General features: G+C 52.3%; 2 protein-coding genes across 3 annotated transcripts; both read left to right on the top strand.

Moving 5' to 3' along the window:
• The first annotated feature begins 16,648 nt into the window (after window positions 1-16,648).
• Window positions 16,649-52,214, top strand: SYNGR1 (synaptogyrin 1). Of its 2 annotated transcripts, none has more exons than XM_034948585.3 (4): window positions 16,649-16,813; window positions 40,966-41,203; window positions 42,703-42,848; window positions 44,241-44,554. In XM_034948585.3, exons 1-4 carry the CDS (start codon window positions 16,715-16,717, stop codon window positions 44,331-44,333), a joined length of 576 nt encoding a protein of 191 aa, XP_034804476.1. In that variant the 5' UTR covers window positions 16,649-16,714; the 3' UTR covers window positions 44,334-44,554. The 2 variants fall into 2 exon arrangements, with proteins under 2 accessions (XP_034804476.1, XP_003821663.2); XM_003821615.5 differs by lacking the exon at window positions 44,241-44,554 and adding an exon at window positions 48,330-52,214 and having other exon boundaries at window positions 16,653-16,813.
• A 14,046-nt stretch (window positions 52,215-66,260) lies between these two features.
• On the top strand, window positions 66,261-100,849 carry TAB1 (TGF-beta activated kinase 1 (MAP3K7) binding protein 1). Its single transcript, XM_003821612.6, has 11 exons — window positions 66,261-66,434; window positions 82,229-82,365; window positions 82,723-82,876; window positions 84,014-84,100; window positions 84,934-85,072; window positions 85,955-86,068; window positions 86,748-86,859; window positions 88,885-89,029; window positions 95,671-95,893; window positions 96,989-97,151; window positions 98,983-100,849. The coding sequence occupies exons 1-11, from the start codon at window positions 66,402-66,404 to the stop codon at window positions 99,188-99,190; spliced, it is 1,515 nt and encodes a 504-aa protein (XP_003821660.1). The 5' UTR covers window positions 66,261-66,401; the 3' UTR covers window positions 99,191-100,849.
• Window positions 100,850-123,421: the final 22,572 nt, after the last annotated feature.

A 123,421-nucleotide genomic window follows, 5' to 3' on the forward strand; every position in this document is an offset into this window, starting at 1 on the left:
GGCATGAGCCGCTGCACCCAGCCCCATGCTTCTAATCCAACCAGAACCTCCTGCTATGTTGTTGCTATCATCTGAATGTTTGTGTTCCCCAAAATTCGTATATTGAAACCTAATCACCAGTGTGATGGTGTTGTGGTAAACTGAGGAACGGAGAGACTGATATGAGAGTACAGGAGGATTTTTTTTTTTTTTTTTTGAGACGGAGTCTCACTCTGTCACTAGGCTGGAGTGCAGTGGCGCGATCTTGGCTCACTGCAACCTCTGCCTCCCGGGTTCAAGCAATTCTCCTGCCTCAGCCTCCCGAGTAGCTGGGACTACAGGTGAGCGCCACCACACCCGGCTAATTTTTTGTATTTTTAGTAGAGACGGGGTTTCACCGTGTTAGCCAGGGTGGTCTTGATCTGAGTACAGGAGGATTGTTTATTTCAGGTACGCACCAGCTCAGTGGACTCACATCCAAAAAGCTCAGCTTAGAACAAAGACAGAGCGGGGTTTTCATAAGCTGGCTTACCAAAGTAAAACAAAAGCAGCTAATCATATGATAGGTCACATAATCTATAGCATAGCATAATTTATGGCCTTACATAGCCGATGGCTTTGTAGCTGCATTGAAAGAAAAAAAAGAACTGGCTAAATACAGACATTTGTAAAACATAATCATGCTTAAGAAACCAGAGAAAGGAGTAACAGTAAAATAATTTGTCTTTCTCTCTTTCTTTTCCTTCAACTTTGCTCTGGAGGGGAGGTGTCTGGAGCCCACTCCTTTGGCCTTGGCTTCTCAAACAGTGTTATCATATAACTGTCTTTGAAGTGAGCTTGCTGTACTTTCCTTTGCTAGACAGAGGAAAACTTGTTATTTTCCTTTTAACCCTTGCCTTGCCTGTTACTTTTCTTAGAGTGAATGAATGCATATTTATTTTTAAATTTCTGCCTCAGTGGTATTGTTATGGGAAAGGGGTCCAGATCCAGGCCCCAAGAGAGGGTTCTTGGATCTTGCGCAAGAAAGAATTCAGGGTGAGTCCATAGAGTAAGGTGAAAGCAAGTTTATTAAGAAAGTAGAGGAATGGGCCGGGCGCGGAGGCTGACGCCTGTAATCCCAGCACTTTGGGAGGCCGAGGTGGGCGGATCACGAGGTCAGGAGATCGAGACCATCCCGGCTAACTCGGTGAAACCCCATCTCTACTAAAAATATGAAAAATTAGCCAGGAGTGGTGGCGGGCGCCTGTAGTCCCAGCTACTCAGGAGGCTGAGGCAGGAGAATGGCCAGAACCCGGGAGGCAGAGCTTGCAGTGAGCCGAGATCACACCACTGCACTCCAGCCTGGGCGACCAAGCGAGACTCCTTCTCAAAAAAAAAAAAAAAGAAACAAAGAAAGTAGAGGAATAACAGAATAGCTACACCATAGACAGAGTAGGGCTGCTGATTGCCCATTTTTATGGTTATTTCTTAATTATATGCTAAACAAGGGGTAGATTATTCATGCCTCCCCTTTTTAAATTTTTTTTTATTTTTTACTTTTTATTTATTTATTTAAGATGGAGTTTTGCTCTTTCACCCAGGCTGGAGTGAAATGGCACAATCTCGGCTCACTGCAACCTCCACCCTCCGGGTTCAAGCGATTCTCCTGCCTCAGCCTCCCGAGTAGCTGGCATCATAGGCACCGGCCGCCATGCCTGGCTAATTTTTGTATTTTTATTTATTTGTTCTTTTTGAGACAGAGTTTCGCTCTTGTTCCCCAGGCTGGAGTGCAGTGGCGCAATCTCAGCTCACCGCAACCTCCGCCTCCGGGGTTCACGCCATTCTCCTGCCTCAGCCTCCCGAGTAGCTGGGACTACAGGTGCACGCCACCACGCCTGGCTAATTTTTTTGTGTTTTTAGTAGAGACGGGGTTTCACTGTGTTAGCCAGGATGTTCTTGATATCCTGACCTCGTGATCCGCCTGCGTCAGCCTCCCAAAATGCTGGGATTACAAGCGTGAGCCACCGCGCCTGGCCAAATTTATTTATTTATTTATTTATTTATTTATTTATTTATTTATTTATTTTTGTGTTGTTTTTTGAGATAGAGTCTCACCCTGGAGTGCAGTGGCGTGAGGTCAGCTCACTGCAACTTCTGCCTCCCAGGTTCAAGCAATTCTCCTGCCTCAGCCTCCCACGTAGCTGGGATTACAGGTGCACACCACCATGCCAGGCTAATTTTTGTATTTTTAGTAGAGACAGACTTTCACCATGTTGGCCAGGCTGGTCTTGAACTCCTGAAATCAGCTGATCTACCCACCTCTGCCTCCCAAAGTGGTGGGATTATAGGCATGAGCCACTGGGCCCAGCCAACAAATTTAACATAACTGAAAATACATAAATAATGTTTTCCTACCAAATGTTAAAGCACCAGTTCTCAGAGTGTGGGTTGCAGACTCCTAGGGTTCCTGAGATACTTTCAAGCGAACTGCAAAGTCAAAATTATCTTCACAATAATACCAAGATATTATTTGTCTTTTTCCCTGTGTTGACATTTAAACTAATGATGCAAAATAATTGTAGGTAAAATTTCTGGCTCCATAGTATGACAAGGCAGTGGCACAAACTACATATGTGGTCATTATATGCTTCACCTCCCTGCTCTAAAAGTAAAACAAACAAACAAACAAAAACAGTTTTACTTAAGAATGTCCTTGAGGCCAGGCGCAGTGGGTCACACCTGTAATCTGTAATCCCAATCCATTGGGAGGCCAAGGCCCAAGTCTCACTTAAGGGCAGGATAGCAGGCTGGTCAACATAGTGAGACTCTGCCTCTACAAAAATATTAAGAAATAAAAATTTAAAAATTAACCAGGCACAGTGGCACATGCCTGTGGTCCCAGCTACTCAGGTGGCTGAGGCGAGAGGATCGATTGAGCCCAGGAGGTTGAGGCTGCAGTGAGCTGTGATAGCACCACTGCACTCCAGCCTGGGTGACAGAACGAGACCTGACTCTAAGAACAAAAAGAAAAAAAAAGTTACAGTGGAGAAAATTTTAAAACCACAGTTTGGCTATCAGTTGTTCTTTCAAATAAAAATGATGTTACATTTGGCTGAGCGCAGTGGCTCACACCTATAATCCCAGATACTGTGCCTGTGGTCCCAGATACTTGGGAGGCTGAGGCAGGAGGATCACTTGAGCCCAGGAAGGTCGTGGCTACAGTGAGCTGTGATTGTGCCACTGCACTCCAGCCTGGGCAACAGAGCGAGACTCCGTCTCAAAAAAAAAAAAAAAAAGCCTGGCATGGTGGCATGTACCTGTAATCCCAGCTACCGAGGAGGCTGAGGCAGGAGAATCACTTGAACCTGGGAGGTGGAGGTTGCAGTGAGCCGAGATTGTGCCACTGCACTCTAGTCTGGGAGACAGAGTAAGATCCATCTCAAAAAAAAGACCCATTCCCAAGGTTGAGATTTAAGTAATAATTTTTATTGTTATATCAAGGACATCACCTCCATTTAATTTTTAATTTTTCTTTTTTATTTTTTTTAACACACAGAGCCTTGCTTTGTTGCCCAGGCTGGAGTGCAGTGGTGCAAACACAGCTGACAGCAGCCTCAAACCCTGGGCTCAAGCAATCCTTCCACCTCAGCTTCCCAAGAAGCTGGGACTACAGGCGTGTGACACCATGCCCAGCTAATTTTTGTTTTTACTTTTAAAAATTTTTTGTAGAAATGGGAGTCTCACTATATTGCTTAGGCTGGTCTCAAATTCTTGGGCTTAAGCAATCCTCCTGCCTTGGCCTCCCAAAGTTGTAGGATTATAGGTATGACCACTGCAGCCAGCCTTAATTTCTAATATGGTAAGTATTAATAGCTCTTTGGGGATGCTCAATAATTTTCTTCTTCTTTTTTTTTTTTTGAGATGGGGTCTAGCACTGTCACCCAGACTGGAGTGCAATGGCGCGATTTCAGTTCACTGCAACCTCTGCCTCCTGGGTTCAAGAGATTCTCGTGCCTCAGCCTCCTGAGTAGCTGGGACTACAGGCACCCCCCACCACATCCGGCTAATTTTTTGTATTTTTAGTAGAGATAGGGTTTCACTACGTTGGCCAGGCTGGTCTCGAACTCCTGACCTAGTGATCCGACTGCCTCAGCCTCCCAAAGTGCTGGGATTACAGGTGTGAGCCACCGCACTCGGCAATAATTTTTTAAGGTATAAAAATGTCCAGAGACCAAAAAGGTCAAGAACCACTGCTTTAAATACATAAATGATATCAAACTATTTATATTATTTCAAAATTACTTTTTAAAAAATTCAACACAGAGCATAAGCTCCATGAAGCAGAGGTTTTTCTTTTTGTTTTATTCATTACGGAAACTAAGTCCCTAGAACAATGCCTGGAACATAGTGGGTGTTCAATAAATAGTGATTGAATGAATAAAGAATCATATTTTGAGTTTTACCCATTCTGATACGTGGACCTCAAACTCATTCTGCTGTTCAGTATTCTATTATTCCTGAAGATGAAAATATCTCAATAACAATTCTATTAATGAACATTTGTTCATAATTTTTCATGGACATTTTTATACACAGGTAAGAGTTTCTCCAGGGTATATACCTAAGAATAAAACTGTAGTAAATAAATCTTCTGGCCAGGCACGGTGGCTCATGCCTGTAATCCCAGCACTTTGGGAGGCCAAGGCGAGTGGATCACAAGGTCAGGGGATCAAGACCATCCTGGCCAACATGGTGAAACCCTGTCTCTACTAAAAATACAAAAATTAGCCAGGTGTGGGGGCGTGCGCCTGTAGTCCCAGCTACTCAGGAGGCTGAGGCAGGAGAATCGTTTGAACCCAGGAGGTGGAGGTTGCAGTGAGCCAAGATCGCACCACTGCACTCCAGCCTGGGTGACAGAGCAAGACTCCATCTCACAAACCAAAAAAAAAGAAAAAAAACCACTAGTCTTCATGTTGTTCTTTTCCACCAGCAGAGTTTGAAAGTTTCTCTTGCTCTACAGCCTCAGAATCTAGCATTTTCACCCATATGGTGGGTATAAAATGGTATCTCATGATGGTTTTATTTTTTATTTGCCTGGCTACTAATAAGATTGAACACTTTGTCATGTGTTTACTGGCCATTCTTAGGCCCTCAGTTCTGAAATGCCTGTTCATTGGCCAGGCACGGTGGCTCATGCCTGTAATCCCAGCACTTCGGGAGGCCAAGGCAGGCGGATTACTTGACGACCGGAGTTTGAGACCAGCCTGACCAATATGGTGAAACCCTGTCTCTACTAAAAAAAAAAAAAAAAAAAAAAAAAAATACAAAAATTAGCCGGATGTGGTGGCGGGCGCTTGTAGTCCCAGCTAGTCAGGAGGCTGAGACAGGAGAATTGCCTGAACCCGGAGGCAGAGGTTGCAGTGAGCCAAGATCGTGCCACTGCACTCCAGCCTGGGTGACAGAGCGAGAGCCTGTCTTAAAAACAGCAACAACGAAAAGATTTGCACTCAATTTTATGTCTTCTCTATTCTCTATCACATGACCCTTCCTTATCCCCAAATCATAAAAATATTCTATTATTCCCCCTCCTTCTCTCTCTTCTTTCCTTTCTCTCTTTCTTTGTTCACAGTAACGTATCTCAAGGCATTACATCATTCTGATTACCCAGCTCATTCTTCAGCTCTACCCATCTTACTGTTTTCTCCTCCTATTGCATTCTTTATTTCAATGTTTATATTTTCCATTCTTAATATTTCTACTTGATTCTCTTTTATTATTTCATGTTCATTTATTTATTTATTTAGAGACAGAGTCTTGCTCTGTTGCCCAGGCTGGAGTGCAATGGAGTGGTCTCAGCTCACTGCAACCTCCATCTCCTGGGTTCAAGCAATTCTCCTGCCTGAGTAGCTGGGACTCCTCCTGAGTAGCTGGGACTGCAGGTGCCCGCCACCATGCCCAGCTAATTTTTTTTCTTTTCTTTTTTTGTTTTTTTGAGACAAAGTCTCACTCTGTTGCCCAGGCTGGAGTGCAGTGGCACGAACTCGGCTCACTGCAACCTCCGCCTCCCGGGTTCAAGTGATTCTCCTGCCTCAGCCTCCCAAGTAGCTGGGATTACGGGTGTGTGCCACCACACCCGGCTACTTTTTTGTATTTTTAGTAGTGACGGGGTTTCACCATGTTGGCCAAGCTGGTCTTGAACTCCTGACCTCAGGTAATCTGCCTGCGTCGGCCTCCCAGAGTGCTGGGATTATGGGCATGAGCCACTGCGCCTGGCCTTCTCTATTTTTTAAAAAAGGAATGTTTTTAATGTTTCCATTGAGCATATTCATTCTGCAGGAATTTTGTAGATAATCTTTATTAAGCTGAGGATTTTTTTTTTAGCATAGTAAGAGCTTTGATATTGAGTGTACTGATTTTACTACGTACTTTTACTGCATTTACTAAGATCATCATATAGTTTTTCCCTTCTAATCTATTCATATGATAAATTATATTTATAGATTTCCTAATAATGAACCCAACTGCATTTCTAGGATAAACCCAATTTGTTTATAATGTATTATATTTTTATACATTCCAGGACTAAGTTTGTTAATATTTCCTCAGCATGGTTTGCACTGACATTCATGAGTGAGATTGGTCTGAACTTTTTCTTAAACTAGGATAAAACTAGGAAAATATTCCCTCTTTTCTTTTTTTTTTTTTTTTTTTTTTGAAACAGGGTTCTCACTTTGTTGTTTAGGCTGGTTTCAAACTCCTGGGCTCAACTGATCCTCCCGCCTTGGCCTCCCAAAGTGCTGGGATTACAGGCATCCACCATGCCATGCCGAGGCTATTAAAATTTCAAGGTACTAGGGAGCAACAGTTGTTAGGGAAGCTGTGCCTTCAGGGCTCATTCATTTCTCTGGGTTCATGCCTTCCTTCCTTTTTGTGCTTTTTGTTGTCCATTCATTTTTCTCCCCTAGCATTTAAAGTTTTCAGCTATCTAGACTTCCATATGGCTAGTCTTGTTCTTTTTTTTTTCTTCATAAAGATTCTTTCTTTGAGGATTCCAAACATTTATTTTAGTCTTTTATCTTTCTATAAATTCATCTCATCTGCAGTTACTTCATTTTCTTTTTCTTTTTTCTTTTTTTTTTTTTTTTTGAGGCGGAGTTTTACTGTCACCCAGGTTGGAGTCCAGTGGCGCAGTCTTGGCTCACTGCAACCTCCGCCTCCTGGGTTCAAGTGATTCTCCTGCCTCGGGCTTCCAGTTGCTGGGACTACAGGTGCCTGCCACCACGCCCGGCTAATTTTTGTATTTTTAGTAGAGATGGGGTTTCATCATGTTGGCCAGGCTGGTCTCAAACTCCTGACCCCAGGTGATCCGCCCACCTCAGCCTCCCAAAGTGCTGGGATTACAGGCATGAGCCACCACGCCAGGCCTGCAGTTACTTCGTTTTCTGCTTGTTGTGATTGGTGAATTTGCTGCCTCTCAATTTCAACAAGGCTTCTGAAGTTTGGGTTGCAGCCTCATTTGCAATGGGAGGGTTTTGTTTTTCTTTATCCTTTCCCTTCCCTGTGTGCTCACCCTCCCTCTCCAGCAGAGCTACTCCTGCTTCCACCAGGCTTCCAGAAACCCATCTCACAATGATGTCTAGGGCCCCTTCCCATGGACACATTGGGGACACTGCAGCCTCAGTGGCAGATTCAGAGGGAGGTTTGTTTCAGCACCCTGTGGGCCGCCGAAATCTGTCCTTCCCTCCCTGAACCAAGCACTTTTTCTAAGTCAGAGTCCCAGGCAGAGATCCCCTGCAGTTTTATTTTTTGCTTCCTTTCCCAGTAGTGGAGCGCCACCCCTGTTGCTGGCTTCAGGCAGGAAGCTGACTTGGCTTCTGTCTCTTGTGGAGCATTTTAATCTCATTATCCTAAAAAAGGAAGATTTGGTGGCTGTGTGGACCCAGTGCCCAAGTGCCCATGGCTCCATGGCTTCAGCCATTTCCCTGCTTTCAGCTCCACAGAGTTGCTCATTGTTGAGCATGGCTTGGTCTGTTTAGTTTTGCCTTATGTTTTATCTGCAATTGCTTTGGGTAAGATGCAGACATTTCTGTTGACTTATTAGGCTTGGTATCTATTCCATTGCAAATGACAAATTACTTTAACACTTAGTGGCTCAAAACAACAGTCATTATATATACATACATATATATATACACATTACACACACACACATATATATATATATATATATTTTTTTTTAAGGCAGAGTCTCACTCTGTCTTAAGGCTGGAGTGCAGTGTCGTGATCTCGGCTCACTGCAACCTCCGCCTCCCAGGTTCTAGCAATTCTCCTGTCTCAGCCTCCTGAGTAGCTGGGACTACAGGTCCCACCACCACGCCCAGCTAATTTTTTGTATTTTTAGTAGAGACAGGGTTTCACCATATTGGCCAGGCTGGTCTCAAACTCCTGACCTCAAATGATCCACTGGCTTCAGCCTCCCAAAGTGCTGGGATTACAGGCATGAGCCACCGTGCCTGGCCTGTATATTATATTATATGATATTCTATTCTATTATAGTCATGATGGGCTTCATTTGGGGAAGGCTCAGCTGGGTGATTCTTATTTTCAAAGTGGCATCAACTGAGGTCACTTTTTGGTATTCAGTTGGTTACACGAGTTAGTCCCGGGAGCTCAAGATGCTGGTGGTGATGGCTAGAAGGCTGGAATCCCCTGGGCCTCCTGGCTAGAGTATTTACATGAGGTCTTGGTGGTCTCAAGATTTCTTTCATGACAGCTCAGGACTGAGAGTGTTCCAAGAGATGAAAATGGAAAGCAAATATTTTCTTAATGCCTGGGCCAGGAAAATGGCCCAATGTTGCTCTGTTAATCACAAGCCTCCCCATATGCAAAGAGAGGAGTTTCAAGGAATTCGTGGCCATATTTCACCTGCTACCCTTGCTTATTATTATCCCCCCACCCGCACCCAGGACTTTGAGATCCTTTAGGGCAGAGATCATGTTTAATGTCACTGTTGGATCCCAAGGGTCTTCAACGACCTGGCTCACAGTGATGTTACATAGGCTTGCCGCCAACTAGATCCCGTGTGTACTCCCTTCATCCCTTCTTTGAAAAAAGAATAGGATTGCTGGGTCAAATGGCACATTCTTCAGTCAATTGAAACACACTACCAAGCAGCTCTCCAACTAGGTACCTCTGGTCAATGTTTATTATTATTATTTTTGTTTGTTTGTTTGTTTCTTTGTTTGAGAGGGAGTCTCGCTCTGTCGCCCAGGCTGGAGTGCAGTAGTACAATCTCGGCTCACTGCAACCTCTGCCTCCCAGGTTCAAGTGATTCTCTTGCCTCAGCCTCCCAAGTAGCTGGGACTACAGGTGCGCACCACCACACCCAGCTAATTTTTGTATTTTTAGTAGAGATGGGGTTTCATCATGTTGGCCAGGCTGGTCTCAAACTCCTGACCCCAGGTGATCCGCCCACCTCAGCCTCCCAAAGTGCTGGGATTACAGGCGTTAGCCACCACACCAGGCCTGCAGTTACTTCGTTTTCTGCTTGTTGTGATTGGTGAATTTGCTGCCTCTCAATTTCAACAAGGCTTCTGAAGTTTGGGTTGCAGCCTCATTTGCAATGGGAGGGTTTTGTTTTTCTTTAACCTTTCCCTTCCCTGTGTGCTCACCCTCCCTCTCCAGCAGAGCTACTCCTGCTTCCACCAGGCTTCCAGAAACCTGCAAGGCTCACTGCAACCTCCGCCTCCCAGGTTCAAGTGGTTCTCTTGCCTCAGCCTCCCAAGTAGCTAGGACTACAGGTGCACACCACTACACCCAGCTAATTTTTGTATTTTTAGTAGAGATGGGGTTTCACCATATTGGCTAGGCTGGTCTTGAACTCCTGACCTCAGGTGATCTGCCCACCTCGGCTTCCCAAAGTGTTGGGATTACAGGCATGAGCCATCATGCCCAGCCCCGCTGGTCAATTTTTAAGATATCTTTATGCTGAGTGTGGTGGCTTACTCCTCTAATCCCAGCACTTTGGGAGGCTGAAGAGGGCGAATTCCTTGAGCTCAGGAATTCAAGACCAGCCTAGGCAACATGGCAAGACCCCATCTCTACAAAAAATAAAAAGAAAAAAATTAGCTGGGTGTAGTGGCACACACCTGTAGTCCCAGCTACTTGGGAGACAGAGGTGGGAGGATCCCTAGAGCCCAGAAGGTTGGGGCTCCATTGAGCCGTGATCGCACCACTGCACTCCAGTCTGGGTGACATCGAGATCTGGTCTCAAAAAAAAGAAAAGAAAAAGATGATAATCATGCTGCGGCTCATGCACTGAAATACGGTGAATGCATCTCCCTTCTGTTCAGGCAACTCCAGCTTCACATACAGAAAACAGAACTAGCACCTTGGCTGCCAAACCAGCCTCAAGAGGGCAGGAGAGAGGGAGCAAATGCCCATTGCACTTCAGCTGGGGCTAGGAATTCGAACTACCGGGCATGGTGCAGGCAGCTCTGTGTTTGCAAAAGCTTGTCCTGCAAAGACCAGCCTGACTTTCTCGTTTGGCCTCAACACTAACACAGAACACATAAATCCAGATGGTAGAGGAGGATGTTTCTACAATTTGCAATGACGTAAAGTATATTTATATACTTTGCAGCAGTATAAAGTAGAGGTTCATGGGTGAGCCTGAGAACCTACCCACCATTCATAGCTTTGTGTTTTTAAGAAAATGCCTACATACCTTGTTATACTGTTAATTAAAAAATTATTCAACGATATGGCTTAAAGCATGATGAGAAAGACTGCGCAAGACCGTCGTTACAGACACAGGAGCCACTGCAATGAAGTCTTGCAATGGGAGCGAGAGATTGGGCTTAACTCCAAACATGGCCAAGTGTGGGGGCCAATGGATGGAAAATTACTAAGAGGAAGCATCCGTGATAAGGCGGATTCTGGCTAAACTGACCTAACGGGATTCTTGCTGAAGACAAGCCCCGGTAATCAGACATCACCAGGAGTGGAGGATGAGAAACCTGATCAGATATAGAGGTGATCCCATGTGGGGGATGAGGGGTTCTTGCTAAACTGACTTAGGAGGGTTCTTTGCTAAAACTGGATTTTACGAGGAAGTGCGTAGGGGGGCTTAATAGAAGATCCAGAAGCCTGACTAAAGTTTGGCAATGCAAAGAATCTTTGTCAGTACATACCCACCTTGAAAACCAATCTTTCTCAGTACATACCCACCTTGAAAACCAACTATGATGGTGCAGCTAATAACATTTACTGATCCCATTCTTTGTATCAGGCACCATTCTAAGCATCTCTTACGCATTCTCTCAGTTAATCTCGACAATAATCCTCCAAGGTAGGTACTATGCTTATTTCTGTTTTCCAGATGAGGGAATAGGCTCAGAAAAGTGAAGCCATTTGTCCAAGGTTACACAGTGAGTCAGGATAAGGGAAGCCAAGGCTTCTATCCATCCCCCCAAAATATTTGAATCTGAAATTCAGGATGCTAAACACCATGCTTTCTGAGATTTAATGTATTAGTATGATCAAATCTTAGGGGCACAGGGTTAGGGACACTCCAGTTATTCAGCCATATACCCCTATGACTAAGACAAAGCCTAATGTAGGGTGGACTTCAAATGAAGGTTTATTGAATTAATAAATGAAGAAAGCTGGGCGTGGTGGCTCACACCTGTAATCCCAGCACATTGGGAAGCCGAGGCAGGTGGATCATGAGGTCAGGAGCTCGAGACCAGTCTGGCCAAAATAGTGAAACCCTGTCTCTACTAAAAATGCAAAAAATTAGCCAGGTGTGGTGGTGTGCGCCTGTAATCCCAACTACTCGGCAGGCTGAGGCAGGAGAATCGTGTGAACCTGCGAGGCAGAGGTTGCGGTGAGCTGAGATTGTGCCATTGCACTCCAGCCCGGGCAACAGTGTGAGACTCCATCTCAAAAAATTAATAAATAAATAAATGGAGGAATATTGTCACTGAAAGACCAGCCTGAGCAACATAGCGAGACTTCATCTCTACAAAGAAAAAAAAAAATTAAGTAAGCTCAGTGGCATGAGGGCACAAGTCTGTAGTCCCAGCTACTGGGGAAGCTGAGGCAGGAAGATGGCTTGAGCCCAGGAGTTCAAGGCTTCAGTGAGCTATGATTGCGTCACTGCACTCCAGCCTGGACAACAGAGCAAGACCCTGTCTCCAAAAAACAAAAGGTGTAACTTAATGCAGTGAAAATCACCTCTTGTATGGATAGTTCTGCAAGGTTTTTTTGTTTGTTTGTTTGTTTGTTTGTTTGGAGACAGAATCTCACTCAGTCACCCAGGCTGGAGTGCAGTGGCGCGATTTCGGCTCACTACAACCTCTGCCTCCCGGTCAGTTCAGGCGATTCTTGTGCCTCAGCCTCCTGAGTAGCTGGAATTATAGGCACACACTACCATGCCTGGCTAATTTTTGTATTTTTGGTAGAGATAGGGTTTCACCATGTTGGTGAGGCTAGTCTCCAACTCCTGGCCTCAAGTGATTTACCTGCCTTGGCCTCCCAAAGTGCTGGGATTACAGGCGTGAGCCACTGCACCTGGCCTGTTCTGCAAGTTTTGATAAACAATTTTGTTTTTGAGACGGAGTCTTGCTCTGTTGCCAGGCTGGAGTGCAGTGGCGTGATCTCAGCTCACTGCAACCTCTGCCTCCCGGGTTCAAGTGATTCCCCTGTCTCAGCCTCCCGAGTAGCTGGGACTACAGGCGTATGCCACCACGCCCAGCTAATTTTTTTTTTTTTTTTTTTGAGACGGAGTCTCACTCTTTCACCTGGGCTGGAATGCAGTGGCTCGATCTTGGCTGACTGCAACCTCCGCCTCCCAGGTTCAAGCAATTCTCCTGCCTCAGCCTCCCGAGTAGCTGGGATTACAGGCCAGGCTGGTCTTGAACTCCTGACCTTGTGATTCGCCTGCCTCAGCCTCCCAAAGTGCTGGGATTACAGGCTTAAGCCACCATGCCCGGCCACTAATTTTTTGTATTTTAGTAGAGACGGGGTTTCACCATGTTGGCCAGGATGGTCTCAATCTCCTGACCTTGTGATCCGCTCACCTTGGCCTCCCAAAGTGCTGGGATTACAGTCATGAGCCACAGCGCCCAGCTGACAAACATTTTTTAATTTTATTAATAAAACATGTTTTATTAATAAAATAAATTAACAATTGTATTAATTATGTAACCATTCCCATAAACAAGATATGGAATGATTCTATCATGCCTCCAGATTTCCCCGTGCCTCTTAGTAGTAACTCTCTGCCCACCAATCCCCTGGCAACCACTGATCTTTTTTTTGTCCTTAACAGTTTTGCCTTTGCAAAAATGTCACATAAAGGGAATCCTGCAGTCTCTAGACATTTGAGTCTGGCATCTTTCACTTTGCATAATACATTTGAGGGTCACCCATATTGTTGAGTGTATCCACTGTTCATTGCTTTTTATTCCTGAGTCGTGTTTATTCCTGAGTAGTGCACAGTTTATACCCTCCCAACTTGAGGAGCATTTAGGTTGTTTCCAGGTTTGGGTTATTACGAATAAAACTGCTCCAAATATTTCTGTTCAGGGTTGGGCTCGGTGGCTCATGCCTGTAATCCCAACACTTTGGGAGGCCGAGGCAGGCGGATCACCTGAGGTCAGGAGTTCAAGACCAGCCTGGCCAACATGGTGAAACCCCGTCTCTACTAAAAATACAAAAATTGGCCCGGCATGGCAGCGGGCACCTGTAATCCCAGTTACTCATGAGACTGAGGCAGGAGAATCACTTGAACCCAGGAGGCGGAGGTTGCAGTGAGCCAAGATCGCACGACTGCACTCCAGCCTGGGTGACAGAGCAAGACTCCGTCTCAAAAATAAATAAATAAATAAATAAAAGAAATAAAACTTCTGTACAGGTTTTTCTGTGAGTAAACTTTTCACTTTTTTTTTTTTTTTTTTTGACACTGTCGCCCAGGCTGGAGTGCAGTGGTGCCATCTCGGCTCACCGCAACCTCCACCTTCTGGGCTCAAGTGATTCTCCTGCCTCAGCCTCCCGAGTAGCTGGGATTACAGGCACCCACCACCACGCCCGGCTAATTTTTTTTGTATTTTTAGTAGAGACTGGGTTTCTCCATGTTGGCCAGTCTGTTCTTGAACTCCTGACCTCAAGCAATCCACCGCCTCAGCCTCCCAAAGTGCTGGGATTACAGACGTAAACCACCGTGCCCAGCCTAGCCATATTAATAGATGTGTAGAAGTATCTCATTCTAATTTTAATTTGTACTTCTCTCTCTCTCTTTTTTTTTTTTTTTCTTTTAACAGTCTCACTTGGTTGCCCAGGCTGAAGTGCATTGGTGCAATCCTGGCTCACTGCAGCCTTGAATTCCTGGGCTCAAGCAATCCTCCAGCCTCAGCTTCCCAAGCAGCTGGGGTCACAGGTACACACCACATCACACCCAGCTTGTATTTCTGACTAATGATGTTGGGCATCTTTTCTTTTCTTTTCTTTCTTTCTTTCTTTTTCTTTTTTTTTTTTTTTTGAGACAGAGTCTCGTTCTGTCGCCCAGGCTGGAGTGCAGTGGCGCGATCTCGGCTCACTGCAAGCTCCGCCTCCCGGGTTCACGCCATTCTCCTGCCTCAGCCTCCCGAGTAGCTGGGACTACAGCCACTACACCCGGCTAATTTTTTTTTTTTTTTTTTTTTTGTATTTTTAGTAGAGATGGGGTTTCACCGTGTTAGCCAGGATGGTCTCAATCTCCTGACCTTATGATCTGCCCGTCTCGGCCTCCCAAAGTGCTGGGATTATAGGCGTGAGCCACCGCGGATGCCGGGCATCTTTTTATGTGCTGAGTTGCCGTGTGTATATTTTCTTTGGTGAGGTGTATAACTATTCAAATCTTTTGCCCATTTTTTAAAAAGTGGGTCCTCTTATTATTATTGAGTTCGAACGTTCTTTATTTGGGATGCAAGTTCTTTAGATCTATGCTTTGCAAATATTTTCTCCCAGACTATCGTTTGTCTTTTCATACATTCTTTTAACAATGTCTTTTAAGAACAGAAGTTCTTAATTTTGATAAAGTCCAGTTTATCAATTGTTTCTTTCATGAATCATGTTCTTCATGATTTTTTTTTTTTTTTTTTTTTTTTTTTTTTTTTGAGACGGAGTCTCGCTCTGTCGCCAGGCTGGAGTGCTGTGGCGCGATCTCGGCTCACTGCAACCTCCACCTCCTGGGTTCAAGTGATTCTCCTGCCTCAGCCTCCCAAGTAGCTGGGACTACAGGAGCTCGCCACCACGCCCGGCTAATTTTTGTATTTTTAGTAGAGACCGGGTTCACCATGTTGGCCAGGATGGTCTCAATCACTTGACCTTGTGATCCATCCGCCTTGGCCTCTCAAGGTTCTGGGATTACAGGCGTGAACCACTGCGCCCGGCCTTCTCTTGTGCTTTCTTCTAAAAGTTTTATATAGTCATAGTAGACACCTTATAAGTGTGCTGGATTAAATGTGAAAATGTATGTAAAGCCCTTAGCACAAGGCCTGGTAGAGACTAAACAATCAGCTGAGCCTAAGATGGACATTGACTATGTAATTTTTATAAGGAGCACCCTCAGGCCCAGCACACATTTCCTCCACACAGATGTTGTGTCCTGTCATCACAGAATGGCAGGATACCAGAGAAGCAAAAGCCTCCACCCATATCCTCATCCAACCTGCTCCTGGAACCAGTGAAGGTGACTGCAGACATAGAGAGGCCATAGAGCTACAGGGCAGCAGGAGAGCCAGCCCTGGAAGGTGGCCCTTCCCCTGCAGGGAGCACTCCTCCATCTAGCCTCCGTTTCCATGAAACCTGGAGGTCTAGCCCAAGCTGTGATGGGGTGATGGGGACTAGGCTCTGTTTACTGAGCACCTACTGTATGCTAGGCCCTTGGGTAAGGCATTGAATAAGTTAGACAACACCTGGGCCTCGGGAGCTCACAGACTAGCAGCAGAAGAGGCCATGAACAAATGATTGCGTAATTAATTGCTAGATTCAGGAAAGGGGCAACGTTCTGGGGTAGGAGGGGATGGGGAAGAGGAAGTCTTAGCCGCCGCCTCTGTGCCAGGCCCCTCCAGGCTGGGGGTGGGAGGGTGCGCCGGCACAGGGACACACATGACGTCATCGTAAGAGGCAGGGGAAGGGTGGTCCTGGGAGGTGGGGGCTGCTCTGGAGGGCTGTAAGAGAGGGTCATTCACTTGTGGTTCATTCATTCATTTGAGAAATATTCATGCGTCGCCTACTGCGTACCAAGCACCCTCTAAGAAGGACGAACACAGCTCCTGCCCTCTCATTATATTTGGGGCCGACAAAGTGGCAGGAAACAGCCAAACAAATCAAGCATGAAGATGGTTTCAGCAGAGCCGACGGCTCAGAGGGGCTGCGACCGGGGCAGGGGACCGGGGATGCGGGGCAGGGACACGGCCCACACTTGCTGTGCACGCACCGCCCTCCCCCAAACACTTTGCAAAGAGGTCACCGCACTGGCTGCGAGCGCGCCCTGAGCCCAGGGCCGCAGCACGCGCGCCCCCGCGCCCGAGGTCGCGCGCTGCCCAGCCCCCCGCCCGCGCCCAGCGAGCTGCGCCCGCCGCGCACGACGCCCCCTCGCGGGAGCCCTGGGCCGCCGGCCGCGCGCGCAGGGGAGGGGGCGGGGGCGCCGCGCACGCGCACGGGCCGGCGGCGCGCGCCGAGCGGGGGGCACCGCGCGGGTGCAGCCACGATGGAAGGGGGTGCGTACGGAGCGGGCAAAGCCGGGGGCGCCTTCGACCCCTACACCCTGGTCCGGCAGCCGCACACCATCCTGCGCGTCGTGTCTTGGGTAAGGACGGACTGGCCGGCGGCTCTGCCAGGCCGGGGTGGTGGGGGTGTGAGCAAAGGCGGCGCGCCCGGACCGACCCCGACCCCAACGGGCCCCCGGCGGCGGCGCGGCGGCGGGCGAGGAGCTGTCCTGCCTGCGGGGCCCGCTGCCGCCGCTCCTCCTTCCCGGGCCCGGGGCGGGCGGGATCCCTGGTGCTCGCGGGAGACGCCGCTCCGGCTCCCGGAGCCCTGGTTTCCTGGGGCCCCCGGTTCGTGCGCCCCCCTTCCCGCCCCGATTGCTGTGACCTCCAGGCCGCGGCTATGCAGCGAAAGGCTGGGATTGTGCGCGGCCGCCAGGGCGGACTGGGGACCGTGGGGACGGAGCCAGGGTTTAAGGTGGCCTTTTTTGGGGGGTGGATCAGGGCGTGGACCATCTCGGTGGGGTGCACGCCGCGCCTGCGATGGACGTTGGAGGAGGAGAGGGCCGGGAACCGGGTTCGAATTGCCTAGCCCGGCCCGTGTGGAGCGATGAGTCGGGAACTGAGTACCTCTCTTCCACCCGGGAACTGCCTCTCCTTCTCTGCGTAACCTTGGGCTGGGATCCACCCAGGAAATGTTCTCGAGAAATGAGGACTTCAATTCCGAGATGGGGAGTGTCATCTCCTCTCTCATGCCTCAGTTTCCCAATTTATAGACAAGGTGGGAGGAGCCTTCTTGAGGCCCCCTTGGGCTCTGACATTTCATGAACCGGTAACACCCCTCCCACTCAGCATGCACCTGGATGCCCAAGGCAGGTGTCTGGGAGAAAGGTCTGCTCCCACAGTGAAGCGGCCAGGGTGGCCTCCAGCCTAGCTGGGGGGCAGGGTCCTCAGTGCAGAGGGCTGAGTGGGGCTCTTGTTCAGACGGGTGGTCAGGGAGAGGATGGGTCAGAGACAGTGAGCACAGAGGGAGGGGTTCAGGTGCCTTGAGTGGCACCTCATGGAAAGAAGCCCTGCTGGGGTCTGGAGAGGGGGTTTCTGGGGCTCCCTGGGGTTGGCTGGCTGTATCCTAGAAACTCCCACTCGAGGTTCTGGCCTCTGCAGGCCTGGGGCCCATTCCTGGTGGGCTTAGACTAGGAATGGGCTAGACTGTCAGGGACCCCAGGGGCTACCCCAAGGCCAGCTGTGACCTCAGGGTGCCCAAGCTTCCTCCTTTCCTTGGTTTTCAGGGTCTGGTTGGTAGGATGGCTTGGGTATGTATCCCTGGCCTGCGAAGGATAACCCCATTTAAAGCCTTTTCTTCTCAAATGCCGTCAGATGGGAGCTGTTTGAGGGCAGGAAAGCCCAGTTCCTTTAGCCCTTGTGCCAGTGCCTGCACAGAGCCGGGCACCCCAGCACATCTGTGTTTGTGGCTCTGAATTCATTTATCTGTGCCAGTCTCCTGCTCCCCAGATGCCCCAACAGACCCTTGCCAAAGGTGGGAGCCCTGGGGGGCACCTGCCGGATCAGGCGGGTGGGCTGTGTTCACTGCTTTAGTCTGCCCACCCCTGGGCCTCTGGCCTGGAATGGCGAAGCCACTGGCTTTGTGAGGGGGCATGGGCATTCTGTCTGCTTGGGTCATTTCTGCCTGTGATGCCTTCATTTAGCAAAGTTTTATTGAATCTGCTGGGCCCCGAGGGAAGGCAGCGTGACTCAGAAGCAGCCCTTGTTCTCAGGAAGCCACAGTCCCACTGGGGAGTGAGCCAGGTGCCCCCAGGCAGAGGCCGCAAGAGCCAGGAGAGGGGTCTCCCTGCTATGGAATCAAATTTCATGGTGAAGGTGATGTCAGATTGGGCCTGGTGGGATGAGGGTTTATACATATGCACATCCAGGGGAGAGGACGTGGAAAGCAGGAGGAAGGATCAGCCCCTCTGAGCACCCATGGGGTGCAAGACCACACACAGCTACCTAGCTGGTTCCCCAACACTAGAGGAAGCTGCGGCTCAGTGAGCGAGGCCAAGTGCCTGGCCCTAAGTCACTAAGCATGTAAGTGGCAGACGAGCATTTGAGCCTAGGTCTTCCTGTCTCCAAAGCGTAGTTCTCCCCCTGGGGCAGGGAAGAATCCAGAATCCTGGAATGTCAGGATTGGAAAGGACACAAAGGTCACCTGGACCAACCAATGCTCAAACGACCCCACAGCCTCCCAGTCCTGCTCACACACGTGGAGACAAGGCGCTCACTACCTTTGTCGAACCAAGAGGTGTCTGATACAGGCTGATTGACACCTTTAAAAGTAGCTTTTTTCCTGATCAAAGTAATACCTGCCAATTATTGGAAAGTATAAAAATCACATGTGATGGTTGCACGGTAGGAATGTACTTAACACCACTGAAATGGTGAAGATGGTAAATTGTATGTTACGTGTGTTTTACCACAACAGAAAAAGTTTGGTGGGGGGTGGTAATCATGTGATACCACCACTTAGGGAGGGCTGCAGTGAATATGGTGCTGTCTCCTTCTGGTCTTTTCAAAACTGTGTGGTGTGCTGAGCCATTTAAACACATCAGGAGCTGCGGGGGATGCAGCTGGCGCCTGCTCTTGGCCCTCACACCACAGGGCAGAGCAAGTGAAGCTGAGCTCCAGGACCAGGGTGACCCGTTTATCCTGGTGTGCTGGAACTTCCTGCCTTTAGCATTCTGAGAGGCCCTTAGTCCAGACAAACAGGGACAGTTTGTCACCCTGTCCAGGACTCCTGGACAACCCAGACCCCTACCACAGCCCTGGAGGGGCCCTAACAGCATGTGCACGTGAACCTGTGATTGTGTTTTTTCTTTTTTTGAGATGGAGTCTTGCTCTGTTGCCCAGGCTGGAGTACAATGGTGCCATCTCGGCTCATTGCAACCTCCGCCTCCCAGGTTCAAGCAACTCTACTGCCTCGGCCTCCCAAGTAGCTGGGACTACAGGCACACACCACCACGCCCAGCTAATTTTTGTATTTTTAGTAGAGATGGGGTTTCACCATGTTGGCCAGGCTGGTCTCGAACTCCTGACCTCAGGTGATCCACCCGCCTTGGCCTCCCAACGTGCTGGGATTACAGGCGTGAGCCACCGCACCTGGCCTGGACCTGGGATTTTTGTAAAATTCGTAAAAGAAAGATTTTTTTTTTCTGTTGCTTTTCCAAAAGAGGACCCCCAAATCATGTAAGCTTCAGGGCCTCACCAACCTGGACCCACCCTGGAACTCAAGCCCTCCGAGCCCCTGGGTCAGCCTGCACAGAAGCAGGGCCTCCAAGACCTGGCTTGTCTCTTTTTTATTTTTTTAGAGACAGGATCTTGCTGTGTTGCCCAGGCTGGTCTCAGACTCCTGGACTCAAGTGATCCTCCCACCTCAGCCTTGTGAGCAGCTGGGACGATGGGGCGAGGCGTGGGCCACTGCATCCGGCATGGCTTGTCTCTTGACTAAGGCTTTCTCACCTCTTGGTGTCATCGCCCCAGTGGCAGATCAGCTGCCACTCCTGGCACCCCCAGGCCACAGCTGTGACCTTCAGTAAGTATCCCCTCCCCACCCTCTGTGCCTCAGTCTTCCCACCCCAACTGGGCTGGGCTGGGTCAGAAGTGCCTGATCTGTTGCGCGGTGACTGCCGCCTGTCAGTGACTCATTTCTTTGTTCTAAAGCCAGATGGGAAAAAAAGGAGTTACAGCAAGAAGCTAAACTGATTTAATAGAAAGGACCACCTTTTATTTGGAGTTTATATTCTTTTTTGCAGGGGGCTAAAATGGACTGTAGGGAATGAATATCAGTGCTGGCAGATGAGTTTTTTGTTTGTTTGTTTTTTGTTTTTGAGATGGAGTCTCGCTCTGTCTCCAGGCTAGAGTGCAGTGGCGCGATCTTGGCTCACTGCAACCTCTGCCTCCTGGTTTCAAGTGATTCTCCTGCCTCAGCCTCCCAAATAGCTGGGATTACAGGCACCCACCACCATGCCCAGCTACTTTTTAAATTTTTAGTAGAGACGGGGTTTCACCATCTTGGCCAGGCTGGTCTCCAACTCCTGACCTAGTGATCCACCCGCCTCAGCCTCCCAAAGTGCTGGGATTACAGGCGTGAGCCACCGCGCCCAGTCAGTGTTTCTTTAATTCTCTACTTTGACAAAATGAAAATGATAAAATGTTTGAAATGTTGCCATTTTCAGGGTTCATTTTTTAAGGGCTTTGGCCATAATACCACATGGTTCTGTAAGTGGGGTGGGTATCTTCCCCCCGTTTTACAAATGACAGAATTAAGGCTCAGCCTGGAGAAGTGACTTGTGCTAGCTGAAGGCCTGGGCTTGTCAGAGACTTGGTTTGAACCCAGACTGCTGGGCTCCACATTCTGTGTACTCCCTGTGGGTTCTCTGCCTGGATATCCATGGCACCAAGGGGTGGCCTGAGGGGGGCAGCTTTATACCCCTGGTTTTATTCACCCCCCCCCCACTCCACCCCCCATCATCCCAAGTGAACACTGAATAAAAAAGCTGAACTTGGCCAGGTGAGGTGGCTCACGCCTATAATCCCAGCACTTTGGGAGGCCAAGGCGGGTGGATCACTTGAGGTCAGGAGTTAGAGACCATCCTGGCCAACATGGTGAAACCCCATCTCTACTAAAATACAAAAATTAGCTGAGCGTGGTGGCGGTCGCCTGTTATCCCAGCTACTCAGGAGGCTGAGGCAGGAGAATCGCTTGAACCCGGGAGGCGGAGGTTGCAGTTAGCTGAGATCACACCACTGCACTCCAGCCTGGGCAACAAAAGCGAAACTCTGTCTCAAATGAAAAAAAAAAAAAAAAAAAAGCTGAACGTTTTTTGTAAACACAGCAGTTTCAAGATAAGACCCCTTGCCTCCCCCAACCAACTTGCCATGTGCCAGCCATGGGACCACAGGAAAATTCTGGGACCAGCGGTTGTTGGGGAAGAGGGTCCAGGGTAGAGACAGAACCTCTGGCCAGTTCTGATGTTCATTTGTTCATTCCACAAGTCCCCTGCTCAGTGCCAGCTGAGTGCTCAGTGCCACCCCAAGGCACTCTCGCTCCAATAACGAGAACAGGATTGAGTGGGAAGCACTGTCCCAGAGGCTCGGGTCACTACAAGAAGGAATTCCCAAGGGGTGGCCCAGGAGAGGCTTGGATGACAGACTCACAAGCTGGACTTCCTCTGAGGGCAGTGGGAAGCTGGAGAGAGGGTCAAGGGTATTTCGGAAGCTCCTGTGGAAGCTTGGTTTGGAGAGGGCTCTGTGGCTGGAAATGCGTGGTCACGTCCAGCCTGTCCTCTCCCAGTACCGGGCACAGCCCTGTCACCTAGACAGGAAGGTGGGCCCACGGCCCTCATTTGGCATTTATTGCTGACCACCCTGGAGTCTTTCTCACCTCTTCACCTCCTGTGGCCGGCCGCTCCGCCGCTTCTTCTCTCTCAGGTCTAGGACAGGGTCAGCTGCAAGGAGACCACCGGGAGGTGATAGATTTCTGCTGTGTTTTGGGCACTTCCTCATGTCCAGGGACAGCCCAGGGGCGGCCTAGAGAGCCTGAGAAAGCCTAGGGCATCAGGAGCAGGGCCATCAGAGCGGGACCTTGGAAAACCCCTACCTCTTTCAGCCTTGGTTGCCTCATCTGTAACATGGGATTGGAGGGCCTGGGTTTGGGGAGGCCTCGAGAGTTTATAAAAATGCAAATTTTGGCCAGGTGTGGAGGCTTATGCCTGTAAGCCCAGCACTTTGGGAGGCAGAGGCAGGTGGATCACCTGAGGTCAGGAGTTCGAGACCAGCCTGGCCAACATAGCAAAACCCTATCTCTACTAAAAATACAAAAAATTAGCCAGGCGTGGTGGCACGCGTCTGTAGTCCCAGCTACTTGGGAGGCTGAGGCATGAGAATCGCTTAAGCCCGAGAGGTGGAGGTTGCAGTGAGCCGAGATTGCGCTATTGCACTCCAGCCTGGGCTAAAAGAGTGAAACTCCATTTCAAAAAAAGAAAAGAAAAAGAAAGAAAGGAAAAGAAAATGCAAGTTATTTTTGTTTGTTTGTTTTTGAGACAGGGTCTCGCTCTGTCACCCAAGTTGGAATGCAGTGGCACGATCTCAGCTCACTGCAGCCTCCGCCTTCCAAATTCAAGCGATTCTCCTGCCTCAGACTCCTGAGTAGATGGGATTACAGGTGTCCGCCACCACACCCGGCTAATTTTTATATTTTTAGTAGAGACAGGGTTTCATCATGTTGGCCAGGCTGGTCTCAAACTCCTGACCTCAAGTGATCCGCCTGCCCCGGCCTCCCAAAGTGCTGGGATTACAGGTGTGAGCCACCTTGCCTGGCCTGAATGCAAATTTAAAAGGCCTGCCGTAAGTCTGCTGTGGTGCGTTTTGTTATCCCCTCCTTAGATGAAAAGCTGAGGCCCAGAGAGGTTAACTGGAGTCACTGGGATCGGAACCCATGGCCCCTGCTCCAGGGAGTCCCCAGCCATGTGGGGAGTCCCACATGAGCAGCGTGTGCAAAGCTGTTGGGCGGGCCTGAGCCCCAGGGAGAAAAAACAGAGGCTGGAAGAGGAAGGGAAGAGAGGAGGAGAAGCCAGGAGGAGGAGGGAGGGAGGAAGGGAGAGGCAGATGGCAGGGCTGTTGGAGGGAGCCACACTTGGCACCCAGACCGGAAGAACCAGCTGTCAGGTGGGAGGGGAGGCAGGGTAGGCGCAGAGGAGTGCCTTGGCCTGGACACCTGAGGCTGCGTTCTGCACCCTCTCTGCCAGTGATTGGCTGTGTGACTGGAGCAAGAGGCCCATGCTCTCCTGGCCTTGGTTTCCCCATCTATCAAATGGGAAAAGGATAGTTGGATTGCTCTGGTGGTTCCCGACCTTTCCACCCTTGAAGAACCCCACTCTTGCTCCTAGTGGACTCCAGGTTGGGAACTTTGGATTGGTCAGTCTTTAAAGAAGTGATGTTGGGGCCAGGCGCGATGGCTCACACCTGTAATCCCAGCACTTTGGGAGGCCAAGGTGGTTGACTCACTTGAGGTCAGGAATTTGAGACCAGCCTGACCAACATGGTGAAACCCTGCCTTTACTAAAAATACACAAATTAGCCGGGTGTGGTGGTGCCTAGGATTATGCTTGTAATCCCAGCTACTCCAGAGGCTGAGGCACGAGAATCGCCTGAACCCAGGAGGCGGAGGTTGCAGTGAGCCAAGATCCCACCACTGCATTCCAGCCAGGCAACAGAGCAAGACTCTGTTTCAAAAAAAAAAGTGATGTTTGGAGCCATCCCCTCATGCTTTGTAGGAGCCTGCAGCAGAGGGGGCACTGGGCCCCAGGTCTATGCATGGGAGTGAGAGGTGACAGCATGCTGTCCTCACAGCCCTCACTTGCTCTTGGCTCTTCCTCTGCCTGGGCTCCTACTTTGGCGGCATTTGAGGAGCCCTTCAGCCCATCACTGCACTGTGGGAGCCCCTTTCTGGGCTGGCCAAGGCTAGAGCCCACTCCCTCGGCTTGCAGGGAGGTGTGGAGGGAGAGGCGCGAGCGGGAACCGGGGCTGCGTGCGGCGCTTGCGGGCCAGCTGGAGTTCCGGGTGGGCGTGGGCTTGGCGGGCCCCGCCCTCAGAGCAGCCGGCCAGCCCTGCTGGCCCCGGCCAATGAGGGACTTAGCGCCCGGGCCAGCGGCTGCGGAGGGTGTACTGGGTCCCCCAGCAGTGCAAGCCCACCGGCGCTGCGCTCGATTTCTCACCGAGCCTTAGCTGCCTTCCCGCGGGGCAGGGCTCGGGACCTGCAGCTCGCCATGCCTGAGCCTCCTACCCACTCCATGGGCTCCTGTGCGGCCCGAGCCTCCCCGATGAGCACCACCCCCTGCTCCACGGCGCCTAGTCCTATCGACCACCCAAGGGCTGAGGAGTGCGAGCGCACGGCGCGGGAGTGGCAGGCAGCTCCACCCGCAGCCCCGGTGCGGGATCCACTAGGTGAAGCCAGCTGGGCTCCTGAGTCTGGTGGGGACGTGGAGAGTCTTTATGTCTAGCTCAGGGATTGTAAATACACCAATCAGCACCCTGTGTTTAGCTCAAGGTTTGTGAGTGCACCAATCGACACTCTGTATCTAGCTGCTCTGGTGGGGCCTTGGAGAACCTGTGTGTCGAAACTCTGTATCTAACTAATCTAATGGGGACGTGGAGAACCTTTGTGTCTAGCTCAGGGATTGTAAACGCACCAATCAGCGCCCTGTCAAAACAGGCCACTCGGCTCTACCAATCAGCAGGATGTGGGTGGGGCCAGATAAGAGAATAAAAGCAGGCTGCCCGAGCTTGCATTAGCAACCTGCTCAGTTCCAAAGCTTTGTCCGTCTGCTCTTTGCGATAAATTTTGCTACTGCTCGCTCTTTGGGTTCACACTACTTTTATGAGCTGTAACACTCACCGCGAAGGTCTGCAGCTTCATTCCTGAAGCCAGCGAGACCACGAGCCCACGGGGAGGAACGAACAACTCCAGACGCGCGGCATTAAGAGCTGTAACACTCACCGCGAAGGTCTGTAGCTTCACTCCTGAGCCAGCAAGACCACGAACCCACCAGAAGGATGAAACTCCGGACACATCTGAACATCAGAAGGAACAAACTCCAGACGCACCACCTTAAGGGCTGTAACACTCACCGAGAGGGTCCGCGGCTTCATTCTTGAAGTCAGCGAGACCAAGAACCCACCAATTCCGGACACAAGAGCAGAGCAGACGGCATCAGCTGGAGCCTGGAAGGGCAGTCATGCCCTGTGTTTCTGGGACAAACGTCCCTTCAGAGATTTTCAGATGAGTTTTGCTCATCTCCCCGCTGCTGGTGGAGCAGGGGCCAGGTGAAGGGGACCTGGAGAGAGGGGCGGCTGCGTAGCTGGGACAGCCCCAAGCTGTCAAACCCAAGCTGCAATCATGCAGGAGCTTTAACAAGTTGGGGCTCCTCCAGTACCTCACAGTGCAGGGGGCAAGAGTCCCTGAGCCTTCAGCCCCTCCCAGAATGTCCCTGACACCTTTTGTAAATTGCACTGTAACCTGGCCTCCCCCAGACCTTGCTTCCTGCAGCCTGCTCAGTGGGGGCTGCTTTATCCCTCAGACCCTCCCTCTGCTGGGTGTAGAGGTCGACAGGGTCCTTCTGGTTCCTGAGGCCACTTCCAGGACATTGTCCCCCAGCTTTGAATCTCACACCAGCACTGGGTCGCCCACTCCCCTTCATGATGAGCCAGCTCGAGGCCACTTTGCCCGTTCTTCAAAGATGCCCCCCCAGGCCGGGCACGGTGGCTCACGCTTGTAATCCTAGCACTTTGGGAGGCCAAGGCGGGCGGATCACGAGGTCAGGAGATCAAGACCATCCTGGCTAACACAGTGAAACCCCGTCTCTACTAAAAAAAAAAAAAAATACAAAAAAATTAGCCGGGTGTGGTGGCGGGGGCCTGTAGTCCCAGCTACCCGGGAGGCTGAGGCAGGAGAATGGCGTGAACCTGGGAGGCGGAGCTTGCAGTAAGCCAAGATCGCGCCACCGCACTCCAGCCTGGGCAACGAAGTGAGACTCTGTCTCAAAAAAAAAAAAAAAAAAAAAAAGATGCCCACCCTAGCTTGGTGTCAGCCCTCTCCAGCACTGCTCCTGCTCCAGTCCTGGTCATTGGAGTGTCTATTTCTGTGACCCTTTCCACACCTGGCCTCCTCTTCCCGCATGGTCTTGTCCGCCAGCCTCAGCCAGCTGTCACCAGCTGGACCCTAGCTAGGCCTGGCCCTGCCTTCCCAGTAGCCTCTCGCACTCCCTGATCCTCCATCCAGGTGTCTCCTCCAACCCTCCTACCTTTCCACCTCCCTCTCCCTCCCCTGATCCTAGATCCTTGGGCCTGGGGCCTCTGAACCACTGATCTTCCCCTGTGCACTGGCCCTCACCACCCTTTGGTCCCTCCTGTCTCCCTCCCCACCTCCCAGTGGCCACGTGTTGCAGCTCCAGCCCTTCTGCGCATCACACTCGCCTGGCACAGCTCTGGTTAAATTCAGTCCTAGGCATCTTCACACCTGCCCCCCTCATCCTAGACTATCTCCCCTGTTCTGGTGGCCCAGGCCAGCCTGGCTGCAGCCTCGTGAACCTGTTCCTCTCACCTACTCAAGGACACACGTCCATCAGTTCTCTCTCCCTCTCTCTCCTCCACCCTCAGTTTCGCCCTCTCTACTCTTGGCTCTTCTGCGTCAGCTTGCAAATGTGCGTGATTCCCCATCTCAGGAAGACACTCCCTCACCCATTTCTCTGGTCCTTCAGAAGAGTTGTCACCGTCTCCAGGGTTTCTTCTGCGGTCTCCCACACGCACTCCCCACGGGCTCTCTCTCCCCTCCTCGCCATCTTCTCAGGCTCATTCCTGACCTTCACATTGCCAATCTCATGGCCAACTGTCATTGATGGATCTCTCAGCAGCGTCTGGCAGCCGTGAGGGGTTTATGCATCCTCCCTTGAATCCAAACGGCTGCAGAATGTGGACGCCCTCACCCCGCTTGCCGCAGAATGTGGACACCCTCACCCTGCTCGTCCTCTCTTTAATATACATGCTGAGCACGGGCGGATGAGGTGCCTGGTCTGTAGGGAGGGCTGACAGTCTAGTGGAGGGAAATGTGGTGGAAACCAGTTAAAATATGGAGGTGAGCACAGACCCCTAGAGAGGGACAGGCAGGTGACACCAGCGTTGAGTCAGCGTTGAGAGGGCAGGAGCCAGCCAGGCAGAGAAGGGGAAGGAGGAACAGCGAGGGCAAAGGCTGAAAGGCCTGGCAGAGCAGAGACGAGGCTGTCGCCCCTGCTGGGGTGTACGCTTGGAGGGCGAGAACTGCATCTGTCATAGCCCCAGGACTAGATTGCTTCCAGGCATCTCCTTAGGGCCCCAACTATGGATGGATGTGGCGGGAACTGCACCGATCGGTCGTCCTTCTAGCCACTGTTCTTCAGGTGTCCCATCTGGCCTTTAGGGCCCTGCTCAAATATCACCTCCCTGTGAAGCCTTCCTGGATTCTCCCAAGCTTGCGCTCCCCTCCCTGCTTCCCTTGGGCTCTGTGGGGATGACTGACAGAGTTCTCAAAACAGGGAGCTTTCCCCTTCTGTGCCTTTCTTCTCTAGAAGGTGAGGCAGGGCCTGGGACCAGATTATTTCCCTGATGACCTGGAATTTGCACAGCAGGAGAGAAACCAAACAACCTCAGGCATGCAGGGACTGGCAGGGCGGGGGCAGGCACTGGGGTGAGGAAAGCAGACAAAACTGGATGGTTAACCCTGCCCCTTTTTTTTTTTTTTTGAGACAAAGTCTTACTCTGTCACCTAGGTTGGAGTACAGTAGCACGATCCCAACTCACTGCAACCTCCACAATCGGGGTCAACCGATTCTCCTGCCTCAGCCTCACAAGTAGCTGAGATTACAGGCATCCACCACCATGCCTGGCTAATTTTGTTTGTATTTTTAGTAGAGATGGGGTCTCACCATGTTGGCCAGGCTGGTTTCAAACTCCTGACCTCAAGTCATCCACCCGCCTCTGCCTCCCAAAGTGCTGGGATTACAGCCATGAGCCATCACGCCCGGCCAATCCTGCCCTTCTTATCAACTGAGAGACCTCACAGAGCCTCAGTGGCCGCATCTATAAAATGGGTACAACAGCGCCTACCCCAGGAGTCTGGGGGCATGTAAATGAGGTCTAGCCCTGAAGGGCTCTGCAGTGTTTGGTTGGCATTTACACCCCTTTCCAGGTGGTGATGTTCCTCCCCTCTCCCACCTCTTCCCTGCCTCTGAAAGGGCAGAGGTGATAAGACCTGGGGTAAAGAAGGCCCTGGGGGGGTACAGGATTATGGGGATGGTGGTCCAGATACTTCTGCCACTGAGAGTAAGGCCCTGGGCCAGTCAAGTGAGCCCTCTCTGGGTCTTTGTTTCCTCCTTTCTCTCCTTTTTTTTTTTTTTGTAGAGACGAGGCCTCACTATGTTCCCCAGGCTGGTCTCAAACTCCTGGCTTCAAGTGATCCTCCTGCCTCGGCCTCCTACATAGCTGGGATTACACCCATGAGCCACCGTGCCCGGCCAATTTCCCCCTTTTTCATGAGGCTCCAAGGCCCCCTTGAGGTTACTCAGCCAGAGGAGAGGAAGATGGGGCATTCTGGAAAGAGGGAGGGGCCTGCAGATCACCCAGGCCCAGCCTCAGCACCTTGGGGAGGCAGGGGTCTGCTCGCCCAGGCCCTGCCCAGCGGAGTCCACTCCACCCCCACCACCGAGCACTCGGGGCGACAGCTTGCAGAGATTACGCCTAATCCCCAGTGGGTCACTTCCAAGGCTGCACAACCCGGTGTGAGGCAGGGGTGGGGGAGGGGCCCGGAGCCTCACCTGCCCCACCCCCACCTTTTCCCCAGAGTGAGACTCTTCAGGAAGACAAGGGGCTGCTCAACACCCATCATGTGTCCATGCGGCGAAGCCGTTTTCCTCACATGACCCTGGGGGAAGACAAGGCCCTGTTCCTGTGAAGGGGGGCCCTTGGCAGCCTGACTCATTTCTCAAAGTGTGACCGTTCCCTTCTTCCCTCAGCCTTTCCCCAGGAGGCAGGATGGATACCTGCACCAGGACAAGGGCAGGAAGGCTGGGTTCAGCTTGTGGGGAGAGGGCTTGGCAGCCCCCTTTTCAGGGAGTGAGCTCCCTGTGCACAGGGGTGTGCAAGCGGAGGTGCCAGCCAAGGATGCTCAGGAGGGGATAATTCTCCTTTCTACCCCCCGTGCTGCCGGGGCCTCTCTGACTATCAGACTTGCTGTCTACTCCCCTCGAAGCCTTTCCTGACCCTCTCCCTGGGTCTGGGGGAGAGACATGCACCCAACAACTGAACCAACAAATAGGAAAGAAGTTATATTGTGATGTTACCAAGAAAATTAATTGAGGCACTGGAGAATACCTTAGATCTGGAGTCTGGTCTGGAGGGCTTCTCTGGGGAGGTGTCTTTTGTGTTGAGATGTGCGTGTTGAGGAGCCAGCTGAAGGAAGATCTGGAGAAATACAGGCATCCCAGGCAGAGGAAAGAGCCGAGTGTGAATGCCCTGAGGCAGGGATGAACTCAGGAGGGCTTGGGAGGAGAGTGTTGGGAAGCTTCAGAGGAAGGCAGGAGCCCTGGGGTTTGGTGGGGGAAGGTCTTTACCTGGGCAGGGGGCAGTGGGTGAGCATCAATCCAAGAGTCTAGACCTGGGGGGTGACATGACCTGACTTGGGTTTAAGGGGATTGTCTGGCTGCTGTGAGGGGACAGAGTGTGGGGGTGCAAGTGGACATATGGGCTGCTGTCATTGCCTGGAGAGGGGTGACAGTGGCCTGCCCCAGGGTGGAGGGACTTGACAGTTTTGGGAGGAGGTTGAAGCAGCTGGCCCGAATGTCAGACTGGTTGGAGGGGTCGAGTATGAACCCAGGACTGGGGCCCAGCAGCTGGTGCTGGGGAGGTTGAGAGAGATCACTGGGGAGGCTGAGAGAGCCTGGGGCACTGGAGGAAGGACTCATGGCCCAAGCAGGGGGACCTCAGGGCCATTCTAGGGTGATGGACTTTATCTTCAGCCAGCGGAGGGATTGTTGAGGTTTGGAGTGGGTGATATCCCCCTGGCTGCTGCCTGGGGACTGCCTGGAGGAGGCTGGAGAGGAGGCTGTGGTGGTGTCAGGCACCTGGACATGGGCAGGGGCCAGCTGCCTGGCTGCCTGCACTGCAGGGCAGGGACCAGGGCTCCCCCGAGCCACCCAGCTCAGGGATGTTCCTGCGCAGGGCGAGGTAGACGGTTCCATTTGGAGCTGGGAGGACAGAGTGCCGTGGGCTCCAGATGTCATCTCTCTGCAGCTTATCTGGGGAAAGCCAGCATTGTCTAAAAACGTTTAAAACGAGGCCTCTAGGAGGTTCCTGGCAGCGTTACAGTGATCTCAGCCACCCCCATGCTGGCTGGGCACAGCTCACCCTGAGCCTTCGTTAGCCGACGCCCTGCAGTGGGTCCTAGGCACACCCTGGGTGGTCTGTCTGCAGAGGGGAGATACCATCTCCCCTCAAGTAAAGTGGGCCTTTGCCCTTTTGCACTGCGGGACACGGCTCAGGACCAGCAGGCATGCCTCCTTGGTCTCATGTTGACCTTAGAGTTTGGGATTCTGGAATTCGATCCTTCATGGATAGGCAGCTGGACACAGAGGTCGTGGGTGAGCTGGAGGAGCAGGCCCGGATGTGAGGCAGGTTCCCCATTTACCTGCTGTGGGTCAGCGAGAGGCAGGGCCTCTCTGAGCCTTAGCCTCCCTGACTGTGAAATGCTCTAAGTATAAGACTGCTTTGTGGGGATGATTTGCAGATTTTTATGGGGATTAAAATAGATGATTTAGGTGCCTTCTTCCATTGGCATCAGCTCCTGGGAGGCTGTGGGCTGGTTCAGGGTCTCAGAGTGGGGACAGACTTGTAAATAGGTCCCAGCCAGGAGTGACCAAGGCTCAGGGTGGGAAAGAGTGACTGGGAAGTGGGTTGTCCCTGAAGGTGTCTGGGAGTCACTATATCCCAGCAGCGTTCAGAGGGCAAAGAGGAGTTCGCTCCCATTGAAGATGAAGAAGGTAGGAAGGCAGGTGCAGAGTTGTCAGACAGCCTGAGGACACCACCCACTCTCAGCCCTCTGTGGTGGTTGCATAGGGTGGGGAGGGGGACAGATGAGATCAGGGTAGGCCACAAAGAGCTTGATGCTTCTGGGGTCTCTGTTTCTATGTGTCTCTGAATCCAGTAGCCAAGGATCCTGAAATCCAAGATTCTGAGATTCCTTCTGATTTGTTTTTCTGAGTTTGACATAGATCTCCACCAAGCGCCATCTGGAATCCGTTTTTAAAAAAGACTCGGGATTGGATTTTAAAGAGGGCGGAAAAAAACCAAAGAGGCTTGGCAGGTTTACCTTGATGCCTTTTTTTAGCGTTTGCTTTAGCTCGAGGGAAGCTTGTTTTCCCTCTGCTTGCTGGTGACCTGGGTCCTCCCTTGGCCATCGCCCTCCATCCTCCCCTGTTTCTGGGCCTCTGGCTCTGCCTCTGAAGACCTGTCTCCCTTCCCCACAGCAGATCCGCTTGTTGGATGAATTTTCCCCAGTGTCTCGGCTGCTGTGGCCAGTGTGGAATTTCATTCTGGTTTCATTTCCGGTTCTCCAGTGGCTCCTTGTGGCTGCTCTGTGTGCTCCTTGCTGTCCCTGCAGATCTGGCCTTAGCAAGTGACCCAGGGATGCTGCCTGGCACAGGGCACCAGCTTTGGATCCAGAGAGACTCAGGTTCAAGCCTCAACTCCACTCCTGCCCAGCTGCGAGACCTGTGCAGGTCCCTAGAAGCAGCTCTAAAATGGGAATAAGAATATTGAGCTGGTGGAGTCGAGAGCGTACATTTCTGGGCACACAGCAGGCCCTGGGCAAGTCTCTGTTCCTCCTCCCATGTACTGTGAATGGCTGAGGGGCAGAAACCTGAGGCTTGTGTCGTGCTTTGGGGGAGCTCCCACCCGGGGTGGGGGACAGCTGCTAAATGGAGAAGTTAAACCCTTGACACAGAGGGCAGCTGACAGCCCTGCAGGGGGTTCAGGAGACTGTAAGGGACTGGTTCTGTGTCCTCAGTGATGTTCCTTCCCTTCCCCGAGCCTCAGTTTCCCCACTTGTGGACCAGCAGGCTGCAAGGGATGTGGCATTTGCAGGCGATGGCTCTGCTCCCCATTATCATCATTGAGCCTAAACCCCACGGCTTCCTCCCCCATCTGCTCTTTTCTTTTCTTTTTTTTTTCTTTTTCACACCTGGCTAATTTTTGTATTTTTAATAGAGACAGGATTTCATCATGTTGGTCAGGCTGGTCTCAAGCAATCTGCCCACCTTAGCCTCCCAAAGTGTTGGGATTACAGGCGTGAGCCACCGCGCTCAGCCCCTTCTTTTTTTTTTTTTTTTTTTTTTTTGAGACAGGGTCTCCCTCTGTCCCCCAGGCTGGAGTATAGTGGTGCAATCAGAGCTCACTGCAACCTTCACCTCCTGGGCTCAAGCAATCCTCTGGCCTCAGCCTCTGCCTGGCTAATTTTTGTATTTTTAGTAAAGATGGGGTTTCACCATGTTGCCTAGGCTGGTCTCAAACCCCTGGGCTCACCCAGGAGTGATCACTCACCCTCAGGTGATCCACCTACCTCGGCCTCCCAAAGTGCTGGGATCAAAGGCGTGAGCCACCATCCCCAGCTTCTTCACTCTTCCTCTCACTCCCTACGTCGGCTGTGTCTGCAGATTCTGGTGGCTCTACTTTCAAAATATATTCAGGCCGGGCATAGTGGCTCACACTTGTAATCCCAGCACTTTGGGAGGCCAAGGCGGGCAGATTGCCTGAGGTCAGGAGTTCGAGACCAACCTGGCCAACATGGTGAAACCCCATCTCTACTAAAAATATAAAACTTAGCCAGGTGCAGGAGCGCACGGCTATAATCCCAGCTACTCAGGAGGCTGAGGCAGGAGAATCACTTGAACCCGGGAGGCGGAAGTTGCAGTGAGCTGAGATTGCGCCCCTGCACTCCAGTCCGGGCAACAGAGCGAGACTCCATCTCAAAAATATATATATATATTCAGCACCCACCACTTCTCCCCATCTCCACTGCCTGCACCAGCCCCAGGCCCGTCCCTCACCTGGGTGCTGTCGTAGCTCCTGTCTGTGCTGCTTGCATTCACCTTTGCCACCACAGTCTTTTCTCTCCATAGCAGCCGGTCTGATTCTTCTCAAACCTAAGTCGCATCAAGTCACTCAGCTGCTCTTCAGCCTGCAGTGTCTCCTGAACTCACCCTGGCCCTCAAGGCCAACCCATCTTCCTCACCAGCCTCGCCTCTTGGTGTCTCCCTCACTTGCTCGGCTCCTACCGTGCGGGCCTCCGTGCCGCTCCTGAACACACCCAGCTTCTTTGCACCCAAGGCCTTGGCACCTGTGGCTGCTTCTTCCCTGGGCTTGGGTCCCTCACTGAGTCAGGCTTCTGCTCAAAGGTCGCTGCATCAGAGGCCTCCCTGGGCCCCCAGTCCGCCTCTTCTTGCCCTGCTTCGTTCTTCATGACACTTGTCTCCCTCGGTAAGAACAGGAACCTCATACATCCTGTTCCCAACTGTGTCCTCAGCCTCTTGCACAGGGCTGGTACATACTAGGTGCTCAGGAAATGTTGAGTCAACAAACGGCTGATGTCAAGCCCCAGAAGAGGCCTCCCAGGCCCCAGGGCAGGGCAGGCAGCTCACTCACTCCACTCCAGCAAACGAACAGCAAAGTAGGTTGTAGCTCAGCCTGTAGCAGGCGGTAGGGACAGTCAGTCTTCCAGGGAGGAAAACATGGAAAGGGGCCTGGGGCGTGCAAAGGTGGGGAGGCAGGTGGTAGGGGGAGTGGAAGGAGGTGAGACCCCAGGAGCGGTGGGCGGGGCCAGCACATGAAGGGCCTTGACCCCAGCCTTAGAAGCTTGGGTTGTAGGCCGCGCAAGGTGGCTCACGCCTGTAACCCCAGCACTTTGGGAGGCCGAGGCGGGCCAATCACCTGAGATCAGGAGTTCAAGACCAGCCTGGCCAACATGGCACAACCCCGTCTCTGCTAAAAATACAAAAATTAGCTGGGTTTGGTGGCACACGCCTGTAATCCCAGCTACTTGGGAGGCTGAGGCAGGAGAAAGGCTTGAACCCAAGAGGCAAAGGTTGCAGTGAGCCGAGGTCACACCACTGCACTCCAGCCTGGGTAACAGAGCGAGACCCTGTCTCAAAAAGAAAAAAACAAAGTCCCCACCACAGCTCACCAGGCCTTGTCCCGCTGCATGTCCCATGTACTTAGTTCCCGGGTCACTGCTCCAGCCATATTCCTTCCCACCTCATCATACAAAACCTTTTCCTGCCTTCAGCCTTTGCACTTTCTGTTCCTGTGCCTGGAACATACTTCCCCCAGATCTTTGCAGGCCTGGCTCATTCTTGTCTCCAATCGGAGGCCCTGCTTCAGGGCCCTTTTCCCTGGCCATCACTGCTCCCTCCTGGCGTTTGCCAGGGACCGCCATTGCCTTTGTGATCTGTTCCATGAGTTTAGTGGCAGTCTAGCCTTCTGGGGCTCCTTACTCCAGGCCACGTGCCCTTCCTTGCATGCATGACCTCACTGATTCCTCACAATGCATCCTTGGTTTCGGTGCTATTGTTGCCCCCACTTGACAGATGCAGAAACTGAGGCTCAAGAGGTTAAGTCAGTGGCCTCAGGTCACCCCACTGGTCAAGTGGCCACACTGGGATTCAGTGGGCCCAGGTCATCTGACTCAGAGTCTTGCTGCCCACACAATCGGCTCCCACAGCAGGGTCTCTTGGACTGAATTACCGCCTGGTGCCCCTCCCAGCGCAGTGCCAGGAGCCGAGAAACTTGTGACCTGTGATGAATGCCTGACCGAGGCGGGTGTCTGCTGGGGCCATATGGCCCCGCCCAGTCCCTCCGAAGCTATTTTGTTCTTGCTCTGCACCCTCTTGGGGACACATCCTCTCCAGCACTTTCCTCCTGGCTTCTCTGAGGACTCCCTGCCTCTGTCTCCCAAGAGAGCCCAGTCTTAATGGTTCCTCCTCTGCTGTCCCCAGGGCCCAGGCTTCTGCCTGCCTGTTTCCCCTCCCACCTCCTCTCTGTCTTCAGGGAGCCTGATATTGTTCTGTTTTTGGAAGGAGATCCACACTTATTTTCAGCGCTGGCAGCAGTGGGGTCTCCTCCAGCCCCCGGGAGCACGTGTCTGTTAGTAAGTGTTCGAGAGGGGCCTTCCTGGTGTTATTCCTCTTTTCTGGGGCCTTGAGAGAGGAAATGAACGTTATGCAGCCCCTATGGGGCTTCCAAAGCTCTGCTCTGGGTACTTGCTCTAATTCTCCCATCTGCCCCAGAGGGGATGTTAATTTTTACAGAGGACCAATCTGAGGCTCAGAGAGGTTAAGTCACTTGCCTGAGGCTACCCAGCTTAAGCAGCAGGCCTTGGATTTGAATTGGCGGGTCTGTATGATTCCTCAGTGTCTGAAGTCTCTTTCTGATCAGGAGCCTTTTCTGTTCTGGTTTGGTGGCATCTGGTGACATCCAGGACTGGGCCTCAGGTTCCCAACCTGACAGTTTTCTGGTAGGAGCCTTGGACTTGTTGCAGTACACCAGTGCAAGGGGTTGTGTGACTAGCAGTCCCTGGAGTTGTGCAGTCCACGGCCCAAGCAGCTGGCCGTGGACTGCACATCTCCCAGTGTTCAGAGTCTGCCTTGCTTGTCTTGGTTTGTCAGTAGCTCAGGAGCCCCTTTGACAATGGCTCTGTCCTGACTTCACAGGCGCTCCCCACTGTGCCTCTGAGCACCAGACTTGAGACTGAATCGAGTCACCTGATCCCCAGTCACACTGAAGCTACCCTCCCGGCCTTCCTCCCTGCTGGTCCTCTGCCTGATCCCTTGGGTCTCTGGGAGTAAATTCCATCCCTTCTTCAGGGCCCACCTCCAGAGGCTGACAGTCAGCTTGGCCAGGTGGAAAAGAACACAGGTCTGGGAATCAGGAGACCTGGGTTCAACTTCAGCCTGTGCTGCTGACAACAGTGCCACCTTCTCTTTCTGAGCCTTAGTTTTTCTACTCTGCCAATTGGGAACAGTACAAATAGCCCTCTCCACTCTAGGGTGATGGTGAGGCTGCAGAGCCTGTGGGAGGCAGAGCTGTGGGCCCCGATGCCCTCACGGGTCTGAAGTCTCATGGTCATGGGGTTTTCCCAAATCAGGACTGGCAAATGGTGGCTCACGGGCCACCACTGCCCACCTCTGTGCCCATGGCTGAACCGGAACACAGCTTCAGAATCCTTTCTTTTTTTTACTGTGGCCAGATTAGCATAACATACCATTTTAATGTTGTATAATTCAGTGTACATTTTTTTCTTTTTTATAATTTATAATTTATTTATTGTAGAGATGGGGTTTTGCTGTGTTGCCCAGGCTGGTCTCAAACTCCCAGGCTCAAGCAATCCTCCCACCTCAGTCCCCCAAGTAGCTGGGACCACAGGTGCATGCCACCATACTCAGCTAATTTTTGTTTTGTTTTGTTTTGTTTTGTTTTGTTTTGTTTTGAGACGGATCTCTGTCGCCCAGGCTGGAGTGCAGTGGCGAATCTCGGCTCACTGCAACCTCTACCTCCCAGGTTCAAGCAATTCTCCTGCCTCAGCCTCCTGAGTAGCTGGGACCACAGGCACGTGCCACCACGCCCAGCTAATTTTCTTTATTTTTAGTGGAGATGGGGTTTCACCGTGTTAGCCAGGATGGTCTCAATCTCCTGACCTCATGATCCACCCGCCTCGGCCTCCCAAAGTACTGGGATTACAGGTGTGAGCCACCACGCCTGGCCTATACCCAGCTAATTTTGGTATTTTTTGTAGAGATGCGGTTTTACAATGTTGCCCACGCTGGTTGTTCCTTTTTATGGCTGAAAAATTGTCCAATTTATGAATGTACCACACTTTGTGTCCCCATTCATCTGCTGTGCACATTTAGGTCAGAATCCCCCTTAACACACAACATCCTAACCCAGAGGTCTCTAACCATTTTTTTTTTTTTTTGAGACAATGTCCCGCTCTGTCGGCTGGAGTGCAATGACACGATCTCAGCTCACTGCAACCTCCACCTCCCAGGTTCAAGCCATTCTCCTGTCACAGGCTTCCGAGTAGCTGGGATTACAGTTGTGTGCCACCACGCCCAGCTAATTTTTTGTATTTTTAGTATAGAGACAGGGTTTCACCATGTTGGCCAGGCTAGTCTCGAACTCCTGACCTCAAGTGATCTCCCCATCTTGGTCTCCCAAAGTGCTGGGATTACAGGCATGAACCACCGCACCTGGCCGGTCTCTAAACTTTTAATCGTGCTCCTTTCAGGAAAAATGTTTGCACCAATCCTCCCGTTCAATGTAGATTTATTGGTTTTGTATATGCTACTACTGTACTAATATATCCTGTGCATTATAAAATCCATGTAAACTATAGACATCTTACAGAGATAAGATAATATTAAGAATGCTTCTCATATTTTTCACATACCTGTCCTGGAATCATTACCCATCCTGGGCATCACCCACGAAGAAAATATGCTCAACTCACATTGAAATTGTAGTTTCTGAGGCCGGGCGTGGTGGCTGACTCCTATAATCCCAGCACTTTGGGAGGCCGAGGTGGGCAGATCACCTGAGGTCGGGAGTTTGAGACCAGCCTGACCAACATGGAGGAACCCCATCTCCACTAAAAATACAAAATTAGCCGGATGTGGTGGCGCATGCCTGTAATCCCAGCTACTCGGGAGGCTGAGGCAGGAGAATCGCTTGAACCCAGGAGGCAGAGGTTGTGGTGAACTGAGATTGCACCATTGCACTCCAGCCTGGGCAACAAGAGCAAAAGTCCATCTCAAAAAAAAAAAAAAAAAAGAAATTATAGTTTCTGGCCGGGCATGGTGGCTCACGCCCGTAATCCCAGCACTTTGGGAGGCTTGGGGCTGGTGGATCACTGGAGGTTAGGAGTTTGAAACCAGCCTGACAAACATGACGAAACTCCATCTCTACTAAAAATACAAAAAATTAACCAGGTATCGTGGCAAACGCCTATAGTCCCGGCTACTCAGGAGGCTGAGGCTGGTCTTGAACTCCTGGACTCAAGTGATCCTCCTTTCTCAGCCTCCTAAAGTGCTGGGATTACACACGTGAGACACCATGCCCCGCCAAAAAGCGTGAACTTTAGAGTCAGGTACCCTGGGTTTGAAGCCAGGTTCTGTCACTGACCAGTTGTGTGACTTTGGGTGTGTTAACAATAGCGGAGCCTTAACTGTCTTATCTGCAAAATGCTGATGGTGCAGGATGTATTGGCAAGCTATTGCTGCATAACAAATTGCCCTACAACATAAGGCTTATAACAAGAAATATTTGTTATCTGACAGTTTCTGTGGGTGAGGAATCTGCTAAGCTTGGTGCCACTGCCTCAGGGTCTCTCACAAGGCTATAATCACAGCATCAGGTAGGGCTGTGGTTTCATCTGAAGGCTCAACTGAGGGTAGATCCATTCTTTTTTTTTTTTTTTGAGATGGAGTCTCACTCTGTTGCCTAAGCTGGAGTGCAGTGGGGTGATCTTGGCACACTGCAACCTCCACCTCCTGGGTTCAAGCGATTCTCCTGCTTCAGCTTCCAAAGTAGCTGGGACCACAGGCACGTGCCACCACACCCAGCTAATGTTTTGTATTTTTAGTAGAGACAGGATTTCACCATGTTAACCAGGATGGTCTTGATCTCCTGACCTCGTGATTTGCCCACCTCAGCCTCCCAAAGTGCTGGGATTATAGGCATGAGCCACCATGCACCACGCCCAGCTCTTTTTTTTTTTTTTTTTTTTTTGAGACGGAGTTTCTCTCTGTCACCCAGGCTGGAATGCAATAGCACAATCTCGGCTCACTGCAACCTCCGCCCAGGCCCAGCAAACAGTTCTTCTGGGCTCAAGCAATTCTCCTGCCTCAGCCTCCCAAGTTGCTGGATGACAGGCATGTGCTACCACACCTGGCTACTTTTTGTATTTTTAGTAGAGACGGGGTTTCTCCATGTTGGCTAGGCTGGTCCCGAACTCCTGACCTCAGGTGATCCACCCACCTCGGCCTCCCAAAGTGCTGGGATTACAGGCGTGAGCCACTGTGCCTGGCCTGGGTGGATCCATTCTTAAGCTCACTGACATGGTATTGGCAGGATTCAATTACTTGTGGGTGTTGGACTGAGGGGCTCAGTTCCCTGTGGGCAGTTGGCTAAAGACCCTCAGTTCCTTGCCATGCAGTCTTTCCAAAGGGTAGCCCAAAATACAACAGCTTTCATCAGAGCAACCAGGGAGTTGGGGAGAAGAGGACGAGCAAGATGGAAGCAGAAATCCTTTGTCACTTACTCCCAGAAGTGATATCCCATCACTTCTTGCCATATCCTGTAGTGGGGTCAGTGAGATAGCATGTGTAATATACCCTTGGGATCATGCAGGGTGCCCTGTATCTGGCAGGATTGTGTCTATTGTTATTTTCTATATAATACACACACACACACGCACACATATAGATAGATTTTTTTTTTTTTTTGAGAGTGTCTTGCTCTGTTGCCCAGGCTAGAGTGCAGTGGCTCAATCTTGGCTCACTGCAACCTCCACCTCCCAGGTTCAAGCGATTCTCCTGCCTCAGCCTCCTGAGTAGCTGGGATTACAGGCATCCGCCACCATGCCCAGCTAATTTTTGTATTTTAGTAAAGACGGGGTTTCACCATGTTGGCCAGGCTGGTCTCAAACTCCTGACCTCATGATCCACCCGCCTCTGCCTCCCAAAGTGCTGGGATTACAGGCGTGAGCGACCACGCCCGGCCCGAGAGTTTTTTGTTTTGCTTTGTTTTGTTTTTTTGAGACAGAGCCTCTCTCTGTCACCCAGGCTGGAGTGCAGTGGCATGATCACGGTTCACTACAACCTCCACCTCCTGGGCTCAAGAGATCCTCCCCCTCATCTTCCCTGGTACCTGAGACTACAGGCACGCACCACCATACCTGGGTAATTTTTTTATTTTTTAGTAGAGGCGGGGTTTTGCCATGTTGCCCAGGCTGGTCTCCAACTGCTGAGCTCAAGTGATCCTCCTACCTTGGCCTCCCAAAGTGCTGGGATTACAGGCATGAGCCACCACCCCCAGCCCACCGTTATTTTTTCATTCATCACTCCATCCACTTGCCAGGCCTGGGTAGGGGCCTGAGACCCCAGACCAGCCCACAGCTCTGCAGAGGGAAGGAGAACACAAGATGGGGCCCGGCACATGCCAGCATCTGGAGGAGTCAGCCTGGGGGTGGGGGCTGGGCAGGTCCACAGCCCAGGAGGGCCTGTGGCTCCTTGTTCTTTGAGAGTCGGTCCAGTCCCAGGATATCTTGGTGTCAGGGCCCAGGAAGACCTTTAGGACCTGGCTGAGCGGTGTTGGAAGGGGCCACATCTATGGTCAGAGAGTCCTCAGTGCCTGTGGCTGAGGAAGGAAGTGATTGACCCCCACCTGGTGCTATGTGACCCACACAAGTTACCCTCCCTCTCTGGGGATCCCCCTCTGAAATGCCTGCTTAACCCGGGTCTTGTAGCTCACGGAGGGCCAGGCAGCAGGCGAGGGTGGCAGCCTCCCCGTCTCCTGGGTGGTGTGAGGCAGGGGTCTGCCCAGGTCTAAGGTGTGGCCCCACCCCCGACAGCTGTTCTCCATAGTGGTGTTCGGCTCCATCGTGAACGAGGGCTACCTCAACAGCGCCTCCGAGGGGGAGGAGTTCTGCATCTACAACCGCAACCCCAACGCCTGCAGCTATGGCGTGGCCGTAGGCGTGCTCGCCTTCCTCACCTGCCTGCTGTACCTGGCTCTGGACGTGTACTTCCCGCAGATCAGCAGCGTCAAGGACCGCAAGAAAGCCGTCCTGTCCGACATCGGTGTCTCGGGTGAGCCCCACCCAGCAGGTACCCCCTGCACAGAGTCTGCAGAGGGCTGTCCCGGCCATAGGAGGCGGCTGCCACCCTTCTTCCCATGTTTCAGATGAGGAAATGAGGTGCAGGCGGGTGAAGGGATGCACTCAGGGTCACATGGCTGGCAGCAGGAAGGATGGGACCAGGACAGGGCCTGGGACCCCAAAATAACCCATGCTGCCCACAGGCAGGGGAGCATGGATGGGATTCTAGTTCCTTCTAGTCTAAGGGACCCATGGATGGCACTGGGCATGTGCCAGCCCCCATGGGTTGGCCCGTGTTTCAGTGGCCTCTTCTGTGCCACCTCCCTGGGGCAGCCTCATGAGGACTAAGCAAGGCAGTGACTGGGTGCCCAGTGCACAGCAGGGGCCCTGGAGCCTCAGCCTCCCCACGCCTCCCAGCCAGACCTTGGCAGGACCAGGGCCTGGACCTGTGGAGCCAACCTGACCTGCTGCCCTTTGCCCTTCAGAAGCAGCCTTTGGCAGAGGCACCCTGACCTCTGCTCCGTGACTTCCAGGAATCTGATTGGTGGATGCTCTCAGTCAGGGGTCCGAACCCGAGGCTTCAGCCTCGCTGTTCTGAGGCTTGGGTCCCCGGACTGGGACCAACCCCTAGTTCTAAGCCTGGAGCTCTCAAGATAAGCCAGGCTGAAGGCAGGTCATGAGGCCTAGTTTTAGAAGGAACTAGAACTAAATGAATGGTTCTCAAACTTCCACAGAGCCTCAGGGTTCCCTGGCAGTGCCTCTGGGAGGTGGGCTGGGCCCCAGGTGGGCACCCCACCTGCTTGGCAGATGCACGCCTTGTCCTGAGCACGTCTGGGCTTCTCTGGGGAGACCTTGGCACTCACAGGAGATTGCGTGGCTATGAGGCTCCCACTGCTGACGCCCCCAGGCTCGGCTCTCAGTGGGCCCCTCGCTAAACCTGGGGCGCTGTGGGGTTGCAGCACGTTAGAAGTCGAAGCCCAGACCCACCCAGCCAAGCTGCCATCCTTGCCCCAGCCTCGTCCTCCTTCCCATACCTCATTTGTCTGGCAGCCTGAGGGTTGGGGTCTTCCTGCCTGCAGAGTTGCAGGCATCAGGGGAGGACCGGGGGGGCCCACGTCAGCGGTGTGGCTGGACATGGGGGTTTGGCAGAGGCTGCAGAAATGTGGCCTGAGTTGATTACCTTCTCTCTCTGTCTCTCCCTCCATCCTCCCCTCTCACTGCCCGTGGCTCTCCTCTGACTGGCCCTGACCCTGCCCTGTCTGTGGCCTCCTCCCCCCTGCATCTGGCTGGCTTCCCTCTTCTCGCCTGCATCTTCTCTTGGCTCCCCTCTCTCTTCCCCTACCCGCTTTGCCTCTCCCTTTGGGGGTGGGGGAGCATGGGAGATGCACTCTTGAATGTCCCTCTGTTCCTCGGCTTCCCCATTTTCTCCCCACTCACCCTCTCCCCCATGTGTGGCACTGCCCATCTCTGCCCGGTCCTGGGACCCCCCAGCCTTCTGGGCTTTCCTCTGGTTCGTGGGATTCTGCTACCTGGCCAACCAGTGGCAGGTCTCCAAGCCCAAGGACAACCCACTGAACGAAGGGACGGACGCAGCCCGGGCCGCCATCGCCTTCTCCTTTTTCTCCATCTTCACCTGGGTGAGTACAGCCACCGCCCACCAGCCCACACTCGTCCCCTTTCCCCACTGAGCCCCTGGACGGGTGGCCTTTCGCTAGCCTGGGACCCGCTCTGCCTCTGGGAGCCCACACTACCCTCGCTCCCTCTTCTGCCTGCCTGTCTGCGGCGCTCACGGTGGTGCTGCCTCCCTCAGCAAGGAGGCTACAGCCCTCGGGGGTAGTATGGTCACTGGAGATGGCAGACCCTCACCGTGGTGCAGAGCAGCCTTCCTGAGGGTCACGGACCACCCCCCCACAAACCACTCTGGGTAAATGGTGTTTATTATCCCCTTTCACAGATGAGAAAGCAGAGGCCTAGACAGGAAGGTGAGGCTTACAGGATTTGAGGCTGGGAAGCAGCCCTGCCTAGGAGTCAGGAGACCTGGTTCCGATCGGGGCTGCCTCTAATTTTCCTAGCCTCTGTCTTCCCATCCATAAAATGAGAGGGTAGGATTTGGGGGACACAGGTGTCGACATCAGATGCACATGGGCCAGGCAGGGCCTGAGAGCCGTGAGCAGGCCGGGTGACACGTGCGTGCCTATCCTAAGAGGGTACCTCTGCTCGGCTGCCAAGCAGGAATAGGGACCTAGAGAAGGCAGAAGTCTGAATTTTTACATGAAATCTGATCTTGATATGTTGGAAGTTTATTCAGGTTTAAACAATATATTGTGTGTGTCAAACAAAGCACGTCTCTGGGCCCAGCAGGCCCTGGGCTGGCAGCTCAGCTGGCCCCTCTTTCCCACTGGTCTGGGTCATGTCTGTTTCTTCTCTCCTAATCACCCTTCTGCAGAGATCTGGGGCCACATCACCTCCATAGCCCCATCCCAAGAGCCCTCCCCATAACCCACAGCTGCCTCCCCTCTGGACCGGCCAGCACTTCTGGGCCCAGCCTCCTGCAAGGAGACTCTTGAGGCTACATACAGGCCGCCAGCCGTCCCTGTTTCCCCCATCCTTCTGGTTTGCCCCGGGTTGACGTCTTTTTCTTTTTGAGGGCCCCTGGATATCCATTTTTGAGGGGTACACCCATCTCCCCAACAATATTAGAAGATAGCATTTGGAGGGGGAGACCCGTGGTTCAGGCCCTAGTGGGCCAGCCTTGGCTGCTCCACCCCTCAGTGTCCTCAAGACTGGGTAGGAAGAACCAGGTGACCCCAGGGGATCTCAGTCCAGAGAAGGTGCCCCAGAAGTGGGGACCACCCAGCTTACAGGGAGGAGTTTAGGGGCGGGGCTCACAGAGGAGTAGTGGATGATTTCTAGCCATGGGTCTGAAGTACCTGACCAACAGGTGCCTGCCCGGCCCCCTGAAGCCAGCCTCCCTCCTGGCACCTCTGCAGCTCTTCCCCACCGGCCTCACCCCTACTCTCTCCTGGCAGAGCCTGACCGCAGCCCTGGCCGTGCGGAGATTCAAGGACCTAAGCTTCCAGGAGGAGTACAGCACACTGTTCCCTGCCTTGGCACAGCCGTAGGCCTCCCTGGCTTGCAGAGGCCGGCAGCCCTGTATCACCCCTGGCGGTGAGGTGGCAGGAGCAGCCTAGTGCCAGAAATGTCCAAGATGCCAGGGCATGCAGGGCAGTGGAAGGCTGGCTTGAGGAACCAATTCAGGTTCTCCACTGACTCATTCATTCCTTCACCGCCTCCTTCATTGATTCTTCATGCGTTCATTCATTCAGTAAACATTTATTGAGCAGCTGTTTTGTGCCTAGTGATGAATTAGGTGGGGTCCTTGACTCCAGGAGCCCACAGGCTGGGGAGGAGAAAACAAACACATCAATATCTCTTCCAAATGGACAGCCGTGGACAGTTACCAGGTAGGTAGCGGCCCCATACATGGGCTGCCTAGAGGCGTTCATGGTCCCCATTGCTGAGCTGTGGGTGCAGAGCAATAGCCTCTCCCTTCACAGCGGTGTGAAGAGTGACCTCACTGTCCTTAGGGTTAGCATCCTGGCCGAGGATGTCACAGGGCTCCTGGTCTGGCTCTGTCCTCATGTGCTATGTGACCCTGACAAACCCGTGCACCTCTCTCAGCCTCAGTCCACTTACCTGAACTGAGGGGTGATAATGGACCAACCTCTCAAGGCTGTTGTGCCAATGAAACAAAGGCCAGCCCAGGGCTTAGCACAAGCATGCTCAATAAATGTAAGCTCTTTTGTTCATTCATTCATTCATTCATTCATTCATTCTTCTCTCCAGAGAGTCAGGGGCACCTCCAGAATCTCTACTTTGAGAGTAATTCTCATGTGATGAATCCTTGTTCCTCCAAAGGATTTTGGTCTCTGGTTCTACACAGGTTTCCTGCTTGGGGCCCCCAGCTGCCTGGGCAGGAACTCACCCATTCCTCCACTCTCTGCTGGAGTTGAGGCTGGTGGAGCACAGACAGTTCCCCCAAAGCAATGCCTCAACCCTGCGAGGGCCTGAGCGCATCGAGAGTGAGCTTCCTGGCACTGGAGGCATCCCAGTGCAGATGCAGACTGCCTGCTGCACGCTGGAGATGCTGCAGAGAGAGCACCTACACTGAGAAAGTGGGGCCAGGGGACCACCAGGTCCCTGGGCTCTCAGTAGAACTCCCATCCTCCCTCTGCAGCCCAGGCCAGCGGGGGCCCAGGCCTCTCCTTTGCTCCTGTCTTGTGGCCCCTTAAACTGGTTGCCCAAATGAAGCTTTGACTTAGTGAGGGCAGAGAGCTGAACACAGAGACAGTATGAGTGCCTACAGCCAGAGGCTTCTCCCTAGAAGGATCAGTAGGGGTCATCTGCTCCAGCCCTCTACCTCTGTACAGGAAACCAGCCAGGGAGCTCAGGGAGAACCGAGTCTACAGACATTGCTCTCAAGGTTCATTCAGTCAGTTCCTGTGGGCTGGCCAGGGCTCAAGTGTACCCTCAGGGGGCTCTTCACCTCCCCTGCTTCTTCAGGCTCCGGCGTCTGAGCCCCCAGCAGCCAGGACCTCATGCTAACATAGTGGGAAACCCCAGAGGGCTACACCTTATCCCTTAGCCCAATTTCTTTAGACCTGGTCTGCCTTTCCCAAGGCGCTGGCACTTTGCTTTAAATACCCACCTCCCAGAAAGTGCTTCCCCTCAGAACTTTGGTCAATGAGTACAATCAAAAGGTAATGCCCTAGCTGGGCATGGTGGCTCATGCCTGTGATCCCAGCACTTTGGGTGGCCAAGGCAGGCGGATCACCTGAGGTCAGGAGTTCGAGACCAGCCTGGCCAACATGGCAAAACCCCGTCTCTACTAAAAATACAAAAATTAGCTTGGTGGGGTGGCAGGTGCCTGTAATCCCAGCTACTTGGGAGGCTGAGGCAGGAGAATCACTTGAACCCAGGAGGCAGATGTTGCAGTGAGCCAAGGTTGTGCCATTGCACCCCATCCTGGGTGACAGAGCGAGACTCTGTCTCAAAAAAAAAAAAGAAGAAAAAAAAGAAAAAAAAAAGGAAATGCCCAGTCACTGGGTTTCTGGAACTTTGTGGAATAAAACACTAGGTATATTCACTCTCTACCTCTTCACTAAGTGGCTCTTTAGGTTGTTGGTTGACTTAGTGCCTCGTCAGGGGCCAATGAAAGGGAAGGAGGTGAGGGCGCCCTGACCTGGGAAGGGGTAGGACCCCATGTTTAGGGAAGGGTTCTAGCAGTAACTCTGCCACGGGCACTTCCTTTTCTAGGCCTCAATCTTCCCAGCCCTAAAACAGGGGTCTGGAGAGTATCAGCACATTCCCATCACAGGCAGATTCCCCGGGCCGGGAAAGTTTCTGGAGAAGGCTTTTGCAATAAACCTCTAAGCTGCTTTTCTAATGACAAGTTTGATTTACTTAAACTTTGACTTAGCTCAGTGTGGTCAGTGTCATTGTCCTTAATAACAATGTAATTGCTTTTATTGAAAAATAATTTCCTAACCATGCATGTGTGCTGTAGACAAGTCTTTCCCAATCTGAGATCTGTGGGAAAAAAAAAAAAAACGGGGCGGCTTCAGGCTAGGCGCGGTCACATTGAATAGTCAGGGCTCTGCCAAGTCAGATGATCCTGAAACTTGTTTCACTCTATTTAACTCAGTTTCTCACTTAGAATTAGGTTCAGCAGCAGGTGACCAAAATCCCAAATAACAGTGATTTCAACAAAGTCCAAGGCTGTGGAAGTGGTCCAGGGCTGGCATACTGGCTCCAGAGGTCTTCGGTGACCCAGGCATCTTTCCTTTTTTTTAGAGACAGGGTCTCACTCTGTTGCCCAGGCTGGATCATAGCTCACTGCAGCCTCAAACCCATAGGCTCAGGCAATCCTCCCACCTCAGCCTCCTGAGTAGCTGGGACTACAGGCCAGTACCACTATGCCTGGCTAATTTGGTTTTTGTGGATTTTTTTGGTAGAGATGGGGTCTTGCTATGTTGCCCAAGCTGGCCTTTTTTTTTTTTTTTTGAGACAGTCTCACTTTGTTGCCCAGGCTAGAGTGCAGTGGCGCTGTCTCAGGGTACTGCAACGTCCGCCTCCTGGGTTCAAGCGATTCTCCTGCTTGCACCTCCCGAGTAGCTGGGATTACAGGTGATGCCACCATGCCCAGCTAATTTTTTTTATTTTCAGTAGAGATGGGGTTTCACCATGTTGGCCAGGCTGGTCTCAAACTCCTGACCTCAAGTAATCTGCCCATCTTGGCCTCTCAAAGTGCTGGGATTGCAGGCATGAGTTGTCGCGCCTGGCCTCTCCTGCTTTCAAGAAGAAGATCAGATTGTTATTGTGCCTGCTGTTTTTCAAGTGCCTTTAACTCAACATAGTCAATATGCCAGAGGTGCATATTTTAGCCCAGGCTGGTCTTGATCTCCTGGCCTCAAGCAATCCTTCCACCTTGGCCTATCAAAGTTGTGGGATTACAGGCATGAGCCGCGGTGCATGGCCCCCAGGCATCTTTCATTCCTACAGGCTTGGTTCATGGTCTTTGTGGTCCCTTTTGGCAACTAGAGCTCCAGCCATCACATCTGTGTTCCAGGCATCAGGTCAGAGGGTGGGACAGAGAACATGAGGGTACCCCATTGGCCGAAACATAGTCACATGGCCAGGCCTAGCTGCAAGAGAGACAAAAGAATGACTCTTAGGAGATGCTAACAGTCCTTTGTCCCGCTGAGAAGCTTTTTTTAAGAAGGCTGTTGTGAGCCTTTGAGCCATCTTAACACTCCATAATGGAGATCTAGAACTTTTGGTAGCCCAGACTGACCTCTGGGATTGGGAGACAGGGGCAGGTGATTTCTGGGGTACTTTCTGGCTGGGTGATATGGTTCTGGGCATTTCTGGGGGTGGCTGCGAGAACAGCCTTCCTTCTCCACAGCCAAGCTTGGTCTCCTGTTTGGTGCTTTGAGGATCTTTAACCCTCTCCTGCCTGTGTCCTGTGAACTAACCACCACTAACCCAGTGCTCTTGTCTGTCTCTCCCCTAACCACCCCCTCCCGCCTGTCCTTGTCCTCGCCGGCCTTTGTCCCCAGGCGGGCCAGGCTGTGCTGGCCTTCCAGCGGTACCAGATTGGCGCCGACTCGGCCCTCTTCTCCCAGGACTACATGGACCCCAGCCAGGACTCCAGCATGCCTTACGCGCCCTACGTGGAGCCCAACACTGGGCCGGATCCCGCCGGTATGGGTGGCACCTACCAGCAGCCGGCCAACGCCTTCGACACCGAGCCCCAGGGCTATCAGTCGCAGGGCTACTGAGCCACAGTGACCGCCTGCCCCCGCCCCCTCCCCCATCTGTCCCCTCTCTCCACACCCAGCCCCTGCTCCTGCCCAGGCTGCCCTGCCCAGTGCCTCATCAGCCTCTGCCTTGTCCCACTGAGGTCCAGGGTAGCTCGGGGCAGGGGTGGGGCAGTCCAGTGTTGGGGACTGTCTATGTATGTGCAAGTATATCCCAGGGCATGTGCCCCGCAGGGGCCTAGAGGGTGGGGGCCAGGGGTATTTGCATTCATACATTGTGTCATCAAGCATTCCTTGAGCGCCTACTGGGCATCCAGCCTGTGCTGGGCATGGGTGGTGACATTGGCAGAAATGGCCACTGGAAAGGGGAGCGATGAGCTGTGGAGGAAGCCCTGGTGGTACCAGAGGCCAGAATGGTGGGAAAGACAGACCCAGATAATGCTGGGAAGTGTGGCTACACCGTGGCTTGGTCATAGGGTGAGTGTAAACACCCACAGGACACTGGGGGCTGTCACCCTGCTCTGGCAGTCCTGCTAAGAGTGTCAGGGCCGTCTCCATTTTATGGTTGAGGAAACTGAGGTCTAGAGAGGTCAAGATTACTTGCCCAGAATCACTCAGGCAGCTAGTGATAGAGGTGGGGCCAAGCCCAGGCTGCCCGACTGCAGACCACGTGCTCTTCCCTGGCCACCCACCTCCTCCCATCCCCACGCTTGGGGCTTCCCTGCTCAGTGTTACTGTCATTCTGGGAGGCCTTGGGGCCCTCAGCCCCTTGAGACACCCTGATTCTGCTGCAAGCCAAGGGCCTGTTCTGCCCCAGCTGTTCCTCCTCCCCTGGGGACAGCCCCACCTCCGGGTCCCTCCACCCACATCCCCCTGGTCCTACCCCTGGCCCTTGGCCTCCTCCAAGAGGGCTCACCCCGGGTGCTGCTCTGTGCTCTGCGTGTCCCACAGACGCTTGTTCCAGGGGGCTCCAGCAAACCCCTTCGTGGTCTCTCAAAGGACTGATCACTGTCCTTGCCTCTAGGAGGGCTCACTAAGCCCTTACCTAGGGCTGGGTGGACAAGAAGGCACAGATGAGGGTGTGACTGGCCCGAGGTCACGGTGAGTGAGTGGCAAAGCTGGCCCTGACGCCTGGGTTTCTTGGCCCCAGCTGCCCAGCAGGTGCCTCGATTCCCTGCCCTTGTGACCTCCCAGGAAACAGAACTGATCTGGGACACTATGTCACCTCTCCTCTCATCTGGGGTGAGTCAGGGTTCGGGGGCTGCAGCAGCCAAGCGCATGAGAGGTTTTCCTTGGCCTTCCAGAAGGCCCACTGCGGAGCCAGCCTCCCTATGGGAGGCAGAGCAGCAAGGACAGGGCTTTGGAATCAGCCAAGTCGGCTCCTGGGCTGTAGCCGTGGAGAGACACTGCCCCCAGGATGACACAGGCAAGAGCTTCTGAGGCATGGGAGGCCCAGGGAAGACCGTGGGCTGTAGGGGAGAGTGTGGCAGGTGACCCAAAGGCCCAAAGAGGGCCCTGGGGCCTGAGGAGGTCATAATCTCTTCTGAGTGGGGGCAGGTCGATTCTTGCACAAGGTGGGCTCTTCACTGAGCCATAAGGGACAGGGAGGTGTGGGAGAGCGCTGGGGGCCCATCCCCCTGTCCACCCAGTGTCCACTGGCCTGTCTTTCAGGGAGCAGAGCAGAGCAGGTGGTGGACGGGCCCAGTGCTGGGTGTTTCCACCACCATCCCCCCATCCCCCATCTAAGAATCCTAAGAGGCAGGCGATCCCTCACCTGCTTTCTCACTCAGCAGTTATCCGGCCCCTGTGCTGGGGATACCAAGGGCATGGGTGGTCCCTGCTTCGATGGCCCCAAAGCTGGGCCAGAGTTAAGGGAAAGAGGAGGAAGTCCTAAGCAGAGAAGTAGCACCATTATCCCCATTTAACAGAAGGGAAATTGAGGCTCGGCAAGCATAGGCGAGTTGGCAGTGGAACACGGATCTAAACTCAGGTCTGTCCAAGTCCTCCCAAGGGACAGCAGTGATGGAGAGGACCCCAGCCAGCTGAGTGACAGCTGGTTGTTGCTGACTTCATTTTCCAATCCGGGGAAGGGGCTCTGTCCACAGTCCCCCGCCGCCAGGTGGCCCAAATGGGACCAGCATGGGGGCAGGTTATCTGTTGGCCTGAAGAGTGAAACCTGTACCAGGCCAAAGTTGAGGGCGTGAGTGAGTGCAGGAGTGTTCATGGCAGAGTGAAGTTCTGTGCCCACCACAAGAGGCTGTGAGATGTTCTGACCCTCACCCACTGTCCACCAAAAGCCTCTCCTGCTGGTGGGCACTAGGAGACCTCAGGGTACTGCCCATCTGTTTCTCCTTGGGTGCCAGCCAGCTGCTGGTGATCCTCAGCCGGAGGGCAGGGTACCAGGTAAGCTTAACTCCATCTTGGGTGTTTGCGACAGGCCCTGCCTGCCACCCTAGGCAGGGAAAGCTGTCAAGACTCCTGCCAGAAATGGGGGGTGCTGAGTCATCTCACGAAGAATCCCTCACTCTTCCTGAGTTCAGCCCAGAAGCCCTCCCAGGCATGATCTTCCCCATCAGGCTGGGCTCTGGCAGGGACCTGCCCAGGATGGAGATGAGAGAGGGTGAGAGATGGAGGGCGAGATTTGGATGGGACCCAGGGCTCCTGACTCTGCCCTGGAAGGTTCATGGGGAAGCTCGCTCCTTCTCTTGGCAGAGGACAGCCCCTGGGGAACCCCAGGCCCAACTCTGTCTGGTATCCCTTTTCCTCCCAGCTGTCCTCCCCTGCTTCTCCCTTGCTCCCAAAGCTTTCCTTGGAGAAGGGCCCTCCTGCAGCTGGACCCTGCAGGGTGGCTCCCTCCTCCCCATCAAGCACAAGAGAGGGCCCAGGAAAAAAGGTTTCACATAAGTGTAGAGTCGCAAGGACACTTAGAGTCGGCAGAGTCTGGGGTAGGGAGACAGCGACTTGTCCAAGGTCAAGCACAGAGGGAGAGGTTCAGGAGTCAGGTCTTCTGCCTTCTGAGTTGGCTCATCCTGGGCAGTCACAGACTGTCCTGCCTGCACGGCTCCTATCCACCTGGGGGTGTCGCAGTTGAGGGGCTAATTCCCAGGGGACTGACGTTAGTTCCCTACTCCATCCTTCCCTGGTGATTTTTGATCTTCAAAGCCTCGGGGATCCCAGGTTTCCCCATGTAACTGAGACCCCCTGCCTGTTAGCCCTGGGAGACCCCTAACCTTGGCCCAAGACCCCTTTGATTCTCTAAGGAGCACGAAAGGGGGAATGCCCCTCCCAGGAGTTTATGGGAGAAGGGACTGGGCCGGCTGCCTCCCAGCGATGCACTTGACCTGACACTCCCCATGTCCTGGTGCGCACAGCCCTTGTCGGTGCCCCGGCCCCTCCCGCAGCGTTACTGCCTGTGTATAGTATAAATATATATATTTTCTATATATAAGATGTATAATATAAGGCTCCACAAATATATCTGTGTGTGTGTGTGCGTGTGTGTGCGGTGAAGGGCGGTCCCCATCCTGGGCCCCCACTCTAGACCCCCCCCACCACCTGGTTAAGTCTCGAGTGAATCCAGTGGCCCCGTGGCACCCTCCTTTATGACATCCATCCATCTGTGGTGAACCAAGTGAAGGTGGTGACTTCTGGTGACATAGTAATAAAGTGAAGACTCAGAACCCACCAGCGATTGCAAGTGTGTCACCGTGTTTCTTTGTTCTTCATTCTGCGTTTGGCCTGGATGCTCCATCCCGTTTGTCTCCTTAGACAGGCCATGTCTTACTTGGTTATTATTGTTTGTTAATTTTTCATTAAACAATGAACCTATGAATATATTATCTTTTTAAAAAGTAAAATTGGCCGACTGCAGTGGCTCATGCCTGTAATCCCAACACTTTGGGAGGCCAAAGTGGGTGGATCACCTGAGGTTAGGAGTTCGAGACCAGCCTGACCGACATGGTGAAAACCTGTCTCTACTAAAAATACAAAACAAAATTAGCCAGGTGTGGTGGCGGACGCCTGTAATCCCAGCTACTTGGGAGGCTGAGACAGGAGAATCACTTGAACCCGGGAGGCAGAGGTTGCAGTGAGCCAAGATTGTGCCATTGCAATCCAGCCTTGGCATCAAGAGCAAAAATCCGTCTAAAAAAAAAAAAGGAAAATTATTACAGTTGAAGCCAGAGTCTCTTAGCTTACATGTGCACATGTCCACATACATGCCCCATCACCATTTCCTATCCTGGTTCCTTCCCCAACCACCAGGAGTAAACAAGATTAGGTGCTTGGCCTCATTCCTTCCAGACCATTTCCATGCTTTTACATACACATGTTTTACAAGACATGGTTTTTAAATTGACTGGCCTTCAGCTGGGTGCCATGGCTCATGCCTGTAATCCCAGCACTTTGGGAGGCCAAGGTGGAAGGATTGCTTGAGCCCAGGAGTTCAAGACCAGCCTGGTCAACATAGTGAGACCCCGTGTCTAAACAAAACAAAACAAAAAATTAACCTGGGCACAGTGGCTCACACCTATAATCCTAGCACTTTGGGCAGCCTAGGCGGGCGGATCACGAGGTCAAGAGACTGAGACCATCCTGGCCAACATGGTAAAACTCCATCTCTACTAAAAAGACAAAATTAGTTGGGCGTGGCTGGGCGCGGTGGCTCACACCTGTAATCCCAGCACTTTGGGAGGCTGAGGTGGGCAAATCACCTGAGGTCGGGAGTTCGAGAACAGCCTGACCAAAATGGAGAAACCTCGTCTCTACTAAAAATACAAAATTAGCCAGGCGTGGTGGCACGCGCCTGTGATCCCAGCTACTCGGGAGGCTGAGCCAGGAGAATTGCTTGAATCCAGGAGGTGGAGGTTATGGTGAGCCAAGATCATGCCATTGCACTCCAGGCCTGAGCAACAAGAGTAAAACTCCATCTAAAAAAAAAAAAAAAAATTAGCTGGGTGTGGTGGCCAGCACCTCTAGTCCCAGCTACTCTGGAGGCTGAGGCAGGACAATCGCTTGAACTCGAGAGGCAGAGGTTGCAGTGAGCCAAGATCACACCACTGCACTCCAGCCTGGCGACGGAGTGAGACTCCGTCTCAAAAAAAAAAAAAAAAAAATTAAATCTAGTTGCCCTGAGCTGGCAAAAAATTTACCCAGAGCCTGTAAAGTACCAGAAACTTGATAGGCGCTAGGAGTTCAACACCAAAGGAGGTAGACAGTGCCCTCTTGGAGATGATCATGCAGTGGGGGAAATGGTGTTAACTAAACATGCAAGCAAAAATATCAACTGTGCTAAGTGCTGGAGTGGGTTGGAAAGAATATGCGATGCAATTTAGATCACCCTGACTAAATCAACCACCACCGGTCGAGCAGGTGACTCTTGACTCAAGCGCTCTCCATGAGCAGGGTTTGGACGTGAGCGGGTGAGCTGGTGAGTTATCCAAGCTGGTGAGTTCTGCAGGGAGGACCCAGGACTCAGGGGTCCCCGGCTGGGAAAGAGCTTGGAAGTGGTGGAAGGCAGGTGCAGTGGACGCACAGAAGGGAGAGAGAGGAGAATGAGGAAGGACAGGCCAGAAGGTGCTCATGGATCCCACAGTGTAGGGCCTGGAGGCCTCTGTAAAGCCATGAAGGGTGGGTGACCACAACAGTGCATGCTCTCAAAAGACCACTCTGCTGGTTAGATGGTAGTCAAGAGACAGGTCACCATGACCGTGAGAGAATGGAGAAGTCCAGATGTATTTGAAGAAGGCACAGATCTGCAAATGAACCGAGGCCGGGCACGGTGGCTCACGCCTATAATCTTAACACTTTGGGAGGCCGAGGCAGGAGGATCACTTGAGGTCAGGAATTTGAGACCAGCCTGGCCAACATGGTGAAACCCCGTCTCTACTTAAAAAATACAAAAATTAGGCCGGGTGTGGTGGCTCACGTCTGTAATCCCAGCACTTTGGGAGGCTGAGGCAGGCGGATCACCTGAGGTCGGGAGTTCGAGACCAGCCTGACCAACATGGAGAAACCCTGTCTCTACTAAAAATACAAAAATTAGCCGGGCGTGGTGGTGCATGCCTGTAATCCCAGCTACTCAGGAGGCTGAGGCAGGAGAATAGCTTGAACCAGGGAGGTGGAGGTTGTGGTGAGCCAAGATGGCGCCATTGCACTCCAGACTGGGCAACAAGAGCGAAACTCTGTTTCCAAAAAAAAAAAAAAAAAAAATGCAAAAATTAGCCCGGTGTGGTGGTGGGCGCCTGTAGTCCCAGCTACTTGGGAGGCCGAGGCAGAAGAATCGCTTGAACCCAGGAGGAAGAGGTTGCAGTGAGCTGAGATCGCACAACTACACTCCAGCCTGCGACAGAGCGAGACTCTGTCTCAAAAAAAAAAAAAAAAAAAAAATCCCACCAGAAAAGGCTCTGGAGCCCAGGCCGAGTGGGAGGAGCAAGTGGGCGTGGCCCGGGCATGGCCCGTCGGTCAAGGTACTGGCCCTGCCCACGCCCGGGAGAGGGGCGGGCGAGAGAGATGCTAAGCCAGTCGGATTGCGGTCATCGGGGGCGAGCGGAGTCGGCAAGAGGTCCGAGGAGTAGCGGGTGTGGAGGGAAGGAGCGCGGCCGGGCGGGTGAGGGATCCCGGGGCTCTGTTCCAGGACACCCAGGTTCTGACCCCGTTTAGGAGGCCGGAGGGCAGGGGCTGCCGGCAACCCAAGGAGCCCGAGCTACCCTGAAGGCCGACCCTGAGGCCGCTGCTCAGCGAAAGGAGCCGACCCTTGGGGGACAGCGGGGTCGGGTTCCAAGCCGGGGCTGCTGGGGCTGGTCAGGCCGCCAGCCCTGCTTGACCCCTCTCACCTGATGGCTCCCTTCTCCAATCTTCAAGAAGGTGAAACGTCACTGTGGTCCGCAGAGGGCAGGCCGCGTCTGCGGAGTCGCTGTCATCCCTTAGCGGCCACGCCCGCCTCCCTGTCCACTTCCCGTCTTCGTCGTTGCGGTTCAGGTGTTCGCTCCACTCTGCGGCACCAAAGGCCCGTCACGTGCTTCCCCTGCCCAGAGACCCCAAACACCGAAACTGTCATCCGAAGGCCCCGCACCTGCCGCCTGTCGGATGCTGAAGAACGACTCCCAGGTGGAGAGGACAGCACCCCAAAAGGGATGGGGGATGGATTGGGGCGTCTGAGCCCCGTGGAGTATGTCAGCCTTTCAGAGCGACCCGCTCCACGCTGCGATGTGGTCCTTAAGAAGTTAGGGCCGGGCACGGCGGCTCACGCTGTAATCCCAGCACTTTGGGAGCCAAGGTGGGCGGATCATCTGAGGTCGGGAGTTCGAGACCAACCTGGCCAACATGGTAAAACCCCAACTCTACTAGAAATACAAAAATTAGCTGGGTGTGGTGGCAGGCGCCTGTAATCCCAGCTACTCGGGAGTCTGAGGCAGGAGAATTGCTTGAACCCGGGAGGCGGAGGTTGCAGTGAGCGGAGATGGAACACCCCTGCACTCCAGCCTGGGTGACAGAGAACGACTCCGTCTCAAAAAAAAAAAAAAAAAGTTAGGGCCGGGCGTGGTGGCTCATGCCTGTAAGCGAGGCCAAAGCTCCAGAACAGCATCTCCACTAAAAATACAAAAATTATTCGGGCGTGGTGGTGGGTGCCTGTAATCTCAGCTACTCGGGAGTCTGAGGCAGGAGAATCGCCCGTGAACCCAGGAGGGGTAGGTTGCAGTGAGCAGAGAGCATTCCACTGCACTCCAGCCTGGGTGACAGGCTGAGCACTCACTCAGCCTGGAGCGAGACTCCATCTAAAAATCAATTAATAGATAAGTTAGGGCTGGGCGAGGTAGCTCACACCTATAATCCCAGCACTTTGGGAGGCCGAAGTGGGTGGATCAATGAGGCCAGAAGTTTGAGGACAACATCTCTACAAAAAAATACAAAAATTAACCAGGCATGGTGGCCTGAACCTGTGGTCCCAGCTACTTGGGAGGCTGAGTGGAGAGGATCTCTTGAGCCCAAGAAGTTGAGGGTGCAGTGAGCCATGATCACCACCACTGCAATCCAGCCTGGGTGACAGAGTGAGACCCTTTCTCAAAAAAAAAAAAAGAGTTATAATGTAATGGATTGGCCTTCATTGGACTTAAGGGAAATCATTAAACCCTGCAAGGGTTTTAACTGACTCAGGACAATTTGGAGAAATATGAAAACTATTTCAAAGAAATGCTAGGTTTCAGAATCAGGGCTGCTGCATGATTTGTAGGGCCCAGTACAAAATGAAAGTGCAGGGCCTCTTGTTCAAAAAGCAATATTTAAAAATAGTGTAATTTTTTACCGGGTGCAGTGGCTCTCGCCTGTAATCCCAGCACTCTGGGAGACTGTGGCGGGCAGATCACTTGAGACCCAGAGTTCGAGACGAGCCTGGCCAACATGACAAAACCCCATCTCTACAAAAAATACCAAAAAAAAAAAAAAAAAATTAGCCCAGCATGGTGGCATGTGCCTGTAATTCCAGCTACTTGGGAGGCTGAGGCAGGAGAATCTCCTGGACCCGGGAGGTGGAGGTTTCAGTGAGCCGAGATCACGCCACTACACTCCAGCCTGGGTGACAGAGAGAGACTCCGTCTCAAAAAAATAATAATAATAAATAGAAATAGAAATAAAAATACTAAAATATAAAGCACTTTACTTACAAAATATTACATATAAAATATAATAGGAGTAAGAGTAACACATGAGTAACAGCATAAATTTAAGATTATAAAAAATAATATTTTGGGGCTGGGCGAGGTGGTTCACGCCTGTAATCCCAGCATTTTGAGAGGCTGAGATGGGTGGATCACCTGAGGTATGGAGTTCAAGACCAGCCTGGCCAACGTGGTGAAACCCCATCTCTACTAAAAATACAAAAATTAGCTGGGTGTGGTGGCGGGCACCTGTAATCCCAGCTACTGGAGAGGGTGAGGCAGGAGAATCGCTTGAACCTGGGAGGCAGAGGTCGCAGTGAACCGAGATCATGCCGTTGCACTCCAGCTTGGGCGACAAAAGCGAGATTCCCACTCAAATAATAATAATAATAGGCCAGGCGTGGTGGCTCACGCCTGTAATCTCAGCACTTTGGGAGGCCAAGGTGGGCGGATTGCCTGAGGTCAGGAGTTCGAGACCAGCCTGACCAACATGGTGAAACCTCCTCTCTACTAAAAATACAAAAAAAAAAAAAAAATTAACTGAGCTTGGTGGTGTGTGCCTGTAATCCCAGCTACTTGGGAGGCTGAGGCAGGGGAATTGCTTGAACCAGGGAGGTGGGGGTTGCAGTGAGCCGAGATCGCGCCACTGCACTCCAGCCTGGGTGACAGGATGAGACTCCCTCTCAAAAAATAAAAAATAAAATAGTAATAATAATATTTTGGTGTCATTTTATATAATACAAAAATAATGCCTTACTAATATGATTTCTTGATTGGTCATATGATTTTTTGGCTCATTCTTTTTGCAAGTTCATTTATTATGTTATTGAAATTTATACTTATGACAACTTCATTTTCCATTGAAAGCTACAACAGCCACTTTTGGCAAAGGCAAGATTACAAATAATTTCTTATACTTTTTATTTTGAGAAGGCTCCTTCTGCCAAGGCAATTGTTGCTGTAGCTGCTGAGAGTATTTTATATGCTGTCACAGTAGGAGAAATTCATGATTTTAAAGAATTTTAAAAAAATATTTAGCTCTTCATATTGGCCAGGCGCAGTGGCTCACACCTGTAATCCCAGCACTTTGGGAAACCGGGGCATGTGGATCACCTGAGGCCAGGAGTTCCAGACCAGCCTGGCCAACATAGTGAAACCCTGTCTCTATTAAAAATACAAAAATTACCCAGGCCTGGTGGTGCGCACCTGTAATCCCAGCTACTCAGGAGACTGAGGCAGGAGAATCGCTTGAACCCAGGAGGCAGAGGTTGCAGTGAGCCAAGATTGCGCCACTGCACTCCAGCCTGGGCAACAGAGTGAGACTCCGTTTCAAGAAAAAAAATTTAACTATTCATATAAATCAGTTTCATATGTGTCTGATTTAATTTTAAATGCAAACTTATACAACGATGTTTTAATGTTTTCTTTGACATTTTCTATAACTTGTGAAGGTTGTACAAGAAACTGAAAGTTACTTCATGATTTCTATATAATTTTAATGATCTGTTTATGCATTTGATTGCTGGGTCTTCGATAACAAGGAAAACTTAGCTTTAAAACTGCCTTCAGAGTAAGCTTCACATAAAATAGAATTATTTTCTGTAGAATATGATGATCTATACATTTAATTTTTATTTCTAAGACTGTGGATATTTGCAATATCGCAGCAGGCTTTTTTGTTTGTTTGTTTTTGTTTGTTTGTTTGTTGAGACTGAATCTTGCTCTGTTGTCCAGGCTAGAGTGAAATGACATGATGTCGCCTCCCTGCAACCTCCACCTCCCAGGTTTAAGCAATTCTCGTGCCTCAGCCTCCCAAGTACTGGGATTACAGGCATGAGCCACTGTGCCTGGCCTGCAGCAATTTTCAAAACCAGAGATTCTTTTTCTTTTCCTAGCATCCCCATGGATGCCAGGGCGAAAACCGAAAATTCTAAAACTCTTTGAAGAATCCTAACAGCTCCCTAGCGTGCTTTATTGCGACATCCATGTGTATGTTTCCATGTTGTAATAACTTACTGACAAGGTTTACTGCCTGACTGCTGGCAGTACCTGTCCCAACATTTAGGCTGTGAGCTATATTTGTGCAGATGTTACAGGCACGGGCTGTTCCATGTGGAGTCTCTTCTCCCACCATGGAGCCCGTGATGGCATGGAGCCGTGACACCCCCACCAGTTTCTTCTGCTGCTGCCACCAATCTGGGCACAGATCCTGGCCCCCACTGCCCCCACACAGCCCCACAGTGTCGCAAACTGTCCAGCCATGTGGGTGCACACAGGGTGGCCAGGCCAATTGCTAGGCAGCTCTGCTGCCCACCGCCTGTCATCCTTGCTGGTCTGAGCCTGCTGGTGCATATGCTTCTTTGTCCCACTGGACTTCCTTTATAAAACACAAGTTCAAATATAAAATGATGAAGAATTTCAAGATGGCGAAATTCAAACAGAAGTTAATGCAGAGCATTCAACCAAATGCTAGGCCTATTCTGAGAGCAGGGCGATGTGCGACTGTACGGGTCCCATGCCCATGAGTGCAGTCCTGCTCAGCACACTGATTCTGGCCCCTCTCCATCTCCCCTTTATTTTATTCTGAATCTTTTTTCTTCTCCTTTTAGTCTCCTTGTCAATTAGATAGCTACACTTGACTATGGGCCTGAGCTATGCTGCATACTTTGTAAAGCATTGTCTAGTTCACTTCTTTTCTTTTTTCTTTCCTTTTTTTTTTTTTTGAAATGGAGTCTTGCTCTGTTGCCCAGGCTGGAGTGCAGTGGCTCAATCTTGGCTCACTGCAAGCTCCGCCTCCCAGTTCACGCCATTCTCCTGCCTCAGCCTCCCAAGTAGCTGGGACTACAGGCGCCCTCCACCACACCCGGCTAATTTAGTTTTTGTATTTTTAGTAGAGACGGGGTTTCACCGTGTTAGCCAGGATGGTCTCGATCTCCTGACCTTGTGATCCGCCCACCTCGGCCTCCCAAAGTGCTGGGATGACAGGCGTGAGCTACTGCTCCCAGCCTCCTTTTCTTTTCTTTACTTTTCTTTCTTTTTTTTTTTTTGGTCGTTGTTGTTGTTGTTGTTGTTTTGAGACAGAGTCTCGCTCTGTCACCCAGGCTGGAGTACAATGGCGCAATCCAGGCTGGAGTGCAGTGGCACAGTCTCAGCTCACTGCAACCTCCGCCTCCCAGGTTCAAACGATTCTCCTGCCTCAGCCTCCCAAGTAGCTGGGATTACAGGCATGCGCCACCACGCCCAGCTAATTTTTGTATTTTTAGTAGAGACAGGGTTTTGCCATGTTGGCCAGGCTGGTTTCGAACTCCTGACCTCAGATGATCTGCCCCCCTCGGCCTCCCAAAGTGCTGGGATGACAGGCGTGTGCCACCGTGCCCGGCCTTGTTCACTTCTTTCAACACCTGTGATAAGGGCACTAAGATGCTTCCATTTTACAGATGAGGAGCTGGGCCAGAGAGGAGAAGTGGCCCAGCACAGTTATACCGGTGCAGGGCCTGACTTGACCAGTAGTGAGTCCAGCTTTAAAACCCATGGTCTTAGCCTCTTTGCTGCCTTTTGTTAAACTATTTTTATACATTTGCAGTCACTCACATAATCCTTAAAGCTGTTTTTGATGTGAAAGTTCCCCCAGCTGTGCATGCTTCTGGATCAGCAAAGGCTTCGGCTTTGGTTACCCATCTGTTCTCTGTGCTTATCCAGCGCTGGGGTCTTCCCAAACCCTGTCCCAATTATGTGACCTAGAAATGCGACTTCAAATGTTTGAGAGATCTCATGCAAAATTGAATGTGCTTTTCCTCAAGGTTTTTCAAAAGTTACATTGCTGGACGGGATGGCTTACTTCTGTAATCCTAGCACTTTGGGAGGCCGAGGTGGGCAGATCGCTTGAACTCGGGAGGTAGAGCTTGCAGGAAGCCAACATCACAGCACTGCACTCCAGCCTGGGTGACAGAGTGAGACCCTGTCTCAAAAAAAAAAAAAAAAAGTTACATCGATTGAACAGTAGCAGGGATTGTGCCCTCCGTGTCAATGTGGAGGACTCCCAGGTTCATCCTCTGTCCACACTTGCTTCATTGGTGGCTCATCTGGTCTCACAGCTTTAAATATCCGCTGTATTCTGACCGTTCTCAAGTGTGTACACCCACCCCCCCAGGTCAGCTACTCGTATATCCAACTGCCTTTACTCCGACATATCTGGTTGACATCTCCCATGAAGACCCCAGGGATCTGCCTTGCTACTTCTCTCGTCCCAAAGCTTGCCACCCTCCCCCGTGCTTCAGCCACGCTGGCCTCCTTGCTGTTCCTAGAACATACCTAGCACATTCCTGCCTCAGGGCCTTTGCACTTGCTGTTGCCTTTGCCTGAAATGCTCTCCCTGCTCCACCCCAGATCTCTGGAGGAGACCTGGAACCTTTGCAATGGGTTCATCCCTGGTCATGCCTTTTAAAAAGGCACCCCCGACCAGGCACAGTGGCTTATATTTGTTTTTGTTTTTGTTTTGAGACGGAGTCTTGCTCTGTCGCCCAGGCTGGAGCACAGTGGCAGGATCTCGGCTCACTGCAAGCTCCACCTCCCAGGTTCACGCCATTCTCCTGCCTCAGCCTCCCGAGTAGCTGGGACTACAGGCGCCCACCACCATGCCCGGCTAATTTTTTGTATTTTTTAGTAGAGACGGGGTTTCGCTGTGTTAGACAGGATGGTCTCAATCTCCCAACCTCGTGATCCACCCGCCTCGGCCTTCCAAAGTGCTGGGATTACAGGCGTGAGCCACCACGCCCAGCCAAGTGGCTCATATTTGTAATCCTAGCACTTTGGGAGGCCGAGGCAGTCAGATCAGTTGAGCCCGGGAGTTTGAGACCAGCCCGGGCAACATCACAAAACCCTGTCTCTACAAAAAACAAAATGGAAAATTAGCCAGGTGTGGTGGCACACCTGTAGTCCCAGCTACTCGCGAGACTGAAGCAGGAAAATCACCTGAGCCTGGGAGGTCGAGGCTTCAGTGAGCTGTGGTTGCGTCACTGCGCTCCAGCCTGGGTGACAGAGTGAGACCCTGTCTCAAAAATGAATAAATAAATAAAGTAGCCGGGCGTGGTGTTGTGTGCATGTAATCCCAGCTACTTGGGAGGCTGAGGCAGGAGACTCACTTGAACCCAGGAGGTGGAGGTTGCGGTGAGCCGAGATTATGCCATTGCACTCCAGCCTGGACGACAAGAGCAAAACTCCATCTCAAAAAGAAAAAAAGGCAGCCCACCTCCACTTTGTTTTCCTCCATAGCACTTGTCACCACCTGACATACTTACTAGTTTATTTATTACCTATCTCTCCTCACCGAACGTGGAAGTCTCATAAGGGCAGTGTTCTTGTCCCTGCTTACCTGGCATGTACTAAGTGCTCTATTGAGGATTGTTGAATTAACGCATGAATCTTCCCACCAAATCTCCTCCTTTCTCTGTGCTCATCACCTAAGTAAAAGGCACCATCATCTACCAGTCATCCCCCTGGGTATTATCCCAGATTTGTCCCTCTTTTCGAAAACCCAAGCATACGCCAGATCTTGTTGACTTAACATCCTAAATATTTCTCAAACCATCCCTTCTGTCACTGCCTTGGTTCTCCCCTTCCATAGCAGATGCCTCAAATGCATAGAGTAACATGCTGCTTTGCACACTGTGAATGTTTCAGCATCCTCTCTGCCCCCTGCGCTCTCTGTCTACCTGCCAGGCCCAGACCTGGCCCTCCTCTAGTGGCCCTGTCTCGGCAGATCCTCCACCACTGGGCCGACGGCCTGGGCCAGGAACCTGGGAGTCATCTTCCACTCCCCTTTCTTCCGCTTCCAATCAACTGCCAGAGTCTTTCTACTTGACCTATTTGGATATTTTTGAAAACTGTCCATTTCTTTTATCCTCATGACCACCATCCTGGTCCCGGCCACCTCCTTCCTTCTCTTATCTGGGTTATCCCAGCAGGCTCCTAATACTGGTCTCCCTCCTTCCTGTCTGACTCAGTGGGATCCCTCTGAAACACAAATATGATCATGTGACTCTCCCACTTAAATGAGTCCCTACCCTTACAAGATAAAGCCAATTGCTTCTGTTGCACCCATATCCCTCCCTGATTTGTTCTCCTCAGCTCGGCCACAGTCAATTTCTGCCTTTGCCAGTTCCCCCCTCACTTTGACCATGTGATCCCTTGGCCTGAGATGCGCTTTCTATCTTCTCTGCCTGCTCAATCCCTCTGCCCTCCCAGACCCAGCTGGAAGGTCACCTCCCCTGTGAAGTCTTCCCTGACTCCCCCAGCAGAATTAACTGCCCCCTCTCTTGGGCTTCTGGCTCCACTCAGTTTGTCACAGGCCTGATGAGCAAGGATATCTTGATGAAGGTGATAACTGGCCAAAAAGCAGTTGGGGCGCCCAATGGCGCAGCCTTCAGAAGCACCTTCTGTGTTTTTGGAACTGTTGGCAGCATCCCAAGGTGAAATGGTAGAAGCATATGGCATGAGCGTGGGGAAACGGGTCTGGGGAAGGGAAGAGAAGCCACATATTTGGAGCAGATTCTGTTCCTGTTCTAAAGGCTTGGAAGATGTTACTTTATTGAATCCTTGTAACATCCCTGGGAGGCAGGGGTTTTAAAAACAAAGACAGTGGTGGCCGGGCGCGGTGGCTCATGCCTGTAATCCCAGCACTTTGGGAGGCCAAGCAGGGAGAATCTTTTTTTTTTTTTTTTGAGACAGAGTCTAACTCTGTTGCTAGGCTGGAGTGCACTGGCGTGATCTCGGCTCACTGCAACCTCCGCCTCCTAGGTTCAAGCAATTCTCCTGCCTCGGCCTCCCGAGTAGCTGTGATTATAGCCACACACTGCCACGTCCATCTAATTTTTTTTTTTTTTTTTTGAGACAGAGTCTCACTCTGTCGCCCAGGCTGGAGTACGGTGGCGCGATCTTGGCTCACTGCAACCTCCGCCTCCTGGGTTCAAGCGATTTTCCTGCCTCCGCCTCCCAAGTAGCTGAGACTATAGGCACATGCCACCACACCCGGCTAATTTTTTGTATTTTTAGTAGAGACGAGGTTTCACCATGTTGGCCAGGATGGTCTTGATCTCCTGACCTCGTGATCCACCCACCTCGGCCTCCCAAAGTGCTGGGACTACAGGCATGAGCCACTGCGCCCAGCTCGGGAGGATCTTTTGAGCTCAGGCGTTTGACACCAGCCTGGGCAACATGGTGATAGCCTGTCTCTACAAGAATACAAAAATTAGCCGGGCGCAGTGGCACATGCTGTAGTCCCAGCTACCCGGGAGACTGAGGTGGGAGAATCACTTGAGCCCAGAAGCTTGAGGCTGCAATGAGCCATGATTGTGCCACCGTACTCCAGCCTGGACAACACAGTGAGAACCTGTTTGTTTGTTTGTTTTTTTAATGGTGGGGGTCAGGGAGAGATGGCTTGCAAATGAATGTTTGTTTAATTTTATAAAAAGCAGGCAGGTGCCAGGTGCAATGGCTCACGCCTGTAATCTCGGCACTTTGGGAGGCGAAGGCAGGTGGATCACCTGAGGTCGGGAGTTCAAGACCAGCCTGACCAACATGGAGAAACCCCATCACTACTAAAAATACAAAATTAGCCAGACATGGTGGCGCATGCCTGTAATCCCAGCTACTTGGGAGGTTGAGGCAGAAGAATCGCTTGAACCTGGGAGTCAAACATCTGTCTACCAATGGGACCCTGTCAATGGCTTGCTTAGAAGGCAACAACTTCCCTCTGTCCTCCAGATGAATAAACTCCTGCCTGGGGCCCACTTGGTGAGAGCCTGTCCCTACAACCCCTTCATCTCTCTCTTCCAACTCTGTGCAAGCCACAGTGGGCTCCCGTGACAAGTGTGCTTTTTTTTTTTTTTTTTTTTTTTTAAGACAGAGTCTCACTCTGTTGCCCAGGTTGGAGTGCAGTGGAGTGATCTCGGCTCACTCACTGCAACCTCCACCTCCCAGGTTCGTGATTCTCCTGCTTCAGCCTCCCAAGTAGCTGGGATTACAGGCGTGCACCACCATGCCTGGCTAATTTTTTGTAGTTTTAGTAGAGATGGGGTTTCACCATGTTGGCTGGACTGATCTCGAACTCCTGACCTCAGGTGATCCACCGGCCTCGGCCTCCCAAAGTGCTGGGATTACAGGCATGAGCCACCGCGCCTGCCCCCGGCAGAATGTCTTATATACATAAATGTTGTCCTCTCCAATTAAAATGTTAACATTTTAGGTTGGGCGGGGTGGCTCACACTTGTAATCCCAGCACTTCGGGAGGCCCAGGCAGAAGAATCGTTTTAGGCCAGGAGTTTGAGACCAGCCTGGCCAACATAGCGGTACCCCGTCTCTACAAAAAATGTAAAAGATTAGCCGGGCGTGGTGGCGGGCGCCTGTAACCCCAGCTACTCGGGAGGCTGAGGCAGGAGAATCGCTTGAACCCGGGAGGCAGAGGTTGCAGTGAGCCCAGATCACGCCACTGCATTCCAGCCTGGGCGACAGAGCAAGCCTCCGTCTCAAAAATAACATAACATAACATAACATAATAATAAAATGAAATAAAATAAAATAAAATAAAATGTTAGCTTTTTGAAGGCCTGTCTTGCTCGCTGCAGAACCCACTATAGAGCCAGGCAGGGTCACCTAGCTAGCATTTGCTGAGTGAATGAATTGTCCTCCCCTGTCCCAACTGTGTTCACAAAGAACCCTCAGGAGTTCAAGACCAGCCTGGCCAACATGGCGAAACCCCGTTTCTACTAAAAATACAAAAATTAGCCGGGCGTGGTGGCTCATGCCTGTAGTCCCGGCTACTCCGGAGGCTGGGGCAGGAGAGGCGGGCACCTGTAATCCCAGCTACTCGGGAGGCTGAGGAAGGAGAATCGCTTGAGGCCGGAAGGCAGAGGTTGCAGGGAGCTGTGATCGCGCCACTGCACTCCAGCCTGGGTGACAGAGTGAGACCCTATCTCAAAAAATAATAAAGATGGGCGAGGAGCAATCGGCCCCGAGGAAAAGACAAAACAACAACAACAAAACGTGCAAGAGCGCGCCTGCGCACACGGTCCGCTACGACCCCCATCCCTCTTCGGCCGTGGGGTGGCGCTGGGCGCATGCTCCCCGGCAGCGCGGTCATCCTCGCCTCCTTCGGGCCGCTCTAGCCGCCCCACTCGCTGCTCTGCGGGGAGGCGGGCGCTCCCGCAGGGGTTCCTCCAAGATGGCGGCGCAGAGGAGGAGCTTGCTGCAGAGTGTGAGGAACCGGCGCGCTCTCTGGGCTTGGGGTTGGGAGCCTGGGCGGGGGTGCTGTTGGGTGCAGGAACGGCTCCTTCTCCGAGTTTGGACAGCCGCCCTCTCCGTGGTGGGGTGTGTCAGCCACCTTCTCCTCTCCTCTGGCTGGCCCCCTCGTTCCCGAGGCCAGGGCGTGTGTGCGCGGCGGGCCCGGCCCCCGGGTCAAGGGCGCCGGGGCTGTGGGCTGCTGCTGCCGGGCGTCGAGGGCGGGAGCGTCCTGGAGCCAGAAGGGAACACGGCGGGCGGCAGCAGAGCTATCCGAGTCTCGAGCCCACTGCGACACCGAGCAGTCGTGCAATGATAATAACAGCAGCATCTACAACTGCATCCCCGGCGTTGTGTTAATTGCTTTACATTTGTCAGTTTCATTTTCGTAGCAGCCCCCTGAGATAGGTGCTACTGTTATTCCTATTTGACAGACTGAGACACTGAGGTGGTCGTTTGCCTAAGGCCACACAAATGGTACGTATTGAGGCAGGATTAAAATCAGGCAGTGTGATTCCAGAAACCGCCTTAACCCCTGGGCTGTACTAAAGGAATGACCAGTGGTAGCTGTCACTGGGTTCTGGTCCTGGCTCTAACTGACTGTGTCTCCCTCAGCCTCAGTTTCCTTCTCCTAAGGCGAGAGCGCGGAGTGGAAGAATTGTCTTCAGACTCATCCCTACCCCCGGTCTGGACCCTCATGGGTTTGGCGCTGTCTTCCAGGCCCTGCGTCCTCTGACGCGTATGTGCACATAGATGCACACACCTGTTGGCACCATGGACTACTCTGACCTACCAGGGTAGGGTGCTGGCCTCCTGGGTCCTTCCTATGCATGGCACTCTGTTAGAATTGTCTATGGACTTGTCTGCCTCCTGTACTAGAAAGTAAACTCCGCCGGGCGCGGTGGCTCATGCCTGTAATCCCAGAACTATGGGAGGCTGAGGCGGGTGGATCACGAGGTCAGGAGATCAAGACCATCCTGGCCAACATGGTGAAACCCCGTCTTTACTAAAAATACAAAAATTAGCCGAGCGTGGTGGCGGGCGCCTGTAGTCCCAACTATTCGGGAGGCTGAGGCAGGAGAATTAGCTTGAACCCAGGAGGCGGAGCTTGCAGCGAGCCAAGATCGGGCCACTGCACTCCAGCCTGGAGCGACAGAGCGAGACTGTGTCTCAAAAAAAAAAAAAAAACGAAAGTAAACTCCTTGAGGACAGGGACCTGTGATCTCTTGTTTACCGCTGTGTCTCTATTATCTACCACCATGTGCTGGGCACTCAATAAATACATTTGTGAAAGGATGAGTAAACGTTTGTAGCCAGGTCCAGTGCTCGCCCTTGGCGTCACAGAGGTGAGTAGACATTGGCTCAGGGATAACCTGGAAGCAGAGCCTTGAAATTATTCTCCCAGGAGCACAGTTCCCAGGCCTCCCCAGTGGGGATTGCTGTCTTCCCCTCCACACCTTTACTGCTCCTTTATCTTATTACTGCTGGGCACGTCTGTCTTGTTACCGAGTCGGCATTGACTTTAGACGGCTGGCCCTCTGCTTTGTAAGTTCCCAGAGGGCAAGGTCCCTGTATAAATGTCCCCACTGTAGTTAGCATTTGGGAAACGCTGGTTGGATTGTGACATTGGGAGGGAAAATGGTAAATGGTGCAGGCTGAGTTGGCTTGCTGAGAAGAGAGCAGCCACCTGGGTCATGTAGAGTAGGTGGCTGCCAGCTTCTCCCCTTCCTAGGTATGATGGAACCAAAGGGAATTGTGTTAGGCAGAAGGCCAGCTCTACTAGCCCCAGAATGTGTTTCTCCAGGTGGTGGTGGCCTTTTTTAAAGCAAGAATAGTTAGCTTTAAACACATTGCATCTTGGTGCATGGCAAAGGGATGGCAGGGATGTCATCAGAAGGCCCCTCCACCCTCATGATGATCAGGACATCCCTCTCACAGGTTGTACGGATGTCCAGGTGGTGTGTAGGGCTTGCTGATGTCACATCCACTGTCTCAAGTCTGGGGAGAACAACTCAGCTCAGACACCTGCATTCAGAGATGGCTGTGAGGGCTGCTGGTCTGTGGCTACTGGGCAAATATGAATGAGGCGTGGTGCCCACCCTCACTGCGTTTGCAGATCAGCTTGGGAGGAGCATATGCCACTGATACAATACCTGGGGCACTGTCTTGTTATTGTAGACCTGTGTCAAGAGCCCTGGGCAGACAGCAGAGAATTTTAGAGGCTTTAAAGGATGAGAGGAGTTTGCCAAGCAGAGGAGAGGAGGGCCATTCCAGGAGGACATGTATGTGTGTTTTCTTGACACGTGTGTTTTTGTTTTCATTTTTCTTCCTAGAGATGGGGTTTCGCCATGTTGCCCAGGCTGGTCTAGAGTCCTGGGTTCAAGCAATCCTCCTGCCTTCGCCTCCCAAAGTGCTGGGATTACAGGCATGAGCCACCGCATCCAGCTAAGGACAGGTGTTTAAATATGTGTGCATGTGTTTGTTAAGCTTTTCACAAGTTAAGTACAATTAGTACTACAAGTCTATGTATTGAGGGGCTGCAGAGTGGCCTGATTTGTCTGGGTCAGTGGAGGTTCGCAGGAATGGCATTTGCAAGGGTATGCTGGGGCCACTTGGTAGATCACTTGGTGGGAGCATCATTGCAGGCACTGTGGTACCTTGAAAGGTCTTTTGAAGCAAAAAGCTTTTTTGTGGGTGTATGGGGAAGACAGGATCTCACTCTGTCACCCAGACTGGAGTGAAGCGGTGTGATCTCGGCTCACTGCAACCTCTGCTTCCTGGGTTCAAGTGATTCTTGTGCCTCAGCCTCCCAAGTAGCTGGGATTACAGGTGTGCACCACCACACCAGCTAACTTTCGTATTTTTAGTAGAGACAGGGTTTCACCACGTTGTCTAGGCTGGTGGTGAACTCCTGGCCTCAAGCAATCCGCCTGCCTGGGCCTCCCAAAGTGCTAGGATTACAGGTGTGTGCCACTGCGCCCGGCCACAAAGAGGTTCTAAGGAGAGCTTGATGTGTTCAAAAGGACCCAGACCTTTCAGCCGGATAAAACAGTGTTAGTCTCATACTGGCTTTGGGCAAATCACTTTATGTCCCTGAGCCTTAGTTTCTCCAAACCAAGAGGACTCTGGGGAGTATTGTTGGTGTTAAAGGAACTGACACATTCCACTACTAGCCTGGCTTGGTTGCCCGCTAACCAGAAACTTCTACCTTCAGTGCTGCCGTGAGTGAATGTCTGCTGTTCATTCCCTTAAATGTCCCTGAGCACTCACCATGTGCTAGGCACCCTGCAGGTGCAGGAGACACCGCCTTTGTGGAGCTGATGGTCTAGTAAAGGGGACAGACAGTGAGCACTGAACAGATACAGATCATCTGTGATTTTGTAATATCCAAACTACAGCATCAGGTGGTGCTATGAGGAACAGTCTAGATTCACACACAGAATGCTGGGGGTGCCATTTTGGACAGGGTGGTAAGGGAAGACTTCTCCACATTTGATGAGATGCAAAGGGGGAAATGGGGGCAGCATTCCTGCCCAAGGGAGCAGGAGATGCAAAGGCTGCTGTTTCAGGAGCCTCAGGGGTGCTGGTGCAGCTGGGTGGAGTGCCTTGGGGCAGCTTGGGAGTAGCTGAGGTCTGAGGGAGCCGGGGGCCATGCTGGGCTTCACAGGTCCTGATGTGGCCTCTGGATTCCATTCTTCATGTGATGTGAAGCTTTCATGGGGAGCAGATTGAGTAGGGACCTGATGTGATGTGACTTATGATTGGAGAAAAATCCCTCTTTTTTTTTTTTTTTTTGAGACGGAGTCTCGCTCTGTTGCCCAGGCTGGAGTGCAGTGGCACAATCTCAGCTCACTGCAAGCTCCGCCTCCCAGGTTCACGCCATTCTCCTGCCTCAGCCTCCCAAGTAGCTGGGACTACAGGCGCCCACCAGCACACCCAGCTAACTTTTTGTATTTTTTTTTTTTTAGTAGAGACGGGGTTTCACCATGTTAGCCAGGATGGTCTCGATCTCCTGACCTCGTGATCTGCCAGCCTCGGCCTCCCAAAGTGCTGGGATTACAGGCGTGAGCCACTGTGCCCGGCTGAAAAATCCCTCTTTTGAGTTTGAGTGGTGAGAGTGGAAGCCTGGGACCTCCTAAGAGACTCCTAGAGTCATCCAGGTGCGAGAAGGTGTCTTGGCCATGGGCATGGCAGAGGAATGGTGGGAAGTATCAGATTCCAGTTGTGTTTTGGAGGAAGAGCTGATGTGATTTGCTGATGGATTGAATGTGAGGTGTGTGACAGAGGAAGAAGAGTCAAAAAGGACTCTTAAGGTTTTGGTTTAAACAACAGTGGTGCCATTTACTGGGTGAGGGAGCCCTGGAAGAGGGGCACCCTGGGGCAGGGGGAATCAAGAATTTGATTTTGCCTGTACTGTTACTTAATTATAAAAAAGAAAATCAGGCTAGGCATGGTGGCTCATGCCTGGAATCCCAGCCCTTTGGGAGGCTGAGGCAGGAAGATCACTTGAGGACAGGAGTTCCAGATCAGCTCGGGCAACATAGTGAGATTCCGTCTTTAAAAAAATTAGTGAGGCATGGTGGTATGTGCCTGTAGTACTTAGGAGACTTAATGGGGTGATTGCCTGAGCCCAGAAGTTTGAGGTTGTAGTGAGGCTATGATCCCCTCACTGCACTCCAGGCTGGGTGACACAGCAAGACCCTGTTTAAAAAAAAAAAAAAGAAAGTAAGCTTAAAATCAATTTTTTAAACTTCGACATGTCCTGAGCAATTATATCTGAGATCACAGGTGCTGCTATCTGTGTAATTTATCTAAAGGATGTTAAAATAAATACATAGCCACTAAAATAAAAAGGTCCATGGGGGCACCACCTATACCCATTGCATACACCCAGCTGCTGCCCTAGCACATTGGAAGTGCCAACAATGATGATTAGCCCCTTTAAGAATGAATGAGGAGCTCTTTAGGATGACGACATGGAGAACCTTCAATGAAAACTCTGGTGGGAGAAGTGGGGGCCAGGAGTGGAGCTGGTCTCAGAGAAGTGGGCCATCCGGAAGATTGGAGGTGGTGGGGGCATTGGGGCCTTGGAAGCTTTTTGGAGAGAAAGGTCTGCTGCTCCCCTGCTCCGAGCCCTCTTCCTGGGGTTGTGAGTCTCCCTTTCTGAGCTTCCTTTTCGCTTCTAAGGAATGTGGGTGCTTTCACCACAAAAACACTTGGCCTTTTCATAGCATAATTTGGTATTCAAGCTGTGGCCTGAGCTTGGAACCATTCTTTGTCCATTTCTGCTGCCCAGGACTTTGAGCTGAGTCTGTGTGGGTACTTTGTGAACTATTATGTGACATGGACACATATGTACATGAGGACTGAATGCTTACATCATGCACAGGGTGTTTGTAAAGGCCTTGTTGGGTTAAATACTGTTGGATCACTGTAGAAGCTTTTCATACCGAAACATTAATTTTGGGAACTCCTTCACAAAATCAAATCAAAATTAGGTCTTTTGAAACAGGCTTCTTAACATATTCTTGTGAAATTTCTCATGAGCAGTTCATTTCTCAGACATGGAAGAGTTAAGTCCTGCGTTCACTGTTGTGTGTGTTGCAGTGGCTCCTCGATGAGGCTGTGCTGAGTGAGAGACGCCCCCTTCTCAGCTTCTTGCAGACTCTTGCTCCCTGTGCTCCAGCGCCGCTCACGGCTGGTGCTGGCAGGCCTGGCATTTGGGGGCGTGGGAGAAAGTATGCATCAGTGTGTGCAGGGGTGGAGGGGTGGGTGGTTTGTGTGAATAGAAAGTACATGACCTTTCTGAAAATTGTTCAGAAATGTGGAGGAAGGAAGCGAGAGACTTGGCAGTCCTGTAGGCTTTAATAGAATCAGCAGTGGACGCTCGGTATGGCTAATCCTCGATGGAGATGGAAAGGGACGGGAGAACACGATCCAAGCCCACTCAGCTGCAGCAGCGTGAGTCCGCTGGGGAACACAGAGAAGACCAGATACTCTCACTCCCACTTGGTAGAACCTCCCGAGGTTCTCCGGCCACTGTAGTGAACCAGTGTCTGGCGAGCGCCCGAATTACGTGAGGAACTGCCCACGTGTCATTGGATCTAAGACACCAATGTTTTAAGGACACATCAGTGTTTTGTCTATTGCTCAGAAAGAGAACTCACAGCTAATTAACTTGTAACATACCAACTCCAGAGACGTTCACATGTGGAAAATGTAGGTCTTCAAATCAGTGAATAAGGTAATCTAATTAACAATACCAGGCTATAGCACAATGGTTGCCACAGGGCCACTTGGTGAATGGCCAGTGAGTGGGGCACCCAGCATGCACAGCGGGGCCACTGGGATGGGTTTCTCAGGGGAGGGCCCCATGGTCTTGCGCAGTGTTTTCCCAGTGTCTGGGACATACAGCGAGGTGGTTTGTGGCAGCGAGCAAAACTGATCTTACAAATTGAGAAGACTGTGTGCTTTTCTGTTCTCTCTCAGACTTTCTAAAGATGTATAAAAAAAAACTTGGTTTGATCCTAGTATGTCCCTCACATCTTTCTGATACTTGCTGATCCATCCCCAGTCACATTTTTAAACATAGAACAGGGCTCCAGCAATATAGCCAGCAAGAGGTTCAGCTAAAAGTGAATAACCTTGTTTTGTTTTTTATTATCGTCTAGATGTGGCAAGTCATACTGGTTTTCCACCTATAATACTGGAAAAGTTTACATTCACAGTGAAATCAACTGGGTGTGGTGGTGTACCTGTAGTCCCAGCTACTCCAGAGGCTGAGGCAGGATGATAGCTGATGTCTAGGATTTCAAGGCTGCAATGAGCCATGATTGTGCCATTATACTCCAGCCTGGGTGACAGAGCGAGACCATGTCTCTTTAAAAAAAAAAAGAAAAGGCCGGGTGCGGTGGCTCACGCCTGTAATCCCAGCACTTTGGGAGGCCAAGGCGTGTGGATCACAAGGTCAGGAGTTCAAGACCAGCCTGGCCAAGATGGTGAAACCGCGTCTCTACTAAAGATACAAAAAATTAGCCGGGCATGGTGGCACGCACCTGTAATCCAAGCTACTCCAGAGGCTGAGGCAGAGAATTGCTTAAACCTGGAGGGGCAGAGCTTGCAGTGAGCCCAGATCGCGCCACTGCACTCCAGCCTGGGCGACAGAGTGAGACTCTGTCACAAAAAAAAAAAAAAAAAGGAATCATTTGAGTGAAAGATAGTTTCTTGAAGATGGTCAGTGGATGATTGAGGTTTGGGAATCATGGGCCTCTGGCCCTAGTTGGATTTGAGCAGTGCCTTTAGGGTAGATAGGACTTAAAAAGACAGAAAGGGACAGGCTTTGCCTTACCATGGGTACTTTTACATATGCTCTTTGGGTAATTTTTTTCTTACTCTTTCTTTATTTTTTTAAAATTTATTTTTTATTTTTGAGACGGAGTCTCGCTGTGTTGCCCAGGCTGGAGTGCAGTGGCGCTATCTTGGCTCACTGCAAGCTCTGCCTCCCGGGTTCACACCATTCTCCTGCCTCAGCCTCTGGAGTAGCTGGGACTACAGGCACCCACCACCACGCCCACCTAAATTTTTTGTATTTTTAGTAGAGACGGGGTTTCACCGTGTTAGCCAGGATGGTCTCAATCTCTTGACCTCATGATCTGCCCGCCTTGGCCTCCCAAAGTGCTGGGATTACAGGCATGAGCCACTGCGCCCGGCCTCTGGTCACAGTTTTTTAGAGATTGTTTGGAACAGTGAGTAGAAGGCCTTGTCTGTACAAGATACACAGCTGAGTGAGATTGTTAATCTGTCAAAGGGCAAAATTCAAAACTGTCCACAGTCTGGAAGGCTGGGATGAATGCATTAAGATATAATTCGACTGATATAAATTTAGATTTAAAACAACCTTCTATAGTAGTTTGGCTGGGGGAGACAGACATGGTAGAAACTCACAGGAAAAGGACTTTGTTATTTTACATTACATAGAGGCTAGATGCTCATCTTCTCTTGGGTATATGAAAGCTGTTGATTTGCATACTTTGATTTTCTATCCTGCCGCCTAACTGATTTCTTTTTCTGTTTGCATTAGTTTTTCATTGATTCTTTAGGGTTGCCAGGCGTACTGTCCTATCAACTGCAAATAGAAATGACTTCTTTCCCGGTTTTTATGCTCTCATTCTTTACTCTGTCTAACTGCCTGGGCTAACACCTCCAGTTCTGTGTGAAGTAATAGAGTGGGCAGCCTTGCTATGGCCCTGATCGTTTGTTGTTGTTTTGTTTTCTTTTTTTTGAGAGGGAGCCTCACTCTGTCTCCCAGGCTGGAGTGCAGTGGCGTGATCTTGGCTCACTGCACGCTCTGCCTCCCGGGTTCCAGCGATTCTCCTTCCTCAGCTTCCCGATAGTAGCTGGGACTACAGGCTTCTGCCACCACGCCCGGCTAATTTGTATTTTTAGTAGAGACGGGGTTTTGCTGTGTTAGCCAGGATGGTCTCGATCTCCTGACCTCGTGATTCGCCGGTCTTGGCCTCCTAAAGTGCTCGGATTGCAGGTGTGAGCCACCGTGCCCAGTCTAATTTTTTGTATTTTTAGTAGAGACGGGGTTTCACCATGTTAGCCAGGATGGTCTCAATCTCTTGACCTCGTGATCTGCCCACCTCAGCCTCCCAAAGTGCTGGGATTACAGATGTGAGCCACCGTGCCCAGCCCTATGGCCCTGATCTTAATGAAGTGTTCCCCACCGAGTAAGTTGCCAGCATTAGGGCTGAAGTATACAGAGTAGCATGTTCAGAAAGGAGCCATCAGTTTCTGTTTTCTGGAGTGTTTTTACCAAGAATGGACCAAGACTCCTTAGATAAACAATAGCACTAGTGTCCATACTTACTGACCCAAACACCATTTGCCAGTTTATAAAATAATAAATTCCAGAAATATTACTGCCTCAACATTATGAAAATCAGATTTCCTAAAAAAGTACTTAGCAGTGTTGAAATATCTAGACACTATTCACGGGTACTTAATGAACAAGGCACGTGCTCAGTAGATTGATTGCCGTCAGACACACAGTTTTTCTCATTTGGGAAAGTTAGTTATTCCCACATCAGCCAAATACAGCACAGCATACAGTGGTCAGTAGATCATCAGCTTACTCCTGGTCTCCTGTTGTGAAACGCTCTCAGATGAATTGTTCTTGTGCCATGACACACCAACGTGGCAAGTTCCTCAGTTGCCTGTTTGAGCTTGTTTCTTTCTTTACTTGTGGAAGACAATTTCACTGGCGTTTTTTGTTTTTGTTTTTGTTTTTTGAGACAGAGTCTCGCTCTGTCATCCAGGCTGGAGTGCAGTGGCGTGTGCGATCTCGGCTCTCTGCAACCTCCACCTCCTGGGTTCAAGCAATTCTTCTGCCTCAGCCTTCCGAGTAGCTGAGACTACAGGCGCTTGCCACCACACCCGGTTAATTTTTGTATTTTTAGTAGAGACAGGGTTTCACCATATTGGCCAGGCTGGTCTTGAACTCCTGACCTGGTGATCCACCCACCTCGGCCTCCCAAAGTGCTGGGATTACAGGATTGATCCACCGTGCCTGGCCTCACTGGCCTTTTTTAATAGTGTATGTCTAATGTGGAACAGACCCATAAGTTGCTTGGGTCTTATTTATTTGGCTGGGAAACTATGGATTTTTTTAGAAAGATTCAAGTCCTTGGAAGCCTGTGTCTGTCCCTTATGGGAGTTAGATACTGGCAGAGGAGGTAACTGTGATTACAGCATCGAAGACAGGTTTTGCATTGTGGTGACACATTTGTGTTAATATTATTCATCTCATATGAGAGGATGAGTTCATCTTACTCTCATTTTTAACCACAGGGCTCAAGAAAATAGAAATATCTTTTCCTCCCATGCTTTAAAACACCTGTGGCACTTTGGGGTGCTAAATATTGACTTCTTTGGCCATCTTTTCAGGAGGAAGACATGGGATACTCCTGACTGGGCAGATGCTTTGGTATTTCTGCTTAACCTCATATTTAATTTCATTCCAGCTGGTGGCGGGAGACAGACTAGAAAAGGAGCTACCTTTGGAAGTATATTTGCCTGGTTATAGGAGACTTTTGTGAGCTCGCTGGAAATGAAAATATACTAAGCAGATCTAAGACATAGGGGATAATTGGCAACATTTATCAGTTACCTGAAGAATACTTAATTCACTGGTTATTAACTCATTCCCGTGGCCCAGAGGCCTTGCACTGCCCTCCCACCCAGGCACATACGTGCACACACATTTGCAAACACGGCATGGAGCGTCTTTCCCCTGTGCTCACTAGCGAGGCCACACCAGCCTTCTCGTGCTTCCGTAAACCTGACATGCTTTTTTCCATCTTAGGGTCTTTTTACGTGCAGCTCCCTCTGCCTGGAAGGCTCCTTCTCTGCCTTCTAGAAGGTCACTGCCCCATAGTCATTCAGGTCTGGCTCAGACGTCACCTCCCCAGAGAGGTCTGCTTTTCTGACCACTTCATCTAGAGGCCCCCCCGCCCATCACGCTGTGTCCCATTACCATGGTGTGTTTTCTTCCTAGCACGTAGCGCTGTCTGAGATTGCCTTGTTTATTATTGTATTGTGTGTTTGAATTCTCTCTCTCCCTAGAAGGGAGGCTTCAAATAAGGAGCCTCTCTGTTTTCTCTTCTGTGTCCGCAGTACCCAGAATACTGCCAGACTGTTGCAAATGCTCAGCAGATATTTATTGAAAGAATGTATGTAGTGATTTAATGTACTGTAATCACATAATATCATATGTGGGTCCAGAAGACTTAAGTTCCCATTTATGTTAAGAGAGGCATTAATTTTGCTTTAAAATGAAACAGTTCAAGATTAGAACTAGACCCAATTTTGTGTTACTGTGAAGCCATTTTTCTTCTTCTTTTTGAGACTGAGTCTCACTCTGTCACCCAGGCTGGAGTGCAGTGGTGTGAGCTCAGCTCACTGCAACCTCCACCTCCTGCATTCAAGTGATTCTCCTGCCTCAGCCTCCTGAGTAGTTGGAATTACAGGTGCGCACCACCACGCCTGGCTAATTTTTGTATTTTTAGTAGAGACAGGATTTTGCCACATTGCCCAGGCTAGTCTCAAACTCCTGACCTCAAGTGATCCACCTGCCTCAGCCTCCCCAAGTGCTGGGATTACAGGCGTGAGCCACTGTGCCAGGTCAGCAGTTTTTCTTTTGGCGTTGCTTGTACTGAAAGTGTTAAATTTAAGCCTGGTGTCATGAGGAGCTGAGCAGAATTGTTGCCATTTCTACTTTTTTTTTTTTTTTTAATTTAGTTGTGACATACTTGGCTCAGCTAGCACTTACTGCCATTTCATCTTCCTTTTTTTTTTTTTCATTTCCATTAGTAGGGTTTGGTTATACTGTCAGTTTTCAAAGGCTATTAGAAGGCGTTAGTAGCTTTTCAGACCTTGTAGTAAAATTGTGTTAATAAAAATAAATAAATAAAAGTCACCCAATGAAGACATAAATAAGTGTAGAGACACACCATGTTAATGGATTAGAAGACTCAACATAGTGACAATGTCTGCTTTCCCCAAATTGATCTGTAGATTTAAAACAGTTCCAATAAAAATCCCAACAAGACTTGTGGATATAAGCAAGCTGATTCTAAAATTTATATGAAAAGGCAAAGGAACTCAAATAGCCAAAACAATTTTGAAAAAGAGCAAGAAGATAAGGAGACTCACACTAGCCAATTTGAAGACTTACTATAAAGCTACAGTAATCAAGAATGTAGTATTGGTGGAGGGGTAGACACATCGATCACAGGAACAGAATAGAGTCTAGAAGTAGACCCACACAATTCAGTGGAGAAAAGCTAGTCTTTTCAACAAATGGTGTTGGCATGATTGGATATCGGAATGAAAAAAAAAAATGGACCTAAACCTCCTTCCTACCTTACACAGAAATTAATTCAAAATGGATCACAGATCTAAATGTAAAATATAGAACTTTTAGAAAAAAACATAGGTGCTCTTTGTGACTTGGGGCTGGACAGAGAGTTCTTAAACATGACTCCAAAAGCATGAACCATGAAAGAGAAAAAATGGATTAAATGGACTTCATCTAAACTAAAACCTTTGCTCTGCAAAAGACACTACTGAGTGAAATGCTAAGTTACAAATAAAAAGAACTCTCAGAACACAATAGTTAAGAAAATAACCTAATTTAAAAATACGCAAAAAACTTGCACTTCACCAAAGAGGATGAGTTGGTGCCAAATAAACACGTGAAAGATACTCAGTGTCGTTAGCCGTTAGGAAGTGCAGATTAAAGTCACGATGAGCTACCACTACCCACCTCTTAGAATATCTAAATTCAGAAAAAGACAATACCACATGGTGGCAAGGACGTGGAGCAGCCGGAACTCAACATTGGAAATGCAAATGGTTCAGCTGCTCTGGAAAACAGTTTGGCAGGTTCTTATAAAGTTAAACATATACTTACCATATGAGCCAGCCCTGTCACTCCTAGGTATTTACCCTGGATAAATGAAAAGTTACATTCATACAAAAACCTGTACATGAATGTTTATAGCATATTTCTTCATAGTTATAAGAAACGAAACAGCCCAAATGTCCTTCAGTGGATGAATGGATAAACAAACTTTACTACATCCGAACAATGGTATATTACTCTATGAAAGAGAGAGAGAGACTGTTGATGCACACAGGCTAACAACTTGGATGAATCTTAGAGACATAATGTTGAGTGAAAGAAGCCAGTCTCAGGAGGTCATGTTTACTGCATCATTTCATTTATGTGACATTGTGTGACATTGTTTTGTTTTGTTTTGTTTTGTTTGGAGACAGAGTCTCACTCCGTCGCCCAGGCTGGAGTGCAGTGGTGTGCAATCTCGGCTCATGGCAACCTCTGCCTCTCAGGTTCGGGTGATTCTCGTGCCTCAGCCTCTTGAGTAGCTGGAATTACAGGTGTGCGCCACCACGCCCGGCTGATTTTTGTATTTTCAGTAGAGACAGGGTTTCGCCACATTGGCCAGGCTGGTCTCAAATTCCTGGCCTCAAGTGATGAGCCCCTCTTGGCCTCCTAAAGTGCTGGGATTACAGGCGTGAGCCACTGCACCTGGCGTTTAATATGACATTCTTAAAAAGACAAAGCCATACCAGTGGAAAATAGGTTGCCAGGGATTAGGGGAGGGAGTGCGTTGGGAGTGGAGCTGCCCTGTATCCTGAGAGAGGTGGTAGTTACACACATCTCTACATGTGTCAACATTCACAGATGTGTGTGCCCCAAAAGCCAGTTTTACTCCATGTTAATGTAAAAATAAAACAAACTCCCACACCCTGCAGAAGTTGCTCCAGGGTGCAAAATGTAGAGCTGAAGCACCAAAATAGATAAAAGCAGAATAAAACCAATTACATGAAAAAAAGTGAAGTCACTCCTGTCAGTATATAACTAAACAGAAGCTACGATTTGCCACAAAAGCTAACCACAGGCTTTTTATATATCTGATTGCAAAAGCCTGTTGAAGTGGTTTCCACATCCTTTCTGGAAGACTTAACAATAACTTTTAAGAAGTTGCACACAGTATCTGTGTGTGTTTTATTTCTTTTACAGATGATTCATTGTTGGCATATAGAAATGCTACTGATTTTTGTATGTTGATTCCATATCCTGCAACTTTTTTTTTTTTTTTTTTTTTTTTTTTTTGAGATGGAGTCTTGCTCTGTCACCCAGGCTGGAGTGCAGTCGCACGATCTCGGCTCACTGCAAGCTCCGCCTCCCGGGTTCATGCCATTCTCCTGCCTCAGCCTCCAGAGTAGCTGGGACTACAGGCGCCCGCCACCACACCCGGCTAGTTTTTTTGTATTTTTTGTAGAGATAGGGTTTCACCATGTTAGCCAGGATGGTCTCGATCTTCTGACCTCATGATCCACCTGCCTCGGCCTCCCAAAGTGCTGGGATTACAGGCTTGAGCCACCGCGCCTGGCCCATATCCTGCCACTTTACTGAATTTGTTTAATCAGTTCTAATAGTTTTTTGGTGGAGTCTAGGTTTTTCCAAATATAAGATTATATCGTCTGCAAACAAGGATCATTTAACGTCTTCCTTGCCAGGTTGGATGCCCTCTATTTCTTTCTCTTATCTGGTTGCTCTAGCTTGTGTTTAATATTTCAATAAAGCTTTCAATACATTTTTTTTTTTTTTTTGAGACAGAATCTCACTCTTGTCGCCCAGGCTAGAGTGCAGTGGCATGATCTCAGCTCGCTGCAACCTCCGACTCCTGGGTTTAAGCGATTCTCCTGCCTCAGCCTCCCCAGTAGCTGGGATTACAGGCATGCACCACCACGCCTGGCTAATTTTTTTGTGTTTTTAACAGAGACAGAGATGGGGTTTCACCAGGTTGGCTAGGCCGGTCTCAAATTTCTGACATCAAATGGTCCACCCACCTCAGCTTCCCAAAGTGCTGGGATTACGGGCGTGAGCCACTGCACCCAGCCAATAAAAATTTTATTTTCCTTGAAATCGAACTGTGGTTCTCCCAGTTATTCCAGTTTGCTGTAGTTCTGCATGGTGGTTCTGGGAGTGCCCTTGTGAACAAAGCGCAGTTTTCAGGTGGGAGGGCAGATTTGGGGCAAGCTTTCAGGGAGAGGCAGGGAATCGCACCTGGGCCTTGCATCAAAGTTGTTCCTGGGGCTTAAAAAGTACAGATGCTCAGGATGTACCCTAGGGAGATTTGGGAAATTCAGAAATTGTGTTTAGGCCGGGGATGGGGCCAGGGCCTGGACCGCTGTGTGAGCGTGTTTAAAGCTCTGCAGTGATTATGCTGAACAGCCTGGTTTGAGATCCTATGGGGTAGAATGGGCATTGCAGACAGGCAGGGATGCTGGAATCAGGGTGCCGTTGGGGTACATGAGAGGGCCATCAGCCAGTCCTGGGTAGGGTCATCCTGAAGGAAGACCTCCTGGAGGTGGTGACTCCTGAGCCAAAGAGTCCCGAAGGACCCGGAGAATTGGTAGGGAAGAAGAGGGAGGGTGTTCATGTGGAGGCAAAGAGCAGGGGATGGACAGGGCTGTAGGCATTTGGGACTGGGAGGGAAGGATGTGGCAGGGGAGATGGGAGAGGACATCGGGGTGGCATGAGGATGTCTTATAAACTAGCTCATAAACTCCGACTTAAAAGCCAGTCTCAGTTACTCTCCCTGGTACTTGGAGGTCCCAGTGCCAGAGAGAGTGACTGAGGCTAGCTTATAAGTCGGAGTTTCTCCAGGCTGGGTCTTAGGTCACCTGAAAGCATCACCCATGGGGAGCGGCCTGCACTGCAGATGTCCTGGGCCCTGCCCAGATCAGTCATTCTGAGGGTGGGGCCTGCAGCCTGCAGTGTTGGTAACCAATGCTCAAGGGATTTCTTTGTAGTGTGCATTTGGAGCCAGTGCAGTAAGAGGTGGGGTCCCCAGAGTTTCCTGCCAAGAGTCTGCGACATTTGTGTGTGTTTCACTAGGTTTCATAACGGCTCACTCCTGGAGGTCATTGCTGCGCCTTACATTTGGGAATGGTGGAGTCTCAGTTTTCCTGGGAAACCAGTTTGTAGACTAGCCATAAAAACAGCAAACCCTTCTGCAGGTGTCTGTTCATACAAACATTATTGTTTTCCAGAAGGAAGTGGAACCCTCTGTGTAGGGCTGCGGGCCTGCTAGGTTTTTGTTGCAGAAGGAATAGGTGAAGTGGGGACTACCCTGCAGACGCGGTGGTGTCTCACGGCTTCCTGGTGTCCTTCCCCAGGAGCAGCAGCCAAGCTGGACAGATGACCTGCCTCTCTGCCACCTCTCTGGGGTTGGCTCAGCCTCCAACCGCAGCTACTCTGCTGATGGCAAGGGCACTGAGAGCCACCCGCCAGAGGACAGCTGGCTCAAGTTCAGGTGTGTGTGCCAGCATTTCTGTGTTGGGCCCGGGGAGTTGGTTGGTTTGCAAGCAAGGAAAGACACCGACCTTGCAGCTTTCTCGTATGGGCTTGCCAGTGACATGTGGCCCGTGAGAGGTGGCCTCTGCTGCTGTCTTGCCAAGGGCCTGCTCTGATGGGGTAGCGTGAGCATGGGGAGGAGGGTATCCCAGAATGTCATAGCCAGAGTGAAATGATGGCTAAAGCAGGGGGACCCAGGAGGGCCCCTGAAGCTGCAGCTGCTGTCGCTTTAGTCTCCCCCAATTCCTTTCCCTTTCTCCCTCCACCTCCGTGAGACCCTGGTCTCAGGCCTCCCTCTGCCCTCTCCCTCTTCCAGGAGTGAGAACAACTGCTTCCTGTATGGGGTCTTCAACGGCTATGATGGCAACCGAGTGACCAACTTCGTGGCCCAGCGGCTATCCGCAGAGCTCCTGCTGGGCCAGCTGAATGCCGAGCACGCCGAGGCCGACGTGCGGCGTGTGCTGCTGCAGGTAATGGTGCCGGGGCCGACAGTGACCCAGCCACATCATGTCCCCCACCCCAAGGCTTGGGCCCTGCACCTCTAGCATGTTGCCAGGGTTGGTGTGAAGATCCTGCCGGCCCCTTCACCCCAGTAGAGGAGCAGCTCCCAGCGTAGGCCCCCCCACCCAACAGGAGTCCAGGACCAGCCAGCGAGCAGCAGGCCTTCAATGGCTGGCAGAGGAGGTACTGCTGGAGACGGGGGGATTTAGGGATGGGAGCTTGGAGAGAGGTGTGAGGTGGGAGCAGGGCAAGGCCTGGTAGAAATGGGGTCATTTAGAGCTACCCCTTTCTTTCCTATGTGGTCAGGTGCTCAGCCTCCAGGTGCAGGAGCCATCCCTGGGCGTTCAGGAAGGACCTTGCCTCCCCTTTCTGAGGGGCTGCCGCCCTCATTGACTGGTTCCACCTTTCTGCTTGCGCTGTTGGCAGTTTTCCTCCTGGCATCTCCTTTCAGGAGCATGTCTCAGGCCCATTTTAGATGAGAAGATGGGCTTCTGTTCCCGGAGAGGGGTGGTGCCAGCCTTTTCCTGCCCTTCACGACCTCAGGCTCCATTGCCAGTGATTCTTAGCAGATCTCACACGGGGGGAGAAGGTGTCAGTGTCACCAGTGTCCTGGGGCTGGTGGGGTTTGACAGAAGCCTCCCAGAAAGAAGTTGTAGTAATCATACGAGCTGTCATAGGCCTGGCAGTTTCTCTGAGCAGTTGCCTTGCTGAGTGCCAGGGTGGACTGTCTTACCTCACCCCTGGAACAACACTTAACCTCTGTTGTGTGAGACTGAGGGGGCCAGAGGTCACACCAGCTGGGCCTACGCCAAGCCTTTGCTCTTAGCTTCTGCACTGTCTCCTGCCTCCCAGCCGTCTGCAGTGCTGCCTCTGCAGGGTGCACACCCCTTCGAGGCTGAAGGGCTTTGTCAAAGACATTGATCTGCAGGAAGCAGCCGGTGCCTTGCAGTGCTGGGCCAGAGGCAGGACTGACATGTGGAAAGCTCCATCACACAAGAACCTGCAGTGAATACAGCAAACCTGTTGCTATTATTAATAGAGGACATTTTAGCACCAGTGACAGTGGTGTTTTGAACCAGCCTTTGCCCTGTCCTGTGTTCCCCTAGGCCTTCGATGTGGTGGAGAGGAGCTTCCTGGAGTCCATTGACGACGCCTTGGCTGAGAAGGCAAGCCTCCAGTCGCAATTGCCAGAGGTAATTTCCCCAGCCGACACCCAGGGGAGTCAAGTCCAGGCCCAGCTTTGCAAGGAGCATGGACTCATCTACTTTCTTGACATTACTGGGCCAGAGCAACAGGAGTTAGGGAGCAGTTCCTGATGGGTGACACTGGTGTGTGGCCACAGGTGAGGGACCTCGCTGCTCTGCTGTGGGCAGCTGCATGCTAAAGCTCAGCAGTGTCTGGGCAGTGGTGGACATGAGGAAGGGCTTTTCCCAGTCCTTCGACCTGAATGGGTCCCCGCCCTTGTCAACCACCTGCTCACATCGCCTACTGCCACCTGCAGCGCTTACCTCTGTGCTGTGAGTTAGGTCATCTCCAGCTTTCTGGAAGAACCTTAGCCTGGAGCTGTAGTGAAGGCTTCATCTTGGCTGTGCCATGGACCATCTGTCTGTCTGTCCCCTGGGCCCTCGGATCTTTGCTCTTAAGAGCAAAGGGAGGCCGGGCATGGTGGCTCACACCTGTAATCCCAGCACTTTGGGAGGCCGAGGCGGGCGGATCACAAGGTCAGGAGATCGAGACCATCCTGGCTAACATGGTGAAACCCCGTCTCTACTAAAAATACAAAAAATTAGCCGGGCGTGGTGGTGGGCGCCTTGTAGTCCCAGCTACTCGCGAGGCTGAAGCAGGAGAATGGTGTGAACCTGGGAGGCGGAGCTTGTAGTGAGCCGAGATCATGCCACTGCACTGTAGCCTGGGGGACACAGCGAGACTCCATCTCAAAAAAAAAAAAAAGAGTAAAGGTTGTGGAGAGGGCTAGGAAGATGGTCCAGAGTTCTGTCCTGCCCTGACCCTCTGTTGATGGTTGTAGGGAGTCCCTCAGCACCAGCTGCCTCCTCAGTATCAGAAGATCCTTGAGAGACTCAAGACGTTGGAGAGGGAAATTTCGGGAGGGGCCATGGCCGTTGTGGCGGTCCTTCTCAACAACAAGCTCTACGTCGCCAATGTCGGTGAGCCCCCTCCTGTCCCAGGGCAGGGAGGACTGGGGAGAGGTCAGCCACAGGGGTCGGTGCGTTATTTGACAATCTGCTTTCCAGACACTTCACGCACTTTAAACCCAGGGTCTCCTGAGACCGTTGGGTATGTCCCTCTCCACAGTGACGCCTCAGTCCCAACTGGAAGGGAGAAAGGACGGGATGGGAGGCAGGTGTCCTGGCCTTTAGTCCCTATTCTGCTTCTTAACTCATTCTGGATGAGTTGTATCCCATTCTGGGTGGCCTTGGGGGCCGCTGCTTCTGGAAGAGGTTACCTGGCCATGAAAAACCAACCAGTATCCCCATGAACAGCTGCGAGATGGGGCTAGGTGACAGGGACATTGGGGTTTGTGAGAAGAACAGACAGGTGCAGGTTTCAGTAGAAAGGACTCTGTAGAGACCCTTCTGATGATGCTGCCTTTTTTTAATACTCCAGTGGAAAATTTTCCACAATATAGAACAATAGAGTGACTGATATTTAATGAACATTCATGCGCCCATCCCCAATCCCAGCAGTTATCAACTGTGGCCAGCCTTCTTTGTCCCCACGTTCTCTATTTTGAAGCAAACGCCAGACACTGTATCATGTTATCTGTAAATATTTCAGTCTGTATCTCTAGAGAAGAGGTCTGTTTTATTAAGATCATAATCCTATGATTACACTGAAAAAGTTAAACCCAATTCTTTCGTATCATCAGCTGTCCCTAACTGGTGACTCACCCTGTTGGTCTGAGCCTGTTTTGCCCATTTCAGGTATTTCCACGTGTGAAATGCCTGCCTTTTCCCTCTCTGCCTTCCCAGAATGCCCTATTTCTCTCTGTGTGTAGTCTTTGCTTAGCTGTTCACATTCTGCCACAGGTACAAACCGTGCACTTTTATGCAAATCGACAGTGGATGGGTTGCAGGTGACACAGCTGAACGTGGACCACACCACAGAGAACGAGGATGAGCTCTTCCGTCTTTCGCAGCTGGGTGAGTGGGGAGAGTGGGAGCGGAAGCTGATCTCCATGGGCTCACCCTTCGCCTGCCTTTGGTGGTGGGGTAGAGAGGCGTGTGGTAGAGGGGCTGTGATCTTGGGCTCCCCAGCCAGCCTGCCTGGGGTTCATTCCCAGCACTGCCGCTTACTGGTTGGTGATTGGAACTTAAACTTAAGTTTTCTGTGCCTCAGATCCCCCGCTGTGTAATGAGGATAATAGTAACCTACCTCGGGATGCTAGGAGGATTCAGTTAGTGCATGTGAAATGCTTCCTGGAGTGCCTGGCACACAGAAGACACTTACTGTTATTGGTGGAGACTGAAAGAGGCCAAAGAAGTCCAGGGAGCCCAGCTGCTGCTGAGCTGCTCCTTCCCTTCCCAGTGAGCTCCAGGCAGATGTGGGGCACATGGGATGGGCAGGGAGACGGCAGGCAAGCTGCTCCGTGCCGGGTGGTGCCTGGAGGACGGGCTCTGAGTGAGGTGTGTCGTGATGGGCGTGGGGACTGAGGACACCAGGGACTTTGGGTCAGCTGCTCTCCCAGGCGCCCTGGTGTTGTCTTCATTTCCTATTCAGTGGGTCCTTATTGCCTTCTTCCCATGACTGTGTCTCTGTCCCCTTCTTTTTGTTCCTCTTTGTGAACAAGAAGCAGGATTGTTGCACTGTTTCCCTCCGTAGGCTTGGATGCTGGAAAGATCAAGCAGGTGGGGATCATCTGTGGGCAGGAGAGCACCCGGCGGATCGGGGATTACAAGGTTAAATATGGCTACACGGACATTGACCTTCTCAGGTAGGTGCCAGCCCAGCTGTCCCCTGTGCTTGAAAGAACAGAAGGTCCTAGGGAGGCCAAGATGGGAGGATTGATTGTGCTGGGAGGTCGAGGCTGCAGTGAGCCGTGATCATGCCACTGCACTCCAGCCTGGGCAACAGAGCAAGACCCTGTCTCAAAAAAAAAAAAAAGGTCCAGAAGGCCTGGGGCAGACGCAGACTGTAGGCCCCAGTGACAGACGTGCAGTCAAAGTAGTTCAGAGCCCAGGCAAACTCTTTCTTCCTCCCAGAGAGGTTGGTTTGGGGCAGGTTAGGCCCAGCAGGCCAGGAGTTGGGTACTATAAAAACAAGGGGTGGAGTTGAGGAGCTGGGCCAAAGCTGAGGGCAGCAACTAGTGCCACAAGGGAGGCAGGCGAAGCCAGAGTTGGCATGGGATGGACAGACCAGGCCTGTTGGTCAGTGCTGCCCATGGCTGCAGCAGAGGTGTGAGATGAATTGTGTATTTCCCTCTGAGGACACCTCCTCTGGACATCACCCCAGCGCTCATGGCAGCAGAATGGGCAGTCATCATCACACGGCCAAGCCCGTGCAGAGCTCTGGATGTACCTTCTTTTATGCATTCCCTACTCAGGCCCCCTGAGGCAGTCACTGCCATCACCCCAGAGGCATTTTCATAAGAGGAAACTGAGGCATGGAGACATCAGGCAGCCCACCCTGGTCATGGGGTTTGAACACAGGCAGCCTGAATTTGAAATATGTGTCCTTAACCTTCGGGTAACCTGTATGTGAAGTGTTGGTTGGGGAGATAGGCGCGTCCACTTGCCTGATGCCAATCATGGCATTTAATGTCATGGCCAAGGCTGTTCCCAAAGCCAGAGTTCCCATCAACAGAGGCCTCATGGCCTAGAAAGTGCATGTTAGAACTCCTTGCCCTCACGCGATCTAGGCAACTGAGTGTCGAATATTTGTCCCTAATTTGTGGGGTCCTGTTTCCTTTATTGGAAAGGACATCCATAGTTTAAAACACTTCAGACAGTGCTGGGGTCTATACAGGGAAAGGAAGCCTTCCTACACCACACTCTAGGACTCGCTGCCTCCCCAGAGGCTGCTAGTTTCTTGTGTATCCTGTTCCAAAATCTGGCCACATGCACATAGACACACACGGTGTCTCTGTGTGTGTGTGTGTGTGTGTGTGTGTGTGTGTCATGGGGGCCAAGGAGCCTGCATCCTTTTTGGAACACCCAGGTGCTGGTGTGTCCTGCCCCTCCCAGGTGCTGGTGTGTCCTGCTCCTCCCTCTTTTCTTTTTTTTTAAACCCTAAGGTGTAATTGGCATATGCAAAGCTGTGCCTATTTCATGCATACAACTTGATGAGTTTGGAGATATGTTTACACACCCCTCACTGCTATCATGAAAGGTGCTCATCTCTTCATTCTGCTCACCTGCAGTTAGGATGGCGTCATTCTGTGTAATAACAGCTCCCAGGACCCAGCCCTGGCTGACGGATCCTCAGGAAGTTCTTAGACTCCGCTCTTCTGGATGGTGTTGCCAGCACCTCCTCATGTACTTACCTCCATGTGCACACACATGTGTTGGCATGTAATGACTCTGACCCCAGTCACTAAAGGATCCCTGTACACATGGAGAGTATCTGGGGTCTCAGCCATCTGTTTTGGAAAAGCCCAAATAATAGCAAGAGGCTTGGGCTCCCAGGGATAACCCCTCCCTCTTGCTGTCCCACACCCTGCCCTGCCACCACCGGACCCTGTGAACAGGATGTATGGAACAGGCCAGAATCGGGCATTCAACCTTTGCCATCCTGACCTCAGCTGCCTGCCAGTTTTTATGGCCTTCCAAGCTTTATTTTAGCAGCTGCTGTAAGACGATGGGTCTATTTTTCTGACCTTCTCTTTCTCTCTTTTCTTTTCCTCTTGTCAGGTTGTGTGTTTTATTTTACATTCTGGGCATAGATTCCTCCCCTCAGCAGAATCAGCATCCACCTGGGGGCTGTTCCAAGCAAAGCTCTTCCTTCCACTCTCTCCCCATAGCGCTGCCAAGTCCAAACCAATCATCGCAGAGCCAGAAATCCATGGGGCACAGCCGCTGGATGGGGTGACGGGCTTCTTGGTGCTGATGTCGGAGGGGTTGTACAAGGCCCTAGAGGCAGCCCATGGGCCTGGGCAGGCCAACCAGGTGAGTTGGGCCCAGCCACGCCCATGGCTGGAGAGCGTGGCTGGCCTGCATGGTGATGTGCTCACCCTGCCTTCTAGCACTGTGATTCTCGGAGGCCGTCACCAGACATCTCTGGGTTCAAAGCTGGGGGAAGGAGAATCCCAGAGCTCTGAAAACACCCATCCCACCCAAAAACTTGACTCATTTTAGGCTTGAAGCAGTGTCAGTCCTCAGGGCCTGAGCAAGGTCTGAAGGGAAGAGGGGGAGATGGATGTGAATTGCTATGGGCACGGCATTACTCTGGGACGGCCAGGAAGGAGCCAGGGCCAGGAGGAGAGCACAGAAAGAGATGTGGCCTGCTGCACAGAGCTGTGGCTGCAGAGTCCTCCCCACACCCATCACTTCCTGCCAAGGGCCTGACGGCTTTACTGCCCTCCCTGAGTGGCAGACAATTTATAGTTTGCTTCTCATTTCTTTTTTTTTTTTTGAGACAGAGTCTCCCTCTGTCACGCAGGCTAGAGTACAGTGGCATGATCTCGGCTCACTGCAATCTCCGCCTCCCGGGTTCAAGCAGTTCTCTGCCTCAGCCTCTCAAGTAGCTGGGATTACAGGTGTCTGCCACCACGCCCAGCTAATTTTTGTATTTTTAGTAGAGACAGGGTTTCACCAGGCTGGTCTCGAACTCCTGACCTTGTGATCCACCCACCTCAGCCTCCCAAAGTGCTGGGATTACAGGCGTGAGCCACCGTGCCCAGCAGTTCACTTCTCATTTCTACAGTGAGGATGGTAACATCTGCCTTTGTGAGATCGCAGTGAGGTTAGGCGTGGTAAACACAGGCCCTCAGCCGAGAGTTGCTTATTTTTCTTATACCTTGGAGTCACCAAAGTGTGACTTCAAGACAGTCACGTTAGGGATGGTCTCAAAGGAAAACTGTCTTTCCCCGACCCCCTTGGATTGCTGACTGGCTAAGATAAGTTCAGTTTGTGTTCCTCCTCCTTTCTGTGATTCTTGTAGGAAGATAACCTTTTCTGCTTTGACTTTTTTTTTTCAATTTTTTAAGACTCACTGTGTCACCCAGACTGGAGTGCAGTGGCGTGATCACGGCTCACTGCACCCTCAACCTTCTGGGTTCAACCGATCCTCCAGCCTTAGCCTCCTGAGTAGCTGGAACTATAGGTGTGTGCCACCACACCTGGCTAATTTTGGTTGTTTTCTTTGTTTTGTTTTTTTGGTAGAGACAGGGTCTCACTGTATCGCCCAGGTTAATCTCAAACTCCTGGTCTCAAGTGATCTTCCTACCTTGGCCTCCCAAGATGCTGGGATTGTAGGCATGAGCCACTGTGCCCAGCCTGCTTTGTCCTTTTTTTTTTTTTTTTTTCTTTTTCATTTTTATTTTTATTGATCATTCTTGGGTGTTTCTCACAGAGGGGGATTTGGCAGGGTCATAGGACAATAGTGGAGGGAAGGTCAGCAGATAAACAAGTGAACAAAGGTCTCTGGTTTTCCTAGGCAGAGGACCCTGAGGCCTTCTGCAGTGTTTGTGTCCCTGGGTACTTGAGATTAGGGAGTGGTGATGACTCTTAACGAGCATGCTGCCTTCAAGCATCTGTTTAACAAAGCACATCTTGCACCGCCCTTAATCCATTTAACCCTGAGTGGACACAGCACATGTTTCAGAGAGCACAGGGTTGGGGGGTAAGGTCACAGATCAACAGGATCCCAAGGCAGAAGAATTTTTCTTAGTACAGAACAAAATGAAAAGTCTCCCATGTCTACTTCTTTCCACACAGACACGGCAACCATCCGATTTCTCAATCTTTTCCCCACCTTTCCCCGCTTTCTATTCCACAAAACCACCATTGTCATCATGGCCCGTTCTCAATGAGCTGCTGGGCACACCTCCCAGACGGGGTGGTGGCTGGGCAGAGGGGCTCCTCACTTCCCAGTAGGGGCGGCCGTGCAGAGGCACCCCTCACCTCCTGGACGGGGCGGCTGGCCGGGCGGGGGGCTGACCCCCACCACCTCCCTCCCGGACGGGGCGGCTGGCCGGGCGGGGGGCTGACCACCCCACCTCCCTCCCGGACGGGGTGGCTGGCCGGGCAGAGGGGCTCCTCACTTCCCAGTAGGGGCGGCTGGGCAGAGGCGCCCCTCACCTCCCGGACGGGGTGGCTGGCCAGGAGGGGGGCTGACCCCCCGACCTCCCTCCCAGACGGAGCGGCTGGCTGGGCAGAGGGGCTCCTCACTTCCCAGTAGGCGTGGCTGGGCAGAGGCTCCCCTCACCTCCCGGACGGGGCGGCTGGCCGGGCCGGGGGCTGACCCCTCCACCTCCCTCCCGGATGGGGCGGCTGGCCTGGCGGGGGGCTGACCCCCCCCACCTCCCTCCCGGATGGGGCGGCTGGCCTGGCGGGGGCTGACCCCCACCTCCCTCCCGGACGGGGCGGCTGCCGAGCGGAGACGCTCCTCACTTCCCAGACGGGGTGGCTGCCGGGCGGAGGGGCTCGTCACTTCTCAGATGGGGCTGCTGCCAGGCGGAGGGGCTCCTCACTTCTCAGACAGGGCGGTTGCCGGGCGGAGGGTCTCCTCCCTTCTCAGATGGGGCGGCTGGGCAGAGACGCTCCTCACCTCCCAGACGGGGTCGCGGCCGGGCAGAGGCGCTCCTCACATCCCAGACGGGGCGGCGGGGCAAAGGCGCTCCCCACATCTCAGACGATGGGCGGCCGGGCAGAGACGCTCCTCACTTCCTAGATTGGATGGCGGCCGGGAAGAGGCGCTTCTCACTTCCTAGATGGGATGGCGGCCGGGCAGAGACGCTCCTCACTTTCCAGACTGGGCAGCCAGGCAGAGGGGCTCCTCACATCCCAGACGATGGGCGGCCAGGCAGAGACGCTCCTCACTTCCTAGACGGGGTGGCGGCCGGGCAGAGGCTGCACTCTGGGCACTTTGGGAGGCCAAGGCAGGCGACTGGGAGGTGGAGGTTGTAGCGAGCCGAGATCACGCAACTGCACTGCAGCCTGGGCACCATTGAGCACTGAGTGAACCAGACACCATCTGCAATCCTGGCACCTCTGGAGGCCGAGGCTGGCGGATCACTCGCGGTTAGGAGCTGGAGACCAGCCCGGCCAACATAGCGAAACCCCGTCTCCACCAAAAAAATACGAAAACCAGTCAGGTGTGGCGGCGCGCACCTGCAATCGCAGGCACTCTGCAGGCTGAGGCAGGAGAATCAGGCAGGGAGGTTGCAGTGAGCCAAGATGGCAGCAGTACAGTCCAGCTTCGGCTGGGCATCAGAGGGAGACCGTGGAAAGAGAGGGAGAGGGAGACCGTGGGGAGGGGGAGAGGTAGACCGTGGGGAGGGGGAGAGGGAGACCGTGGGGAGAGGGAGAGGGAGACGGAGACCGTGGGGAGAGGGAGACCGTTGAGCCTCTGTATCGCTTTGTCCTTTTTAATTAAAAATCATGTATTGGCCGGGCACACTGGCTCATGCCTGTAATCCCAGGACTTTGGGAAGCCGAGGCAGGCGGATCACTTGAGGTCAGGAGTTCGAGACCAGCCTGGCCAACATGGTGAAGCCCCGCCTCTACTAAAAATACAAAAATTAGCCGGGTGTGGTGGCAGGCGCCTGTAATCCCAGCTACTCGGGAGGCTGAGGCAGGAGAATCGCTTGAACCCGGGAGGCGGAGGTTGCAGTGAGCCAAGATCGCGCCACTGCACTCCAGCCTGAGCAACAGAGCAAGACTCTGTCTCAATCAATCAATCAATATCATGAGGAAAAAGTCTTCTTTAAAATTTGAAAATTAATTTTTATTTCAGTAGCTTTTGAGGTACCAGTATTTTTTTGTTATAGGGATGAATTATGTAGTGGTGAATTCTGAGATTTTAGTAAACCAGTTATTCAAGTAGTGTACATTGTAACTAATGTATAGTGTTTTATCCCTAGCACCCCTGCCATCCTCCCGCCTTGAGTCTCTAAAGTTCCATTATATCACTCTGTATGCCTGTGCATTCCCATCATTTAGCTCCCACTTACGAGTGAGAACATAGTTTGTGGTTTTCCACTCCTGTGTTACTTAGAATAATGGCCTTCATCTCCATCCAAGTTGCTGCGAAAGACATTCATTCTTTCCTTTTACTGGCTGAGTAGTATTCCATAGTTTATAGATACATTTTCTTTATCTGCTCATTAGTCAGTGGCCACTTAGGCTGGTTCCACATCTTTGCAATTGTGAATTGTGCTGCTATAAACATACGTGTGCAAGTATCTTTTTCATATAATGACTTATTTTCCTTTAGGTAGATGCCCAGATTGCTGGATTGAATGGAGATCTACTTCGAAAAAGTCTCAAGTGCCTAACTATCCCCTGTTCCCTGTGTTCTGATTTCTTTTTTTTTTTTTTTTTTTTTGAGATGGAGTCTTGCTCTGTTGGCCAAGCTGGAGTGCAGTGGTGCAATCTCGGCTCACTGTAACCTCCACCTCCCGGGTTCAAGTCATTCTTCTGCCTCAGCTTCCTGAGTAGCTGGGACTACAGGCATGTGCCACCACCACACCTGGCTAATTTTTGTATTTTTAGTAGAGATGGGGTTTTGCCTTTTTGGCCAGGCTTATCTTGAACTCGTAACCTCAGATGATCCACCTGCCTTGGCCTCCCAAAGTTCTGGGATTATAGACATGAGCCACTGTGCCCAGCCTGTGTTCTGATTTCTTTACCTGTTATATAAGCTTACCATTCCTTCCAGTAGCCTTATAACATAGAGGGACAGGGGCTTATTTCCAGGTAGAGTAGGGAATTTGGGGTCCATGGAGTTCAGGTTCTTGCCAGAGGTGACGTTGCTGCTTAGTGTTGAAACTGAGCCCACCAGGACCAGGTGCAGGTCATTTCCTATTACCTGTCCCTGCCCTCCTGCCCCGCCCAAAAGAAACTTTACGATGGTGAGAAAGTGATACATATTCAGTGGGAACTGTGCTCCGATACCCCTACAACCATTCTGTTTTTCACTGTCAAAACAGTACTCAATAAATTACATGAGATTCGGCTGGGCGTGGTGGCTCACGCCTGTAATCCCAGCACTTTGGGAGGCTGAGGCGGGAAGATCACTTTAGGTCAGGAGTTTGAGACCAGCCTGGCCAACATGGTGAAACCCCATCTCTACTAAAAATACAACAACAAAAAAAATTATCTGGTGCATAGTGACGCATGCCTGTAATCCCAGCTACTCCGGAGGCTGAGGCGGGAGAATTCTTGAACCTGGGAGACGGAACTTGCAGTGAGCTGAGATCACACCACTGCACTCCAGCCTGGTCAACACAGTGAGACTCTGTCTCAAAAAAAAAAAAATTACATGGGATTCAACATTTTCTTATATAATAATGAAAATAGGCTTTGTGCTAGATGATTTTGCCCAGCCGTAGGCTAATAGAAGTGTTCTGAGCACATTTAAGGTAGGCTAGGCTAAGTGATGATGTTCAGTAGGTTAGGTGCATTAAATGCTTTTTCTTTTCTTTTTTTTTTTTTTGAGATGGAGTCTCGCTCTGTCACCCAGGCTGGAGTGCAGTGGCTCGATCTTGGCTTACTGCAAGCTCCGCCTCCCGGGTTCACGCCATTCTGCCTCAGCCTCCCGAGTAGCTGGGACTACAGGCACCCGCCACCACGCCCGGCTAATTTTTTGTATTTTTAGTAGAGATGGGGTTTCACCGTATTAGCCAGGATGGTCTCGATCTCCTGACCTCATGATCTGCCTGCCTCAGAATCCCAAAGTGCTGAGATTACAGGTGTGAGCCACCACGCCCGGCCAAATGCTTTTTCAACTTAGGATATTTTCTTTTTTTTTTTTTTTTTTTTTTTTTTTTTTCGAGACAGAGTCTTGCCCTGTTGGCCAGGCTGGTCTCGGCTCCCTGCAACCTCCGTCTCCTGGGCTCAAGCAATTCTCCTGCCTCAGCCTCTCAAGTTGCTGGGATTACAGGCGTGTGCCACCATGCCCAGCTAATTTTTGTATTTCTAAGTAGAGACGGGGTTTCACCATGTTGGCCAAGCTGGTCTCGATCTGCTGACCTCTGGCAGTCCTCCCACCTAGGCCTCCCAAAGTGCTGGGATTACAGGCGCAAGCCACTGTGCCCGGTCAACTTATGATATTTTCAACTTACAGTGGGTTTGTCAGGACATAGTCCCATCCTAAATTGAAGAACATCTGTATACTAGACAGGGACTTCTCTGAGGTCAGGGACCCTGTTTTCATTCCGTATCCCCAGTTCCTGACAAAATCCTAGCATGTATAACATCGCCTACAACAAGTTTGTTCCAGGAAAGAGTGTTTCATAATAATGACACTTGCTACTAGGCTTTTTAGTGGCTGGCAGAGTGCTCTCACACCACTGTTAGTTAATACTCGTATTCACCCAGTCAAATGGATGTTCTCCCCATCCTAGAGGTGTGCACCCAACAATCAGAGCAATCACAAGAGCACACACTTCCTAATGAGAAAGTTCCAGAAGGATTATCCTGAATACCTTGAAAGGCTCAGATTGCAAACTTGGCTGGCAGGCATTTCCTTCACCTGCTGGGCTGTTGACCACTGAATCTCCTGATTTTAGGCTCCAAGATTATGGCCCATGCCCCCCCAGGCCGCACCTCATTCCTTACCAGGTTCTTCCTACCCCCTCCCCCAGGAGATTGCTGCGATGATTGACACTGAGTTTGCCAAGCAGACCTCCCTGGACGCAGTGGCCCAGGCCGTCGTGGACCGGGTGAAGCGCATCCACAGCGACACCTTCGCCAGCGGTGGGGAGCGTGCCAGGTTCTGCCCCCGGCACGAGGACATGACCCTGCTAGTGAGGAACTTTGGCTACCCGCTGGGCGAAATGAGCCAGCCCACACCGAGCCCAGCCCCAGGTACATGTGCTGTGCAGACAGGCAGTGCCTGGGGATGCCATCTGGGGGCCAGAGGTGGGTGCAGAGCCCCCGAGGCTGCTTGAAACGGAGATGGAGTCAGGAGGCCTGGCTCTGAGTGGCTCTAATTCAGGTTCTCTGATTTTTAGCCTCTCTGAGCTGAGTGTTGATTTTTGCTCTTTTGTCTGTAAAATGAGGTTAATACCACCTGCCCCGGCAACCTCCCAGAACCTGAGTGCCCCAGCAAGCAATTCACAGAGCCCTGAAGCCACATAATAGAGATGATGGCCACCACTGATTGAGTGCCTCCCTTGTGCCAGGCACACAGCCTGCCTTATTCCCTTCAGTCCTCATGGGCAACCCTAAAGACAGGTGGTACCCCTGTTTTCCAGAGGGGGAAACTGAGGCTGAAGAATGAAGGGACCTGGAAGAGATTAGGCATGTGGACAGATGGTCAGGCCCCAAGGCCTGTCTGTCCCTGGGCTGCACTGGAGCAGGGCAGGGAGAAGGACGTTTTGCTTTCTACCTATGTCATTCTTCAACCAAGTTCTCAGGAAAAGAGGTGGCTGCTCTTTCCCGTGCTCCCCCCAGTGCTGCTCAGCACTAAGACCTTCGGTTCCTGAGGGCTGCATTTCTTTTTCTTTGCTTTAAACAAGCAAATCTTAGATAAAGCTCAGGCATCCACAGACAGATTTGTTCTCCCATGGACACCAGGGTTATTGGAGTTTCTCTGGCCTGTTTTTATTGCAACCATATTTTTATTGGGTCAGCCTCAACTGGGAGCAAACTTATCCTCTGGATTAAAGCATCCATGGGAAGCCAGGCAGTAACCCTTTCCTTGAGGCAACTCAAGCACCAGCAGGATTTACTGCTACAAGGAGTTCTCAGCCTGGCCTGGAAGAGTCTCTGACAAGGGACACTCCTCCTGAGCTGTCCCAAGGGGCAGGGGGCCCCACTGGGCTTGGGGAGCCAGGCATGGCCGCCACCCACACTCAGCCCTCAGGCACCACCCCATCAGGCCATGGAGCAGCTTTGCCCCTGCTACCCTGGGTTTCTCCTCAGCTGCTGCCTGAGGCCCCCACTCTCTTCCTCCCAAAGCTGCAGGAGGACGAGTGTACCCTGTGTCTGTGCCATACTCCAGCGCCCAGAGCACCAGCAAGACCAGCGTGACCCTCTCCCTTGTCATGCCCTCCCAGGGCCAGATGGTCAACGGGGCTCACAGTGCTTCCACCCTGGATGAAGCCACCCCCACCCTCACCAAGTAAGTCCCTTCCCCACTGAGCCACCCCCAGCCCTGTCACCCCCGTGTGTGTCCTGTGGCACCAGGACAGAAATGGCCATGGGGCCAAGTCTTGTGGATGAGATGCCCTGGGGTCTGGAATTCCCCAGCTCCGTGCCTGGTGAGGGAGGTCTCCCTAGAAACTGAGGCAGGTGCGGTTTTTGGTCAGGTGGCTGATGGTCCCAGCCTACTTCTCGTATTTTCTTGTGGGCCCATCTGCTGGTTTCATTCAGTGGAAGGTTTTCTTTCATTCCTCACCTCGGTGTGATGTGGGGTGGCTTCCTGTGGTGTCCTTGCTTGGGGACATTGTCTGGCCTGTACTGGCTTGTCAGAGCCCATGCTTTCTGGCTAATGTGCTTGATTTTAGCTTTGAAGTGAGTTCTCTGGTTTTGGGGCAGGGGGCGAGGTAGAGGCAACAGCCTGAGGGGGATGCGGCCAGGCCCCCTCCAGCCGCAGACCTGCCTGACAGGTCTGGAGTACACCCCACCCCCTTCACTTCCGTAGAATGTGCACTCCCCACACCAGGGGACCCAGATCTGGTTTCCACATTCCAGCCCTGCATGGAATGATAGAGATGCCACACCCAGCCCACTCTGAGGATGGAGTGCGCAGGATGTGGCCAATTAGAAAGGCTCTGGAGGGGGGTGGGCGGCCTGCATGCCTCTGCCCCATCAGGGGGCCTTCCTTTCCCTCTGCCTCTGGGTTGTGGATGCTGCGACTGCTGCCACGGGGCTAGAAAGGCCTGCCAGGCCGAGCAAGCTCCTTGGGCATCCTGAGTGCAGTAGGGGTGGCCTCTCCAGCACCCCTGCCGGACTGCCTGGAGGAGTCCTCCAGCTGTGTCCACAAAGCAGAGTGTGAGCGCTGTGGCCCTAGACAAGGCAGGACAACCCACTCTCCTCCCCTGCCTGTGTTCCTCACTCCTTTCAGCGTCTGAGCCATAGTTGGTCCCACCATGGGCTGGCCCTGTGCTGGTGCTGGGCAGCGCTAACAGGCAGTTCCAGCTGTGATAGAAGGTGGGTGCCTGTCCCCACCCAGCTGATGAGAAGAGATTGAAGGGGAGGGGGGCGAAGGAAGGTTTTCTAGAAGAAGACACCTTGCCCGCCCTGCTGAGTAGGGCCTGGGTTGGGACGGGTTTAGAGAGATGGTAATGGACAGTCGGTGGTTCAGCTTCACCCGAGGAACTTCCTGTGATGACGGGAGTGCTCGCGTGGGTGCTGTCCTGTCACGGCGTCTCTAGCCACTTGTGGCTATTAGACGCTTGAACTGAGTGTTCCATTTTCTTTCCTTTTTTTTGAGATGGAGTTTCACTCTTGTTGCCCAGGCTGGAGTGCAATGGCAAAATCTTGGCCCACTGCAACCTCTGCCTCCCAGGTTCAACCAATTCTCCTGCCTCAACCTCCCGAGCAGCTGGGATTACAGGCACACGCCACCATGCCTGGGTAAATTTTTTTTGTATTTTTAGTAGAGATGGGGTTTCACCGTGTTGGCCAGGCTGACCTCGAACTCCTGACCTCAGGTGATCCACCTGCCTTGGCCGCCCAAAGTGCTGGGATTACAGGCATGAGCCACCGCGCCCAGCCCCATTTTCTTTACCTTTAGTTCATTTAAGTAGCCACATGCATATGGTGCTTTAAAATTTGACTTTTTATCTGTTCCTAAGATCATCTGTCTGGGCCAGCTCCTGTGGTCGCCTCTGCCAGAAAGGCCTGTGGCCCAAGAGGCTGGTAGAGGCAGGGGCCATTCTATCCCCACTCTGCCCCAGGCCCCTTGACCCGGCTGCTTCTGATTGACTCCCTCCCCTGTTGTCCTGCAGCCAAAGCCCGACCTTAACCCTGCAGTCCACCAACACGCACACGCAGAGCAGCAGCTCCAGCTCTGACGGAGGCCTCTTCCGCTCCCGGCCCGCCCACTCGCTCCCGCCTGGCGAGGACGGTCGTGTTGAGCCCTACGTGGACTTTGCTGAGTTTTACCGCCTCTGGAGCGTGGACCATGGTGAGCAGAGCGTGGTGACAGCACCGTAGGGCAGCCGGAGAATGCAGCCCAAGCAGGGCCTGGCATGGGGCAGGACAGGGTCCAGCCTTTTCCTAACATCTGCCTGTGCCACAACGGCCAGCAGGTGCCCCGTCCTCTGCCCACAGCAGACTCTGTCCCATGGCTCTCCGGGCAGTAGAGTGTGTGAGTGCAGACTGGACCTGTGGTTCATACCTTGTCACCACCCGGGAAGCTGAAGGCCACTTCCTCCCAGATGGCCTCAGCCAGGACCATCGCCCTTTCTCAGAGCAGAGGGCCAGGTATAGAAACCGCAGTGGGCCTGCAAGCCGCCCGAGCCTCCCCAGCAGCCTCCTACAGAGCAGGAAGAGGCGCCCTGTGAACCCTGAGTGTCGCAGGCCCAGCAGACCCTGCTGTCCCAAGCCCACCCCTCCTCCCACCATCACCTCCCTCACCTCGGGACAGTAGCCCTCCACTTCTCCAGCCTCTCAGCCCTGTGCTCCTGCATCCAGAGTGGAACCCAGGCTGGTGTCCGCATCTGTCCCTGGGCCCCACCCCTGGACCTGCCTGGGTTGTGTCATCTGTTGTAAACGTTCAGGAGGACCAGGGCAGCATCTGGGGCCTGGGATGGCCACAGAAGGGGCAGGCCAGGTGGAAAGGAGCCAGGGGGAAGTGGTCTAAGAGACCTGGAACTGCCAGAGGATGGCGGCCTGGGCTTCCCCAGAGCCAGGCGTGCGGGAGAGGTGAGGACTGGCCCTGGCGGGCTGAGGCAGGGGCCGCTCTCGTCAGGCCTGAGCCAGGGTGAGCTGGTGCCTGCCTCGCATTTACCTTCTGGTGCTGTGAAGACCATAGGCTGGCAGGCAGCTGAGATGAACTGTCTTTACCACTGATGAGGGGCCTCTGCCGGCTGAGGGTAGCAAGCAGGGGTTGTGAGTCAGGCTGGGGGACTTGTTTGAAAGAAAGAAGAGTGGAAAATGGTTCCAGGAGGGAAGAGGTTCTTTGAGACACAGTACCCTGGGAGGCATAGGAGAAGGGTCGGGCCAGCCCAGCCCAGGGCCTGAGTTAGACTATTTCCCACATGTTCTCTGCCTTCAGTGGGGAGGGGGTGCCACCAGGGCTGTCGGCCAGGATTGCCACTCCTGTTTCAGAGGAAGCAGGCCGAGAGACTTGCACCTTGGCCAAGCCACACAATCAGTGGGGCAGCCAGAGCTCAGACCTGAGCCATTTTGTCAGTATCCAGGACCCTCCGGATTCTCCACGCCCTCCCCATCTCCCAGTCTCCCTGCCCCCCATGCCCCAGACCGGCCCACCAGGGACTAGCCGCTGTCGCACAGCCTCTGGGGTGCTTGGTCTCTGCAAAGTCAAAGGCCTGACAGCTCTGTGGCCTGGGAATCCATTTTCCTGCGGCAGAGCAGGGCCTGGTGTGGAACCAGGGAGCTGTGGAAGCCACAGCAGAAATGGAAGAAAAACAGGTCTCAGCCCAGGGTCCTCGCTCACTCCCTCACCCCCCACTTTGAAGCCATCTCTGTTCTGCAGGTGAGAGGATTTAAAGTCAGTCACAAAGGCTTGGGAACAAAAGGAATTCTCTTCCAAGAATGCCTCTGTGGTGCTGTTTGGTCTCTAGAAACAGGGTCACTTTTTTAATGTAGTAAAGAAGTAATAAATGGTGGCATTACACATTGTGATATTAATAGCGCTGTTGCTCATGTTTCCTGTAACTCGCAGTGGCCCTGGGAAGTGGACGCCTCCCCTCTTCACTGCCCTGGAGGTTCAAGAACTCAGCTCGCCAGGCTGCTAAGTGGCAGGGCTGGGATTTGAACCCAGGCCTTCTGGCTGCATTCCATGCTGCCGCCCCCACAGCCCCGGGGAAACATGGCTTGCCTGTTACCTCCCGGGCCCACTCTCGGACCCAGATGTGTTCATGCACATCTGAAGGGGGTGACAGTTTTCTCTGCTGCAGGCCAAGCCCTCTGGCCCATGGCCAGTGGCAGGGTTGTGGTGCCAACTCCACTCTGCTGAGAGTGAGCCTAGGGTCTTGGTGTGTGAGTGGTGCTATGGCCACCCGGTGCTCAGGTCACCAGGGCGGAGGCCTTGCCCTCTTGCCAGCTAGTTTGCTTTACTGGGTTTTGCTTTGGGGAAGGATCTTCTATAAATACCAGTCCATAGAGCACTTCATCCTGCTTTCTGGGACTTAAGAACTCATCCCTCTAAGAAGAGCCTCTGCAACAGAAACCGAAACAGTGCATCTGCTTAGGAACAAAGCCACTCTCTGTCTGGTGTGGTCAGAGGGTCCCGGATGTCCCCCCCTCCACTCTGCTGGGCAGGGGCTGTGCCTGCGGAGCTTCCTTCCAGGATCTGTCCTTCTCAGCTTCCCCAGCCGAGCCGCCAGGGGTCCTGAGGACCACCATGGCCCCTGAACACTCCTGGAGCTTTGGTGTCAGCCCTGCCACCCAAGAGAGAGAGACAGACATGGTGAGTAACTGAGGCACAGACAGGTTCAGGCACAGTCCTGGTCACAAGTGGCCACCATGCAACTCTGGGCCCCAGGTCTCTCCCAGCACCTGCTCTGCCCTAAGCGTGTGGGGCCTGGCGCTGCACTGTTGACTTTATGTCCCCTGTCCCCAGCCTTGGTGTTACTTACTGCACTTGAGCCTGTCTCCTGGAGGGAAATGAAGGTGAGAGGGACACTGTTTGATCCAAGAGGGGAAGCTCGGGAATGGGTTTGAGGACTTAAGGGGCCAGGAGTCAAGGTAAGGAAAGTGAATGGCACAGCGAGGCGGAGCTGTGCAGCCCTGGTGGGTCACTGCCACCGTCCACGTCCCCAGGTGGCGTCTGACACAAGGCGGGCCAAAGTGGCCCTCTCCAGCCTGTCTGCCTCCCATAGCCTCCGTGGGGAAAGCACTGAGGCAGGATCAGATGGAACCAGAGAAGCCCATCCCCCACCTCCTGCCCACTCATTCCTTAAAGACATCAGTCTCGGCCGGGTGCGGTGGCTCAGGCCTGTAATCCCAGCACTTTCAGAGGCCAAGGCAGGCAGATCATGAGGTCAGGAGATCGAGACCATCCTGGCTAACACGGTGAAACCCTGTCTCTACTAAAAATAAAAAAAAGTTAGCCGGATGTGGTGGTGGGCACCTGTAGTCGCAGCTACTCTGGAGGCTGAGGCAGGAGAATAGCGTGAACCTGGGAGGCGGAGCTTGCAGTGAGCCAAGATAGCACCACTGCACTCCAGAACCTGGGCGACAGAGCGAGACCCTGTCTCAATTAAAAAAAAAAGACATCAGTCTCTCCCAAAACCCAGCTAGGTTGCTGGCTTGACAGAGGTCCTGGCCCTCAGAAATCCCGTTGTCCCAGGACAGGGGCAGGTGGTCTGAGGGCGCCGCAGCACCCGTGAGCCATCCTCACTAGGAGTTGTACCGTCCTGGTCTGGTCGTCTCATTCTCTAATGAGCCGGGAGCTGGCAGCAGAGCCAGGAGCGGAGCTGCAGAGCAGGCTCCCCACGATGCCCGTGTCGGGACGTTCCTGCCAGTGGCAGTGGGGGCAGCGGGGCCTGTCTGGAGCGACTCCAGGCCGCTCAGACATCAAAGGGAAAAGCACCCGATTGTGCTGTTTGCGGGGCTAGTTCCTTCTTGTCCCTCAGGTCTTAGCACAGATGCCCCCTCTGGAAAGAGCCCTTCCCTGGCCCCCACCCCACCGCCCCCTGCCCGTCTCCCTGTTGTTTCCTCCATGGGTCACTCACTCTCAGCCTGTATCCGTGTCGCCTCTCGCCTGCTCCCTGGGAGCAAGGGCTTTCTCTCTCTTATTCCACTAGGTACCAGCCTGGCACGCAGCAGCCCCTCACACAAGCATGGCATGAGTCAGGGAGGAAGGGACAGAGGGAATGGCCGTGTGACCTTGGGCAGTAACTTGGGCTGGTTTTTCATGTACAAAATGAGGCAACGACCCACTTAGATTGCTGAACACATCGAGTGGCCATAGCTGTGAGAAGTGAGAGCTGCCCCTGCCCTACTGATGGGGAGACAGGTACAGGTGACAGGAGCGTTAGCCGAGATGTCCACCCATCCACCACACGCCTGTGGGCACCTTTGTGCCATGAGGGCTCAGCCTGGGCCCTGGTGGAAGCAGGTACCGGGTCGATGCTACCTGCAGCCTCATCAGAGCCTAGCTCTTGGGCAGCGGGCGTGGTTCTGGCCTCTTCACAGCCGAAGCGCAGACAGGGGCTGTGGGCCAAGCTCCTGAAATTTCCGCCGACAAGGGCATCTTTCATGAGTCTGCCTTCTGGGCCCCCTGTTTTGAAACCAAACAAGGATGCAGATTTCTGCCAATCCCGATGAGCTCGGCATGAGCACAGGCTCTGTTCCCACACGGAGGTGATGTCAGCCCCGAGCAGAGACAGGCGCTTGGCATTCCACGAGCCTGGGCGGCCGCGTCAGGGACAGACACAGTGTCTGACAGCCGGCTTTGAGAAATACTGACACCAGTTCACAGACTCCATTCCTGCCTTCAGGGACCCCCAGAAAGGTGGAAGGACCCCAGGTTGTGTGACCAGTCACCTGATCCAGCCCCTTCTTGTCCTGGTTCTCCCATCACAGAGGGGCCAGGGCAGGGCAGGAGTGGGCCTGAGAGCCCATGGCTGGTTTCCACATGCGCCATGATTAAGCTCCTGCACTCGGCATTTCAGTAAAGCTATCTTGTGGTACAGACAGTGCTGACATCAGAACCTTCCGTGGATCCAGCCTCCTACCTCCGGGTACCTGCTGTGTGGGAGTCACTCCCCTCCCCCAGCCCTGGATGCTCCTCCAGTCATCCCAGTAGCTCAGGGCCAGCCCCTGGGACGTGTCTAAGAACATGAGTGGACAAATAGATGGACTGCCCAGAGCAGGGTTTCTGAGACTTCGTTGCAGGATATGTCATCGTCCTGCAGAAAACTACCCCCGCCCTAGGACCCCCCGAGTTTTGGGGTTTGTAAGAAATTACATGTCTCATTTATTTTGAACAGGTGAATTTTGCAGTCAATTTCTTGTGTTCCATTTTAGTACAAAAATAGCATTATCTTTTCAAAAGTAACATTTTGAAATTACTCATCAAGTAAATTGATGCTTCAGGAAGAGCTGTGTCAATGCTGTAGGTTTATAGACCTGCGCTTCACAGGAAACCCCAGCAGGTCCCCGGCTGCCGGGCCCAGGTGATCCTAATGAAACTCTCCACTGCTCAGGGCCAGGTGCCTTGCTGGGAGCTTGCAAAACCTTCACTCCCGCGGCCCTCACCCAGCCCCTGAAGGGCAACAATTTGTGTCTGAAGGTTTGCTGGGTCCTACTGCTGGCGCCCATTTTACAGATGTGGAAAAGCAAGCACAGACCAGTTAAGGAGCTTGGGCAGAGTGACTGGGAGACAGTTCAGCTCCGTATCAGAAAGGGCTTTCTAAGCGTGCGTGCTGTCGCATGTAAGCGGCTCCCTGTGGGTAGTGGGCCCCCTTCCTCACCACCACCCTGGCATCACAGGTGTGAGCAGCCACCGCACACACTGGGCATCACATGGGCCGGGGAGCCTGGCTCTACAGCACAGTCCTTTGGCCATGAAGAGGGGGTGGTAGTGAAGATACAGAGTCCTTGCCTTGACAGGAGGTGGGGCTGACAGCCTCCCATCTTCCAGCCTGCCCCAAGACCACGTGACCTTTCCTGACCTGGTGCTTCTGTAAGTCCCACCTCCCGGGTGCCCCTGGGCGACCTTGGCCCATAAATCTCTTTGATCCCCATCTCATCTTCAAATGAAGGTTTACAGCTCAGCTTTAAAAACAAAATAAAAATAACTAGTAGGTTCTGGCTGGGCACGGTGGCTCAAGCCTATAATCCCAGCACTTTGGGAGGCCAAGGCAGGTGGATCACCTGAGGTCAGGAGTTCGAGACCAGCCTGGCCAACATGGTAAAATCCCATCTCTACTAAAAATACAAAAAAGTAGCCAGGCGTTGTGGTGCATGCCTGTAGTCCCAGCTACTCAGGAGGCTGAGGCAGGAGAATCACTTGCACCCTGGAGGCGGAGGTTGCAGTGAGTGGAGATTGTGCCACTATACTCCAGCCTGGGCAACAGAGCGAGACTCCATCTCAAAAAAAAGAAAAAAAAAAAGGAGTTCTAACTACGTTCCAGGTATGTAGCTGACATGTAATATCTCATTTAACCTGGCAAAGAGTTGGTATCCGTGGCCTCAGAGAGGTTTAGAAAGTTGCCCAAGATCACACAGGAGCAAAGATTTAAACTCTGGACTTTTCTCTATGTGTCATGAAGTTTCCTCCTGATTTTCAGAGACCCTTCCAGGCCTGCAAGCAGATTTGACAGCCATCCCTCAGTGCCAGCTAAACCTGCTGGGCAGCCTGACCCCAGGGTAGGAAGGAAGCGCCTACACCAAGGGGCCCTCTGGGAGCTGAGATCATCCTGGGGTTTTGTCGCTTGGTCTGACTTGTGCACTGGGATCTTCTCGTGCCAGGCCAGGCCCCGCTCCCCCCGGGACTGGGCAGACCCCCTCCCTCATGCATCTGTGTCCACTGAGGCTTCCCTCACCTAGAATGGCCCATCCTTCAGGACCCAGCTCACTCGCATCTTCTTTCCAGGGACTTACCCCCCAAGGCTGTCCTCTGTTCTGGTGAGCTCAGGGCTCTTGGAACTTGGTCTGCAGTGACTCTGGGGTTCCTGGTTAGGACCCATGTTCTCTAGGTCCCAGCACCCTGCACGGGGCAGTGTTTGTGACACTGGGCCCAGCTATTCTGAGAGAAGGACTCCAACCTTCCATCAGGCGTGGCCCGAGATGTGGGTGGCCCTGGGCATGGGGCATGGATGCATTGTGACTTTCATGGGCCTCTTCTGCAAAAAAAAATTTTAAATTATACTTTATGACTATTGGTAGAAAGATAAATATATTAATACATTAAAATTTCTCTTTGAGTAAAAGTTCATTTTCTTCTGTTTTAAAGGTAAAATATTTCCCCAGCCCCCTGAAAGGATGGTGGGCCCAAGGGTTCATGCCTGCTGCACCTCATCAGGAGGGTGGCCGTGACTCGGGGGGACCACCGGGGCCTAAATCAGCTTCTTCAGTGCGGTGGCCTGCAGCTAACATCCCCATCCCAGCCTTCCTGAACTTTCAACCACCCTGGGGCCTCAGACCCAGGAATAAGATTCGAGAACCGGTGGTGGGGGCTGAGGTGGGAGAATCGCTTGAGCCTGGGAGGCGGAGCTGCAGTGAGCCGAGATCGTGCCACTGCACTCCAGCCTGGGTGACAGAGTGAGACCCTGTCTCCAAAAATCCAAGAAACTTTCAAGAACAGGTGGAAAGAAATCCGGAGATGACAGAGAGGGATGTCCCCTCGTACTCTGCTCCTTTCCTCCGAGCCTTTGCCATGGCTGTGTTGGTTTCCTGGTGTGCCCTCCCTTTACCTCTAGCCAGCAACAAAGCCTGCCGGGCACCAGGCACCAGGTGTGCCGCCAAGTAGGGGCTGAGGCTGGCAGGGTGGGGAGAGGGGAGGCCGTCAGAAAGTCTCTGTTAATACTCCGGCCCTGCAGGGGCTCAGTCTCTGCAGAAGATAAAACTACACCTGGAAGTCTGGCCAAAACGGCCAGAATGGGCCCTGAGACCCAGGCCAAGGGGAGACCCCTTCTGTCTGATGAGTTCCGGAACCTTCCCAGAGCAGGTGGGCTCTGCACCGGGTCCTGGAATGCTCCTGAGGGGTCTGGGCTTCCTGGGACTGACTGCCAGGCTCCTCCTGTGCTGGCAGCTTTGCTAAAGATGACGGACTAAACACATTCGTCCACCTTCCCTCCCTCCTCAAACCCCCTTAAAACAACAGGGAGGGATTTCTCCCTCCCTCTGCTCCCGCCATCCATCCCTCCCTCCCTTCCTTCTTCGTTCGCTCCCTTCCTCCTTCCCCCTTTCCTCCCTCCTCCCTCCCTCCCTTCATCCCTTCCCCCTTCCCTCCCTTCCTTCCTCCTTCCCTCCATCGCTTCCTCCTTTCCTCCCTCCCTCCCCACTCCCTCCTTCCTTCCCTTCTCCCTCCCTCCCTTCCTCCTTCCTTCCCTCCCTTCTCCCTCCCTCCCTCCCTTCTTTCCTCCTCCTTTCCCTCCCTCCTTCCCTCCCTCTCCCCTCCTCCCTCTCTCCCTTCCTTCCTTCCAGGTATAAACCCACAAGGTTGTAGCAATCAGGAGACAACGTCCACACAGGTTTTGAAGCTGAAAAGTTGATGTAGAGTGGCAGCTGACTTAAGGGACACAGAAGTTACATCCCAGGTGTGTGATGGCAGCTGAACACCAGTGTGGTTTACCCTGAAGAACCACCGAAAGCTCAGCGTGAGCCAGCAGTCCCAGGTGGGGGCAAAATGAGGCGCAGTCAGGTCCCCCGGTCTCCCACCCAGAATGGCCAGGTAGTCCCGTCCTCCGCTCACCAGAGTCCACCCAGAGATAGCGGCACTGCCACAGCACTGGAAGCAGAGCAGTCGGGTGCTTCTGGGCACTGGGACCCCATGTGCCCTGCCGAGCTCCCAGCACACAGCCCAGTCTTCACCCTCCAGCAGGACACTGAGGCTCCTCGCTGGAGAATCTGACGCACAACAAAGTCCTGAAAATACTGACATAGGGGGGTCCCTAGCAAGTACCCCCCACCTCCCTTCAGTGAAATCAAGAGTCTGTGTATCTAGAACTTACTTACTTTTTTTTTGTTTTTGTTTTTGAGATTGGGTCTCGCTCTGTTGCCCAGGCTAGAGCGTAGTGATTCAATCTTGGCTCACTGCAACCTCCGCCTCCCAGATTCAAGTGATTCTCCTGCCTCAGCCTCCCGAGTAGCTGGGATTACAGCCACCACCACACCCAGCTAATTTTTGTATTTTTACTAGAGACGAGGTTTCACCATGTTGGCCAGACTGGTCTTGAACTCCTGACCTCAATTGATCCACCCGCCTTGGCCTCCCAACCCACCTCAGCCTCCCAAAGTGCTGGGATTACAAGCGTGAGCCACCGTGCCCAGCTGTATCTAGAACTTTTGATAAGCAAAGTGAATGTTAAAAGATAGAAGGAACCAGCCATTACCATATGAGCCAGCAATTCCACTCCCAGGAAACACAAACATACAGAAACAGTACGGAAGTGTTCACGGCAGCATTACTCATCATAGCCGAATGTCACAAGCAACCTAGATATCCATCCGAAGAGGAGAAGCAGACTGTGCTGCCTCCACGCCACGGAATAGTATTCAGCCATGAAAAGGAATGACACTGACAGGCCACCACAAGGAAGAGCCTCAAAATCACTGTGCTAATGAGAGAAGCTGGTCACAAGAGGTCACATGTATGATTCCTCCTACAGATGCCGGTGATAGGCAAATCCATAGAGACAGAAAGCAGGGCTAGGGGGAAGGGGGAAACTGCAGAGACTGGTAACAGAGCCAGCGTGTTTTTCTGGGGTGAGGTGTTGGTGAATGCATTGAGTGCCACTGACCTGCAGTTTTCAAGCGGTTAATTGTATGCTATGTGAATTTCACCCCAGTGAAATTGAGGAACCAGCCCAAGGCTTCCTCTGCTTGGAAGGAAGAACTCTAGGTGGCTCCTCTGGACTCACAAAGCACCTGAATTGGTCCTCTAGGATGAAGAGTCCAGAGAGAGAGTGTGAGCCTCACGTGCCGTTGTATTATTTCATTTCATTCCACCTTATTTTATTTTATTTTTAAGACAGAGTCTCACTCTGTCACCCAGGCTGGAGTGCAGTGGTGTGATCCCTACTCACTGCAGCCTCCACCTCCTAGACTAAAACGATCCTCCCACTGCAGCCTCCCAAATAGCTGGGACCACAGGCATGCAGCACCACACCTGGCTAATTTTTTGTATTTTTCAGTACAGTCGGGGTGTTGCCATGTTCCGCCTCTGCCTCCCAAAGTGCTGGGATTACAGGCATGAGCCACTGCTCCTGGCCCATGTGCCATTTTATTTATTTATTTACTTAGAGATGGAATTTTGCTCTTGTTGCCCAGGCTGGAGTGCAATGGCATGATCTCCGCTCACTGCAACCTCCGCCTCCCAGGTTCAAGCGATTCTCCTGCCTCAGTCTCCCTAGTAGCTGGGATTACAGGTGCCCGCCACCACGCCCAGCTAATTTTTTGTATTTTTAGTAGAGACGGGGTTTCACTATAGTGGCCAGGTTGGTCTCCAACTCCTGACCTCAGGCAATCCACCCACCTCAGCCTCCCAAAGTGCTGGCATTACAGGCATGAGCCACTGCTCCTGGCCCATATACCATTTCAGATGTTCTAATAATCACATTTGAAAAAGTAAAAAGGGGCAGGTGGATCGCTTGAGTCCAGGAGTTTGAGACCAGCCTGAACAACATGGTGAAACTTCGTCTCTACTGAAAAATACACAAAAATTAGCCAGAGGTGGTGGCACACATCTGTGGTCCCAGCTACTCAGGAGGCTGAGGTGGGAGGATCATCTGAGCCTGGGAAGTCGAGCCTGCAGTGGGCCATGATCATGCCACTGCACTCCAGCCTGAGCGACGGGGGTAAAACCTTGTCTCAAAATCCAGGTGTATTTTACCCATACAGAATAATTCTGTGCAGGCCAGCATGATCTGGGCTTCATGGCTATGGCTCGAGGTCACGCCAATGGATGGTCCAGTTCTAGACTGTTTCAGACTGGAGGCTCTGTATACTCTGAAGAGGATGAGAGTTTTAAATTATAGTGCATTTTAAGTCTATGAATTAAAAACAAATAGGCAGCTGGGTGTGGTGGCTCACACCTGTAATCCCAGCACTTTGGGAGGCTGAGGTTGGTGGATCACCTGACGTCGGGAATTTGAGACCAGCCTGGCCAACAGGGTGAAACCCCATCTCTACTTAAAATACAAAAAAATTACTCAAAAAAGAAAATTAGCTGGGTGTGATGGTGGGTGTCTGTAATCCCAGCTACCTGGGAGGCTGAGGCAGGAGAATTCGCTTGAACCCGGGAGGCAGAGGTTGCTGTGAGCCGAGGTCATGCCATTGCACTCCAGCCTGAGCAACAAGAGCAAGATTCCATCTCAAAAAACAAACAACAAAAAAAAACCCAAATAGGCTATAATCCTCTTTAGGATCATCTGAATAACCACCTTAAAAATTAGTCTTGAGCAACCATAAAAAAGAATGAGATCACGTCATTTGCAGGGACATGGATGCAGCTGGAGGCCGTTCTCCTTAGCAAACTAACACAGGAATAGAAAACCAAATACTGCATGTTCTCATAAATGGAAGCTAAATGATGAGGACACACAAACACATAGAGGGGAACAACACACTGGGACCTTTCAGAAGGTGGAGGGTGGGAGGAAGGAGAGGATCAGGAAAAATAACTAATGGGTACTAGGCTGAGTGATGAACTAATCTTCACAACAAACCCCGATGACACACACTGACCTATGTAACAAACCTGCACATGTACCCATCAACTTAAAAGTTCAAGCTGGGCTCAGTGCCTCACAACTATAATCCCAGCATTTTGGGAGGCTGAGGCGGGTAGATTGCTTGAATCCAGGAGTTTGAGACCAGCTTGGCCCAGATGGCAAAACCCCATCTCAGGCCGGGCGCGTGGCTCACGCCTGTAATCCCAGCACTTTAGGAGGCCGAAGTGGGCAGATCACGAGGTCAGGAGTTCGAGACCAGCCTAGGCAACATAGTGAAACCCCATTTCTACTAAAAATACAAAAATTAGCCAGGCGTGGTGGTGGGCGCCTGTAGGCCCAGCTACTCGAGAGGCTGAGACAGGAGAATCACCTAAACCCAGGAGGCGGAGGTTGCAGTGAGCCGAAATCGCGCCACTGCACTCCAGCCTGGGCAACAGAGCGAGACTCCATCTCAAAAAAAAAAAAAAAAAAAAAAGTGGGGGCGAGGCTGGGCACAGTGGCTCACGCCTGTAATCCCAGCACTTTGGGAGGCCAAGGCGGGCGGATCACCTGAGGTCAGGAGTTCGAAACCAGCCTGGCCAACATGGTGAAACCCCATCTCTACTGAAAAAAACAAAAAACAAAAATACAAAAATTAGCCGGGTATGGGTGTGTGCCTGAAATCCCGGCTACTTGGGAGGCTGAGGCAGAAGAATCGCTTGAACCCGGCAGGTGGAGGTTTCAGTGAGCTGAAATTGTGCCACTGCACTCCAGCCTGGGTGACAGAGCGAGACTCTGTCTAAAAAATCCCCCAAAAAACCGTCTCTACCCAAAACACAAAAAAATTAGCCATGTGTGGTGGCACGTGCCTATGGTCTTAGCTCCTCTGGAGGCTGAGGTGGGAGGATCACTTGAGCCCAGGAGGTGGAGATTTCAGTGAGCCAAGATCATGCCACTGCACTCCAGCCTGCGGAACAGAGCGAGACCCTGTCTCAAAAAAAAAAAAAAAAAAAAAAAAGATTAAACATTAGTTCTGAATTAAACATTGAATTACCATACGACTCAGTAATTCCACTTCTGTGTATATACCCAGAAGAACTGAAAGCAAAGTCTCAGATGCTCGTGTGGCAATCTTGGTAGCAATATTGTATACATCAGCCAAAAGGTGGAGGCAACTCATCAATGGATGAGATGTCCATGGATAAACAAAATGCGTTCTATCCATACAATGAAATATTATTCAGCCTTAAAATAAAAAAGAAATTCTGACACATGCTACAATGTAGATGAATCTTAAGCACATTATGCTAAGTAAATTGAGGCAGTCACAAAAGGAGAAATACTATACGGTCTCACTCAGACGAGGCACTTATGATAGTCAAATTCAGAGACAGAAAGTAGAATGGGATTGACAGATGCTGGGGGGCAGGGGAATGGGGAGTTAATATTTAATGGGTGCAGAGTTTCAGTTTTGCAAGATGAAAATCGTGCTGGGCCAGGCTGGCTTGGTGGCTCACGCCTGTAATCCCAGTGCTTTGGAAAGCCAAGGTGAGTGGATCACCTGAGGTCAGGAGTTCCAGACCAGTCTGGCCAACATGGCAAAACCCTGTCTCTACTAAAAATACAAAAATTAGTCGGGCATGGTGTCTTACACCTGTAATCTGAGCTACTCAGGTGGCTGAGGCACAAGAATCGCTTGAACCCGGGAGGCAGAGGTTGCAGTGAGCCGAGATCATGCCACTGCACTCCACCCTGGGCGACAGAGCGAGACTCTGTCTCAAAAAAAAAAGCATTCTGGAGATGGACGGTGGTGATGGTACCATTCAATGTGAATGTACCTAATGCCACCACACTGTGTGCTAAAAACTGGTTAAAGTGGTAAATTTTGTGTTATGTAGATTTTACCACATTTTTGTTTTTTAAAGTTTGGCTACCCAGTGAGTGTGGATTTGTGCTGACCAGGGCATTGAGACTTCATAGTCACTGGAGCTAATGAGAAAAGATGCGGGGAGACTTTGGCCAGGTGTCGTCCAGGCACTGCCTCAGCCAGGCCTCCCAGGCTGGGTAGGCGTGAACAGAGGAGCCTGCAGGAGGAGCAAGGCCTTGCTTGGCCTCCACACTGGCCAAAGCCACCCGGCCCCAGAGAATCAGCCCCTCATTGGGCACCTCGATTGCTGACTGCCCTGTCTGTGGTGAGAGCCAGCAAGATTTCTTCCTGTTGTTAATTTGATTTTTTATTGGCTCTACGTTTTTTTATATTCATTTTGCAAATTTGCTTTGGTTTGGTTTTGTTTTTTGAAACAGAGTCTCACTCTGTTGCCCTGGCTGGAGTGCAGTGGCACGATTCAGGCTCACTGCAACCTTTGTCTCCTAGGTTCAAGCGATTCTCATGCCCCAGCCTCCTGAGTACCTGGGATTACAGGCGCCCGCCACCAAGGCAGGCTAATTTTTGTATTTTTTAGTAGAGACAAGGTTTCGCCTTGTTACCCAGGCTGATCTGGAACTCCTGGCCTCAAGTGATCCTCCCGGCTTGGCCTCCCAAAGTGCTGGGATCACAGGCATGAGCCACCGTTCCCAGCATTGCTTTGTTTTTAATGTTGGAGGCAAACATAAACACAAGAGCTTTACACCTAGCTCGGTGTCTGCGCATATTTAAGAAACACAATGATAAAAATGACTGACGACAACCCCAGAATCCATGAGAATTTTTTTCTTTCGAAGAGCATTAGGATTTGAGTCATGCTATGGTTTGGCTTCTGAATCTGTCTCCCTTGAAGCAGGGTCATCTCTGTGTCCCCATGGGGACACAGGGCCAGTCTCGAAATTGTTTCCTGAGTGAGTAATGAAGTGAGTGAATGAATGAATGAAGAGCTAGCAGAAGGAGAAATCACTGGGGGGCAGGGTGCAGAAGCAGCTGGAGAATCAGGGAAGTCTTCCAGGAAGAGGCCCAGGCATCCTGGGTCCAGAAGTGGGATCAGGAGTTTGAGGAATAGGAGATGGGGTGGGGATGGGCGTATCTCAGGGTGAGGCACGAGTCCCGGCCTGAAGGGTGCTGAGGGCCTCTGCCTAGTGATGTCACGCCTGGAACCCAGCCTCTGAGCCCAGCTCAGAGGTCGGGGTGGGCAGTCTAGGGGCAGCCTTCCCCATCAGACCTCTGGGAGTTAGCCCCACAACTCCCTCCCCATGCCACATCCCAGACAACACCTGGTCCTGCAGGTCTCATCTCCTCTTTCCAGCCTCCCATCTCCACCCCAGCCACCGTTACCTCACCTGTTTCCCAGCGCCTCTGCCAGCTTTCCCCACTGCCAGTCTGGCCCCATCTGATCCATCTCAGACCAGCGACATCCACTTATTCCTCCAGAGAATATGCATCGAGCACTTAGTATGCGCTCAGCTCTGATTAGGAACCAAAGAAAGACCCTGCCCAGTGGAGAGACAGACAACAAACAAGGAAACCTAAGCGCGTCCTCTGACAGCCAGCAGCAACACGCGCCAGGGGGAAAACAGGAGGAATCTGAGAAGGGATCCACGGGGCGCCTTCTCTGTGACTTCAGGGCCATGGCTCCAGACCCTCTAGCCTTGTCAGGACTGCTGTGAGCTGTGAGTCTGGTCCTAGCCTGGCCAGCCTGGACCAGGCCACCAGCTCCATATGGCCATCACATTGCATGGCACCACAGTGTGATCTTGGACGAGTCACTTTCCAGTTCTGAGCATCAGCTTGTCCACCTGTAGGATGGGCTTGGTGGCAAGAACACTGCAGGAATCACCAGGGCCCTGAATCCTCCTAGGAGCTGGAGGGTTGACCCTGTGAGGAAGGAGTGACTTTCATCCCGACCTGATTTAGAAACAGTCTCTCTCCTGCCAGCTGCAGTCAGTGGGGGCTACGTCATACCCCTCATGAGACGGTGGAAGGCTCAAAAGTGATGTGGTTCATGCTGAGACATGGCCACAGTAAGTGTCCCCACAGCAGCAGCCCTTGTTAGAATCCCGCTGCTCCGTTCCCTGGAGACTTTGTCCAGCCGGGGAGGGTCTGCCTGGATTCAGCCGTCTCCAAGCCTCTAATAGTAGTGAAAACGGCTGGTGTTTCTCCGACACAGCCCCTGGGCCAGTGTCACAAGCGCCACTCACAAGGCTCGCTCACCCTGCACCATCACTCCAGACCATGCTGGTTCTTTTACTGTCCCTCTTTGGGGGGATCCAAATCTAGGAAAGGTGATGTAACTCACCCAGACCTCCGGTGGGAGCAGGCCTTGTGCCTGGTCCGCCTGCCATGTCACTGTCTCTGCGGTGTTGGCTGGGGCGGCCCGCTGGCCTCGCTCCCAGGCCCAACGCCTGGCGGGGGTGGCTGGAACAGCCGGGGGAGGCGGCCCCTCTCTTCCCTGTGTGGTCCAGGGCCGCTCTCCCCCTGGATTTCCCTCCATAGCTGCTGACCTCCAAGCTGGAGGAAAAGGACATTGCAAGGCCACTTGAGGCCTAGCCTGGACATTTCCTGGTCCCTTCCACCTCATCCTAGTGGGCAAAGCAAGTCACAGGCCTGCCCAGGTTGCAGGGAGGGGAAAATGGTGGACATGCTGCCAGGGCCGGGGAGGGAGGGGACCCTGCAGCCATCTTGGCAGACACCTCCCACCCAAGGACCCCAAGCCTCAGAGCCGTCCTTAACTGCTGGCAGCCTCCAGTGGGGCAGGGCAGCAGAGTGTATGGTGATCCCCATGCTTGCGGAAGAGGCCCAGGAGGCTCGAGGCCCAGCTGGGGGCGACTAGAGGAGGATAAGCGGGCTCTGGACAGGCCCCAGCGTAACCAAAGGCCATTTCCTCCAGAGGCCCCGGCTCTGTCCCCGTCCCTGAGGGTGTTTTCCCAGGAATGAGCTGGGCCTGCTCCTCCTGCAGGTGATAACACTTGGCCCTGCCTGGGGTTTCCGAAAGGCGGAGGGCGCCACACAGTAGCCGCTCCCTGGCCCCGCCTCGGCCTCACAGACTCTGGAGTGCAGCAAATGTCCCCAGACAGTGATGTTCACTGAGGGTAGCAGGGGGGAAACCAGGGTGGATCTTTCCTCTCCTCCAACCCCTAGAGGCCTCGTGAACCTTTCAGTGGCCTCCCAGCACAGGTGCTGCCACTCATTAGCTGCCTGATCTTGGGAAAGTTAACTTCACTGCTTCGTGCCTGTTTCCTTATCTGAAAAATGGGGAGAAAGGAAGGGCAGACATGATTGCTCTGTGCCAGGCCCCGTTCTAAGCACTTTGCATCTAGCAACTCATGCAAGCCTCCCAACAGCCCTGTGAGGCGGGGTCTGTTATGACACTCCTCACTTTACAGATGAGGAAATGAAGGCACAGAGAGGGCAAACAAGTTGCCTGAGGTCACACAGTGAGTCAGTGAATCTCGGAGTTGGGCCCAGGTAGCCCAGGTCTGTCTTGTTAGCTGCCATGCCCAACATCACGGGCTGACGTGACAATGCAGGATGATGCCAGCCCGTGGTCAGTGATGTGGGTTTGCTTCTGTGGTTATCATCCCCGTGCTCTTTCCGGAGCCCGAACTGCACCTGCTCCGCTAGTGCCTGTGCTCCGCCTCCTATTCCTTCCCTTTTCTATACCATAGTGTGGCTGAGGTTGTTTTAAACCTGAATTTGTTTGAGCCCCTGAGCTTTCTAGTTGCAGTTCATTGCACTTCGCAGAGCAACTGGCAGGAAGTGTGTGTGGTGGCCAGAGCTCTCGCCGCAGATGCAGGCCGTGTTAACGGAGCGCAGGGCAGCCAAGGCAGGTGAGAGACCCTCTGTGTGCATCTATGCAAGTCAGGACATGTCGGGGGAGGGCAAATGGAGAGTAACTGGGATGGAAAGGTCTGGAAACCATGTCATAGGAGGAGGCGCTAAAGAACCTGGGAGGAGGCCGGGCGCGGTGGCTCACACCTGTAATCCCAGCACTTTGGGAGGCCGAGGCTGGCAGATAACGAGGTCAGGAGTTCAAGACCAGCCTGACCAATATGGTGAAACCCCGTCTCTACTAAAAATACAAAAAAAAATTAGCCGGGTGTGGAGGCACATGCCTGTAGTCCCAGTTACTTGGGAGGCTGAGGAAGGAGAATCACTTGAACCCGAGAGGCAGAGGTTGCAGTGAGCCAAGTTCGAGCCACCACACTCCGGCCTAGGTGACAGAGTGAGACACCGTCTCAAAAAAAAAAAAAAAAAAAACCTGGGAGGAGAAGTGGTGGAGGGACCCTTGCCAAATGTCTGGAGGACCGCCGTGCCAATGAAGAAGCTGGCTTGCTCTGCCCAGTTCCAGGCAGCGGGTTCTAGGGTATCTAACAGCCAAAGTGGTCACATAATAGAGTGAGAGAGTGAGCGCCACATCACAGGATGTGTGTAAGCAGTGGCATGAGACTGGGGCCACAGGAGATGACCTTGAAGCCCCTCTCCTCACCCAGGTCACAGGTGTGAGGCCCAGTGGAACCATATTTGGCCAGTTCCCCAGCCTCAGAGCATGCTTGAGCTAAAGGTCAGTGGCTAAGCCTCCTACCGCCAGCTCAGGCCCCCAGGTGGAGACCCTGTGGCCGATCCCAGATTTCCTGAGTGAATTTCTCTCTTCTTCCAGTTCTACTCACTGGCCCAGGTCCAGCTGGACAGCCTGGACCCCTGAACAGGGCTTCCAGCAGCACCCTGGTTTATTTAAGTTTCAGGCCATCGAAAGGACCAGAGTAACCGCTGGCCCCTAGCTGGCCACCTGGGGTCTGTGGTTTTCGGGTTCCGACAATCACAAATAGACTGGATGTTCCCAAGGTCGCCTCTCAGGCCCAGCCCCTGCCCACCTTCCTGTGGCTGTGTGGCTGCCAAGTGATGACTCGGCCCAGGGGCCGTGAGGACAGAGGCTGAAACTCCCTGACAGGCCTGGGGACCTGAAGTTGCTGTAGGATGGACAGGCCAAGAGTCAGTGTGGCTGGGCCCACCCCCCCACCTCTGAGTTTCAAGGCCCCTTCACCAAGGCAGGTGCTGGGTGTGGAGGAGAGGAGGAGGGTGTGCTGGAGTCAGGAGAGGGGCTCTGCGTGGCCTGACACCACCCCTGTCTGGGCCTCGTGTTTCCCAGCCCTGCCCTCCCTTCCGTGACCCTGTGGAATGTCGTCCTGTGAGTTTGTGGGGAGTGCCCGGCAGGGCTTGTGCGTTCGGGGATGCACCCTGTGTATGCATGTGGGGCGTGTCTGTGTGAGAGTGCATGCATGTATGTGACACTAGGGTGGGGAGCCTTCCAGTGGGTGCACACGCAGGCAGATGGGGACTTGCTCCGTGTGCACGGAGGGCCTGGGTCTCCATGTGCCAGGCCTGTGCACACAGGTGTGGACATGTCTGCTTCCCTCAAGGGCCCCGAACAAGGAGATGCCAGCTGGTGACACTGTTGTGGCTCAGTGTGTTCCCCTGAGGTCTCCAGCCTCCAAACCTCACTCTGCTAGGCCACCCTCCTAGGCTGGCCACAGGCTACAGTGGGTTCACCTGCTCAGCTTCACCAGGTCACTCAGTCTGACTCTCAGCATCTGTTGCATTCCTGCAGCTTAGAGGCATCCTTGGCTTGAACCCCCTTCTTCACAGCCACCCCCAACACTTTCTGGCTATGCCTAGCCCCTCCCTTAAGTGCACCAGGCACTCCTTTCTGCACCATCCCCGCCGCCCCTGTGTTCCCCCACCTCAGTCTGGATGCCATTCCATCTTTTTTGGGTTTTTTTTGAGACAAAGTCTCACTCTGTTGAGCAGACTGGAGTATAATGGCGCGATCTGGGCTCACTGCTACCTCCGCCTCCCAGGTTCAAGCGATTCGCCTGCCTCAGCCTCCCAAGTAGCTGGGACTACAGGCGCCCGCCACCACGCCCACCTAATTTTTGTACTTTTAATAGAGACGGGGTTCCTCTCTCTCTGTGGGGTTAGCCACTGTGGGAGACAGGACCCTCTGGGCAGGGAGCAGGGAGGGACATGGCTCCTGGTGGCTGGAGCACTGGCTCTGGAGTCCCAGACCTGGATCTGAGTCCTGGCTCTGGCACTCAGCCATTGAGTGGGATTCATTTCTTCTTGCTGTGCCTCAGTTTCTTCACCTGGGGGCTGCCTGGGGAAGGCAGAGGGGCCTGCCGTCACAGTGGAGGCTAGAGATAGAGCAGCTACCCAAGTTTTCTTGGACCCCCCGACTCCCCCAAGTAATGGATGGATCCCTGTCTAATCCATTGCTCCTACTCGGCAAGTGTAGAAAGTAAGGCTTGTAGAGAGGAAGGGACTTGTTCAAGGCCACACAGGCCTAGAGGGCTTGACCAGCTAAGCGTGAGGTACAAAAAGCAGTGCACATTCTGGGCCACACCCATCCACATCCTGCAGCACCCCTGGCCCTCATGGGGCACTTCAGTGCTAATGTTCCTTTGCCTGGAAAGCTGTCACTTCTCTCCCTGGGCTCTCACCAGCCCTCATGCCCTACCGCCAGCGGTAGACACAGATGGGGCAACCCCCAAAATGCACACACAGAGGCCAGGGAGGGGTTGTCTGCAGTTTCCGTCCCTGCAACAGTACCGACTGGGCACCTACCATGTGCTAGGCTGAGCCAGATGCCGAGGAGACAGCAGCAGGAGACAGTGAGGAGACGGGCAAAATACACAAGAAATTTAATCAATGAGTCAATTACCTAGTATGCTGGAAAGAGAAATGTGCTATGGAAGAAAGAAGGGCAAGCAAAGGGACGGGGGGCTGCCCTGAGTTGTGGTGGTCCCAAAGACCCAGATCAGAGCCCAGGCTGGAAGTAGGAGGAGCTGTGGGTACCTGGGGCTGGAGCGTTCAGGCAGAGGGGACCGCCAGCACCAACGGAGCTGGTGTGCCAGTGGATGAGAGTAGAGGGGAGGAGGCCAGGGAGGTAACTGGCCGACAGGTCTCTGGCCTCCCTCTGAGTGGAGGCGGCAGCCACCGCACAATCTGCGCAGAGCAGGGAGGTGAGCTGACTTTGCCCACCAGTGGGTAGGCGGCGGCAAGAACACAGGCCAGGCAAGGGCAGTGGAAGGGGGAGGTGGAAGAGGTGCTGCTGGTGCCCACAGCCGTCTCTCCTGTGGGACAGGCCAGGATTCCCCACCCAGGGCCTGCTCCCTTTGAGAATCTGATAACAGCCATGGATGCTTCCCCCACAACACGCATGTGCACGTGCACTCATATACACACACAGATGGGCAGGGGCACACACCCATGTACACATGCATGCACACATTTCTGCACATGTATACATGCACCCATGTTCACACACATGCACACGCTTCCACAGGTGTACATGCACCTGTGTTCACATGCATGCACACACTCACACATGCTCACAGTCACACACACCATGCTACTGGGAATTTTAGGAGATTACTGGATCCCTTGACTCCCCCAAGTAATAGATCCCTATCTAATCCATTACCCCTACTCGGCAAGTGTAGAAAGTAAGGATGGTAGAGAAGAAGGGACTTGTTCAAGGCCACGCAAGCCTAGAGGGCTTGACCAGCAAGACTTGGCCCAGACACCCTACCTGGACCAGCAGGGGCCCCTCCCTTAGGGCCCTCTGTCCCCAGCACCAGCTAGGGGCCAGGGGAAACTTCTCTCATCCTAGCTGCCGAAGAGCTCACAGCAAGGCCAGGTGAGGAGCCCAGGATAGCAGACAGGAAGTGCTCAGGTCCCAAGAAAGGGAGTGAGAGGAGACTCTGGACCAGAGGTGGCATTTGAGCTGAGCTCTTTGGGCTGGGCTGGGAAGGGCACTCCAGGCAGAGCCCAGTAGCAGCAAAGGCCTTGAGGTGAGAATTCTCCAAATGGAGGCAAGCAGGGCTCCTGGAAACCAGAAGCCCTTCAGGGGCCTTCAAGGGGAGGAGACACCTGGGCTGGGTCTTTAAGGATGAGTAGGAGTTTTTCCAAAAAGGCGTTTTGGGCAGAACACAGATATGCCAGGTACAGAGATTTTAAAAAGCCAGAGAACTGGCCAGGTGCGGTGGCTCACACCTGTAATCCCAGCACTTTGGGAGGCCGAGGCTGGTGGATCACAAGGTCAAGAGATCAAGACCGGCCAGGCACGGTGGCTCACACCTGTAATCCACACTTTGGGAGGCCAAGGCGGGCAGATCACGAGGTCAGGAGATCGAGACCATCCTGGCTAACCCGTTGAAACCCCGTCTCTACTAAAAATACAAAAAATTAGCCGGGTGTGGTGGCGGGCGCCTGTAGTCCCAGCTACTTGGGAGGCTGAGGCAGGAGAATGGTGTGAACCCGGGAGGCGGAGCTTGCAGTGAGCCGAGATTGTACCACTGCACTCCAGCCTGGGCAACAGAGTGAGACTCCGTCTCAAGAAAAAAAAAAAAAAAAGAGATCGAGACCATCCTGGCCAACTTGGTGAAACCCTGTCTCTACTAAAAATACAAAAAATTTGCTGGGCATTATGGTGCACACGTGTCTTCCCACCTACTCGGGAGGCTGAGTCAGAAGAATCGCTTGAACCCGGGAGGCGGAGGTTGCAGTGAGCCAAGATCGCACCATTGCACCCCAGCCTGGTGACAGAGTGAGACTCCGTCTCAAAAAAAAAAAAAAAAAAAGGCAGAGAAATTGCAAGCATTTCAGAGGGCTGCCAGTGGATGGGACAAGCTCAGCTGAATGGAGTGTATGTGGGGGAGGGTAGAAAGGGGACAGATCTGACTTCACCTGGCAAGTGTTGGGGAAGGAAGTCGCCAACAGAAGAACAATGAGGTTCACAAATTTGGAAAGGAGAGCTTTATTTCTCATAAAGGGTTGCAGCCTGCAGGGCAGCCATTCTGACAGGCTGGGAAGCATAGCTTCCAGCCAGAAGCCAGGAACACATGCTTCAAGGGAGGGGCAAAGGGAAAAGGAATTTATACAGAGCAGGGTGGCTGAATATACATATTTAATAAGCTATAGGGGGAGTCATGAATATTGATGTAAGAAGAAACAGGGACCTGTGCAATTAAGCTTCATGCCCCTTCGTGAGTCACACATGCAAAAAATGGTGGCGTTAGTGTGATCGCAGGGTGTTTTTCAGCCCTCTGATGTCAAAAGGTGACGCACAGGACCCTACTGTGTGCCAGGCCTCTGTGAATGCGGGAGGGGAAAAGAGTGACAGGGGCTATGTGGGAGGAAGGAATTGGGGGCTGTGTCCCCTTCTGGCCAGCTCTCTCTCAGGCAGGCTCCTGGCGCCACAGGGCCTGAGCTGGGAGGGTAGAGGGTGGAGGGTGGGGCCTGGTATGCCCGGCTGTGCCCGGCTGTGCCCAGGGCTGACTGTGTGCGACTGAGCAAGTCACTTATCTCTGACGAACACCTTCACTGGGCGTCCACTGTAGACTGTCTGGACAATGGTTTCTTATCAGGAAGGGATGATGGTCAGTTATTGTGTCAAAACTGCAAAAGAGGGATAGCATCAGACAGCTGGTTGGTATCAGTGGTGAAATCTTTCAAAAGGGCTGGTTTCTGGCTAGCCCTAACCGTCAGCAGGCTTTCTTCCCTAAGGAAGGGGTTCAGGAGGGGCTCTGTCGAGGAGTGTCTGACCTCCCATTCTGTTGTAGCCAAGCACTCAGCTTTCAAGGTTTCTCTGGGGTTCCCTTGGCCAAGAGGGGGGGCTGTTGGGGGGCTTGGGATTTCATTTTAATTTCTCAAAGGACCCTTTATCAAATACCTTCGGTGCTGCCCAGCACCACCTTGTCACACATCCCACCTCCCTCACCCTCCCCACACGCTGTCAGGTGGCCACCTTTATGCCCACTCTGCAGACCAATGGGCCTAGGCTTTGAGCATGGAGCCCTGGCGCAGCTCGGAGGGCCCGGACCGGAGCCAGCTCACTCTGCCCACTGCACCGTCATGCTCCCTGACCACCTGGAGCCTTGGCAGGGCTGGGGCTTGATGGCTTGGTTCTCTCTTTCTTTCTTTTCTTTCTTTTTCTTTTTCTTTTTTGATAGGGTCTCACTCTGTTGCTCAGGCTGGAGTGTAGCGGTGCGATCCTAGCTTGCTGCAACCTCCACCTCCTGAGTTCAAGGGATTCTTGTGCCTCAGCCTTCCCAGTAGCTGGGACTACAGGCATGTGCTACCACAGCCGGCTAATTTTTGTATTTTTAGTAGAGATGGGGTTTCACCATGTTGGCCAGGCTGGTCTCAAACTCTTGGCCTCAAGTAATCCACCTACCTTGGCCTCTCAAAGTGCTGGGATTACAGGCGTGAGCCATTGCGCCTGGCCTATGGCTTGGTTTTCATGGCATGGGTGAGGAGCCTCCCCACCTGGAGACCCAGGGCCAGGAGTGAGATGCCCCAGGGAGGTGGAATGCGGCTCCCACAGGCCAGGCAGCAGCTGCTGAAAGGGTAACAGACCTAGCAATTGTTCCCAGAGCCAAAAAGGCCTGGGTGAAAGGGGACAGCAGGGCTGTAAGGAGACACCGTCTGAGATTGGCTAATCTTGTATCTGGGCTTTTCCCACCTCCAGCTCCCACAGCCTCCTTGTCAGGCAGCTCAGCCCCTAGAGGAGCAGTCGGGCAAGAGGGCCACCAACCACCCTCCCCCATATCACCATGGAGCTTGGAGCCCCAGCCTCCCCCACGTCATCGTGGGGCCTGGAGGACGGCTGGGAGAGGATGGAGAGAACCAGATTCCATTGATGTCAATGCGATGTCAGGGCAGTGATTCGTCCCATTCTGCAGATGAAGATACTGAGGCTTAGGGATTGAAATGACTGGAACACTTGGCGAGCTGGCATGGAACCCAGGTCTTAAGCACCCTGGGATTCAGCTTCTCCACCTGCTGAGCACCTCCGTGCCTACTGTGTGCCAGGCCTCTGTGAATGTGGGAGGGGAAAAGAGTGACAGGGGCCACGTGGGAAGAAGGAATTGGGGGATGTTTACCCTTCTG

Source organism: Pan paniscus, chromosome 23 (assembly GCF_029289425.2).
Source record: "Pan paniscus chromosome 23, NHGRI_mPanPan1-v2.0_pri, whole genome shotgun sequence".
Classification (NCBI taxonomy): domain Eukaryota; kingdom Metazoa; phylum Chordata; class Mammalia; order Primates; family Hominidae; genus Pan; species Pan paniscus.

What these genes read in the sequence shown, in the direction of transcription:
- SYNGR1 (XM_003821615.5), top strand. Translation starts at nt 16,715, where the DNA reads ATGGAAGGGGGTGCGTACGGAGCGGGCAAAGCCGGGGGCGCCTTCGAC. An exon ending in TCCTGCGCGTCGTGTCTTGG is followed by an intron (nt 16,814 to 40,965) that starts GTAAGGACGGAC and finishes CACCCCCGACAG; the next exon opens with CTGTTCTCCATAGTGGTGTT. An exon ending in TTTTCTCCATCTTCACCTGG is followed by an intron (nt 42,849 to 48,329) that starts GTGAGTACAGCC and finishes CTTTGTCCCCAG; the next exon opens with GCGGGCCAGGCTGTGCTGGC.
- TAB1 (XM_003821612.6), top strand. Translation starts at nt 66,402, where the DNA reads ATGGCGGCGCAGAGGAGGAGCTTGCTGCAGAGT. An exon ending in GACAGCTGGCTCAAGTTCAG is followed by an intron (nt 82,366 to 82,722) that starts GTGTGTGTGCCA and finishes TCCCTCTTCCAG; the next exon opens with GAGTGAGAACAACTGCTTCC. An exon ending in ACGGACATTGACCTTCTCAG is followed by an intron (nt 86,860 to 88,884) that starts GTAGGTGCCAGC and finishes CTCTCCCCATAG; the next exon opens with CGCTGCCAAGTCCAAACCAA.